Source organism: Leptidea sinapis, chromosome 14 (genome assembly GCF_905404315.1).
Source record: "Leptidea sinapis chromosome 14, ilLepSina1.1, whole genome shotgun sequence".
NCBI classification, from domain to species: domain Eukaryota; kingdom Metazoa; phylum Arthropoda; class Insecta; order Lepidoptera; family Pieridae; genus Leptidea; species Leptidea sinapis.
Genome location: NC_066278.1, coordinates 8,995,947 through 9,126,157, shown reverse-complemented (window position 1 = coordinate 9,126,157; position 130,211 = coordinate 8,995,947). Strand labels below are relative to the sequence as shown.

At 34.1% G+C, this 130,211-nt stretch overlaps 7 protein-coding genes, 2 long non-coding RNA genes and 1 pseudogene across 10 annotated transcripts; 5 read left to right on the top strand and 5 right to left on the bottom strand.

Annotated features, from left to right (window-relative positions):
- The first annotated feature begins 9,147 nt into the window (after positions 1 to 9,147).
- Positions 9,148 to 10,030, top strand: LOC126968116 (60S ribosomal protein L44). The gene is made up of 3 exons (XM_050812932.1): positions 9,148 to 9,298; positions 9,437 to 9,610; positions 9,868 to 10,030. Exons 1-3 carry the CDS (start codon positions 9,296 to 9,298, stop codon positions 10,003 to 10,005), a joined length of 315 nt encoding a protein of 104 aa, XP_050668889.1. The 5' UTR covers positions 9,148 to 9,295; the 3' UTR covers positions 10,006 to 10,030.
- LOC126968118 (uncharacterized) lies at positions 10,029 to 11,333 on the bottom strand. The gene is made up of 2 exons (XR_007730145.1): positions 11,209 to 11,333; positions 10,029 to 10,978 (listed from the first exon to the last, which is right to left on the bottom strand). It is a non-coding gene; the product is annotated as an uncharacterized LOC126968118 (long non-coding RNA).
- Positions 11,334 to 14,087: 2,754 nt separating this feature from the next.
- Positions 14,088 to 30,105, bottom strand: LOC126968115 (WASH complex subunit 3). 2 transcript variants are annotated; one of them, XM_050812930.1, is made up of 5 exons: positions 30,043 to 30,105; positions 24,258 to 24,402; positions 24,017 to 24,181; positions 22,525 to 22,848; positions 14,088 to 14,378 (listed from the first exon to the last, which is right to left on the bottom strand). In XM_050812930.1, exons 2-4 carry the CDS (start codon positions 24,309 to 24,311, stop codon positions 22,579 to 22,581), a joined length of 489 nt encoding a protein of 162 aa, XP_050668887.1. In that variant the 5' UTR covers positions 24,312 to 24,402; positions 30,043 to 30,105; the 3' UTR covers positions 14,088 to 14,378; positions 22,525 to 22,578. The 2 variants fall into 2 exon arrangements, with proteins under 2 accessions (XP_050668887.1, XP_050668886.1); XM_050812929.1 differs by lacking the exon at positions 14,088 to 14,378 and adding an exon at positions 20,376 to 20,572 and having other exon boundaries at positions 30,043 to 30,104.
- Positions 26,842 to 28,529, top strand: LOC126968117 (uncharacterized). Its single transcript, XR_007730144.1, has 2 exons — positions 26,842 to 27,991; positions 28,075 to 28,529. It is a non-coding gene; the product is annotated as an uncharacterized LOC126968117 (long non-coding RNA).
- A 1,290-nt stretch (positions 30,106 to 31,395) lies between the features above and the next one.
- LOC126967827 (pre-mRNA-splicing factor SPF27) lies at positions 31,396 to 39,183 on the top strand. Its single transcript, XM_050812513.1, has 5 exons — positions 31,396 to 31,616; positions 31,742 to 31,905; positions 34,251 to 34,463; positions 37,444 to 37,597; positions 39,003 to 39,183. The coding sequence occupies exons 1-5, from the start codon at positions 31,542 to 31,544 to the stop codon at positions 39,138 to 39,140; spliced, it is 744 nt and encodes a 247-aa protein (XP_050668470.1). The 5' UTR covers positions 31,396 to 31,541; the 3' UTR covers positions 39,141 to 39,183.
- Positions 39,184 to 41,237: 2,054 nt separating this feature from the next.
- On the bottom strand, positions 41,238 to 42,156 carry LOC126967849 (uncharacterized; annotated as a pseudogene).
- Positions 42,157 to 48,146: 5,990 nt separating this feature from the next.
- LOC126968121 (nuclease SbcCD subunit C) lies at positions 48,147 to 53,428 on the top strand. Its single transcript, XM_050812936.1, has 2 exons — positions 48,147 to 48,431; positions 50,959 to 53,428. Exons 1-2 carry the CDS (start codon positions 48,267 to 48,269, stop codon positions 53,320 to 53,322), a joined length of 2,529 nt encoding a protein of 842 aa, XP_050668893.1. The 5' UTR covers positions 48,147 to 48,266; the 3' UTR covers positions 53,323 to 53,428.
- Positions 53,429 to 53,507: 79 nt separating this feature from the next.
- On the bottom strand, positions 53,508 to 56,738 carry LOC126968122 (ubiquitin thioesterase otubain-like). The gene is made up of 5 exons (XM_050812937.1): positions 56,570 to 56,738; positions 56,182 to 56,481; positions 55,851 to 56,072; positions 55,243 to 55,353; positions 53,508 to 53,630 (listed from the first exon to the last, which is right to left on the bottom strand). Exons 1-5 carry the CDS (start codon positions 56,675 to 56,677, stop codon positions 53,544 to 53,546), a joined length of 828 nt encoding a protein of 275 aa, XP_050668894.1. The 5' UTR covers positions 56,678 to 56,738; the 3' UTR covers positions 53,508 to 53,543.
- Positions 56,739 to 60,867: 4,129 nt separating this feature from the next.
- LOC126968136 (radial spoke head protein 9 homolog) lies at positions 60,868 to 61,804 on the bottom strand. The gene has a single exon (XM_050813007.1). It carries the CDS (start codon positions 61,774 to 61,776, stop codon positions 60,961 to 60,963), a length of 816 nt encoding a protein of 271 aa, XP_050668964.1. The 5' UTR covers positions 61,777 to 61,804; the 3' UTR covers positions 60,868 to 60,960.
- Positions 61,805 to 102,129: 40,325 nt separating this feature from the next.
- Positions 102,130 to 103,733, top strand: LOC126967904 (uncharacterized). Its single transcript, XM_050812604.1, has 2 exons — positions 102,130 to 102,895; positions 102,992 to 103,733. Exons 1-2 carry the CDS (start codon positions 102,194 to 102,196, stop codon positions 103,304 to 103,306), a joined length of 1,017 nt encoding a protein of 338 aa, XP_050668561.1. The 5' UTR covers positions 102,130 to 102,193; the 3' UTR covers positions 103,307 to 103,733.
- The last annotated feature ends 26,478 nt before the right edge of the window (positions 103,734 to 130,211 follow it).

Sequence of the window (130,211 nt, the reverse complement as noted above, 5' to 3'; positions counted from 1 at the left end):
AGTGTACTGTCCAATATTATACTGAAAGGAGGATGCCTGAGTATGCATGCTTCCTTGATTTATCAAAAGCATTTGATCTTGTTATGTATGATATTTTATGGAAAATTCTCAAGAAGACTGGTGTGCATACAGTGGTTCAGCATCTCTTACAGTACTGGAATGCTTATCAGTCAAACAATGTAAGATGGATCGGCAGCCTTTCCGATGTGTACAGACTGGAGTGTGGGGTGAGACAGGGGGGGTTGAGCTTACCCATACTCTTCAATCTGTATGTGAACTAGCTCATAACTGAGCTCAGCGTCGAGCGTGTCGGGTGCTCGGTTGATGGTGTTTATATGAGCAACATCAGCAATGTGGATGACATGGTGCTGCTGGGTCCAAGTGTAGGGTATATATGAAGGCTCATAGCTATTTGTGAAAGGTATGTGATGTAAAATCGGCTCAAATATAGTTGCCAAAAAGCGAGTATTTGGTCTTCGGAGTCCCCGGTAAAAATCTAATATACGGTCAATAAAGCTGAATGGTGTTGAGCTTATGAAACTTCGCCATTTTAAGTATCTAGGACACAACGAGACCGAAGACCTCGAATAACAAATGGATATTGTGAGGCAACGCAGGGCACTGGGGGTGAGGAGTAATATGCTGGCTCGCAGGTTTGCTCGATGCACCAGTGAGATTAAGATAACGCTTTTCAAAGCATATTGTTAAACCTATACGAGCAGCCTGTGTGTAAGATATACTCAAAGAACGCTTAGTGCCTTGCGCGTTCAGTACAACAATGTTTTCAGGTTGATGTTGGGGCTGCCGCGGTTTTGCAGTGTTTCGGCAATGTTCGCGGTTGCGAGGGTGGATGGATTCCATACCATCCAACGCAAGAGAACCTCGTCATTGCTGAACTGGTTGAGGGGTAGCCCTAATATCTATTCTATTCTATTCTTTCTAGTGGCTTCTGTGGAAGGGGCACTACAACTCGCCAATGTCACGTTTCAGTAGACCAACAAGCTTAGAGTGTGTCATTTGATCGGTGTAAACGAATTTATAAGTGATTATAGTAATGACCGGTGCCCAGAATCAAAACAGATTTATTTTCTTATTATACCTGAAACAAATATACATGCTGTTAGATTATAATGGACAAACACTGATAATATTACTAATATAAAACATTTATTGTGTTAGTTATAACTTAATATTATTCTGTTTAATATATTTACATAAAGTATTTACAAAAGGAGTGAAAACAAAGGTGAGGAGGCATTTCATGGAGGTGGGGCGGGGGATTTCAGGAGGTATAAAGTTGTACAAGGAAGACTTCATTAAAGAATAAATGGTCTACATTACCCTCATCAAGTCCACAGTCACATAGAGAATGGTCTCTAATTCTTAATTTGGCTAGGAATACTGGAGTGCAAGAGTGGTTTAAGCGTAACCGGCAAACTGTTGATATTATTGATTTATTGGGGAATCTAAATTTCGAGAACCACGGTTTTAAAGGGATTACAGGTTGTATATCACCATAAAAGACGCCTTTAGCAGTTTTGGAAACCTGCCAAATGTTTGACCACCTCTCAAACATATTTATTTTCAAGGTGGAGCACAAGTCATGAGAGAACATTTGAGAATGTTGTTGGGAACCTGTATGAGCAGCTGACCTGGCACAAGCATCAGGATTTTCTGCATGGCCTGGTATCCATGCTAGAACTATGTTGATGTTGAGATCATAGCACTCTTTCAAGTTTTCTCTTATCTTAAGTATAATTGGAATCCTACTTTTTGAGCGAAATGGGTTTGAGAGGATGGATTGAGGGCAGCTTTTGGAGTCTGATAATATAATAGAATTGTTTAGGCCATGGGACTTAATAAATAAAATAGCTTCAAGTATAGCAATTGCTTCCCCTGTGAATACCGAAGTGACAGTTGAGCAGCTATAACTTAATACAATTCTTGTGGAGGGGATCCATACTGCAACACCAACTGGGCTCATGTGTGCTTCTAAAAAGCATCAGTGAAAATCTTATGCCAATTTTGGAAATCTGAATGCACAACATGAGAAAATGTTTTGTTAGCTTCTATGGTGAACTTATTAATGCCCAGATCTAAAATTATTAAGGGTTGGAAGGTGAGTGCATTGAAAGGCATTGAGAATAGGGGTAATTTCGAAAGTTGAAAAAAGGGGTTAGGGATTTGAGAGTACAATAGGTAACTATGGGCAAGACATGATCTCTTATCTTGAGAAATTTGGTTATTGTTGTCTATACATTAGATCAATTAGTTGGCCTATGCCAACTAATTGATCTAATTTATGCAGCAAAGGGTGATCCCGGAATTCCGCTAATTTAAAAAACAGTTTATTAGCGAGGAACTGTCGACGAAGCGAGAGGGGAGGTTCTACACACTCGACCTGCAAAGCATTAATCCTTCCATCCATTAAGCAATCCTCCTTATATAATGCGCAAACATTTTGCCTGTAATTTGTCTAACTTATCTAAACCTGCCTTATTGCCTGGAATCAAAAGTAACGTGCCATAATCCATGTGGCTACGAATTATGGCATTGTAAGGCAATCTTTGGGTGAAGGGGTGAGCCCCCCACCAAACGCCAGATAATGAGCGAAGGATATTAATATTTTTTTCACACTTTTGGGAGATGTAGTTAAAGTGCTTTACACCTGTCAATTTTTGATCCAACCATACACCCAAGAACTTAACATTATCGACAAAAGGAACTTCAATATTGTAAATTTTGACTTTGATTACAGGGAGACGGCTTTTGTTGGTGAATAAAACTACCCTACTTTTGGAAGGTGATAGTGGTAGCCCATGTTGCAAGAGGTATGATGAGAGATATTCTAGAGCATGACTCAAACGATTAGAAGAAGCCTGTATAGACTTATCAGAAGTATATAGAACAATATCATCTGCATATTGCAAGATTTGGCAAAAGGGGGTAACTGTGCTAGAAATATCAGAGGTATACAGGTTGTATAGTAAAGGACTGAGAACAGAACCTTGAGGTAAACCTTTCCAAACTGTTTTAGGAGGTAGGTATGAGGATGGGCCTTTAATGGTAATTGTTCGCTCCATTAGCATATTGCATATGAATCGAGTTAACTTCGCTGGAATACTCAGCTGAATGAGTTTGCTCCTGAGCAGAGGAGTTACACGTTATCATATGCGGATTCTATATCTAGAAAAACTGCCAAAAGAGGTTCTTTTTGGAAAAGGGCTAATCTTATATCAGTGGTAAGGATACCCAAGCTATCTAATGAGCTCTTCCCCTTTCTGAATCCATACTGGGAATCGGAAATGAGTTAATCGTATTCAACAAACCACTCAAGTCGATGTTTGACCATATGTTTACATATTTTTGCAAGAGCAGATGATAGGGCAATTAGTCTATAACTGGTGGCTTTAGATGGACTCTGACCTGGTTTGAGTATAGGAATGATCACTTGATTTTTCCAAGATAAAGGTATGGCGCCGACATCAAATAGGTTATTGATAATTTTGAGATAGTATTCTTGGGATCTGATTGAAAATTGTTTAAGGAAAGAATAGGGGATGCCATCGGCCACGGGAGAAGTGTCAACTAAGCCATCCAATGCCAGAAGAAGTTCTGAAAAAGAGAAAGGGGAGTCCAAACTATGAGTTGATGAGAGAGGGATTGGAGGTGAAGGGAGATAGTCTTCATTAGGAACTGAAGGGGGTGACAACCTATCTGCAAAGGATTCAAGCCATACAGATGGATCTACACTTGAGTCATGCTCCGAGGATTGTAAGAACCCCTAAATTTTTTAACTTGTTTCCATACAATTGTAGATGGAGCACAGGGAGATAAGCTCTGGCAAAAATTGATCCAACCTTGTTTTTTCTTTTTGGTAAATAAATTAGTGGCCTTGGCAGCAGCTTTTTTATAATTAATGAAGTTGGTCAAATCATGCTCCTATTATATGTTTTTTCTGCTAATTTTCTATCCTTAGCAGCCTTGGTGCAATCTGAATCCCACCAAGGAGTTGACATTTTACTATTGGATGGTTTTTTTATGGGAAAATTTTGATCAGCACTAAATATCATGGCCTCTGCTAATTTATTATAATTTTCAACAGCATTTGAATGGTTAGGATTGGGAAAGTTTAAAAATTTTTCATCAAGGCAAGTGGAAAATTGCTGCCAATTAGCATTTGTTAATCTGTATTTGAGAGAAGGGGAAAAATTTTGAGCAGGGATTACTTTATCAGGTAATGAAATGATAATAGGATAGTGATCACTGCCATTAGAATTTTGAAGGATGTTCCAAGAAATAAGAGAAGCAAGACAAGGAGAACATAGGGTCAGGTCAACTGCAATTTTTGGATTTTGAGAAGGAGCAACCCTGCGGGTTGGAGAGCCATCATTTATTATGCAGAGATTACATTCATCAAAAATATCAAGAAGGGAAAGAGAAAAATAATCAGTAGTGCTAGAGCCCCAAGACATGTGATGTGCATTAAAATCTCCCATTAGAATCATAGGAGAGGGAATAGACGAGATTAAATGGAGGATGTCTGCAATCATAGTTGAATGAGGTTGAGGGATGTATATATACCATGGAGATGTTCAAAACTTTTGCAGCAACAATATTTATACCAGGATGTTGGTTTGGAAGGATTATTGGGGAAAAGGGAAGGGTGCGTCTTATAAATAAGGCACAGCCTGCGCCAACACCATCTGCTCGATCATCCCTGAGGCATGCATAGCCCGGGACCCTGAAGTGTGATCCAGGGGCCAGCCATGTCTCAGATATGGCGATGGAAGAGGGAAGGTATTTATTTATAAGATGAATAAGGCTTGGTTTCCTAGGACGGAGGCTTCTGGTGTTCCATTGAAGGATGGTCACTGGGACCATGATTGTTACAAAGGGATAAGATGTGAGATAGTTTATGGGCAACGTTGGACGGTATGTTAAGAGTGTTACTTGATATGAGAGTTAGAATGAGTGAAAGGAGAACCTCCAGGAGGTTTTCATTCTGTACTGTAGAGGAGGGAATACAATTTGCATTAATGCTGAACCATTGGGGAACACTGAAGGTACCTCAGCAATAATGGCCTGATGAGCAGCTTTATCATAGGACTTGCTTAATGGGGCTCTAGAGTGTGGAAGAGAAGTAACAGTTTTCCTATATGAGGTAGTGGGAGCAGAAGGAATACTAGTCTGGCTCATGTGGGTTGTAATTATGGGATGAGGAAGGATTACTGAGAATTTATGTGAATGGCCTTGTAGATTTTGGGCAACGCTTTGCTGCCTCTACATAAGAGATGTTCTCTTGCGACATTATTATTTTAATTGTTCTTTGCCTACCATGTTCAGGACAACCTTTATTGGTGGAAAAATGTTGTCCAGAACAATTAATACAATTTGCATCTTTTTCTAGTATATTACATGAGTCACCAGAGTGGGATTGGGCACATTTATAACACCTTGAGTTGGATCTGCATGTAGTTTTAATGTGTCCAAATCTGCAGCAGTTCTGACATTGAATGGTGGGGAAAAGGTAAGTTTCTACTGGAAGGGAGTTATGAAATAGGAATATTCTGGTAGGGAGTGATTGTCCTTGGAAAGTAATAACTATAGTTTGGGTTGGGATCCAAGAAACTTTATTATCCTCAATAACTTTGCTATTGAGCCTGCGAGCTTATAAAATCTTTCCACAACCTGTGGGAAGATCAACTGACTCGACAAACTCATTCAGGGATAAGTCCACCGGAACCTGGCGGACAGTACCCATCTTTGTAATATTATAATTAGGTATATTTGCTTCATATTTGTTTGCAGTTAAAAGTGGGTTATCTAAAAATTTGTTGGCATCTGAAGCTGATTTGAAGATTACTGCTATTTTATTTCTACCAACTTTTTTAATACCATCCGGGCATATATTTACAACTTTATGTTTGTGTAAAAGTTGACCAAATTTTATAGGTCTTATTGTTAAACCTGAAGAGGGATCTTCTTCAGTGCGGGAAACATGAATAATAAATGGACTTTTATCTAATGAGGTGTATTCTTTAATCCCCACAACTAAAGTTGGGTGATTATATATATTCTGTATGGATGCAGAAGCCATATCAGTATCAATAATTGTCTTTTTAGAGACTGCATTTGCGTTATGTGTTGCGCTGTCCTGTAAGCGACGTTTCGATCCAGGTAATGGAATATCCGGAGGATCCGGAGGTTCTGGGGGGTTATATCCATAATGGATAAGTTGGTAGTAAGTCTAAGTTAGTAAGCACGCAATTAGATATCTATGTTAAATTGTTAATAAATACTTACTAGTAAAAAATACTCCACCACCAATAAGATAATAAAAACTGCTATACACAAGTTATTAATAGGCACTGTAAGAAAACGTAATTATAAACTGTAATAACACTCGACTCACGCGTGTTAGCTACCCCAAACCACTAGCCCTAACATCATTCTGCAAACCATTGTTAGTCATTACGAAGTGCCGATTATAACGGCACTTATGCGGCTTCATGTGCCTGTTTAGTTATAAGTAATTATATTTACATAATTTATTAAGGACATTTAATAACAATTATTATGGTTGTTTTTCTGAAATAAATTATTATTAAAACAGTACTTTATGTTGAGGCAAAACGCAAAAACTACTGAACAGATTTAATTCGAAATTGGCATCAAGAGGTCTGAACAACATATAGGTAGTGAATACTGAATAGTCCAATAGAGCCTTATTTCTGTTAACAAAAAAATCGTATATATTGCAGCAATCCACTGGTCGAGTATGGGTGACCAGCTCCCCAATCGCCCACTACCACTTAAAGTATGTGGAAATCAGTAGCACACCACCGAATCTAATCACAATCCGGACACAATGACCACCGCACCGTCATGATCAATAATAAGGGATAAGTGCTCAATTACATGCTTAACACAGTTCTACCTTCTAGTTTGCTGCCGACGTCGAGTGTCAATCTATCGCCTCAATCAATACTTATCATTAATTATAACTACCTGACCTGGCAAACGTTGTTTTGCCATATAAATTATATATGTAAACCTTCCTTGAGCTTCAACGAATCTATTACAAAAGATTTCCTTGAGATCTGTCGAATAGATTAGGAGTTATTAGGGAACATACAAACATACATTCTCTTTTATATATATAAATATAGATAGAAGATTTTAGAGACTGGTCATTTGCTGGTTAAATAAAACAACTGCTGAAGATTCTTGAGTAATTCAGGTACACTATATTTATTCAAAATCCTTAACACTAATTAAGTAGCCAATTACAATTCTTATTATAAAAATAATTTACAAATTAAGAAATTACACACCAATAACGGCAATATGTATATTTTATTATTTATTAGTTAGTGTAATTGTTAAGTACTACATTGATTTAAGAATGAAGTATGATGCTAAACAAAGCAACCTTTACGGCCGGAATTATTTGAAAAAATAAATATTTTGTTCAAAAATAAATGATTTTGAAACAGTTTGTATCTTTTATTTAACTTCATCCAAATTCAATTATTGCAGGTAACGCTTAATAATTCTGTGCAGTTTGATACCTAGTATTTACTATTAATACATTTTTCAAATCCGAAGCCCTGGGTGTCGTAAGGTGTGACTAAGTGCTTTTCTATGTGGGAGTGTCACGCTGCCGTTTAACTACGACATGAGAGCACGAACGGGCCAGACCCACCCGATTTAGTATCAAAATTACACATAAATACGGCATGAAGTTGCAGCGAAGGCTTACTCCACCACAATATACAGCGGCCCTAAAAAGAGTTTTTTAATGACAATAAGGGACGAGACGAGCAGGAAGTTCATCTGATGGTAATTGATACTCCCTGCCGATTGCAATGCATCACCGCTCAGGATTCTTGAAAAACCCAAAATATGAGTGGCATTACGATTGCGCTCGTTATCAGATGTTAAGTCTCATTTGCCCAGTAATTTCACTAGCTACGGCGCCCTTCTGACTGAAACACAGTAATTACTGCTTCGCGGCAGAACAAGGCGCCGGTGTGGTACCCATTATCTAGCCGGCATCCTGTGCATTCTGTCCACTCCCACTGGTAAATGCCCTAAGTCACCTCCGTCTTACGTCACCCTTGGGCCTGGGACTTCTCTATTCTTTACAGGCTCTGCAAGAGTCAGGGAAACCCCTCAAGCGTCGACCACAAAACATCGCCGACCATTCCACGGTGTCAAAGCTCTATTCCTGAAGTAAAGTTCGGAAAAAAAAATGTTCGGCGAGCTCTGTTTTCCTTGGACGTTAAACCAAATAGAATTTGAATAAACTGGGGGTTATTAACTGAGCGAGGCAATACTTCAAGCCGGCCTACATTCTAGCGCATTATAAAGCGCAGTTCCTACCACATAGGTCATATTAGTCTCAACTCCGGTCTGGAAACGGTCATGGTGAAATGGTTCGAGATGATACCCCAGTATCTATGCCAATGTGCAACTCAAGAGCTGCTCAAATTGTTGGTGATCCAGTACTGTGTGAACGGCTCGGTCACTTGACGTTTCGCAGAGACGTTGCTTCATTCTTCGTCCTATCGCATTTATCACGGGGAGTGTTTTGAAGAGGTGTTTGACCCTCTGATTTTCACCTTGGCACCATATTATATCATCCACATCAATTAGATGTGCGGCAACGCTCCTATGATTCCTCTAGTTTTGCAGGAGAGTGTGGGCAAAGGTGATCTCTTACCATCTAGGTGACCTTAGTGCTCGTTTGTTCTCCTTTTAGTATAAAAAAAAATTACAGGTAAGTATAGTAGATAGCGATTAGTATGAAGCGAGGTTCATCCGCTCATATATTCGGGGCAATTTAATGACGCCTTAAAAATAATATCACGATGGTAAGTCAACATAAATAAAAATATATAACAATAATCCGTTAAAAAAGTAACGTTCGAATTTACTCAATTTGTTATAACGTGCACGTGCAAACCTAACAACAAGTTTTATTATTTATAAAGTTCCTGAATCCGACCCATTAAATTGTATGAGTGTGCGTGAATTATACAAGTAGGAGTATTTAGCATGTCTTTGTATTGATATGTGTGTCTGCTACCCTTTTATATGTTTGTGTGTTCAGCGTATCTCGGTATAGTTTTGGTAGTGGGCAATCCTTTTCGGTTATCTGTGTTTTTGAGTGACAGTTGACACTTGACAACTTTAAAATATTTGTTCTCATAGGTACCCATCAAATATAAATAATCAATTTCACTCTTTTAGTTTGACGTTTAATTGGTCGCCATCAGATTTAGTTAAAATGGTGTGTTTCTATTTAAATTAATCGATTTAAATCCAAGTATACACAGATATAACATAAAAATACTTAACCTATAACGACCAGTTACATTGTTAATATCAATTTCGAAAATATATTTCATTCGGCATTTGTATATTACAGGTTAACGTACCAAAACAACGCAGGACTTACTGCAAAAAATGTAAGTGCCACAAAGTACACAAAGTGTCTCAATACAAGAAATCAAAAGAAAGGCACGCTGCGCAAGGTAGAAGACGTTACGACCGCAAACAGCAGGGTTACGGTGGTCAATCAAAGCCTATTTTCAAAAAGAAGGTAATGTACATAATAACCTTAAATTAATCAATGTATCAGTGTATTGGTATAGGTACTTAAGCATAAAAGTCAATTCACTTTCTCTTAATAATTAATTTCTATAGAAAATCCAAATGAACACCTAGCTATGTAATTCAAGTTTCTCCAATCGAATTGTTCAAATTATTCACTAACTTAAATTTACTGAGTTATATGAACCATAAAAGTTACCTTATTTCGTGATATAAATGTCTAATCTGTACTAATAATTTTTCCAGGCTAAAACAACCAAAAAAATTGTATTGCGTCTTGAATGTGCAGATTGCAAAGTGAGGTCTCAAGTGGCTCTCAAGAGATGTAAACACTTTGAGCTTGGTGGTGACAAGAAAAGGAAGGGACAGATGATTCAGTTCTAGGCTGGTTAATAAATAAGTTCTAATTCATACATATGTTTTATTTAGTTAAATGAGTGAACAAATGTAAAGAATAAACTTAAATGTTCTATCTATCTAAATCATCCAAAAAATTAAATTCTGACCCACTAGACTTGTCGCACCTTTAATCATAAACTGAAGTATGGGAAATCACAATTAAAGTTTGACATGTTTATATTGATGATTTCAAAAAATCATAATAAAATAAATAGAGTATTTCGGTCACATACAAAAATAGATGTGTGTAGCTTAATTATTTTTGTGTTAGAATAAGGTAGAAAATTACTACATTTTGAAGAAAAATACACCAAAAAAAAATATTTAAATAAAGTTCCAACTTATTTCACTTTATGGTAAAATATGTGATCAAGTAAGATTGATGGAAACGGAGTAATTATAAATATTGCAGTTATAAATTAAAATTATTATTTTAGCAAGTGAAATATTTAGTTTCATTGCGGTTTTCAGAAATATGCTTAAATTTAACAGGTATTATTTTTAATAAACTACAGAAATATTTGTCTGTTTCCTTATTGAAAATAGGTAACACTACTTTGATAACACTTATATCAGCTTCAACAACAATCAAAATTATTTCTTGTGGCTATATTTGAGGTACTTGAAATATAACTAAATACTTTTTTTTATGAAAATCCATCACTCGAGTCGAGCAGGACGATCAGCTGAAGGTAATTGATACACCCTTCCCATTACAATTCAGTGCCATTCAGGATTCTTAAATAACCCAAAAAGTGGCACTTCAATTGCGCTCGTCACCTTGAGACAAGATGTTAAGACTCATTTGCCCAATAATTTCACTAGGTTCCCTTTGGGCCAAAACACAGTAATGTTTGTTTAGACATTACTGCTTCACAGTGGAAATAGGCGCCGTTGTGGTACCCATAATCTAGCCGGCATCCTGTGCCAAGGAGGAGGTAAAGTACTTCTTAGTAGTCTGTAAATTATAATACAATAATTATTAATTTTAATTAGTTAAGTCATTAATTATTATAGTATATTATAAATAATAATCATTTATATAAGTGTCAACCAAAAGGAAAACTAAAATAGTCTAAGTGAAGTTAATTAACAAAAAGGTTTTTTTCTAAATCTCAGTCAAAGTCTACCATAGTAAAATATTTATTCGGTTTTATTATAACTCTAAAATTCTAATTTATTTCTCACCTAGTTTAAAGGATAACATTATAAAAATTATATTTATAATATTATTTTAAGACTCCCTCAAGTCTTTCTTATTGTTTTCACTTATTTCTTGTTTATTGAAATAGGCTTGACTTGAAGTGCCGTTCGCTACTTTTATTTTAGTTGACGTAAGCGTCAATCACCTTGAAGTCTTTATTCATGTATGTCTTGTAGAAACATAGGGTAGGAAAAAACATTTTCTTCAGTTACTTTTAAGACTTTCATTTCATCCCAATTTAATTCTTCAATTAATTTCTATTTTAACCCAAAAAAATTCTTATAATGTTTTCAAATCATAAAATTACTGATAATTCATCTCCTGCACCATTGAGGTGGAGACTTTTAGGCATTCCAAATTAACGCAAAAATACTAGTCAAGTGTGTACTTTTATGCCAGTTCTTCATTTCTTTCGCGATGAGGCTGTGACCGCTATCCGCCTCATTTTGCGTGTGGCCTTTTTTTTAATTTTTGCATAATGTTCCTAATATTTAATGTTTGCACAGCTTATATAGAAAAGTAATTGTCAGAATATAAAATCACCTTCTTTTCATCATCATCTTCGTCAGTTACAGCTTTCAGATATGACCATTAATAATAGAATAATAAAAATTAAAATAGATCGGTTTCAACCGGACCACGTTTTGCATCACCCTGAGTACAAAAATAGCAATTTTTGTAGGCTAGCTAAGATTCCTTCGGCGTTAATTCAGTTACGATTAAGTTATAGTAAAAGGAGTAACTTTTACATTTTGGGCATTGCAAACCTGTCTCTAAATCATACACAGCTACTCTCATATTATCTACCTTTTGCGATTATTCTCGACCCTACTGTTGTGTCTCATTTCTATATGTTATAAATATTTCTCTACCATAACTATTTTTTGATTATCATTACAATAAAAGGACATATTAAATTAATTTGTAAACATTTTATAGTAGTTACATTATGTACCTGCCGATTTATTCTCTTTATTTATCGGTCTATTTCAAAATCATTATCTATAAATCGTTAATAGTTTTGTTACCTTCTATAAATTCTTTCGTTGTAAGTAAAGGGATTACACCTTGGGAATAAAACTAAAATGCTCCATGATTTCATGATCCAAAGTTGCCTTATAAAAGTCTTACAAAATCAAAGCTTTGTTGGTGTATCTCTCAGGCTTTCAGCGTTCGTATATTTGCATCGAGCCTGTACATCAATAAAACCCGCATTTATTTTCGGTCTTTGTTTTACTTAATAGCCTAACGGCCGTTTTCAGACGAGGATAGAGCTAGATGATGTTGAGGATGATGAACGTGAAGATTGATGAGCATCTATAATGCTTCATGTTTATTTTCTGCCTCCAAAGTCATTCACTTATCTTCATTCTCAGGCACGAAAATGTCCCTTTCATAAAATGATACTCGACTTTTATTAGGCTGTATAGTGCAAAATTATAAATTCCGTAATATTCGCCTTCGTCATTTCTAAAGATATAGTGAAATAACTTTTAAAAAACGAGAAATGGGTCCAATTAATTTAAAAGTAAACAGTAATTAACATAAAAATAATTACTTTTTGACAATGTTTAGTACAAAACTGAAATAAAACGTAATTACTAATATTTTGTTTCATTAATCTAATATTAAACTGCATTAATTCCGAATGCTGTCGTATATCATATTCATACGACATAATTTAAACAAAACTAAATTAAGTCATAATGTTGCCGATAAAAATTACATTCCTTTTCCAATAAACTGAAATATGTCTGAATAGTAGGGGTTTTTGAATAAAATAAAGCATATTAATTAATAATCTGATAGGTACATAAAATAACGAATTATTGTGGTTTATTCCACTTTCTTATAGTTATTTTAACGTCGCAACTCCAACGACGCATTACTAATTCGCTCACTTTACCGGTATCGACTAATTCGCGTGCATTAACCAAAAAGCGATTTTCGTCGCTAAGAGTCGGCTGTTGGACTGTACTTATTCGCCTGACGAAGTTATTTCGGTTTATGTTGAAAACTCGAAAAACGTTAATTTTGAGTTAATTCAGTTTATGAATAAAGGTGCGTTCATGTACTAGTACTAGGTATTAACTCCCGACAATGTGAATGAACTATTCCTTCATGTAGTATTGTACTGATATCAGACTACGCTCCGAACGACCGACTAATGCGATGAATAAATCAGAGACCCAAAACTTAGCATGTAGGAGTGAGTATGACAACTATAATTTCCACTGTCATCTCGCATAGTTCTATCTATCAAGGATTTGAACTTTATTCTTACATAAATACTGGCTAATTTAGTTTATATATTGTGCAATCACCATTGTATTATATCTAGCAAATTTTGTTAATTTATTGTTAGAACTTAGTAGGTTCTTTCTTATTAATTAATAATATAATAACGTTCTATACTTATAGACAATCTCATACAAAAACAAAGCCGAAATATGGCACATGCCACAACTGACACCATAATAACCTTCGACTGCTATACATTTCAGCGTTTACTCCAGTTGTTTAAAATATTATTAGTCAATAGGCAGCAATGTAAATTTCAACTGCGTATTTTAAATTAAGAACCCGATTTGGACAGTGATATCAGTGGAGTAGCAGTTAGGTATATTTTTAAACCCAGACGAAAAAGAGGGTTGCTATAAGTTTTACGTTCGTCAGTCGGTCCCTATTTTCCGATCAAGATCTGATCATTCAGAGGTTTATGTTTTTAATAAAAAACCACGCTCATATTATAAACGTGACAGTTTGTATGTTTATTTATTGGCTTGTGTTTATATTGTTACTTCTATACATTAAAAAGAGATTTGAATTTAATAAGGTAACCTTTACTGAGAGAAACAAATACTCAAATATAATATTTTTATTTACATAAAATAATTAGTTATACTGGTTATTTAAATGTTATGTTCCTTGAATTAAATAAAATATTTTCTTTCAGACTTAGTTATCTTTTTGATATATGTGGGGACATTGCCATATATTTCTATGACAGATTTGGTCAAATTTTGAATGCGGTTCAATCCAAAAAACATAAATCATTTGATGGTGAAACATAAATATGCTTATTTGGTTTGTAAATTTCTTCACATCTCTCCCTTGCTACCAACTGGCGCCAATTATCTCGTGTACGGGAAAGCTGAAAAATATTAGCTTTTACATAAATAATGCATATAAGTATCAATTTTCACTAAGTTACGATACTTCCGTGATAACGTGTAAATAGCACTAGTATGTAAGTGTTCACGTTCTTGTAAACGCTACGCGTTACGTTACGTTACACGAAACTTGCCTTTAAAAAAATTTTAACAAAAATCAACCAATTTCAAAAACAATAGATATAATTATTGTGTATTTTTATACAATCTAATTCTAGTAACGATTATTGTTATTTTTGAATCGGTTTTCTCCTGCCGCGGCCCTGCTCTCACCTCTAGCCTACTCACGTGGCGACTCATCACTCAAGCACATCTCACCAATAACTGTATGTAGTAACAAACCTACCTTGGCTGATACCTACACCAAATATAACCGTTACTAGAATTAGATTGCGCAAAAATTTGCAATTATTTTTATACTTTTTAGTGCACATTATATCTATTGTTTTGGAATAGTGATTTTGAAGTCGGTTGTTTTTTTTTTAATTTATTTTATTTTATGATTTTTAGTGAATATTATGTACACTAACTAAACAATTTGTCTAAATATGTGTAGATGTACTAAATTTTTTAATACAGCAATGAACGTAAGCGCATTGCAATTTTACTACAGATAGTTCTGCGACAGATCGCAAATTGATAATTACTTGACCATAATGTCGTTACGGTAGGTGACTCAAATATCCGGATATCATAAAAAATATTCGGGCTAATATCGTTAATTTGCTCCTAACAATTGAAGAATTCCGTTACTTTGTCCTGGATCCCATAAGCAGAACCTAACCAAACTAATTTTGAAGGATATTTATCCTTTCCAATAAAAAAAGAATTATTGAAATCGGTTAGCGCAATATTGAGTTATTCGTTTATTTGTTGTGCACATACTTATAGCAAATTTAAGACTTTTATGGTTTTTTCATGGTTGCTATTGTCAGATCCAGACCAATGGGATTCCACACGGGAAGCACCAGCTTTTAAATAAAAAAGAATTATCAAGATCGGTTCTGGGTGAATATTCTGAGGTAACAAACATAAAAAAATACTAACTAATTGAGAACCTCCTCCTTTTTTGAAGTCGGTTAAAAAGAGCGGCTCTATTGCCTTCATTTCTGACTGTGTCCTTTCATCTGTCCCATTCTGACAAGCGGGTCTTGTCTGGGAACTTGTCAATAATATTGTACCATATTTAATGAAAAAATATTCGTTTTATTAAATTACTTACGCTTTTTGCATATCAATCATATATAAATAAATAACCTTACCGTTGATAAATCAGACCATCTTTTTTTTGAGTCCTTAATGCAATTATTTAAGCACTTTTAATAGCACACTTTGGCTTGTTGATTGACACACAACTAAGGAGAAAAGTGTGCTTACATTGTCTTTAAGCACACTTTTGCCGTTCCGTTATCAGACTGCGAATGATATGTCCATATGTATAGAACGTCATTGACCTACATTGATATATTCTGTGTATAATAATAATATAATGACAGTCCTAATGAGGGAAAATCAAATATAAACCGCAAAACTTTGTTGCATCAATCAATGTACTAGTGTAGTAATAGTACTATGTGATCAAACTAGTACATTACATTGAATGTACTAGATCGGAGAGCTCCTTTTGATATCTGAGCAAGAACAAGTATACCATTGTTGTCATTTCCTTAGTCATAATAAACAAATTGTATGAAATTTGCTTGAACATACATTTCTTAAGTACTTGTTATCATTTTTTAAGACACAGTCTATCAATCTTTTTTGGACAAATATAAACCTGTTTTTGATTTTAAAAGAATTATTAGCAAAGTGGTTCATGAATCAATTTTGTCAATAGTACATAGTCGATAAACAGAACTACATAATTACTAATAATATTATGATCAATTTGTAGGTAAATTATGATAATTTAAATTAACAATGTACATACTAAACATTATTATTGAATATTCATATTTTCTCTCAAGAAACCTCAGAAAAATAATTATTTTCCCAGTACTTTCTCTATTTCAACAGAATTTATTCCTTCAAGAGACATTTTCAATTTAACAGCATCAAGGGGCACACCAACTTGAAGCATCTTCATAAATCTCTCATATTCAGGTTTGATGGTGCTTTCTATTTCTTCATCTACCCTCTTATTAACATCCACTTGCACACTTTCTTCATTAGTTTTATTTTGAGAGATTTCTTGATCTATCACTGTTGCTTGTGTTTTTCCCAAATGTTGATTCACTTCTGGTATTGATGACAGCTAAAAGTAATTACATGACATCTATTATTAAGGGAACACTACTTTCCGTTCTCGAAATAAAAGGGGGGGAGGGATGGCTGATCCATGCTTCATTCTAATGAATGGGCACTTCTCTTGGTGGCTGGATGATCGAGCTACCAGAAACTTAATATTTTTTTTAGTAAATGTATTTAATATATAATTAATATTTCTAATAATCACTAGTAAGGGGGCGTCCATAAATTACGTGAAATGTTTAAGGGGGGGGGGGGGCTCGAGTCAAATCTTGATTTAAAAATAAATTATGCTATTTTGATCCATTTAATCATATGGACATGTTGGTTCCAATAGTCTCTCTTGAGACCGCACATGATTCTCTATGGAATCTGAATTAGAGTAGATATTCTTTGTTTAATCACAGTAGTTACGATTTAAGTATTCTATTGTTAAATTTTTATTACACTTATACTCTCAGCAATATTGATAACTAGTCTTAACTAGTCGTAAATAAACGCACCAAGCAATTCTTTTTACAACAACAATTCAACACGTTTACGTAAGAAACCCAAACCATTTTGAAAAATCTCAAGTGAGATTGGGTTTTGGGGAAGGTGGTTGAATGAAATCTCACAACATCTTACCAGTGGGGGAGGGAGTCACAGAAAATTCAAAAAAAACACCTCACGTAATTTATGGATGCCCCCTAATATGCTATGCTATTAATAATCATTTATATAAGTATCAACCAAAAGGAAAACTAAAATAGTCTAAGTGAAGTTAATTAACAAAAAGGTTTTTTTCTAAATCTCAGTCAAAGTCTACCATAGAAAATATTTTTTCGGTTTTATTACAACTCTAAAATTCTAATTTATTTCTCGCCTAGTTTAAAGGATAACATTATAAAAATTATATTTATAATATTATTTTAAGACTCCCTCAAGTCTTTCTTATTGTTTTCACTTATTTCTTGTTTATTGAAATAGGCTTGACTTGAAGTGCCGTTCGTTACTTTTATTTTAGTTGACGTAAGCGTCAACCACCTTGAAGTCTTTATTCGTGTATGTCTTGTAGAAACATAGGGTAGGAAAAAACATTTTCTTCAGTTACTTTTAAGACTTTCATTTCATCCCAATTTAATTCTTCAATTAATTTCTATTTTAACCCAAAAAAATTCTTATAATGTTTTCAAATCATAAAATTACTGATAATTCATCTCCTACACCATTGAGGTGGAGACTTTTAGGCATTCCAAATTAACGCAAAAATACTAGTCAGGTGTGTACTTTTATGCCAGTTCTTCATTTCTTTCGCGATGAGGCTGTGACCGCTATCCGCCTCATTTTGCGTGTGGCCTTTTTTTTTAATTTTTGCATAATGTTCCTAATATTTAATGTTTGTACAGCTTATATAGAAAAGTAATTGTCAGAATATAAAATCACCTTCTTTTCATCATCATCTTCGTCAGTTACAGCTTTCAGATATGACCATTAATAATAGAATAATAAAAATTAAAATAGATCGGTTTCAACCGGACCACGTTTTGCATCACCCTGAGTACAAAAATAGCAATTTTTGTAGGCTAGCTAAGATTCCTTCAGCGTTAATTCAGTTACGATTAAGTTATAGTAAAAGGAGTAACTTTTACATTTTGGGCATTGCAAACCTGTCTCTAAATCATACACAGCTACTCTCATATTATCTACCTTTTGCGATTATTCTCGACCCTACTGTTGTGTCTCATTTCTATATGTTATAAATATTTCTCTACCATAACTATTTTTTGATTATCGTTACAATAAAAGGACATATTAAATTAATTTGTAAACATTTTATAGTAGTTACATTATGTACCTGCCGATTTATTCTCTTTATTTATCGGTCTATTTCAAAATCATTATCTATAAATCGTTAATAGTTTTGTTACCTTCTATAAATTCTTTCGTTGTAAGTAAAGGGATTACACCTTGGGAATAAAACTAAAATGCTCCATGATTTCATGATCCAAAGTTGCCTTATAAAAGTCTTACAAAATCAAAGCTTTGTTGGTGTATCTCTCAGGCTTTCAGCGTTTGTATATTTGCATCGAGCCTGTACATCAATAAAACCCGCATTTATTTTCGGTCTTTGTTTTACTTAATAGCCTAACGGCCGTTTTCAGACGAGGATAGAGCTAGATGATGTTGAGGATGATGAACGTGAAGATTGATGAGCATCTATAATGCTTCATGTTTATTTTCTGCCTCCAAAGTTCCTTATCTTCATTCTCAGGCACGGAAATGTCCCTTTCATAAAATGATACTCGACTTTTATTAGGCTGTATAGTGCAAAATTATAAATTCCGTAATATTCGCCTTCGTCATTTCTAAAGATATAGTGAAATAACTTTTAAAAAACGAGAAATGGGTCCAATTAATTTAAAAGTAAACAGTAATTAACATAAAAATAATTACTTTTTGACAATGTTTAGTACAAAACTGAAATAAAACGTAATTACTAATATTTTGTTTCATTAATCTAATATTAAACTGCATTAATTCCGAATGCTGTCGTATATCATATTCATACGACATAATTTAAACAAAACTAAATTAAGTCATAATGTTGCCGATAAAAATTACATTCCTTTTCCAATAAACTGAAATATGTCTGAATAGTAGGGGTTTTTGAATAAAATAAAGCATATTAATTAATAATCTGATAGGTACATAATATAACGAATTATTGTGGTTTATTCCACTTTCTTATAGTTATTTTAACGTCGCAACTCCAACGACGCATTACTAATTCGCTCACTTTACCGGTATCGACTAATTCGCGTGCATTAACCAAAAAGCGATTTTCGTCGCTAAGAGTCGGCTGTTGGACTGTACTTATTCGCCTGACGAAGTTATTTCGGTTTATGTTGAAAACTCGAAAAACGTTAATTTTGAGTTAATTCAGTTTATGAATAAAGGTGCGTTCATGTACTAGTACTAGGTATTAACTCCCGACAATGTGAATGAACTATTCCTTCATGTAGTATTGTACTGATATCAGACTACGCTCCGAACGACCGACTAATGCGATGAATAAATCAGAGACCCAAAACTTAGCATGTAGGAGTGAGTATGACAACTATAATTTCCACTGTCATCTCGCATAGTTCTATCTATCAAGGATTTGAACTTTATTCTTACATAAATACTGGCTAATTTAGTTTATATATTGTGCAATCACCATTGTATTATATCTAGCAAATTTTGTTAATTTATTGTTAGAACTTAGTAGGTTCTTTCTTATTAATTAATAATATAATAACGTTCTATACTTATAGACAATCTCATACAAAAACAAAGCCGAAATATGGCACATGCCACAACTGACACCATAATAACCTTCGACTGCTATACATTTCAGCGTTTACTCCAGTTGTTTAAAATATTATTAGTCAATAGGCAGCAATGTAAATTTCAACTGCGTATTTTAAATTAAGAACCCGATTTGGACAGTGACATCAGTGGAGTAGCAGTTAGGTATATTATTAAACCCAGACGAAAAAGAGGGTTGCTATAAGTTTTACGTTCGTCAGTCGGTCCCTATTTTCCGATCAAGATCTGATCATTCAGAGGTTTATGTTTTTAATAAAAACCACGCTCATATTATAAAGGTGAGTTTGTATGTTTATTTATTGGCTTGTGTTTATATTGTTACTTCTATACATTAAAAAGAGATTTGAATTTAATAAGATAACCTTTACTGAGAGAAACAAATACTCAAATATAATATATGTGGGGACATTACCATATATTTCTATGACAGATTTGGTCAAATTTTGAATGCGGTTCAATCCAAAAAACATAAATCATTTGATGGTGAAACATAAATATGCTTATTTGGTTTGTAAATTTCTTCACATCTCTCTCTTGCTACCAACTGGCGCCAATTATCTCGTGTACGGGAAAGCTGAAAAATATTAGCTTTTACATAAATAATGCATATAAGTATCAATTTTCACTAAGTTACGATACTTCCGTGATAACGTGTAAATAGCACTAGTATGTAAGTGTTCACGTTCTTGTAAACGTTACGCGTTACGTTACGTCACGTTACACAAAACTTGCCTTTAAAAAAATTTTAACAAAAATCAACCAATTTCAAAAACAATAGATATAATTATTGTGTATTTTTATACAATCTAATTCTAGTAACGATTATTGTTATTTTTGAATCGGTTTTCTCCTGCCGCGGCCCTGCTCTCACCTCTAGCCTACTCACGTGGCGACTCATCACTCAAGCACATCTCACCAATAACTGTATGTAGTAACAAACCTACCTTGGCTGATACCGACACCAAATATAACCGTTACTAGAATTAGATTGCGCAAAAATTTGCAATTATTTTTATACTTTTTAGTGCACATTATATCTACTGTTTTGGAATAGTGATTTTGAAGTCGGTTGTTTTTTTTTTTAATTTATTTTATTTTATGATTTTTAGTGAATATTATGTACACTAACTAAACAATTTGTCTAAATATGTGTAGATGTACTAAATTTTTTAATACAGCAATGAACGTAAGCGCATTGCAATTTTACTACAGATAGTTCTGCGACAGATCGCAAATTGATAATTACTTGACCATAATGACGTTACGGTAGGTGACTCAAATATCCGGATATCATAAAAAATATTCGGGCTAATATCGTTAATTTGCTCCTAACAATTGAAGAATTCCGTTACTTTGTCCTGGATCCCATAAGCAGAACCTAACCAAACTAATTTTGAAGGATATTTATCCTTTCCAATAAAAAAAGAATTATTGAAATCGGTTAGCGCAATATTGAGTTATTCGTTTATTTGTTGTGCACATACTTATAGCAAATTTAAGACTTTTATGGTTTTTTCATGGTTGCTATTGTCAGATCCAGACCAATGGGATTCCACACGGGAAGCACCAGCTTTTAAATAAAAAAGAATTATCAAGATCGGTTCTGGGTGAATATTCTGAGGTAACAAACATAAAAAAAATACTAACTAATTGAGAACCTCCTCCTTTTTTGAAGTCGGTTAAAAAGAGCGGCTCTATTGCCTTCATTTCTGTGTCCTTTCATCTGTCCCATTCTGACAAGCGGGTCTTGTCTGGGAACTTGTCAATAATATTGTACCATATTTAATGAAAAAAATATTCGTTTTATTAAATTACTTACGCTTTTTGCATATCAATCTTATATAAATAAATAACCATACCGATGTTAAATCAGACCATCTTTTTTTTGAGTCCTTAATGTATTATTTAAGCACTTTTAATAGCACACTTTGGCTTGTTGATTGACACACAACTAAGGAGAAAAGTGTGCTTACATTCTCTTTAAGCACACTTTTGCCGTTCCGTTATCAGACTGCGAATGATATGTCCATATGTATAGAATGTCATTGACCTACATTGATATATTCTGTGTATAATAATAATATAATGACAGTCCTAATGAGGGAAAATCAAATATAAACCGCAAAACTTTGTTGCATCAATCAATGTACTAGTGTAGTAATAGTACTATGTGATCAAACTAGTACATTACATTGAATGTACTAGATCGGAGAGCTCCTTTTGATATCTGAGCAAGAACAAGTATACCATTGTTGTCATTTCCTTAGTCATAATAAACAAATTGTATGAAATTTGCTTGAACATACATTTCTTAAGTACTTGTTATCATTTTTTAAGACACAGTCTATCAATCTTTTTTGGACAAATATAAACCTGTTTTTGATTTTAAAAGAATTATTAGCAAAGTGGTTCATGAATCAATTTTGTCAATAGTACATAGTCGATAAACAGAACTACATAATTACTAATAATATTATGATCAATTTGTAGGTAAATTATGATAATTTAAATTAACAATGTACATACTAAACATTATTATTGAATATTCATATTTTCTCTCAAGAAACCTCAGAAAAATAATTATTTTCCCAGTACTTTCTCTATTTCAACAGAATTTATTCCTTCAAGAGACATTTTCAATTTAACAGCATCAAGGGGCACACCAACTTGAAGCATCTTCATAAATCTCTCATATTCAGGTTTGATGGTGCTTTCTATTTCTTCATCTACCCTCTTATTAACATCCACTTGCACACTTTCTTCATTAGTTTTATTTTGAGAGATTTCTTGATCTATCACTGTTGCTTGTGTTTTTCCCAAATGTTGATTCACTTCTGGTATTGATGACAGCTAAAAGTAATTACATGACATCTATTATTAAGGGAACACTACTTTCCGTTCTCGAAATAAAAGGGGGGGAGGGATGGCTGATCCATGCTTCATTCTAATGAATGGGCACTTCTCTTGGTGGCTGGATGATCGAGCTACCAGAAACTTAATATTTTTTTTAGTTAAATGTATTTAATATATAATTAATATTTCTAATAATCACTAGTAAGGGGGCGTCCATAAATTACGTGAAATGTTTAAGGGGGGGGAGGGGCTCGAGTCAAATCTTGATTTAAAAATAAATTATGCTATTTTGATCCATTTAATCATATGGACATTTTGGTTCCAATAGTCTCTCTTGAGACCGCACAAGATTCTCTATGGAATCTGAATTAGAGTAGATATTCTTTGTTTAATCACAGTAGTTACGATTTAAGTATTCTATTGTTAAATTTTTATTACACTTATACTCTCAGCAATATTGATAACTAGTCTTAACTAGTTGTAAATAAACGCACCAAGCAATTCTTTTTACAACAATTCAACACGTTTACGTAAGAAACCCAAACCATTTTGAAAAATCTCAAGTGAGATTGGGTTTTGGGGAAGGTGGTTGAATGAAATCTCATGACATCTTACCAGTGGGGGAGGGAGTCACAGAAAATTCAAAAAAACACCTCACGTAATTTATGGATGCCCCCTAATATGCTCTCATAATACTTTTATTGCCTTGCAGTGTGTGTGGATGATGCAACTAAACTGTACTCAATAAGTCTTGTGTTTCTAATATTTAAATTTACTTGTATACATTTTGAGTATTTTTGTTGCATCACTTTATATATTATTGTAATTGAAATGATTTGTAAAACAATTAAGTAATTAAGTGTTGATTTAAAAGAGTGGCAATGACTTAAAGACAGTCATTAAAGCTCAATCTTTTCCAAAGTGATGTTAATGAAAAATATTACTTCTAACATTCCTAAATTTCATTTCTAGGACCTACATGAATAAAGTGAATTTGAGTTGTTTTGCTTAGGTGCTTGTGCAATGACTAAAAATTAGAAGTATGAATGAATGTTGAATGCAGACTATGGAGATGAATGAATATGGAACGGTCATAATACTCAAATGGGAAATAATAAATATTATGAAGTTGAAATAGCAGGTCATATTAAAAAAATATATTTACACGAGTTTCTAAAAGCACCATAGTGGCATTAATTTTTTCTATCTTTCTCTCAAATTTCATTAACTTATTTTCACATTGTTTGGCGAAGTTGTTTAGAAATTGCGCTGTCGTTATTACAAAATGATTGATGAATGCAAGAGTTCTTTTCTGTTGCAAAGCAGCAATCTGAAAAACATATTTTTTTATAAACAATGTATGTGAACTTATTTACAGCACAACGTAATAGTATTGTATACTTTACTTTAGCATAATCTAAGTTTGTAATTTCCTTATTAATCGCTAAAGTATCTTGCATATTATTATAACTTGAATTTCTCCTATAAAACGATTTATAGTTTATATCGACTTTATAAAATATTACTCAGATCAAAACACTAAACCACAGATTTTTTTTTTTTTTTATATTAATTCGTTCTTTCGAACAGGCTATAGCCAGGGGCCTTACTGCCTTGTCGTTAGTATTTTCATTTCTTTGGTATTTATTATTTTCACTATTTTGTTTTACAAAAAGTCCAATCCAGTTTTCTCATTTCATCTTACATTATTTCCATTTTGCTTTTCCAATTATGTATATTCGATAGCGAATATTTATAGTAGTTTCTTTCATCAAATCCAATCCAGTCTTAAAGTCATCAGTTATTTTACCATTTCCGTTAATGTATAATTCTCTAAAGAATATTTTCCATATTTTCCTTTTAGTAAGTCCAAATCCAGTAATATAGTCTCTAATAATTTTCCCCTTTTCTTAAAGTCAAATCCAGTGTAATTTGCATAACTTTTTAGAATAATACCTACCTATTTACATTATCTGTTCAGTTCGCGAATTGCGCTATGCTATTACTAGTTGTATATGTACAAGTTATAACGTATTTACATAATTATAAACAAATTTACAACGTATGTATCTACAAATTACAATGTATTTACAGTACTACATACAAATTTATACAAGGACATATAAGTTGATGTGTCCTTTAATAGATCTATTACTGAGAGCGGGATTATATTGGGTGCACCATATATTTCCAGTAGCTCATCCATCAGCACAAGGCGCTGTATGCCAAAGGACGAACAATCAAAAAAGATGTGATCCAGAGACTGATCTTGTTGCTTATTACAATGGTCACAAAAAGGAGAGGAGACAATTTTTTTGCGATGAAGATGAAAATTCAATCGATAGTGACCAATACGCATTCGTGTTATTGTAGTATAGAACTTTCTGTGAGCGTTATTTTTAAACTTACAAAACCAGGGTGTGCTATTAACGGGATTATCTAACAAAGTATACGAATGAGCCTTATTTTTAACTTCTGTACAATTGTACCAATATCTTCCCCAAAGAAGAGTCATACGCTGTTTTAGATTACTTATTATATCTGTATATGGTATGTTAATGTCTAGATCTTTGCAATCAGGATATAGGGATAGATCGGATATATTAATGATAGTTCTAGCTAGAAAATCAGCGCTTTCGTTTCCTGCTACTCCTATATGGGACGGGACCCAAACGAAATCCACTTTAATATCGATTAAACATAGTTCGAACCACAATTCCTTTATAGCAAAAATGATGTAATTGATGTTAGCACTCATTTTGTTATTTGACAAACTTTTTAACACACTCATACTATCACTAACTATTACCCACTTCTTATTAAGTTGATTTTGTTTCTTAATATGCTTTAAAGCAAAAAGAATAGCGACGGCTTCAGCAGTAAAAATACTGGCATATCTATTAATCTTAAAGCCAATACCCTTCCTAATTTCAGGAAGGTAGATTGCAAAAGAAACATTATTATTGTTTTTTGCGCCATCCGTATAAACAAATTTACAATTAGACCATTCTGACAATAATACATGAACCTCCTCTTTTGAAGTTAAATTTGGATCTATTACAACATTAATTGCAGAATATTTACATCGAAAAGAACCTGCATGGCAGGGAAGTATATCATTATTCCGATGAATATTTAAATCTTGTAGAAATTTAAAAAATGAAGAAAAATCTTGCAAGATAAACAACTGTCTCGGAAATGAAGACGATTGATAAGCAATAAGATTCTTAAGAAGATTGTTCGTCGGCAAGCTATAGAGCTTTAAAATAAATCTTTCTTTAAGATAACTAAATCTAATACACAAAGGAGGAAGGTTGGCCTCGATTTGCATAGCAGCTATTGGGCTAGTTTTAAGTGCACCCAATATTGTACGCATACATTTATTTTGTATTTTATCCAGACTATTAACAATTTTGCTGTCTGCGGCGAAACAATGAAAGCCATATTCAAAATGACTACGAATAAGCGATTTATACAAAATTAACAATATTTTAGGGTCCGCTCCCCACGACGTTGCACACAAAGATTTTAATACATTATAAGCTTTATTCGCTTTAATTATAACACTATCTGTATATTTCTTCCAAGAAAGTTTTGGAGTAAATGTTACACCTAGAAATTTTATGTCACATGAAATAGGCAGTGGAATGCCATTGTATAAAATGGGAGGCAATATGATGCGTTTACGACCAATCACAAAGACTTTTGATTTGGTTGGATTTACATTTAAATTAAGATAAGAAAAGTATTGATATAAATTTACAAATGCTTTATTAATAGTAGCGGCTAAATTAATCAGATCAACTCCCGATACATAGACGACTAAGTCATCTGCATACTGTAGGTTTACTATATTTGGCCCCAAAATAAGGTTCAATCGTCTTATGTACATAATAAAAATTAAAGGAGACAATATTCCCCCCTGACAAACACCTAGAGAAGAAAGTCGTGGTCCATACAAATGTTTATTAAATTTTACATATACTTTTCTGTCAGTCAAAAAGGATTGCATCCAATTTATTATTTTACCTGGTATCCCTAACATTGATAACTCGTCACAAAGCACGGCAATATTTACACTATTGAAGGCACCTGAGATGTCAAAAAATACAGACAAAAGATATTGATTACTTGCTAAACATTGATGCGCATCAAGCTGTAACTGCGCTATACTCTCCCTAGAAGACCGACCTTTGCGAAAACCAAACTGATTATTAGGCAAAAGACAATTTTGTTCTATAAAGAACTCGAGACGTTGTTTTAGAAGCTGCTCAAATATCTTCCCAACACAAGACGTGAGAGCTATAGGTCTATAAGAGTCAGGTAACATTTTATTTTTGTCTGGCTTTAAAACTGGGATTAAACAGTCTGTTTTCCATTCTGCAGGAATAGTATTCTCCTTCCATAGGCGATTAAGATTATTTAAAAAGATGTTGAGACTGTGGCAATTAAGTTTTTTGAGTAAAATATATGGAATGGTATCAAGACCGAAAGATGTATCTCTTCTAGTAAATAAAGCGGATTTTAGTTCTTGTAAAGAAAAAGGCTCTATCAAATATTTATTACTATCATTAACAACATTTACATAGTTAGTTAACTCATTTGATACAAAGTCAGAAGTATACTTTTGTAGAAAATCTGGAATCCAACTATCATTCAACACACTGTCAGGAATGTAAGTTTTGTTAAATTTGCGCATGTATTTCCAAATTGAAGACAAAGGAGTACAACGATTAAATGAATTGCACAAGCCTATCCAGCTATTTCTTCTTTCACTTTTTAAGATAAGTTTTTTTAAAGCCCGCAATCTCTTAAACTCCACATAATTTTCATCAGTGGAGTTGTTTTTAAAATTAATGTAACCATTTTTAGCATTTAAAACTGCTTCTGTACACCTCTGATTCCACCAAGGCGACCAAGGATATTTAAAAGATTTTTGTGAACAAGAACTAGTAGCATTATTACTATTAGAACTTTTGGAAAACAGACAGCTAGGGATTGACTGCTTGGCAGCAGAAAGTAAAATATTACAAAAGGAATTAAAAGCATCTATTGAAGATAAAGTGTCAAATTTAACATCATCCAAATAAGAAACAACTAAGTTACTATACATATTCCAATTCACCTGCTTATAATTAGGGTGAGTGGGCAAATGTAGATTATTACATAATGTGTTTTGCAAACTAATACTATCACTACTTACTGCCATTTTTATTATTACAGGGAGATGATAACTACTGCCCAGAGGACTGTCAATAACTGACCAGTCACATAAAAGAGCCAAAGATGGAGTTACCAAAGTCAAGTCAAGAGCATTAGGACGCCAAGATGGAGATCCTATTGTGGTAGCTTGACCATTATTCAGAATAACAAGACCATTCTCATCTATAACCTCTAAAACATCTTTACCTCGAGGCAATGTATCAACACATCCCCACAACATGTGATGAGCATTGAAATCACCTGCAAATATCATTGGCTCTGGAATGGACTTAATTAAACTGTTTAAATTGTTTTTATTAAATGGAGGATTTGAATTGGAAGGACTGTAAAAACTCACAATACTCAGTTCTTTGTTATTAATTTTAATTTTAATGCAAACATTTTGTAGAGCACTATCATAATATGTATTTATGTTAGAAAATGTGATATTATTATGAATAAAAATTGCTACACCATTGTGTTTATTACCACAATCATTCCTTATTGTGTTATAGCCTTTTATTAAAAAATACTGATGTGGTTTTAACCAAGTTTCCGAAATTATAGCAATATGGATATGATTTTCATATAAAAACCTTGTAAAAATAAGCCTATTACTAATAATACTTTGAGCGTTCCACTGCACTATATTCAATGTATCCATAATAACAATTAACTAGGTGTCTTTTTTCTAAAAGTGTTATTCAGAATTTCCTTAATACTATTTGAATTTATAGTTAACTTATCTTTATTTGTACAAATTTGTAAAACTGCTTCAACCAAGAGGTTCATAAATTTGTCAGATTTTATAAGATTGCTCAGGTGTGTGTCAATATACTTTGAGTTTAATTGAGGGAAAGCAGATTCATTGAAGAGATCTGAGTATCTAACACTACGGGACTTCACTTTGTTTTCTTAAATTTTTTGTTTTTTCAGAGGACAGGTAGATGAGATAGCTATGTGATCTCCACCACAGTTGGCACATTTTGTTAAAGTTTTTGGACACATTTTAAAATTGTGATTGTCAGAACATATGGAACAAACTTCATTGTTTCTACAAAATTTAGCAATATGGCCAAATTTCATACAGCGTAGACACTGTTTAATAGGGGGTACATATACATTAACCTCATGCCTCCAGTGATCAAGTGTTACATACTCAGGTAACAACGTTGATGCAAATGTGACTGCAACAGTTTGCGTTGGAACAAAGGAGACAACACCCTGTGGGTCCTTTACTCGCCGCATGAACCTTCTCACAGCAATAACTTTTTTACTCGATGCAATTAATTGATGAATTTTTTTGTTGGAGTAATCAGTGGGAACAGAAGTAAGAACTCCAGTGACCTCCGTTTCAGAAGCCGGAATTGAGGCAACCATCTCCAACTCGCTAAGTAACTTTTCATTTTTTAAAAATACATTCGCATTGTTAGGCAGGTCAAAGGTAACACCAACTTTAAAAGCATTAACGGACCTCAGGTGCAACACACCCGATACGCAATGCCTCCTGATTCCATTTGACAGACCCAACCTGTCCTTGTCTGATATTTTGACTTCACCCTGCTTGCGATTGAGAAATACAATAAATTCCTTCTTATTTGAATTTTCGTCGTATAACCTATAATAATTTGTCGCTCTATAAGGGGTATACTTCTCTTTATCCTTTCTTCTTACAATGAGACGTTCAGTCACCTCCGCGTCAGATACCGAGGATTCGGATAGGGGAAGTTCGTCTGCTGGTTCTGCGTCGCTCTGGCCGTTCTTCGGCCTTTTACCTGTACGCTTCCCCATGGCGATGGGGAAGCGCACTTAACAATTTATATATACAAAAATCGAATATTTATAAACCAGGATAAACAATTTACAAGTATGAAAAATATATGCACTATGAACAATAATTTAAACAATTTTTTTTTGTATAAGCGCGCCTTCCTTCTTTCACTCGTTCCCGCCAAAACTTGACACTCCAAATTAATCCTAAACCACAGAACAGAACCCTTTTTCTCTAACAGGAACCGAAGAGAATTTAAACATTAACTTCGAACTGACGAGAACACTGAACAGTGAACACTTATCCGCAGAACAAACTACTTACATACAATTTTTATTTTTATTTTTATTTTATGACTTCGTTATCTAACTTATAATCTTAGTACAATATTTATTCAATCTGTAGGAAATCAAAAGATGTAATTGAAGTAAGAACAAATCGTATTAAATTTAGCGAGGGAAGTGCGATTTATCCTTCTTGGTATTGAATCTAGGCCGATATTAGGATGTATTTTGTCATGCGTAAATCATGATTTGTTCTGAGTTATTGTCTCAACGATATTGTTCATGCTGAGATGACATAATTATTAACGAATAATGAACTGATGTGGAAGTAAACACGAGTATAATATATTTATAATATAATTACAATATGAAACAAATACGGAATCAAAACATAATTATTTTAGACAGATGTCAACACATAAAACATTTGACAATTATATCGTTCGTTTACCAAGAAGGTGCCTAGGCTAAAGGCTTACTACCTTCTTAACATCCCATCTCGTTTTTGGCTAGGCTAAGCCTATTAGAGTGCTAAGCTGTTTTTTCCGGGGCTTGAATAGCGGTTTGGTTAGGAAGTCGGCGAGCTGTTTCACTGCATCTACTTTAAGGACCTTAAGACTTCCTGTAGTCACACACTCGCGTACGAAGAAATGTCGTATCTGAATGTGCTTCGTCCTCTGGTGCCTTTCATAAGGTGGGTCATGGGCTAAACATATCGCAAACTCACTGTCTAGATGAAGTTCTGCATAGGCATCCCCAATCACCATAAACTTCAGAATTCTTGAAAATCGCAAAAATTCTGATTGGCACTACAATTGCATTCGTCGCCTTGAATATGAAGACATAAGAAGTCTCATTTACCCAGTAATTTCACTAGCTACTGCGCCCTTCAGACCGAAACATATTACTGTTTTACGACAGAAATAAGACGCCGTTGCGGTACCTACTCATAATCTAGCTGGCTTCCTGTGCAAAGGAGTTTAGCGCTATTAACCTACTGTTAAATATCAAGAAAACCAAAAAGATATAAAAAACCGTACAAGATGTCAATAATCAAAAAATCATCTAATAAATCCAGGGACAACTATAAGTTACTGCTTTACACCAAGCCATCTATGTAATTTAATAATATGAGCGACGTTTAAAAAATTTAAAATATTTTACGTTTTCATACGATAAAGCGACTTGAACTTTTTTTCACAAAGTACATTTTATTTTTATGGGATTCGAGCCGGGTGTCAACTGTCATTTTGATTGATTCGCCCGAGATAATAAAAGTGTTCTGTGGACTGTGCAGAGAGAATTTAAACACTACGTTCAGTTCTGTGTTTGAACTACAATTTAATATTGACGGTGCATGCGGCATATTGTTTATTTTCAAATTGCAATACAAACAATAAGTAGTAGATATTTATTACTGTTTAAAATTTAAGATGGCAGGCGAAGTGGTTGTTGATGCTTTGCCATATATTGACCAAGGATATGATGATCCAGGCGTTAGAGAAGCGGTTAGTTTTATGGGTATATTTTCAGTATTTCTAAGAGCAATTTGTTTCTTATGATTATAGACCATAGGTCTATTATTTCCAAGATTTTTCATTATCTATTAGTATATTTTTAAACATTATTCTAGGCTCTAGCCATGATCGAAGAAGAATGTAGAAGATACAGGCCTACAAAAAATTATTTGGAAAATGCTGGTCCTGAGCCTAGTACTGCTTTTGAGACCCCCGCCTTACAAAGAGAAATGGAACGAGTACAACAACGATTGCCTATGGAACCATTACCCATGAAAAGGTAAATATATAGCTAAATATTTAGGCTCATCCATAATTTTCATTAAAACATTTTAAAATTTGTGGTACACACAGCGTAAATATAATATGTTGGGATTTTCATTATCATCCATTAATACGGACTCATATTAATATATGAGTTTAAGTTTTCTTTCTTTTCGTGACACATTTGTGTAATGTAATATATAAAGTAATTATTTTTAAAGGATTGCACAAAAACCTAATAATATTGCATCTACAATCTATACACATACTAATCTTTTAACGAGTATATTATTTAATAGAAGCTTGCTGTTTTAAGCTTTGATATGGTTGAAATTGTGATCAGCCTTCAAAATATTATACCTGCAATGAAACAAATCTTATATGACAGTCAAATGATTGATTTGTTGTATGGTGGTGAAGAAGTACTAGATACAACTGTAAATTGTTTTTGATTCAAAAGAATGATTACATTTAAATTCTATACTATAATTATGTTAATATTTCTCACTATCTTGGTGTTTGAGTGTAATTCCGTCAAGATGGACTGGTGGGCAATCCTCTTTTTTCAGGGAAAACATGAATTACTTATTGTGCTTGCTTTGATTCATCAGTTATGAAGCCATTTAGTTATTTGGTCAAGGCCTTTTTGTAGAGTGGAAGATGCTGTTTTGGGATCTATATCATTTGAGACAATTGCAGTGTCATCTGCAAAGGTGGCTGTGGTAACTCTAATGGTCTGAGATAGATCTGCTGTGAATATTAGATGGGTCCCAATACTGAACCCTGTGGAACACCAGCTGTTATTTGCTATATCCTGGATAAGATGATTGCATCCTTTATTTGGATAAGTCTGTCTTCCAGATAAGATCTAATAATAGAAAAGAAATTGTGAGTTTTTATCTCATAGAGCACAGTTTTTATCTTATAGAGCAGGCTTTTGTGCCAGACTTTGTCAAAGGCTTGTTGTAAATAAAGGAAAACAGGAGCAATATTTCTTTTCCTCAATTATTGTTTTCTTTATTTTATAATACACTATGTACTTGCTCTATGGTTAAATGATTTGGTCTGAAACCAAATTGGTGGCTGGGAATATCCCAATGCTCTCAAAGACTTTTGACATCACTGGCAGCAGGCTAATGGGTCTATATGATTTTGTTTGAGTATCATTATAATCTGTGACAATTTCCATGACTGAGGAAAGTATTGAACTCTTAATATCCCATTGACTGATTTTCCAGGTCCATTTCCATCTTATAGGCCATTGTAGAAGGAGATCAAATTTATTTGATTGTTTTACCAGCATATCCTCAAGCATGCTTGTTGTTGTGTGGTAAGTGGTCTGTGAAGTGCAATTTCTGTTTTCTTGTCTAGCTTTTACATATGTTTGTTGTCCGTTACTGGTGGTTCCATTATCATTGGTTTTCTCAGTAGAATTTTAAGGCCCTTTAGTTGATGTAGGTCCTTTTTTTTAGGTGTTTTTCTTTTAGTTTTTTGAACCACTTTTCCTAGCTTAGCTAAGATTTCCTTGTACACTAAACAGCCATTGAAATTGGTTGGATGGGGACCATTACAGAGTGCACAGGGTGCAGGGGTATTTTTTATCCTTCTTTCATTCAGATGTTTTTATTTAATGACCATATTGCTGGCATATTTGACATGGACAATTATTGCTTTCCTCTTTCTTGGTTCTTCTATAATTACAAACTGGTGATATATGTACTTTATATCCTTTACTAGTTTGTTCTGTGGTCCTGGAGTTGGATTTAGAAAAAAAAGTGGATGTTTATATTTTCGTCCTATTCTAAAGTTTTTTCAATCACCTCCTGTATTGCATCATGGGGTGTTGAATAATGAAGATGTTGTAACACAATCCTGTAGTATTTTAAGTCCAGTCTTAGAATCTAGTACAGATGAGATGTTGCCACCCACAGGTACTGTAATTAATTGAAGTAATTGAACTCTTTCTAACCAATAAGTTCATAAAGAATATGATGTTAACCATAGATAATTTATATGTCTAGATAGAGCCGAGCCTCTAGCTGTTAGGCAACATATTATGACAACAGTTAAGTTTTATAATTTAACTTTAGTGTGCATGATAGCTATGTCTTACACTTGCAATATGTTACTCACTTTGTTTATTTTGTTTTAGTGTGTGTGTTGCTGAAATAGTGGCTCTAACAGTTTTCCACTAATTTTTTCACATGTTCATAACTGTCACAGTCTATCTGGACATATAAATTATCTATGGTATAATAATAAAATATTCTATGGCTAGGTTAAATTAATGTCGAAGACAATCATATTTTATTGAATTCATTGAGGTGTGTGAAAGAAATTTAATTGGCTTTGTTATTCTAGATATGAACTTCCACAGCCTCCTGCTGGGCGAGCTGGTGAGCCAGCAGCATGGTCTGAAGCTGTGGACAATTCACATGCACAGCTCTCTCACCAAGCAATCCGAGTGCTAAACTTAGAGCTTCAGTTACAGTACAGCTCAGAAGCTTGGCGCTCATACCTTAATGTTCTACAAGCTTTGGTATCAAGATCTCAGAATGAACATGCACAGTTACGGTGAGTGGAAAAAAATAATGAATAGCGAACCATAAAATACTTCAGTTTAAGGCTTATTTTGTCTCAACAAATTACAGGTCAATTAATAAGCAATTTTGTCAATCAACTGCAAAATTACTTTTAATTGAAATTTGAACCACCTGAAAGTTTTTCACCTTTCATAGAGTATGTTATTCATTTAATTTCAATATATTTATTTTATTAAATTTAGGTTATGTGCTTAATGATAAAATAATCATTTATTTTGTATTTGCTATAAGTGTTGGTTATTTAGGAAAACAGTCACCAAATATAAACCAAATAGAATGTATTATTTTAATTTTATTATTTTTTTACGAGTGTATGGGTCACCTGGTGCTAAGTGATCACCTCCACCCACATTCCCTTGCAACACCAGAGTATTCACATGACTCATGTCGTACCGTCCCGGAAAAAGCGCACAAGAAAGCTCATTCCACAGCTTTGTGAAATTTTTAAGAATGTTCCTTTAAAACCGCACGGTGAAAGAACGCCACACATCCAGATGGTGAGGATGATATACTAATTTGTGGCGCGTCGTGCGAAGGTGGCAGGAATCAGGTCCAACAGCTCTTCGGAACACTCCCACAAAAGCGATGAAACGACGTCTATACGCAACGCCAGTTGATTGAGCCGTTCACAGAGCATCTCTGCTCAGCTCTGCGTTGCTCTCTTGATGGTAACCGCCCCTGGACATCCGCAACACTATGGATAAAGACATGCGTTGCCGGCCTTTAAGTTAGGAGTATGCTCTAAGCTTGAAGATCCCTAAGTTGTATCGGGAAAACTGCAGCCGGTAATTGATTCCACAATGTGGCTGTGCAAGCCAAAATGTCTCTCGAGTGGATTTCCGCATGTTAACGTGATGTCCGGTCATGGAATTAGGTTCCTGGTAACAACCCGAACAACTGTGAGCACTCCCCTTGATATATTCAGGCAAATATCATGCGGTATAAGATTCATAGACACATCTCTATGAGGCCGAATTTGTCTTCTCTTCCAAGTGACCACGGAACTGAACGGCACTAGATAATGCATCGACGCCGTTTATGCCGATACAAGCTGCGGCACTTAGATGAGTGAAGTTGAATCGAGGCGATATGACAAAGGGAGACTTAGCGTTAAACGCATAAACTTGTGTCTTCTGAGAAAGAAACTGGACTAAATTTTACCAGCCCCATTCCAAGACTGCATAGCATAGTCTCGATTTCTAAATCGAGTTCCGGAACTCGTCGACGCTATTGTCCCGAGAGATATTGTCACGGCCGGTGTAAGAAGCATACCCTGTTCTGTCGTCTCCATAGCCGCTGATTTGCAGCCTTCATAAAGAATCGGCTGCAAAATAACAGTCATTTTGTATTGTTACGTTTGGGATTGTGTAATTACTGGTACATGAGATATCTCATTTCTCAGGACGACAGGTGCAGAATGATTTGATCATTTTGATGGTTAATTGCTCAGTTTGTATTGTCACTATGTAGGTAACTTATAAAATCTCTAATTTGACAATTTGATATTGAAGTTTACCTAATTAGTTTAGACATCACTTAAGTACATATTCGCAGTAAAGTAACATAATATATGTGATAGTGATAACGGATTGAAAAATATACATTATTAGGGCGTAGAATCGTTCATATAAAATATTTTTTTTTTCAATTTGAAGTATCAAGCACAAGCATACTCGCACATTTGCCTATTTGAAGCAGAGCTACGATAGGGATTTTGTAAGCAAATATGTGTTTTAATGTAAAATGTGTAAAAAAATTATTAGGGTACAATGAAGACCCATATTTTAAACTAAGTATAAATAAAGCGAAGAGAGGAGAATCAGGAAATGGATATGCACAGTTAAATGAAATTTGTAGTAGGTACGATAAACATGTGTAATTACACAAAGATTGGACAACAACAGAACTGAGATGATCTTTGCATGTGTAAAGAATAAAAGCTTGCCATTTTTAACGGAGAAGTGAATAAAGATGGCTATCTTATGAAAACAGTAGTTGCAAATGGTTCTTGGTCAAAACGTTCATACAAAAGTCAATTTATTATTTTTATTATTCGAAATTCATACTGCTGTATATGTGCAAGTAGTCAAAAGTTAGTAAATGTTCCATAACAAAGGTTTTTCAACGGTTGTTGTACGTGCCATATAACAAATGAGCCCACGAGAATCTTTAAGGGAAAAATTCAAAGATATTCATATTATGACCATGTACGGCCAATATATTTATAGCAATCTCCTGCACGTACATAAACATTATAATTTATACAGTAAAATAAGCGACAAACATAATTTAAACACTAGAAATAACTACAAGCTTATAGTGCCCCCTCTAGGCTCTGTAAAATAAACAATTCTTTTGCATGCAATGGTATTAAATTTTACAATAAATTACCAAAAAGTGTATCTGAATTATCAATAAATAAATTTAAATCTTTTATTAAACGCAGACTTATGTCGAAGGCTTATTACAGTATCGAAGATTACGTAAACGATATTACAATGTGAAATTGAATATATTATAGTTGTTGTTTTTTTTATGGATTTTATAGTTCAGCCTTGAATTGTTTTACTGGATTGCATTATTGTATAAATATGTATATGTTTAAACTTTTATGTAATTAATATGTATCTGAATTGTTTATTTGGTGATTGACGTTGACGAGCAATCTTTTTATTTTTTTGTCAATATAATTTATTTATTTATATATTTGGGCAACGAACAAATTACACTGTTTACACGCTTAAACTTAAAATATAATAATAATATGGATAAGAGTTAATTCACTTATATTTTAAGTAATATCTTTGAGTTTGGCATACCTAGATTTTGTGACAACAAAATCATTGCTATTTCAGCATTATCGCTGATAGCGCCCCCGCTTAATTATGCAATTATATGTTCAGATGCAAATTTAAAAGTTATGTATAGCATTCAAATTTTTATGACTACAGAAAACAAATAGTATCTGTTAACTGGGAGCGGAAAAGGTCACAAACTGCAAGTGGTGCACGGTTGAGAGCTTTGAGAAGACGGTGGGCCCAACTTGTGTCTGACAACTATAGGTTGGAGCGTGCCATTATGCAACTTGAAATACAACTTGAAAAGGTAAAGTTTGTTGTTTTATATTAAGTACTTATGCTTCCTGCTTTTAATTACTTACTTACTCCTGCGGCGCAGCGACCCAAAGTGGGAATTCGCCAAGGAGAGTCCTCCACTTATTTCGGTCCTATGCGATTGCACGCTAATTTATGACTTTCATCTCGGATAGGTCAGCGTTCTCCCGGTCTTTCCACCTGTACTTAGGGCGACTATACCTGTTCTTAGTCCTGAGGACGCTTTTCTCACTCCACGATCCTCCCCCATGCGATCTACGTAGCCGAGAGAGCGGAGGCGATGGGCCTTAACTTCTTCGATTATGTAGCGCTCTGCCAGGAGGTCTTCTTCTATCTCGGCAATCTTGCGGACTCTCCATTCCCCATTTCCAGACAGGGTGGGGCCCAGGATTTTACATAGGATCTTTTGCTCTGCTACAAGTAGTTTGGTCTCCTACTTTTGCGTAAGAGTCCATGCTTCACAACCATACCTACATAATTGTTGGTCTTATGATGGTTTGTATATATTCGGATTTTTGTCCTTATACTGAGGAGCTTTTAAATTAATGTGGCTTTTTTTATAAGAAGAGGCAAACGGGCAAGAGACTCCTTTAAGTGACGGTCTTTAAGGTAAGAGTATGCTCTTTGCTTGAAGGTCCTTGTGCTATGCGATGCAAAAAGTTCTTCGAAAAACGCGTGGTTGTAGAATGCCAGAGGTCAACATGATGCGGGTGGAATATCGCATTTTAACGTAATGTCCGGTCCTGGTATCAACCTGAACAACACCTCGGAGCACTCCCGTGCATAAGTAATTTGAAGTTTATGTAACTCTATGGATTTAGAGCAGTTACATGAATAGTTGTAGAATCTTATTACGAGTACATAATATTATACATAGTATGTAAATAACAATGCAGAGGCATTATTAAGTCTTTATAAATGTTAATTAATATGATAATATTTACGACCTTCAAACCTGTAATATGTATATATAGGTTTATGAAATGGTAATAACAAGTGGTTTAATTTAAACTTGTAACCAAAATTTATGAACGATGCGGGACTCGAACCCGCGACCTCTCGGGTACCGACAGAGCGATCTGCCAACTGAGCCTACCGTTCGAGTGACGTATGGTTCGTAAATCTTAGTATGTCTTGTTCAACTCTCAGGTTGTGGCACCATCTACAGGATCTACTTTACAATTGAGCATATGCAATATGCAATTATTTGGGTTAAGCAGGCAACCCCAATAATTGAGTTGTGAGATGTCGCTCTTTGAAATCTAAAGAATTAGTTATTTTTAACGTGATATCCCTCACTTCTAGGATTAATTAAATTAATTTTGTAACCATTTTTTTCTAAACTTCATAAACTTTGTAGAAAATGAAGATGTCTCTCTATATTTTTTTTATAATAGGCAAAGGGACAACCCGATACAGAGGATGGTGAAACCCCAGATGTGGACATAGAAGCTGTAAAGAATTTACCAGATAAACTTAATTCAGAAACAGAAAAGGAAGTACAAAAGAAAATTGAAGATATGTTTGCAGACTAAGTTAATTTTAAGTTAAAAATAAAATAAAGATTTTATATATAGATGCTGGTGTTTTAATGAATGTCATGTAATTACTTATTTCGTGCTAATGTGATACTCCTATATTTATAATACAATTATTATAATAACTCTCTGTTGCTGTAGTAATATGCAACCATTATTGTGCTTTTGTATTTTGTGTTAAGGCGCTATAGCTAGTGTAGCTAACAGTGCAGCCAGGTCTAATCAAAAGCTACCCAAAAGAAATAAAAAAGTAACCTTTTAGTGTAAAAAATAACCTTTTTTTTTCTAGCGTAAAAACGTTGTTTAAAAATTGATATAATTGATATTGGTTGTAATAACTTAGACAAATATGGATAATGTAAGTAGATGAATTTTATATTTTAAGTCGTTTTAGCCACATTTTCGAAATACCTCATATTAATGACATGATAATAAGAGAATGTAAATTTTTACATGCAATTGAAGAAAAGCAGGGACGGGATGTGGACAGATCGCTACCAGGTGATTTATTTTTATTCATATTTAATAATAATTTTTTTAACATCACTACTAGTGACTGGTTGCCATCTCATGCCCACATCACACTTTACCACATAGCTCTCCCTTTGTAAAAATTTATCACTACATTAATGTTTAATTAGATTTATTTCATTTAAAAAATTTGAAGCAAACTTGTCACAAATCTCTTTTTGACTGCCTTGTTTTACCATATTTCTTAGTATCAGATCATCTAAAGATTGTCTAAAGTCTAAAGGTTTACCCAATAAACTATTTATCTTATCCTATATTTTTTTAATATTTTTATTACAGTTTAATATAGTTTGTTTATCATACTCTGATTTACACTTAATAATAGCTTTATTACACTTATTTCTAAATTTAATATAGTATAATCTTTTTATCATATTTTTTGGCTCATCACACCATATTGTAAATAACTCTTTCTTTAATCTCTTTCTTGTATCATTTTTTTTAAAGTATCAGTTATCCAACTCTTATTATTCCTATTGTTTTTACTAACTTTACATGTGTGCGTTTTGTAACATTCATTGTATATATTATTAAAAAGACAAGTAAAAGCTTTATATAATTCTACTGGACACTTAATATTCAACAACTCATCAAAATTGGTTAATAATAGTTTTTCTCTCACTAAACGATTGTTAAGAACACGGCGGGTGATGGGCTGAGCTGAGGCTGGTTGGTCTGGTGCGTGAGGAGTACATTTCCATTTTATAGATGCTGCAATATAATAGTGATCGGATATCTTATGTTTTATTACTGCTGAGTCAATTAATACTAATGGTGCTCTAATGTAAATATGATCAAGACACGATTCTACCAATTTGCCCATAACTACTTCCCTCCTAGTTACATCACATATGCATCTGGTGAAGCCATACTCCGCTAATACATTTTCATATAATATAACATGGTTATCTCGGCTATTTAAAAGGTTTATAATGAAATCCTCACAAAATATGACTTTTGAGCGTGCTGGTAGATTATTTAATAAATTTCTAAATTCAACAATAAAATCTTGTATTTTATCCTGTTTATAAAATCTGGGTGGTCTATACATAGCTATTAAATAGAATTGTTCTCCATTAGCATCAAGTGTAATAGAAACGCACTCTGCAGATCGCATTATGGTTGTACTCACGAACGCAGCAGTCTCGTTCGCACACACGTTGAGCTCCAGTCGCGAGTAGACCAGTACCCCTCCCCCACTGCGCCCCGTACGGGTACAAACATTGACACGAAACCCAGGAATGTTATAGAAAGTCATTAAGGAATAATTTATGTTTGGTTCTGTTAATACTATAATGTCTATTTTACTTAAATCATTGCCGATAGTAACTAAGAATTCACTAAAGTGTTTTTTCAATGATCGAATATTAACATGTAATATGCTTAAGTCACTGTTATTGTGTATTTGTTGTAACCAAGTATTTAAGTTATTAACACACTTATAGTTTATAGATCCGTCGGTTATGTAGTCCATGTTTAATAAGTCTGTGAATTTTTCAGTAAGTAATAAACATATTATTACATTTTGGCAAGTTACCTATTAAATAAAATAAAAATAAATGCTCACTTTCTAATAATTAGATTACATATATCACTTTCGGTCCTTACACATATCACTTTTTCACCTTCAGATTTCTTGACCAGGATTTTTCCATTTGTTACCCAAATATACTTATAAATTCCTTGTAATTGTTCTTGACACTCCATAGCAGCGTCCGAGTTGATTTAGTTAGATCTTCGTTTATATAAATTTTACTTGTATCCGATCCACCTGTAACCATATTACTTGTGATATCCGATACTTTGCGGCGCTGGGTAAGACAGTTGTCCCGTGATGTAGATCCAGTGGTCTTGAAGCCACAATTATAGGTGGTGGTTTAGTGCCTACTTTGTATGGTCTTGAGCGTCTAGCCCATTCTATGTCCGAGCTACTCGCATTTATTTTTTCACCGATTTTAGACACTATTTGTATCACACTCTCTCCGGAAAGCTGTTCAATACCCACAATTTCAATATTTTGTTTACGTGATGCCTGCTCAAATTCTTGAATTTTTTGTTCGAAGGAAATGTTTTGCTTTTCTAAATATACACAATTGTTGCTTACATTTGTGATTGCTTTTTCCAGCTTATGAATCTTTTCTTTTGATTGTTCGTGTTCAACAATCAATGAGTCATATTTATCAGATAGCATAATTAGACTTTGTGTAATGGAATCCAGTTGTGTTTTGAATCCCGGGATAGCCCCAACCTTTTTTTGTATATCCTTGAGAATTTTTGAGTAATCTTGTAACTCTTCATCCTGATCTTCATCTTCTGATCCTTCATCTTCACAATTATTGCAGTTAATGCGGTTTTTACCATTTTTAATGTCTGCAGCTAAACCCTTTACACATCCCCTATGAAAAGTCCCTTGGCAAGGCCCTTGACACATGAAATGCGATCCTTTTTTCGCTAGCACTTTTTTACATTTTTGGCATTCCATTATTAAAAAACACACGCGCGGTCAACAATGTCGGAAGGTAGTTTAATATATTATTACCACGGTATGATGGGAACCCAAAGTTACTAAACTTTTATATTAGAGAAGTAGAGAATATTATACAACTTTTAAGTGAACCCTCCCGGGTTCACCCGGCATTTATATGTTTATTAAAAAGTAAGTTAGGAGGTGTCGCTATTAATGCGATAGCCTACGAAGTGTCGTTAATAACGTGGGACTCCATTAAAAACGCTCTTATTAGACGTTTTGGGAGAACCGCGCAACGAAATCCAGGTGCTGCAGGAGCTCACGCGGACCCTTAGGAATAAATACGAAGATGCGGAGACATTTGGCAAACGACTCCGTGAGTTGTTTGATACTCTGTACTCGGTCGGTAAACACGGTGACCGTTCATACTATGAGGAAATGGTTATAGATCAATATACCAATCAATTAAACTTCAATGTTTCGTTAGGAGTTAGAATAAGTAAACCGTTAACATTAGAGTCAGCAATTATGGCAGGAAGAGGCTAGGCTCGCTCACAGTAAACCTTTTTATAACGGGTAACCTACTTCCCATTTTAAGCAAAAGGATGCCCCTAGAGTTTCGCAACAGCGGAATATTCCATCAAGGAATTTTATAGGGACGCAACCTCAGCACCACCAGCCTTCAAATTTCGTAAATAGTCAAAATATTTCTATACCCCCTACACCTAATTTTAAGAGAAATTCAGGTAATTTTAGGAAGAGTAACAGCGCGAACTTTAGGCAATTTAATGTACCTCAAAGACAGGTAACGCCTAAAATAAGTTCCGATATTACTATGCGGTCCGTGAGTAAACTGGATACGCCCCAGTATGCTGCTAAGAACGTTTTCTATACTCAAGATCAACCAGTATTATATGGCAATGAATGCCATAGCAACTACAACGAAGGTGAGTACCCATATCATGTAGTACAGGAACCTGAAGAGGAGTACCAGCATTTTCCTCAAACCCAGAAGATGCCAGACCAGACCTAATGAAAATAAACTTGTTGGTCAGGGATGACCTCTCTTACGTAGAAATAGATTTTAGCTTACATATTATTTTAGATAGATTAGAAATTTTAGAAGACGCAATGACGTTTGCGCAATTAGGAGTAATGCACCCTTTTATTATAGCACCCTTATAATAGTATTATAAGTCCATACAACCTTTTAAATGAAATTTCAATAATTCATAAAAAACATGAGTTTTGCCAGTAGCACATATAAGTTTAAATAAGATTCATGAGTTGGAAAAATCTATAAAAGTAAAATCATATAGTACGGAACATTCTTTGACTTTTATCTTAGAAATCCCCTCCATTGATTCTAATATATATGACCTCATCCACATGTACTTCATCCGTAACTCGTCAAACCTAACTATCATTCCAAAATCCAAATACCTAGCACTTGGTAGCGATGAGTACCAATACGAATATATATATACGATATATGAATACCTGGAAGGCAAATGCAGAACAATCAACGGAAACAGCATCCACGAGGGTATCGGAAGATTGTATTATATCGCGAATTCAACACCGCACGTCAAACTGTACATACGCGAAAATGGAAATTAATAAAAGTATAGTGCAGAGGATCAAGGACAGGACAAAGGACAAAGCTTGTAAATTTGAAAATTTCAAACAAAATAATCATTTATTTAAAAGGGAATTCTCGTTCCACTAGATTACCGGATAGACTGGAATATGGCCACTGTCCCAGAACAAATTTATACCTAAATATGTGTATAAAATACGCAATGTGTATAAAATTATTCAATCATCTACCTCAAGAAATAAAAAAATTACCACAGAAACTATTTATTGGACTCCTGTGTAAATGGTTTAAATGGACAAAAATTTTTAGTGTTAACGATTTTTTTAGATTTTAAGTAAACTTTTTTCATACTTATTTAAATTAGCCGAATAGAAGACACTACAATAAATTTAAGATATATAATGTATACTGTATTCGACGCAAAAATACAAAAATAATATTTCATTTCATTGCCATTTTGGAAAACGACAAAATTTCTAGATATTTTGTCTACGGTCGCTTTTGTTTTTTTGATTAGATCGTGCAGTAAAAATAACAAAACAACTGGCCCATGGATGAGCTTATGCGAATGCTTGTTTCCAAGCACTTTAAAAGCTCGGCACTAATAAGCACCTCGGAAGAGAGTATAGTAAACACTTAATATGAGACGTTCCCTAGTTGTCCACCATTTCCATTTAAAAAAAAAAACTAAACGGGTTTCACTTTGGGAGTGCCGGTAGAAGTGAAAACTTAAACATTAACGTTGTGTATTTTTGAATATTTGGGAATCGTTATGGAAAATTTTGCTCGGGTTGCTTTATTTATCAGCATAAAGTACTAGCATTGATGTGGTTAAATACAATATACATTTATTGCGCTATCTTATACTTACAAAAATTACAATTTATATCACGGAAAAAATTCGATGCTTCAGAACTATTACAATTAGTTTGCATTAAAAAGTTTATTTCTCAGAAAAATCAAATCAAATCCATAATTTCAACGACTTTCTTGCGAATTTTCTATCAGGTCACGTGTCCTTGCCCGACTTTAACACTTTATACCCATCTCCTTAGAAATTCCCATCGCAATATTTGTGCTCAACGCCGGAGAAGTTTTCACTTCAAATACATCAACTAAAATCACTTATTTAAAAAAGGTCATCAATACATAGTTCTTATTTCTTGCTTTCTATTCGGATAACTAAATCGCATTTATTGCATTGCTCGTGCAAAAGTTTCGTGAATATTTAGATTTTGAAATAAATATTCTCAATGAAATACTTACTTGAAAGTATTAAAGAATGTGTGTTTATTATTCCATGCATCCTGTACGATTTCTTTAAAAAATCAGATTCACAAGATGTTTCTTGTATAATAAATTATAATAAAAATTATTAAAAATAAAAAATTATAAAATAAAAATTATTAGAGTAGGTAATTTGTAAATTTATATGAATAGATACAACAATCATAGAATAATAACGCTCAGAACGATAGTTTCATTCATAGTTCCTGTCAATATAGAAGTAACATTATAATGAATGTGTATGTGAGCGTCACGTACTTACATTCACCAACACGCACACAGACAGCCAAATAATGTTGAAAGTGAATAGACATTTCCCTAAATCAGTAAATCGTTAGAAATACTAGATTATATGTAATGAGAAAGAAGAAATAAAATATACAATGAAGAATTTAATAAAAACATTGCGTAGGTATTTAATTATTGTTGCAACAATTTTAAAAGTTAAAGTAAAGAAGTTCTTTAGAATCATTGTTTTTTGAAACTCGATGAAACGAAAAAGCGAGACGATAGAGGCGCCGTTCCCAGCTATATCAGAGGTTTTCTAGGGTGCAGAGAACGAATTTGGGATAATTTTTGAAATCCAAGATGGCCGCCGTGCAAAATTATGAGTTCAACAATATAGATATCGTACCCGAGGTTCTCGAGGATGCAGAGAACGAATATGGAATCATTTTTAAATCCAAGATGGCTGCGAAAATTTATTTTGGGGTTATACGTATGCGTGGTAGTTATAATCATACAGAAACAAAATTGGAAAAACAATATTTACAGGCTGTGGCTTCATCATGAGAGTTGAACAAAGCAAACAAGATTTTATGACGATACGTCACTCAAACGGTTGGCTCAGTTGGATAGAGCACCGGCACGGAACGCCGGAGGTCGTGGGTTCGGGTCCCGAATCGTTCATAAAATTTTGTTTTACGAATTTTATTTGTGTATTAATCCTAGAAGTGAGGGTTATCAATTTAAAAATATAATAAATTGCTTAGATTTACAAGGGCGACATCTCAAGTCAATTCATAATATGCAAATATTGGGGTTGAGCAGGTTATCAACTGTAAAGTAGATCCTGTAGATGAAGCCACAACCTGAGAGTTAAACAAAGCATACAAGATTTTATGACGATACGTCACTCAAACGGTTGGCTTGGTTAGAGCACCGGCATGGAACGCCGGAGGTCGTTGGTTTGGGTTCAGCATCGTTCATAAAATTTTGTTTTTAGAATTTATTTGATTATTAATCCTAGAAATGAGGGTATAACTTTAAAAAAATAACAAATTGGTTCTAATCATAACCCTAATGCTAAACAACTTATCAACAACTTAAGCATCTTTCGAAAATTGTTAAGCCAAATAGAACCAAAATCGTTGAAATCATAAATTTGCGCGGCGGCCACCTTGGATTTCAAAAATGATGCCAAATTAGTTCTCTGCACCCTGGAGAACCTCGGATTCTATATCCATAATGTTGAAATAATAACTTTGCGTGGATTTTTACCTTGGATTAAAAAACACAATGGCACGTAACTGAAATCGTGACGATTTGCTATAAAATTTCTCTCATACGTCGATACAGAAGTTTCACTTCAAAAACATACCGACGTATTGAAAACCTCCTCCTTTTTTGAAGTCGGTTAAAAAGAGTGGCCGTTAATGTTCTCACAAGCTCATTTTTTCCGAACATATGGTAAATTCAGTAATTTAAAAGATATATTCATAGTAACTATTCAAAGCTCTTAGTTTAAGCCTAATTGAATTAAGATAATTTGACTTTGACTTTGAATACTTATAACATCATGTGGCGTCGTACATGATAGCCTCCTATCAATATCTACCAATAAACACAAAAAACTATCCCAGTTGAGGTACTCGGGGTATATAGTATACTTTCATAGCTGGCATCATATTTTTTTAATGGCGTCTGTTTTGTTTACAAAATATTTTTCTGTTTTGACGAATGTATTAGCTTAAATTAAAAGTTGTGAAATAGTATTTAGCTGTGAAATGTGATTTTCTTATAATAATTTTTATTATAAGACGCTTTGTGACACCCTTTCACTGCTCAGTAAGTCTTTCTTTCTAGTGGCTTCTGTGGAAGGGGCACCAGAACTCGCCAACACAGTTAGTCATTTTTCAATTAAATTTCGCGTACTGATTGTCCTGGAAGTTGACAGAATGACACTGACGCGGCGGGAAACGTATGTGGTCCTAGAATACCACATTGAAACTGCTTCATTTCGCTTGGGCCTACTCGCGTTGTAAGCGTTATTATTCTAAGTTGATAATATTTAAAATATTGCATCTGGGTTTATCGATGATCAAAGCCAATAAAAAAATGTTTTGTTTATTTATATTTATGTTAGAATCCTACCAAAATATGTATAAGTATAGTATAGTAATACCAACTTAACTGTGAAGTGGCAAAAATAGGAACTACGGTCGCCATTTTGAAATTAGAACGACTGTCAGTGTCTACTACTTTCGAGTGCTCCGTGTGTTATATTGCGATACTTCTGAATTTTAAGCGTTAAATATGCCCCGACTTTTGTGCAATTTGGAATTAATTAGCAACACTGAAACGACGATGGCGACACAGATCAGTTCACAGTTAAGTTGGTAACACTGTAACAATTTTGGTCGCTCAAGAAGTTTATCCTCCAACAGCGAATCTAGTGTTCATCTTCTTTCTACGATATAGATTGTACACTTGACAATAAGTTGGAAGTTCCTATTAGGCCACATATTTTAGTGATCTGTGAATCCTATTCTATTTTCTATAGTAAACGATACTCAGGTATCGTAGACTAAGTAAACAATATCAACCTCAATCAAACCTCGCTAGTTAATTACAGATTACTGGACTTCCAGCCCTGAATACGGAATTCATAAAAATCAGGGTGAAGCTTTGATATGGCAATATCACCGACCTATCATTCTATCTTGGTCTTGCATCCCGTGCCAGTAAATAAATTAAGTTAATCGTTGTATCCCACATGAGGCACGGCAGCCAGTTATCTATTGTTCTCTCAGTCTACGTCAGCTATGGATCGTCTCCAACTCTCCAGTAAAAGTGTTCTGTGTCTGTGATCGTTTCTCTTTAGTCTATCCCATATAATATTATTATAGGTACTCTTTGGTCTATCCATCGCAATTCGCAATTTAATTTTTAACCGGCATTTTACTTTCCACTGCATCTTGCGCCAATTCTGCAATAAAATCGTGAAGAATTCACTGAAATGGAATCGAACGGCGACATAAGTCTTGAAGATGCCGAAATGAACGAACATGAGGGTGAAAAAGTTGTTACTATGATCGATGTTTTGCAAGAACAAGCGGAATTCGAAGAAGATGCCAATGCCGTTCTCGGAGCATCGGATGACAAAGAATGTACTTATAATAAGGTTAGGACCTAATTTAAAAGCAAGATTATTTTATACATTTTTACAGTTATTTATTGACACTGGATAGTTTATGATGTAATTATTGTTTTGGTTTAATTTATTAAGTTATGGTTTCATTAAGCATCGGGAGAAAGGTCCATAGTGTAATATGTATAAGTTATAAGTATTTTAAAACCAATTGACTTGTTGTCGTCTTGTCAATTGTTCTCCAAATAAAATAGATTGGAAAAAAACATTAATATTATATGATATTTTAATGAACTTCCAAAGGAATCAACATGGATACCTAAAGTATTACTGCAGTGATTCTTATGGTGTTGCCGAAGCAAAATGAGTGGTGATATCACATTATATTTGCAGCTAAAAAAAGTGGAGGATTAGCAAAATGTGACCTGCATTTTGTTTTTTTTTGACAGAAGTTATATTTTATTTTGTGTTTCATTTCCCATCCTTGGAATAGGCCTGTTTCTGATTAAGTTACAATTTTTGTCAGTTGCCTTATGATGTTATTATCATTATTAAACAGGTTCCGGCCACATAAGATAACTTGTATATTTTTGGAGCCTTTCATTGTATTTTATGGCATATTATTTATGACCTTGTTAGTTGGCATGTTCCTGTAAACCATGCTACAATTGATATATGGGGTGGTGCAGAATGAGCTATATTGTTTAAATGGTTTATAACTTTTTTATGTATGCCATTATTATAGTATTTTTTTAAATACAGTATATTATTAGAGAATTTTTTGCAATTAGCTTTGAAAAATTATATCCTGTAAGTGATGTCCATTTTCTACTTCACACATACATGCTCTTTTTAGCATATTTTTTTATAACTTTTTGCAAAATTTCAGGTGTAATGGCCATGATTTCATTTCAAATGTTGGTTTTTAGTTGGAGTATGGTTCTTGGTGTGTTAATGTACACTCTTTCTTTTAAATATCCCCAAAGAAAACTGTCAGGAGCTGTTATATGAATGAATGTGGAGGCCAGTTAAAATTGCTTGTGTGTAAAATATTGTGTTCGCTGAATATATCCCTTAACAAAGCCATTGAGGCACCTGCAGAATGTGTGGTTTCTCCATTTTGTTTAAACCACAAGTTTGGATGGTTTTCTACAGCTGGCCAAATTTTCCAACGTTGTATGATATGCACCATTGCTGACAGAGACAGAGACACCACATTTCATTTTCAAAAAAATATGGGCCAATTATCCTTTCGGATGATACACTGCACCAAACAGTACACTGAAGTGGGTATGATTGTCGCTGATGCTCTGCTCTTGGATTTTCCATAGCGCAAATCCTGCAGATTTCCTTTAGTTTAGTTTAGCTAGGCTGTTTACATACTTAGCCTCTTGATTGGGCCATTGTGCATTTCTATGTGTATGTCTCCTTACTCCAACCAGCCCATCTGGGCATGATCTCATTCCAGAAGTCTAGCAGTCTTTTTAAGTTTCTGCAGGCATGCAGAAGCAATGATGGTGATTGGAGTATTTGTGCCCGTTGTTCAGCCACACTGCTGCACTTCATAAGCATGTGTTCTGGCATTTCCTCTGCCTCCATGCATTCTCTGCACAAAGGGCTGTCTGTTACACCTATGATAGACAGATGCTTCTTCAAGGGACAGTGACCACACATACAACTGTACATATTTTGTCCCTGTGTAGTCTCATCAGATTGCGGTTTAGTTTTGCATGATGACATACCTATTTGATACGAAATGGGCTTCATCACTCATTATCAAATTGTGAATAAAGTCTGGATTTTCCTCTGCTTTTTAATGGAAATGGATGGCATATTCAAGCCATTTCTGGTAATCTGTCATCTTCAATTCTTGCAATAGTTGAACTTTATATGGGAACAAGTCTAATGTACTCATAATTTCCCAGTCTTCTTCACAAAATGCTGAAAAAAAAACCAACGAAAGAATAATAATTAAAAAAGTTATAAAGCATTGAAACCATATAGCTCACTCTGCACCACCGGATAGGATATAAAGATTTACCCCAAACATTAATGATATTATTTAGTAGTTTCTTGGTCGGAGTTAGTAGTGTTATAATTTACAATTGTTTCATTCCTTTTAGCGTGTACATGATTAGCACATGTAACACAGTTTTACAAAAATAATAAACAGTACATCAAGTTGAGTTATATCATGTTGTTTTGAAAGTTATTTAATACAAGTTTACATGGGTACCTTCAAAAAAAGTGTGCACACTTTTCTAAAAGGCCACAGATACTTATATGTTTCCACTGGTGTTGCAAGGGAATGTGGCAGTGATCACTTTAAATTTTTTCACAAATCTGGTGTCCAATTTGTCCTGTTTCATTTAAAAAGTGACACATCTGCTGGTACGTGATCAGTGCTAATCCACAATCATTGATGAATATGGAATCATTGCTATGGTTTTTTAGATTTAATTTTGTATAAAATTTGAATAAAATTATTGACATAGTATATGTGGATATTTTTTATGTTAAATAATGGTGAATTTGTTTTATTATTGGCTTCATTTTTCAGGGATACATCAAACGACAAGCTGTATATGCATGTATGACATGTTGCGCAGAAGCTAAAAATGATCCTTCAAAAAGAGCTGGTGTATGTCTAGCTTGCTGTTTGACTTGCCATGAAAATCATGAACTTGTTGAGCTCTATACTAAACGCAACTTCCGTTGTGATTGTGGAAATCAAAAATTTTACTCTTATCCATGTCAGCTTACACCAAACAAAAAAGATCTTAATGAAGAGAATAATTATAATCAAAACTTTTCGGGAGTTTATTGTGTCTGTCACAGGCCATACCCAGATCCTGAATCTTCTATTGATGATGAGATGATTCAATGTATTGTGTGTGAGGATTGGTTGCATGTCTCCCATCTTGAAGCGACAGTTCCGGGTAATGATATTTATTCTGAAATGATCTGTAAAAGATGCATGGAGAAAAATAGCTTTTTACATGATTATTCTGATTTAGCTGTTAATAATGAGACAGATTTTGTAGATGTTGTAAATAAAAGTGATTTGATATCTAGTGTATGTAATGAAGAAAGTAATAATATTCCTAAAGAAAATTCAACAATGATTGGTGAAGATATTGCTCTAAACAATAGCAAACTTAACACGGATAGTGAAGCTGAAACTGAAGAACATAAGAATGATACAACTGATTTACAAAATATTTACCATGAATGTGAAGAGTTACCCCATCAAACAAACAATATTATATGTGAATCACAGAAAGCAGATCAAATGGAAGATGAACCTGATAAAGATTTGAATAATGATAACATGAGTAAGGTAACAGATAAAACTTTGCTTGAAACACATAATACAGATAAAATTGAAAAAGAATCAGATAAAGATTTGCCTGGCATACAGAAAACATGTAGAGTAGATGGAATAGACCAAATAATGGAAACAGATAAAGTTTTGCCCAAAAATCAAAATACAGATAAAATTGAAGAAGTAACACATAAAGTTGTGCCCGAAAATCAAAATACAGATAAAATAGATCTGAATAAAGATGGAATTGACCAAATTACACGTGAAACACAGAATACAGATAAAATACAGGAAGAAAATGATAAAGTTTTGCTTCAAACACATTGTGCAGATAAAATTGATGAAGAAAAAAGTAAGGAACCTGTTGGAGAAGACAAAATTCATAATGAACTTAATAAAACTATTCCTGAAATAAAAGGTGAAGATAAATTACAAGATGATAATAAAATGTCACTAGAATTACAAGTTGATGTTAATATAAACAAAGATGTCAATAATGCTATCAATGATACTAATTCCATTAATGAATCAATGAATAATACAAAGGATGAGAATATTAGCACACTTACTACCAATAATATTAGTTCTGAATTAGAAGATCCCTCTTTAAAGATAATTGATGATAAAGATGTGAATGATCCTCATCCACTAGATATTCAGAAAGAATTATTAACAGAAGAAACCCCAAATAAAGAAGAAGTTCAATGTAGTAAACTTGAAAACAATACCATTGTAATGGATTCAAAAAGTGAACAGTGTGAAAAACAACCTATGAGTATTGAAGAAATAGAAAAAATGGAAGAAGATAATCTTTTAAAAGACCCAGAAGACCATGATATGACCATGGATATAGGGAGTAAAAAAAATGAAAATAGTGGAGAAATTCAAGCCAATAATATACCCAATATGTTAAGCACAAAGTCTAGTGATGAAGCACCTGAAAAAAGTGAAGGTACTCCTAATAATATTGAAGTGAATGAGAAAGAATTAGAAGAGACACCTCAAAATATAGACAATAAGACTGTTATAGAAGATAAAAGTGGTATTATGGATGGATGTAGTCTAGTAAATCCTACAGATAGCTCTAAAATAGATGATGTAAGTGAAACAAACCAAAAGAATGATTCCAAACGTAAGATTGAGGACTCTGAAGACGGTCTCACAATTAAGAAGTCAAAGCTAAACTGTGTTAGACCAAATGGTGTTAAAATGAAGTACAAAGGTGCCACATTTTGGCCCTCAAATTTTAGACAAAAACTTTGTACTTGTAGTGAATGCATTTCAATGTACAAAGATCTATCAGTATTATTTTTAATAGACCTTGAAGATACAGTTACAGCTTATGAGAATCTTGGTAAAGAAAAATCTAATGGAAGACCATCAACTCAGTATGAGAAAGGATTAGAAGCTTTGTCTTCATTAGATAGAGTGCAACAAATAAATGCATTGACAGAATATAATAAAATGAGGGATAAATTACTAAACTTCTTAAAAAGTTTCAAAGAAAGAAAAGAAGTTGTTAAAGAAGAGGATATCAAAGCATTTTTTGCTGGAATGAAACCAAAACGTGAACCTGATGGTGTCTATTTCTGCAGATAATTTTTTAGTGGTTTTAAACTCAATGGAATTCTAATTTAATTGTAATTTTTAATACTTATTTTATTTGTAACACATACTCAATTTTTAATACATAATCTTAATTTAACACATGTCTTATTATTTGTTTACAAACTTAATTACTGTCACATTTTTATTTAATACTTCAAAACAAATAAAACACTAGAAAAGTTGCATAGTTTATTGAAAATGAAAATTTTTAATCAGGCATACAGAATATCATAATGACCAGGTCTATACAACAGATGAACAAGGGGCTTTGAACCTTCAGGGAAGTCATGAGCTATCACCTGAAACAATAAAATTTATTAAATATTAATTCAAGTCTCAAAATGCAGATTTGAGAAAAAAATGATTAATTGAAAAACAACTGAATAAGTTTTCAAGTTTCAAATGAAAGGCAAATTTTGAATTTGAAATATAACCAAAATACGAAAAATCTCTCTTCTGTAGTATTCCTATCAAATTAAAATAATTTAGGCAAGATATTAAGTAATATCACTGCACTCTTGCTTAGTGCAACTTCACACTTTAATTAAAAATTAATTTTATATCCAGTAATGAAGTACTACTGCCCTTTTCCTAAGTCTGCAAAACATGTTACCAACTTGATAATAATTAAAAAAAACTAGACCTAAATGGCATTTAAGTGAATAAGAAATAAAATTAAGAGTCACTGATTATTTCTTCTAAAATACCATATTTAGGAGACATAAATTTAGACAGTCACATCTTAATTTTGATTTTTGAAACTGATTGATGCACCCTTGCTATCCATATATATAAGTGTTCTGAATATGTTTTTTTGCATCTTTCTTTTTTCATCATAACTAAAAAAGCAGACTTATGAATTGTATGCACTGGTGTGACCGTCCAGGACGAAATAGCACCCAGTGCAACCATAGAGAGTATTTTTGTTTCAACAGGATGATTTTTATCTGATATCATTGTCACCTTTTTATTAGGTCAATCAGACTGGATGTTCTACCTTTCCACACTTATGGAAGTAAGTGCTTTGTTGCAGGCCTTGCTATTTGCAAAGAAAATTTATTTAAATAGCCACTGAACTGCTCTTGATATATCATATTACCACATAAGAAAAGTTAATTAGTGAAATCATATAACATGGACCATTGGTATTGCCAGTGCAAGTGAGGAGAACAAGTTTTTTCACTACCCAGTTTAATGATGACCAGTGTCAGCAAGAAGTGCTAAGAGCGAATGACATACACAGACAATGGTGTCACCTCACAAAAATAATGCAAAATCAAAGTTATAATGTGATGTTACACAAGTTTCTCCTTTTTTTAGGAACAGGTTTTACTGCTTTTGGAGCTGGTTCTGTAGTAATCTTGAAAGAACAGAGTTTACCCGGCTATTTCAGCACCGGATGTATGGACTACAGGGAATGGCTAGACACCAGCATCACTTGTGGACATGTAAAGTGAATACACTGATTTCAGATGCCGCATTGACATAAAGGATTATAATAATTTTTAGCATTATTATAAGTATATTAATTAAGTTATTATAAGAAACAATTATTAAATAATCAATAGTGCACACTACACATCCTCATAGTGACACTTTTAAATTCATGTAATTATATTAAGTAGTGCACATAACAAAGTTATAAGTATTGTTTTATTTTAATAAAATAAAACTTTACTGTAATAATTATTGCTGGCAAATACTCTTTAAGGATTAAGTAATAAGTAGGTATTACACATGACAATCACACATCAAACTTCCAAAGTAATTTTATATTGCCCCTATTGCTGTACTTTAATTTTTCAAACATCTACAAGGAATATTTTAAATTATATGACTAAAAACCTGTACAGCATCTAAAATAAAATATTGTACATCTAACTTATCCAAAACTTTAGTGTTATTACTCACCTGACTTCCTTCCCCTCGGTCCATATATTTAACTCTCACACAAACATTCAAAGCATTACTAAGTGCTATGATATGAATATGGTCAGACTCTTTGTACATTGGTTCTACCTCCTGAAATATCAATATAATATAAGGTATCTAAACAAATATGTCATAAGATTATAATATTATGTAAGTGAAAACAAAACAAATTACTGATGAATAATGCTACTGTAAATGTGTTATGATTTGGACATTTGAATTTTAATGAAGGAAAGAAAGCAAAGAAGGATATATAAGGATATAGATAGTCTTAACTAAGGCTACAGTTAAGTGAATAATTATATACAATCCCTGAATCACTACGAGTTCATTTCACGTTCATTACAATGTTGAAGCCCCAGCTCCTAATTGACTGGAAATTCTGTTAAGAATGTGAATACACATTCTTAGTCTAGTGTTCCACACCATATATTACTTATAACTTTAAAGGTACAGCAATGAATGTGTTACATAATAATTGCAAGATACATTTATTACTTTACTAGACTTATATTTAATTAATACATAGACACAGAAAAGCCACTATTAAATTTATGTCAGATATTTTTTTAACTGTTTCTCTTTACCTGTCTACAGAAGTCAGTAACTGTTCTCATGCCTTCAATAAAATTCTGATAAAAGTCATGCTGAGTTTGAAGCTGACCAGAAGTTATTAGCCTCAAATACACTACTATATAATCTGAATACCCTTGTTTATTAAATTTGTCATGAAGCTCATTACGAATTCCATCTAATGAAACAGAACTATCACCAGCCTTATCACCAACTCTTAAGACAACTTCCATAAACTGTAAAAATAAAATGTTAAGATTAAATAATAGACAGTAAGGAAAATTAATTTAAATAGATAATGACAGGAAAAAAATTTTCAATATCCTTAACCTAATGTCAACTCACAGTCTCATAGAAGTCTTCCACAGTAAATTGTGGAAATCCTAAAGCAACAAGTATATCTTTTGAATTTTTGGCAATTTCATAGAATTTTTCATACTCTTGTCTATCTGTAAGAAGATGTTCTAGATATGCGTAAGAGAATGCCCGGAAAAAACAGTTACCGTCGGGTCGAGTTCTTCGAATATGTTTATATTTGGCGGACAAATCTTTGACTTTCAATAAATAAATGGGATCTTCATTATATTCCTTCTCTAAAGACGACAGGGGTTCAATCTCACCTACGAGAGGAATCGATTCTGAAATCTGCAAAATAAACGAAATGTATAAAATGCTGATTTAAATAAATATACGTTTTTATCTATATAAATGAATAAAGAAACCTTTAGTTTACCTCTTTTTCAATTTCGCGCTGTTGTTTCATAATCAATTCATCTTGATTTATTGAATTATCAACCAAATTACCGGTACAGGTGCTGCTACTCGCTGCATCATCCGCCATTTTCACAAATATTTTGAAAACAATGTTGACATGACTGATGACATTTCATCTTTGACGTTTATACAAATAAAGAGTCACAATCATGTTCAAAAATAAAGGGTACCCAATAAAAACTGTAACTTTTTTTTTAAATCTATTTAGTGGCACGGGATGCAAGTCCATAGGCCAATAAAAACTGTCTTTGGACATTATTGCCAGTTTCCACCGGTCGCGGTGCCACGAAACAAGCAGCGCTATTCCACAAAAAAAAAACTGCAACGCGACGCCTATCAAAAAGATCAAATTTTCAAATTCGACCCAGGCTCTGCAGTTATTTTGCAGTAAGGAATAGCTATTCAACTAAACTACACAACAACTGCAAGTCGCTGTCACTTGTTAATAAATTATAGAGCAAATAGATGGCGTTTGATAACTAAAACAACACTTTTAGGGGCTGTTTCACAATGTCTAAGTAAAGTTACGAATACGCTATTTGCTACTTTTCTATCGAGTAAAGACATCATTAGCGTTTCACAATGTAAAAATAGGCCAGGTAAGCGCCAGTTAAATTAAAGGATGGATATAGTAGCAATAAAGAGGTCCTGAGAATTTACTTTGTCAATGTGCAATTTTCAGTTTTTTTTATGAAAGTGGAGGAAAAACGAGCGTAGGGGTAATCTAAATTAAAGTAATGTTAAATTATCTCCGTCACACATATACTCTTGCAACACCAGAGAAATCACAGGAGCGTTCCCTAAGAACTGTGTTATATATATATCCCGTCAATGCTCTCCAAGTGGAGTGTGTATACCCACCTCTTCACCTTCGCCGTCAGTACCTAGCCGATAGATTCCTAACTAACGTAATCCAATTTAGCACACACCCCCTTTTTGATATTCTGCACTATTTGTCTCTAACTATTCAAACTTCTTTATATTGGTCTCATAAAGATCCGCCTCCGTTAATTAATTCTTATACTAAATTTAAAGCCTTTCCAGTTCCCATTTACCAATCAGCCTTATGCCCAGTCTTTGAAGTAGAATATCAGTCTCTCATTTTCCAACCAAAAATTTTCTTTGACTTTGGAATTACTAAACACTGCCCTGAAGCCAATAGAAAATTTAATTCTATTCTATCTTCTGATTGGGTGACGTTGTACACGGACGCATCCAAATTATCCAACAATAGCTGGGTCGGGTCTGCAGTTTGGACACCTAAGTTCCGTATAATTTTAAATTACAAAAGTCCCCCGCAGAATTCCATCTTTACTGGCGAATCAATTGCCCTGTCAGAGGCGGTGTCATATGTTGTCTGACTCATTAAGCTGCTTGTTGGACCTAACAAAAAAATCCTTTCAAATCTTTAAACAACTTCACAATTAATTTAAGAACAAAGGCATCCCTGTACAGATGTCACATAATGGGAATAGAAGTTGCATTAGCTTGGATACCTAGTCATCTAGGGATAACTGGCAATGAAATTGCAGACTCGTGCGCTAAATACGCGATTCAGTCTGGAACATTAAAATTTAATTACTGTTTTCCTCGAGATCTACGCGCTATGTCTAAACACTTTCTGGTTGATTCATGGAATGCTTTATGGCAAATCACAAAACAAACTAAAGGTAAATTCTATGGTTCTATCCAACCCTTTATCCCCTCTAAGCCCTGGTTCTTTCCTCAAAAAAAAACAAAATAAACTTTTCACTTCTGTCATCATACGACTTCGCTTGGGATTTGTCTGTTCCCCAGTATTTTTGGCCAAGATCCGGGTAAGGGACCATTCTATATGTGAATGTGGCCTTGAGGAAGGTACTCTTGAACATATTTTTTTCTATTGCCCTAAATTGTCAATTCCTTTATATGACCTTCTACCGAAGGATATCCCTTGCCCCATCAACATCCCTTTTCTTCTTACTTTATGCCATTCCCCTTTCATAAGGATTCTTTACAAATTTATTATTTTAATTTATTTATTTTTTATTATAGTCATCCTTTTCTCTCTTGCTGTAACTGCGTAAGAGATGTTCTTATCTCTCGCACGCTTTGTGTGACTCTCTCGCACCTTTATTGTTTTGGACGTTTTGCAACACTGGTTGTGTTGCAAAACGTCATGAATCTAAGGCTTACTATAAAATCTCGACACTAATTTCTGCCTGCATGTATCTACTACCTGTGTATGTATGTGTGTCATTTACCTATCATACTCATATTTTACGTACCTAGTTTAAATTTAAATGTGATAAATCTATGTATATATATAAAAATGAATTGCTGTTCGTTAGTCTCGCTAAAACTCGAGAACGGCTGGACCGATTTGGCTAATTTTGATCTTAAATTATTTGTGGAAGTCCAGAGAAGGTTTAAAAGGTGAATAAATAGGAAAATGCTGTTAAATCAAATAAAAACAACAAATTTGTTTTTCCTTTGATGTGTCCATACATAATTTCTATGGGAGAATTTATTGACGCAAGGTTTGACAGTTCTGCTGTGAAACAATTTCATTACGACAATAGTGTGCATATTTTACGAAGTAATTTTTGATGTTATGATATATTATTGACAAATTCATATAAAAACATTATTTTATTTATTATATACAGAACAACGTCTGTCGGGTCAGCTAGTCTCGTATAAAAGTCAATGGAGCTCTAAAACTAGAAAAACATCCCCACAAAACTTTATTGTACTGCAGGTACGTAACTTATGCAACAAAAACGGTTATTAAGGTGCATTGTTTACATTTGGTGAGATGAGGAGTGTTTATGAACGATGAGGCATTCATGACATTAAAGCACCAGAATTAGCAATAATATTTAACTTGTGCATAGATGAGGGTGTGTTCCCTGACCTCATGTAATATAGCAAAATTATACCATTGCTTAAATCGGGAAGTTCTTTTGACCCTGCTAATCTTAGGTCATTTCTTTTTAGGTGCTGCCTGTTTTTAGTAAAATTTTTGAAAATGTTTTGCTTCAGCAGCTACAATAAATAAAAAAAATATCTATTGAATAATTATCGAGCAATAATCAATTTGGTTTCACTAGGAGCTTATCAGCAATTAATGCAGTTATTAGAACTAATCTTTAAGTGAAAGAGTTACGATAGTCGTCGTAAACGGTAAACTGTCGTCGGGTAAACCTGTAGGAATTGGAGTTCCGCAGGGTTCTATTCTCGGTCCTTTCTTGTTTCTTATACATATTAACGATTTACCTTTTGTGGTAGATGATAGCCATGATATTTTATTGTTTGATACTTCACTTAAACTCCGTAAAGCAGCAGCAGTGAAATAACTGGGCAAATGAGACTTAACATCTTATGTCTTAAAGTGACGAGCGCAATTGTAGTGCCGCTCACAATTTTTGGGTTTTTCAAGAATCCTGAGCGTATCAATTACCATTAGCTGAACGTCCTGCTCGTCTCGTCCTTTATTTTCATAAAAAAAATACCACTAGATTACTACTTCATTCATTAAAATTATTTCAGTTATTTTCACAGCATCATAGTACGGTACATACTTACGGTATTTTGCTGTGGGGTCATGTTGCGGACATTGATATAGTGTTTGCTCTGCAATAGAGAGCTGTTCGTGCTTTACATCTGCATGGTTATAGACAGTCACTCAAAAAAAAAATTTAAAGAAATAAATATTATGACTGATCTTTGTCTGTACATTTATGAAAATTTAATATACGTTCACAAAAGTAGTCACCTTTTTGCACTTTATAGTGATTTTCATTATTATAACAATAGAAATAAGCGATTGCTAGTAACTAATTCTAGTAGGCTTCATAAGATACATAATAGCTTTAAGTGTAAATGCATACAATTTTATAATAAAATCCAAGCTACTGTTCAGCCATTATCTACACTCTAGACACTCTACGTATGACACCTTGGATTAAGTTTTGAGAGATTGTTAGCCATTTGCTAGCAAGAGTCCATATTTCTACGTAAAGCTATGTACATTTTATGAAAGTCGAGCGTTAAAATCCTAAGAAGTGATGAAACGTAGGTATCTCAATAACCTAGTAGGTATAACCCTGGCTTAACGCCGACATATACAAAGGCAACAAACCTGGGTTGGACTAATTCCGACCCGATAGGTAATGCTTATGTAAGTATGATTACATCAAAAATATTTAAAGTGTATAAAGGTATAAACACGATTATTGTTATATTTTATTGAAATATTTAATTTCTGTAAGTCCATTGTATGTCTTCATTTTAAAAATTATATAAAGATCTTATGTTGATGTATGCCATTGAAAAGATAGGTACAATAATCAAATTATAAGAAAAGTACTAAATCAGAAATGGTACGTCCAAAATTTTCCTACCGTTTCCAACGTAAAGAAAACCCGCGTCCGAACTGCGTATTTTGTGAAAATATGACATTCCAGGCCAATAGAGACTCTTCAGGTAGGCAACGTTACCTGATTGTTCCACAGACAAATTCCAACAACCACTTGGAATATCTTGATCAATAGAATCTAGGAAATCCATGCTGTAGTTATAGTCCGGTCTTGTCAGGAGATTCGTATTCCAGCGCTGCTGAGCTGGACGAATGTGTAAATAGGACTTAATCAGCTTAGCTTCCGGACCCGTCAATCCATAGAAGTTAGGATTGATAACCACAGTTCCATCTGGCTGTTTGATTAACTGGCCACGGGCGCATACCTCTGCTTCATCACAAATATTACTAATGGTAGCTGCTAACCGCTTTTCCTCTTGCATTGTTTGGCATCTATCCGGATTATGTTCGTCAAAAGATTCGTCGATAACTTTGATCTTCAGAGATGGATCGCCGCGAAAGGGGAAGGTAGTTAGCAAAGAGAGGTGTTTATATTTTTTCTTCGGTTTAGGCAAGAGACCCCAGAACTTAAAGTCGGTCGAGTAATAGTATTTTCTGTCATGTATCGCGTCTTTATTGATACCGACAGCGATATGATAATCGGCGTCCACGGCGTAGATTTGGCCCCAGTACTGCATATGTGTGAAATGGTTCTCAACTTGCAGCACGGTGAGGTGATTTTGCAAAAACGAGATTAGTTCATTGCTGAGCATCATGCCGTTCACATTAACATATTCTCTGTACTCCCACAACTTGTGAATATTCATCTTTATCTTGGTTCTCACAAAAACAGTTTCAATGACAAAAATTGGGATGACAAATGACATGACACTACAAAACACAAAAGCTGTCAACGAACAGCCGAACAGCATTATGGATTATAAACATTAAAAAGTATATACTTACAAAACATAATCTGTGTTACTTATAAACGCACTGTATAAATGCGAAGTAAAGTTATTCCAAGTTTAATCTTCTATTATCTTAGCTTTGTCACTACTCAATTAGATGATAGGGAAAAGTAATTTTAAACTTGGAGTAACTTTACACTGCGTTTATAAGTACGACAGAATATGTATCACCTCACTTACGTAGGTTTCATATATCTTGGCTGAAATATCAACTATGTTCGTATTCGTGTACCTACCCGAAAGAGACAAACAATTCTATAACCCGGAGAAATAATATTTAAAAAGAGTAGAATAAGGAATAAATCAAGTTTTTATTACATACGAACTAAAAGTTAAAATAATGTTCAACTCATTTGTTGGTAACTTTGGTTTAATATAAAATGTTAAAATTTATTAAGAATATTTTGTCTGACTGTTACCTTTGTGCTACCAAAGAGGAAACTAATAAAAGTTAAGAATACAATTTAGACACGTACTCTGAAACTATCTTTACCAAAGCATACTCTTAATCTTCGGACCGTAACATTTACGTGGCATTTTGTACGTTGCATGTCCCTGAAAGATAAAAAGTACAAATCATCAGGTAAATTCTTAACAAGCTAAGACACCTACATATTAAATGATCACAGAGATATACATGTATCGATTTCATCTGTATTTTGTAAGTGATCTGTGTCTTACCTACCATTGTAGGTACATATTCTGTTCCAAACGTTGTTGTTTCGGGTTATTGATTTTTGGATATTGAAGTGCACTAGTATGTAGGCTATTTTAAATTTATGTAAATTAACCATTAATTAAGAACCAGGACCTTCACCTTACCTTATTTACCATAAGGGCCGGAAACCCGTAAAACTCTTGTTATAATGTTAAAAGCCCAAAGGGTTGGTCATCTGTCGCAACTGCAACTATGTTAGTTTATATGCCCAGGTTATTCGGGAAACGTAGAAAACTAATTGCATTAGTGTTACAAATATACATACCTACATAATATCTTAGTAAACTTAACACTTACCTACAAATAATCTCCATGTTATGACTATTCATAATTTAACGTAAATGCAGGTATGTAGTACAGTTCTGTCTATTCCTCTGCACACCGCGTTCCAGCCATCTCCACACTGTAAGTGGAGATATCTTCTCGTATGACAATTACTGGACGTCAAATATTTGCAAGCCCTCGCGTCGATCGTAACTTGTAACACGAGACAGGACATGGCCGGTTTAATGTGGCCTCTACCACCGCTGCACTGGTTCCGTATCCGAGGTCTCCTCACAGTGGCTTCAGCTCGGATAACCAAAGCCGCAATTTTCTCAGTTTCGCAAGATTCGTGTCGTGTAACTTATTTGTAGACCCATGGGTAAAATGAAAACAAAAAATGTTTGTTTACGTTTCAATGTTTATTTTATTACCTACTTACGTTGTTTATTTTCGAAAATTTTCAATAGATTATTGGATGTGGTTAATCTATTGATCGAGTAAATTATAAAGTTACCTGCCTAATGATAATACAGAATAAGTAACTGTATGTATTAAAATATTAGAGTAAATTAAAATAGTGTAGTATTTAGTGATAATTGCAGTTTATTCCTATTTTTTTTCATTATTGCACTAGGTGGCGTTGGATGATCTCATCTAAAGCAAAAGGTAATTTGTAATTAGAAGATGGAACATTTTGAAAGTTTAGATTTAACTCACGTTTTATCATTGCAATTAAATATGGATCATATATAATCATCATAATCTAGTAAATCAGATGACAAATACATATTTTGGTTTGCTATAACAGTTACTTCTTCTGCTACTCAATACTAGATGGCGCTAGTAGAGTCGCTTGATTCTAAAGGTTTAGGTACTTGTTTCTGTACTAGCCCTCAAACTATCCGGAAAAGTATGTAAAACATATATCTATAAATAAAAATCAATTTGAATTATTGTCTGTTTGAATGACCAAAATAACATTTTTATAATCCATAGCATATAGTACGTAGAATTTTGTTTAACTGATAACTGTCTGTTCTGGTATATAAGACGAAGACGATAAATAAGTAAGATAAAAATAATATATATATATATATATATCTACATGTATATGTACCTACCGCTTATACCCGTTAGTGTGTTAAAGTGATTTTTAGGTTAACTAGGTTGGTATATACTACCACAGAGTAGATAGGGATGGATACTTACGTATTAACTAATAGTAACGTGCTAAAAGAATCCCTGTTGAGTTTGGTTTCAAACACACATTTATTTTGCAATGAATTACTATTATTACTATAACTATATTCTATTTGTACGAAGAAAGCGTATCTCACCATCTAACTGTGGCATATCGCATAGTGAACAATCTAAGTACCTACTCAAATTAAAATATTTTTAATCCAAATAAGCTTATCACCTTAAAATCCTACCTACGTACCTATTAGGTCTTGTAAAAAAGATAATATTTGGTGTTATTAGGAAACGAAAAGTGAGCTGCATACATTGTTTATAAAGAAATTCTATAATCAAAGTAAATCACTTCATATTTTTCACCTTTTTTTATTCACGCTAGTGTTATAAATATATAAATAAACTAGTAGACCCGACAGACGTTGTCCTGTATACACGTCTTAGTTTTGAAAAATCGGTACAGCCGTTTCGAGGAGTTCACTAACATACATATGTGCATGAGAATTATATTATATGGACGGAATTGAGAATCTAAACCAATCTCAAATTCACTGTAACATACAAAAAAATCATCAAAATCAAGTAGTTCAATTGTGAATCTAAACCATTCTCGAATCCACCTGAAGGCACACAGAAAGTTTCATTAAAATCGGTCCAGCCGTTTAGGAGGAGTTCAGTTACAACAGACGCACAAAAGAAATATATATATACTATATTAAGATGAGTGCACCTCGCCAACAAATCGCCGTTCACAAACGTAAATTTGTGATGCCGAAATTGAAATACGATGTTTTCAGAAGTTCATCGCCCACCGGAATTTATTTGTACAGTATCGTATATCGTGTCTTTATTTTTATTATTGTAACAAACTAGTAAAACAGTGTAAGTGATACACGATACGCCACCAGATACTCTGTCTGTGTGTTTGTCCACCTGCCGCCTGTACAAAACACACCAAACTGTATGTTTTAACGCCATGTGACTGTTTATTCAGTAGGTAGCTATTTTGTTAATATGGTGGCTGGTATCAATAGCAGACGACGTCAAAAATTAAATTTAAACAAATTCAGCTACTGTAAACTCGATTTTTGGTCATATTATAGTAGTCTTACAAAAAAAAAGTTTTTACTGAAAAACAATTGGCGGAATTTATTCCATTTACATATATACATACGTTATTGAATATACAGGATGGTTTTTTGAGAAGATACGACATGCTTACCTTCAAAAAAAGCGCATACTCCTTCCTTAAAGGCCGGCAACGCTCCTGTGATTCTTCTGGTGTTGCAATAGAGTGTGGGCGGCGGTGATCACTTAACACCAAGTGACCCGTACGCTCGTTTGTCCTCCTATTCCATAAAAAAAAAGAAACTCCGAGACTTAGAGGAAAGTCATGAAAGGTGTCAGGCCCTCGATTTATCCGAAACCAATAAATTGCATATTTAGTTTTTTTTAAATTTCTTGAACTTTTGACGGAAATCCATTCAAATGATTTTTCAAAAAAATTACACCTGTATTATTGAACCAATGGACTCTGTTGCTAATAAGGATCAAACTTTACAAAGATATTTATCTGTATACAAGCATATGATATTAAATAACTTATCGGCACGGCAAACAATGTCTTTATGTTGTACTGAATATGACTAATGCGTCATGCTCTCTCATGTAACTATCTCCGAGTGCTCAGCGTGTCTAAAGAAGTTTTAATTTCAACATAACAGAACATTTATCAAAAGAAATAGACCTCTTGATAGAGCTCTTACTGCTAGGCAACCGATGAAAACTGGCTAAGTTTACTAGTTTAGTGTGCATTGCTTAAAGCGTTTTCACAGCTGTCACACTCTATTTAGGTTCTAGACCTACATGATTTTATCAAATATATCATGACACCCAATGCACATCTCAGTATATTATTTGTAACTGAAATTATAATCAAATCAAATCAAAATCACTTTATTCATGTAGGTCACGGAAATGACACTTATGAATGTCAAAAAAAAAGAAATCTTATTGATTCTACCCCTACTTAGTAAAGGGTTGAGCTAATGAGAAGAAGTAGCAGGAAACTCATTGCCACTCTTTTATATCAAGATTTACATTTTCATCGTTATACAAATCATTTCAATTACATAATAATACAATATAATATATATGCATTGTTGCATCACTTTACATTATGTATATAATATATAATGTAAAGTGATGCAACAAACATACTCAAACGTCAAATAGTCAATGCCTTACACACGTAAGTCAAAAAAGTAAATGTAAATTAATACAAAAGTTATTGAGTACAGTAGCTGCATCATCCACACACACTGTAAATGAATAAAGGTATTCTGTGAGCATTTTATAAGGGATTATATGTATACATATATATAATAACTTTTAAGAATCTGAAACCGAGTCTTCGGCAACAGGATCATCCTGCCACCACAAGCAGCGCCCGTTCACGAGCATGACGCATAAGCCAGCCATCGCCTCTCTCAACCATATTTAAGGGAAGGGAACGACCCTTCCCACGTCGCCGCCACAAGCAGTGACTATTAAGCGAGCAAGATGAAAACTGTCACAAGAACTCAACCAAATAACTTCATATATTCAATATAACAAGCATATTGTCCAAAACAGATCTTCACTAGCCGGTGGGTACTGTCGTTGTATTTTGAACACAAAGTTACTTTATAAATTTACTATATTTATTGCTTATATATTTTTTGAAGTGAAACTTCTTTCGACGTCCTACATCTTTACTTTGTGTATGTTGAATGACACTGAGCCGACACGATCCGCTGGCGCTAAGTTACGCTCGTTCGGGTATAGTCGGCTCGAGCATATTAAGTGAGACTCTTTGCTGAGCATTATAGTTGTATTTCGTTTTATTAACCTCGTGTTAATGAAGTTCACACTTCGTTATCTAGCGTTTGGTGTAAATTAAACATAGTTTTAGTTAAAAAGTGTAAAAGGTATAAAAGGCATTTATTTTAGAATTCCTTTTGATGTCATTTCGAACACTACCACCGCGTGAAACAAATCACGCTCTGAGAGAGAAGAAGCGACGCAACATACTCTCCCAGCATTCTTTTGTATTATGAAATAAGTACTTAAATGAACTAGATAATAAATAGATAGAGACCGCATTAAATAGTCTTCGTACTTTATGGTTAAGTTTTTTTTAATTAATAAAAATGAAAAATGTTTTAATTTCTAATATTATTATTTAAATTTGATGGAAAATCATTCATCAGTGAGCATAATATAAAGTAGTAGACCATTTATACGTCTAGATAGACTAACAGCTGTGAAAATGCCAAAAAAATTGAGTTTAAAGTTACACACTAACACAATGTGTCATACAAATCGCGAGTGTAAGACGTAGCTTGTCACGCACACTAAAGTATTAAATCTCGCCTGTTTTTATTGGTTGTCAAACAGCAAGAGACTCTATCTAGACGTATAAATTATCTAAATATAAAGTATACATACAAACAAATAAAAATATTTTTATTTCGTAGGTAAATTATTACTTGAAATATGTTTTTTTTTTTCTTACACCTCGTTCGGAAGGCAGATTTCCTTAGAGAAGAACTAGCAAGAAACTCTAAGGTTGCTCTTTTCAAAACTGAATGATATTACAGATTCTTATTTTCAAATTAATTTTATAGATCATTTCAATTACAATATATGCAAAGTGATGCAACAAAATACACAAACGTCTATTACTAAACGCCTTAGACGAGTACGTAAAAAAAATATAAATTAATAAGTAAAAACATAGTTAAAGTTATTGAGTACATACTTAATTATTATTATTTGTTATTTATTACTTACTAGCTGACCCGACGTAGACTTTGTTCTGTCAATAAACGGTACGAGAGATATGGTAAATGGGTGGGTGAGTGCGTGGCTGGGATCGTGACACGACAACCTATATACGCAAACCTTCCTTGAGCTTCAACGAATCTATTACAAAAGATTTCATTGAGATCGGTCGAATAGTTTAGGAGTTATTAGGGAACATACAAACATACATTCTCTTTCTAATATATAAAATTCTCGTGTCATGGTGTTAAACATTGAACTCCTCCGAAACGGCTTGACCGATTCTCATGAACTTTTGAGTGCATATTGGGTAGGTCTGAGAATTTTACAACATCTATTTTTCATCCCCCTAAATGTTAAGGGTGGTCCAAACATTTTTTTTTTTATTTTTTTTTGTTATTTTTTAAAAATACATACAACTTCAAATTTTCACCCATCTACGATCGACAGTTACTTTTGTATCGCGATTTTAATATCGGCAATACAACGTTTGCTGGGTCAGCTAATTTATATATATAGATTTGTTGATCGGCACGTACAAACAGATGTAAACTGCGGGAATCAATGAAGGGATGTGTTATGCTGAGGTATTCAATAGCTCCATATAAAAGATCATACAATTGATCAATACACTACGTATGTACTCTACGATTACATTCGATAGCGATTACTGACTAATTTCAACACGTATTATCTTACGTCGCAAACAAGACCGACGGACAAAAAGTTCCGAAAGGAGTACAATTAGTGTTGCCCCAATAATGGGCATAATAGTGTACGGATCGGGTAACACTGCGGAACGCGGCGGAGTTGAGGTGAGAACTGGAGTTGCCAGATACTCAATACTCCTCCGATGTGAGTTTGAAGTAATGAAAGGTTATCGCTTAGGTAATAATATTCGGGAGAGTCGGTAAATATGTATATTGTCTTCATGGCATTTCAATGAAATAATTGGACGTAATTCCATAAAAACCTTCCAAACCACAATCATGTCGAAATTGAGTTAAGAACACAAAACTGGTCGCGTAATTCATATTAACCCTACCCACGTGTATGGAAGACACTAATATTTATTAAACTTTAAACACGAATTCCTTGCTTGGAACGTTTTTCAGGAATTACCTCCAATTATATTCCAACAAAAGTTAACGTCGCAAGAACCTACTAGTTTGTATCGTTTGCATTCGCATAATTTCTGTTGGCAACACCGGACTATGCTGTAGTATTATATATTCTGTCGACCTGCATAGCCGAGTGGTTAGCGATCCTACCTACTAAGCTAGAGGTCCCGGGTTTGAATCTCAGTAGGTGCAAACATTTATATGATGAATATGGATGTTTGTTTCCGAGTCATGGATGTTTAAATGTATTTATGTATGTTTAAGTAAGTATATTGCATTAAATATATCGTTGTCTTGTAACCCATAACTCAGGCTATATATGCTTAATTTGGGGCAAGATAATTTGTGTAAAAAAAAAGTGTGTCAATGTTATTCTTTGACTATGATTTGATTGCCAACCTGTAGCACTTATATGCGAGACAGGGAGATGGAGATACAGGCCTGACGCGCAAATGGAAGCGATGATAGCTTTCAACAGAGATACTCCATGGTTTTACTTAATGTGTTAATATAAGTCTTGTCATTACTAATTCTGTGTACATCTAAAAATAGTAATTTCCATATGCAGTGCCACAAACAACCGAAAAAAACTCGTCAATTCTAAATATTTTCAACTACTGCCTTCCATAAAAGAGAAAAATCGTATTTGATCATGGAATACGTATTATGGCGTCATGTCGGTTACGGACCTCGGGTGTCATTCCTGTTTTCATCAAATATACCAATGAGATTCCCAGCGGATAGTTAAATTAATATTTTTTTATTCATGGAGACTTAAGGAACCCCTTGAAGCTAGACATACCAGCCGACATTTGCAATGCAATCAAATGATTATGAATCGGAATTAGAGCAGAGTTGAACATTTATTTTCATATTCTATTGCACATTTCAATACACGGTGCGCTTTTGAAGTCCACAAAAAGGCTTAATCATGCAATAAAGAGGCATAAAAAGGAAGTAGGAAACTGGAGCCGTGATTTCCTGCGGGGTTGGAGGCTTACGTGGCCCCGCCTCCTGCCTCGGCCCTCCATTGAACGGGGTTCAACTTATGAGAACTCTTTGGGTTACATAATTGAGACCGATGCTATACGCTCAATTTGATTGTTAATTAGCAAAATACAAATATTATTAATACATTACGCGATAACTTTACAAGGTAAAAATGCATATATTTCTTCAAAATTGATTACTTTAGAATTATTTTTGATGTCATTTCTAATATACTAGATACTACTAACGCTTCGGAAACAAATGGCGTTCTGAGAGGAAGAAGCGGCGCAAGAAACTCTCCTAGCATTCTTTTTTTGCGTTCTTTTTAATGAATTGTACAGTATTGTACCTACTGTTATTGCTATTGCTATAAATTAAGAGCAAAAAGGTGACGATTTTTGTGTACGTATATTAAATTATCATAAATGTACTGACAATGAACAGTCATAATATTTATTTATTTAAAAATTTTCTTTGAGAGTTTGTTTGTATTTAAGTATGTAATCGGACACGTGTTAGTTTAGTAATTTTTAATATAAACAATCATATTTAAATACTTATTTGTAATAAATAAACTAAAATAATTCATCCACTGATGACTTTCTCTTTGACAATGTTGAACAAGAGTTAGAATGGAATAAATCTGCCAGATAAAGTAGTTTATAAATTACTATTAAATTTTAAAATTAAAAAATAACTAAAAAACTAAAAATACACGCTTTTTATAGAATACCAAAGTAAAAATTTAAATTTATTTCGAAATTTAAAATTAACATCTTGTCATGGCTTATAGATTGATGAAAATTATATGAATAATGGTATAATTTTATCAAATTCATCTATTGTCATCGGTCCTCGACAAATCTACGAAGCTTGAACAAAATATGGCCGTTTAAAGTGGGTCAAAATAGCGCCCAAATGAGACGGTATTAAACAAATATACATACAGGTGAAGCTAATGAACAGCATGTAAAAAAAGTCAAACAAAGACAATGTCTTTTACATTTCTCAACGTTGGTCGGAAAATCTTCGATGGAAACATGAGACTGAAATGGGCAGATCATCTCTAGGTTTTAGGCTCTAAATAATACCTATAATTAAGTTCATCCTGTGGCACAGTACTTAAGTCATCCTCATTATAATTTACAAGACCTTCGCAACTTTAACTCAAAAGACTGTATAGCCGAGTGGTTAGCGATCCTACTACTAAGCTAGAGGTCTCGGGTTCGAATCCCGGTGGGTGCTAGCATTTATATGATGAAAATAGATGTTTGTTTCCGAGTCATGGATGTTTAAATGTATTTATGTATGTTTATATGACTTTATGTATGTTTAAGTAAGTATATTGTATTAAATATATCATTGTCTTGTAACCCATAACACAGGCTATATATGCTTAACTTGGGGCAAGATAATTTGTGTAAAAAGTGTGTCAATATTATTATTATTATAAAAGATTTCGATATTTTGACGTATTCTGATACATACGTCAAAATATCGATCCTCTACAGAAAAGCGGCCGTTTCTAGGTCGGTCTCCGTGTAGCAGGCGTAAGAATTTAATTACTTACACGTAAATATAATGTATGTAAAATATATACATGTATGTATGAAAAAGGAGGCTTTTATGATTGATTTGATTTTGTTATAATTGCCATGTATGAATGATCATTGTGATAATTTTACAATACCTATAATATATCTTGGGTTGTAAATCACCAGTTCTACATGTTCTAACGATGGATCTCCGTCGTGAAATATAATTTGGGTGATTTTACACTATTGATTAGATTTTTACCTAAATTTTTAGAAATGTCATTATTATAATTACCTACTTTTAAGACTTAGGTACCTATTATTGACTTCTTTATTAATTTCAATCGTAAATCTATTATTACCCAATTTGATTCAAATTCAAATTCAAATTCAAATATTTTTATTCAAAATAGGATTTAAAATCACTTATTGAACGTCAAAATCTACCACCCATTCAAAAGAGACTGCCTCAGACCTGAGAAGAATGGGCGCAAGAAATTCAGCGGGCTTTTTTTTTATGTAAAATATGGATTACAATGTAATATCGTACAATAAACATTTATAATTAAAGAGCCTGAGGGTGTTCGCTTTATTCCCAGTGTCATTAAGAAAATCGTTTATGCTATAATAACCTTTCCCACACAAACGTTTTTTAACAATTCTTTTAAATTTCGTAACACATTTGTTTTGTACATTTTCTGGAATCATATTGTAGAAGCATATACATTGCCCAACAAAAGACTTACTAACTCGACCCAACCGAGTAGTAGGCACAACAAGTTTATGTTTGTTCCTCGTGTTAACATTATGTCACAGTTTCTAGAAAATTCCTCAATTTGCTTATGAACATAAAAAACATTATCAAAAATGTATTGAGAAGCAACAGTCAAAATGTTTATTTCTTTAAATATTTCTCTTAATGATTCTTTAGGACCTAGGTTATAAATCGCGCGAATAGCCCTCTTCTGCAGCACAAATATATTATTAATATCAGCCGCACTGCCCCATAACAATATACCATAGGACATAATACTATGAAAATAACATAATACTATGAAAATAGAAAAATAGATTGAATATATAAACAAATAATAATATAACTCTTAGATGATTGGACACTTCTTAAAAATCCTCGCTACCTCTTTACAACCAAAACAAGGTTTAGTTGAAAAAACAGACAAAAAAAGTTTTTATAATTATGAACAATTATATGAAGTGATGTGCCAAAACACTTATCCCCTTATTCATAATGGTCCGCTAACTTTAAACAGCCACTAAGGAGTGTTATTTCTCATTCTGACTTAGGTCAATAGAAGAAGACAGAGTGAGAATTAGCAATGCTTTATGACTATTATGAATAAGGGGGTTATACATTACATAGTCCTTGAGACTAGAAGAATTCGTTTTGTAAATGTCGAATATTATACAACGAAGAGCAACTGTGTCAAATCTATGTATTCTTGTACTATTATATACTAGTAGTTGTCCGTTGCATTCGCAACTACAGGTTTTATCTCAATAAAATTTTAAATATGAGAATAGCAACTAATAGAGAGAGTTGTCATACTGAAACAAGCAAGGCAAGCCTGTCAGCCATTAAGGCGACACTAAATGCCAGCGACCTTGAGCGATATGAGTTCACGGCTGCCGGCCCACCATCTATGTAACAAAGCCAATATTTTCAAAATTTTTGCGTGGAATACAGTTTATATGCTTATAATCCTCGTTGTTCACTACAAATCTGAATGATATACCTACACAAAAAAGTACAAGCTATAAGAATAACTTTTCTGAGAGAAGTACCAAAAAATTCGTCACGCCATGCCAAAAAACTTGTTTGACTTCAAAGAAAAGTGGTAGTTAAAATATGTTCGGCAGTGTTAACTATAACCAACAGCAAGCATTAGCAACCTACAAATAAGACTTAAGGATATGTGTAACAGGATTAAGTAGTGTTCATAGCTCCAAATGCTATACTTTCACCACGAAACTTGTCTAAAATCACCATGTTTGCGTGTTTTCTGCTTACTCTTCGCCTTAAGTTGCCATAGAGACATCCCATTCTGCACGGACGCACGCCAATAAAGGGAAGATATTAGAAGGATTCCTTGGTAATAGATATTCGAGTAAAACGTAATTGACCAACTAAAATAACATGAAATTAAAGAAACTTTAGACAAACATTTTCAAAATCATATTATTAAACAAACACATTATTTATAGCGTTTTTTTCTCATATCCCAATAATAATTGCCAGTTATAAAATTGCCATGTTTAAAAATAAACAACACATCGACCGTGACATCTAAATTAGTTGGACGTATTTATTTGTTTTTTACGTAGAATCGCAATCAGGGTCTTCACGCATGTTAAAAAAAGCTTCACACGAAATCCAACTTTAATCATAAGGTTTAAGGTGCTTGATCGAATGATAAAAACGTGAGAATGGTAGATTGTTACTGTGAAATGAACTTTATTGAAAAGTTATAGGTTTTAATTCTTGCTGAGGGGACAGGGGCGGGGTAACCCTTTGAATAAATTGTCCCCTATATATCCCGCAACGTATTTTACAAGACATTTACACTTCTTAAAGGTCAACGCACACTAAAGCATAGATATCATTTGAACCTCATTTTATCTTATATTAAATTCAGGTTTAACTAACCTGAATTGAACATTACATCTTGCTGTAAACTCTCATAGAGAGTGCGGGGTATTGATAAAGTAGGTACTTTTTCAAAAAATATTTCATACCTTACCTAGATATTGCATTAAATGCCGGATTACACATTTCCGGTATGTTACATAGAAGCAAGATGTCCCAAAAATCAACGATAAGTTGGAAATAGGGTAGGAAATATAATATAAAAATCTTATCTTTTTTTTTTCAAAAATGTTATAACTTTTTCAAAAATACTTGTAAGTAAACTGCATATACCTTAGTTTAAGACACTGGGACTAAATTTAAAAATATTTGTGATACTTTTTTGCATGAGCAAGTAAATATATCTGTTCATTAAAGTTCCAAATAAAATAAAAATATAAAAATAGTTTTAACTGTTTCTCAAATTTGATACGCCACTCTAGAATAAAAAAATTAAAAGCAAATCAGCAATTCAAAATCAATCAATCACCTCGTCAAAATCGGTGAGCAGCCGTCCAGAATACGAGACCTTGCGGAAAGCTAGTGTATCCTAAGTACTTCAGCTAGACATCCCGTCTTTGCACGTGGGAAATACGGCAATATTGGCCCATACGGAAAAAGTAGAAAGCCGGTACCTTCTAAATACTCTTCTTACTATTTAATTAATCAATTTTATTGTAATGAATGATTTTTAGAAAATGAAGCCAGCTGAGTTTTATGCGCACATTCTTCTCAGGTCTGAGGCAAACATTTGCAAGTGAGTGGTAGTTTTTGAAGTCCAATAAATAATTTCAAATCCTATTTTTACAAAAATATATGAATTTGAATTTGCCTCTAACTCAATTAATAATCACGGTGCCAGAGCTTACCAAGACCAATACATTAAGTACAGTCCAGTCACTTCGTCAGTCAGTTTGCTGTTAGCTTGGATGTTAATAAATCGAGCGGGCCGAATGGTATATCTCCCATCGTCCTCAGAACGTGTGTCCCTGAGTAAGCCCTGGTGCTACCGTGTGTTCTGGTCTTCGACAGGTGATGTATTGGTATATGTATCGATAGTGCGATAAACAAATGCGATTGTAACCTAGCTTTTGAAGTGTTTTGAAAATGACCGACGGCTTCATACCCACTTTCTGCAAGACAATCACTGAAAGTCTGTTTTATTTTACACCCCATTATATTATTGTCAATTAATATCGAAATCGAAAAAAAAAAAATTGGTATAGCGGGAAACGATCAAAGTGTCTAAAAAAAGGCGTTTCAAATAATAATAAAAAATTATAGTAGTTAAATAATTTTGCTAGGTGTTCGATTACCCTTACAACTCTTTAAGCGGCGTATCAAAAAGGCTTAAACGAAGTGTAATATGGCCGCCGAGATTATAATAATTTGAATAATAACATTAAAATAATAATAATGGGGCCTATGTGGTTCGGCCGCGCCGCTTCGATAGAGATGTCATATGGTAATAGATTTATGTGAGATCGTTCATCAACAGCATCGTGTTGGTGTTGTTTAAGTGTTTAGCGGGGTCGGTGGTCATTATCACGTCATTAGTCACTCGCTATGGGTTATTGGATCGGTGAACAATATAGCAACTTATACGTTGAGTTTTATAACGTTGCGGACCATGATTTGTAAAGTAACCCCTTTAGGAAGAATAGAACTTCCACCCTTTACTTCTAAATTATCTTCTTCTTCCTTTAGGTCGATACTTTTGATAGTAGGGTCGTGGCTGTCAACAAGTTTCGTCAAGAGTCATCTATCTCTGCCAGAGGTCATCACTTAACATGGACCACAAGATGTTCTATGGACTCGCTTCCGCACCTGGACATGGGTCCAAATAAGGTAAAAGATATAGTGTAATAACGAAATAACCAAACACCTGATCAGGCGACTGTTCAGCAGACTTTCACGGAAAGGAATCACGACTAAGTACTATTTCCACTCAAACCTTGAGTTTCTGGCAGAGGCAACACAGTCAGTAGATATGAAACAATCAAATCTAATCAGAAATCATTCAATTACTAAAAGTCAAGAAATGATGCTTATGAATGTCAAATGTTATATTATCATTTTATCCACCACAACTTCGGAAAAGGTTGAGCCGTAATAAGAAGAAGAAGCAAGAGACTTTATTATTAACTTATTGCCAACATTTTAAATCTATATTTAGGTACAGCTTCAACTTTATATCACGGCTATACGGCTTTCGAAAATCGAACAAATGTTTATAAATTACTTCTTATCAATTAAGTTGCATGCAGATTTTCAGCCCTTATTTCAACCCGATCATACCCTTTTTTAAGAAAAAATGGTAGCTTTTTTTTGTTCCAAATATGAATAATCAAAATTGACTTTGTAGTTAGGTGTGAAATCGTGACGTAGACTTCCATACGAATTTTCATCCCCTATTTCATCCCTACACAGATCGAAATTTTTAAAAACGTTACAATAAATATTTATTTATTTCTTATCAAGTGCCTAAATACATCATTTTATGGTGTCATCTTCCATAATGACGAACTTTCATACAAAACATTATATGGAACACCATACCCTATTTCAACCCTTCCATTATTTTTTTCACAATTAAAGGTAGCCTATAGGACATATTCCAAGATCTAGTCTGTTTCTGTATATATGATTTCGACAAAGTTGTTTAATTTGAAAAACGTAGTAAATAAATCATAAAAAATATACCTCAAAAGAATAACAAGTGCAGTAGATCAATCCGTGTTTGCGAACATTTCATTAACATAACCTGACTGAAGTATAAGTTATACTATAATATTACATAATTATCATACAGGCTAGTTCATGTCCGAGTATAGGAAGTAAAAATAATTATTAAGAACGTATAGAGCATAAGATACATAATAGCTTTAAGGGTAAATGTATACACTTCTACAATAAAGTCCCAGCCACTGTTCAGGCATTATCTATAAATAAATTAAAAAGGTTTTATAAAGAAATGGCTCTGTCGTAAATCCTATTACTCCACTGCTGAATATCTAAATGATCGGACAGCCTGGGACTAGATTGTGATTATTTTATAGCGACTATACAATATTGTATATTTTTATTGAAAAGAGCGCAAAAAAAAGAATGCTGGGAGAGTTTCTTGTGCCGCTTCTTCTCTCTCAGAGCGGCATTTGTTTCCGAAGCGGTAGTAGTGTCTAGTAGTATAAGAAATGACATCAAAAAGAATTCTAAAGGAATCGATTTTGAGAAAATAAATGCCTTTTATGCCTTTTTATGCCTTTTATGGAAATCTAATTCTATTCATTCTTCTTGGCAATATTTTCTTCAGATGTAAAGCAAAATATAAAAAAATATATTTACATTGAATAAAACGAATGAATTTACGCTTTATTATTGCTTTCATCCGAACTTAATTGAGACTTTAATATATAAATGTATCCACTTATTTATTTGATCGAACGTCAAACGTCAGAATAAATGTTTGCAAAACAATAAACTTGATTAGTATTTATTTGGATGATAGATTTATTACGGATCGGGCAATAAATATGTCGCTTTGTCGGATCAATTAGTAGCAAACAGTCAGCAGAAGATGAAATTCTGCTGCATCATAATGTCTTATGTCTTTTACCGTATTTATCAGAAGTTAAAAATCAAATTCTAAACCCCTTATTCATAATGGTCCGCTAATTTTAAACAGCCGCTAAGGAGTGTTTTTCTCATTCTGACTTAGCTCAATACATCAATACAACAGAGTGCGAATTAGCAATTCTTTAAGTTAGCAGACTATTATGAATAAGGGGGTAAAAGTATTCAAGTATTTTACTGTGGGGTCATGCTGCTTACATTGATAGAGTGTTTGCTCTGCAAAAGAGAACTCTTCGTGCTATCTCCATGGTTATAGATAGTCACTCAAAGAAAAATTTAAAGAAATAAATATTATGACTGTTCATTGTCAGTACATTCGTGATAATTTAATATAAGTTCACATTTGAATTTGAATTTGAAAAGTTGGCAAGCGATGGTACGTGAGCAGATAAAGGTATCCAGGAGACAAGCATTTCGAGGTCGAAAATGAGTTCTGAATAAATCAGATTTTTCCGTTACTTATCTAGAAAATAATATAAAAAAGTGTGTTTGTACTTATGTATGCACGCAAGAAGTTATACTTCTTTGGCCTAACAAAACAAAAATCCTTAAAATTATTTATTCTACGTTTGTAGAAAGAACAGTATTGTAAAAAATCTTGTATATTGTAAAAATTTTGGATGGCTTTGACAGTTAATTATAAAAAAACGAATACGGCTGTACGGGCTTGAACCCTTGCGTATCCTAATAATGGACGAAGAAACCAAAAAAAAAATAACGAATGTCGCAAACGTCAGAAAATTTAAGGAACCAACTTTACCCTGTTACTTTTGCGTTACAGTGATGCGCGCACATCTTAAAATTTCACTCTCATAATTTTTTCATAAAGCGCCTAAAGAAGTATAACTTCAATAACGACAAAAACTTGTCTCTGTGTCATACTTTTTCTTTTTTATAGAATATTTTATTGATAGTAACTTGATAAACACGATAGCACGGGTGGTTTATTGTTTTACGAGAGACATACAACTGAGCTCGGCTCCAACTCTCGCGGGCCGTTGGACAATGACGCGACAAATCGCTGGAATTCGATGCTGTTGTTAGAATCTTTGACAGACTGATGTAATCTTTCTTCCTGTCACTTATGAACAAGACCTTTTGGTTGTGGGCTAATATTGTTGTTATTAACATCCATACTGACTGGCTCATTTCAATTTCCTCAACGGGAATATGGTAACGTATTATCCTGCTGGGAAACTTTTTTTTTATGATTATATATGACGAGTTGAGTAGGACGCTCAGCTGATGGTAACTTATACGGCCTGCCAATTACAATGGAGTGCCGCTCAGGATTCTTGAAAAGCCCAAAAATTCTGAGCGGCATTACAATTGCGGTCGTCACCTTGAGACATAAGATGTTAAGTCTCACTTTCCCAGTAATTTCCCTAGCTACACACAAGAAACACAGTAATGTTTACACATTACTGCTTCACGGCAGAAATAGGCGCCGTTGTGGTACCCATAATCTAGCCGGCATCCTGTGCAAAGTAGCCTCCCACTTTCCATAAAAAAGATCATATAGGTTCTGTTTTCTATGGTATAGTGTTCTAAATTAGTTTGTACAGTTATGAACCAAGCAAATAGTATATTTACAAACCATGCTCCCCCAATAAACCTTAGATCCAATGCTTAGATCATTTGGCGTAGTTCCTGAAAAACGTTTCAAGCCACAAACATCACATTTTAAGGAATTCGTGTTTAAACTTTAATAAATATTAGTGTATTCCATACATGTGGTTTGGGCTACTAAGTCATGATGTCATTTAAAGAGTGACAGTAGGGTTGCCATTTTTTGTCAGTCCTTTAATATGAATCACGTGACCAGTTTTACGGTCTTAACTCAAGTTCGACATGATTGTGGATTGGACTGTTTTTCTGGAATTACGTCCGTAAATACGTCTTACGTCTAATTAGACTGACTTAGCTATGAAAACGTCAAAAAAAATGGCGTTGACGTTTAACTTATATTTTGAGCAATGAACGCACACTGTAAGACTTAGCTTGTCACGCACACTAAAGTAATAAACCTGGCCTGTTTTCATCGGTTGTCTATCAGAGGTTCTATCTAGACGTATAAAGTATTTTAGCGATAAACAAATTTAATTAATTAGCGAATACGGCTAATTAAAATAATGATGATTTACTTGACAAGTAAGGCGCGAGAGTCGTTATATAATCCAAGAATATTTTTTTTCATTTATGTTATTTTTATTCAGACAAAACAAACCTTATAATTTTATTTACAATACTTTGAATACATAAAATTAAAACCATCATTATATGAAAGCGTACCAAGAATACTGGCAGCATTTCCGCGTTGGATAGCTAGGCTGATCCGTTGACCGAAATAGCTGCCAGTGCTTGAGTTTCCAGTAGTCTTATTGATGCACGACGATATTACTTTGGGCCCAGAGGTGCGGAGTGTCTCGACACCAAACGGCACAAAGATGTATGACTCACTGAGACCGACATATTTGCGACACTTGCTGCAATTCTTCGGCAGTTGAAGAATTTGTCAGAATAAATTTTACATTCCGAAGATCTAAGTTTTCCGGGTGAGTATCGATCCATCTCGTAAGGCCGGACTGTGATGCTGGCCAATTTATTTCCCCTTACTCGTAAAAACATAATTAAGTGACAGGCAAACAATGTATGCGCCGCGGCTATTGCGTAGGAGTTGTGAGTGCGACATAAATAACTGCGAGCATTATGACAATTGTAACAACATGCCAGTGTGAGCTCACTTCCTTGAATCTATTGAAATGTTGATGCTTTATGTAGCCGTAGGCGAGCGGCGCGCCGCTGTGTGCGTTTTGTCCTGTCTCTATTGTCTTTGGCGAAGCTGTGCTAAGGTCCGTGTTTAAGTAGTTGTCGCAAAGCGGGAGTGGGCACTGGGCTCTGGGCATCAGGCAACGTGATCCATCAATCACGGTGGGAGCTACTGCGCGGTTACAGAAATGGCGACCTTGGAATGCGTTCCGTTACACGCTATACGTATTTAAATTATTCTATAGAGTGTTCCTTTTTTGCAATGAAAATAACAAATAACAATTGATATGTATAGCCTTGACGACCTGTATAGCCGAGTGGTTAGCGATCCTACCTACCAAGCTAGAGGTCCCGGGTTCGAATCCCGGTAGGTGCAAGCATTTATATGATGAATATGGATGTTTGTTTCTGAGTCATGGATGTTTAAATGTATTTATGTATGTTTATATGAATTTATGTATGTTTAAGTAAGTATATTGTATTAAATATATCGTTGTCTTGTAACCCATAACACATGCTATATATGCTTAACTTGGGGCAAGATAATTTGTGTAAAAAGTGTGTCCATATTATTATTATATTATATTATTATTATATATAGCAAATCATAGTACTATTTTTATTCGATCGATAAAATATTGAAACTATAAATATTTATATGGAAGAGGAGGACAAACAAGCGTACAGGTCATCTTATGTTTAGTCATAATCACGGCCGCAAACATTAGAGGAATTACAGGAGCGTTGCCAGAGTTTTAGAAAGTTGTACGTGTTTTTTTTTAAGGAACTTACACATGTTGTTTCGTTCTGGAAACACTGCACAAGGCAACTCATTCTACAGTTTGGTCAAACATGGAAGTTCCTTGAAAACCATCCTATAGAGGAAAATATAGTTTATAAAAACTACACGTTTCATCTCCAAACACCGTTTCGAATCAGTATCTAAGTTGAACAGAATCTCGTATTTTAAGCCCCAATCATCGTCTCCGTACATGATTTCCCAATTGTCAATTGCAAATTGCTAGAAACCTTGTTTACATTATTGTAAATAAATAAATGTCTGTAGGTTTCCTCACAATAATTCACTTTATGTATATTGGTTCTGTTTTATAATATGTATAAAATAATAATATCGAGCATCCTGTAGAGTGCGACAGATTTACAATACGTCATTATGGTACAGAGACATTGCTGTGTGACCACATTGTCCTCACAGTGGCATTCAATGGCCAGTCTAATGGTTGTTTATAATTGTTTAAGTTTAGAACAAAATGCGAACAGAGGGATATGATGTTGCTGAATGAAAAAGATCTTCGCCTCGTTCCCGGAATGAGAAAGTCGACGTTGACGCTTGGAATGACACGAATTGATTGATTGTTCGTTGTTGTCACTACAGGCACGATTCGAGACACCAATATATCAACTAATATTAAAAATAAAATGCGCGTTATTTCACACAGCAATAAGTGTATGTTCTACATATTGGAAAAAAGAATCCCCGAGTATCATACACAATAAGCAACTTAAAGCGGTAGATAATGTCCCGAATTTTGAGAGCATGTTTCCAAGAAGGAGCAATCCTAGACTAACGGCCGACCCCAATATACTATCTACAGGTAGAGATATATTACTAACTTCTACTGCCAGTAATTAGCTGTCAATAATCTGAAGCTGTCCCAATATACCCGATAAGTCATTCTTATCGCCTTATATTGGGACGCAAGAATTGCAATTTCCATACAAACTTTATATCGCTGGTAAGCTATACGTCGTCCCATTAACAGACAGCGTACACAGATAACGTGAGTTACCGTCGATAAGTTTATTGGAACAGAAAAGTCAACAATAGTTAGGATTTTTATCTCAAGTAAGAGATAGACTGAATATTGGGAACGGCCGTAAGGGGACATGATATGAAGCTACAATGTCAATTGGCATCATCAAATCCATTGAAACACTTTCTGACCAACAGACCTACTCCTATATGGAATAAACTGCCGAAGGATGTGGTTATGTCAAGATCTGTTAACCAGTTCAAGTATAGACTGGACAAACATTTGGAAAAATCAAAGAACTTCCGCAAATGATAAAAACGCATCAGCGAACGCTGCTTAGTCTAATATAAATAATAATAATAATAAAGTTGTTCACGTAGAAGTGTAGGTATCGTATTTTTGTGGAGTTATCCATTAACTTCAGAACTTTGCTAACGCAATAGAAAGACTAAACGGGAAATTCATAAGTGTGTTAGATAGAGTTTTTCTGAGACATAATTTTATGTAAATTCATTAACAACAGACATTAGGTAGGTACTTTTATGACATAAATACATTTCCAGTATGTATTAGAAACGAATGTGATAAAAGTGATGAACGTCTATATACACAATAAAATTGTAACAGAGGGAATAGCGTAAATTTAATTATTTTTAAAGTATTCCTGCCCCACAGGGTAGAACACATTTATACAAACAATACTGTAGCTAAAAGAGTCGTAAAAGGATTTTTGTCTGTTTTTCTGTTTCTATTTATGTACGTCCGGAAAAACGCAAAAACTACTAAATAGATTTTCAAATTTTCTTTGAATTTTAACAACAGGTTGAGACCACATATATGCTACGTATTTTCAGGCTACATGCTGCTGTAGCGTCCACGTGGATGACGTCGAGGGCAATAACTGGTGCTAAATAGTAATCCTAGTTGACAAATAGACTAAGTTATTAATAGCTTCACTTACAATAAAACATACTCTTAGCAACAATTAAGCAATACAATATAAATTAGCAGTTGAAAAATGCAACTAAAAATTTTGTTATGGTCGTAGGTAGGTCCCAATTGCTTAAACGTTGCATGAGAATTGTTTTATGAACGTTCGTGTTTTATAAAACTACAAAACAGTTTATTTTTATCAAATATATAAAACAAAATTTACGTCCCTGTGGCAGTTTTAAGCCATTAAAAGTTTAATGGCTTTTAAGGCTGAGATCATAAAGTGAATTGATTTCGACAATCAAATATAAAAATATTTATCTTTGTCGCAGCTCTGTTGTCTATCTTCATAATAAAACTAGCGTTGAGTAGAATTTAGAACTTATTAATTGTCAGAAGGAAATGAATAACTTCAACAATATTACGATCGATCGATTAAGGATCTATTTCAGTTTCAGATTTGATATGACCTTAATTTAATAAACAGTTAATAAATGGTTATTAGTGCTAAGTACTTACGGGGCGCCTGTCACCAATATATACTCGTACATACATTATATTGTTGAGTACACTTGCAAACCTCCCTTTATTGAAGGCCTTGTGCAGGTTTGGTGTGCTAAATTACGGCAATACACAAAAAATCTGGTTTTGAAAAATGATCGCTATATATTTTATTAAAAAAAAAAAACGGCAATACAAAAAATTGCATAGGTATATATTTTAGTGGTTGGTACTTCCAAGTAAGTTGTCTTGGGACACATGCATTGGGATATCTCGCAACTTCCTTAGCGGATACTTAATACTTGACAAACAATATGGAAATAAACAAAAATGATTAAAAACCAAAATTTACAATAATCGCACAATTTAAAAAAAATATGTGTGTATATGTGGTCGAGTGTATGTGTCCATGTGGGTTTGAGTTTGGACCTTTAATTGGGTTCCATCTTTAGACTGCGTGTGGTTGTCAAGTTAGTCTGATCAGAAGACTTTCCACTTTATCATAAGTAAGTTGAATCATTTAAAGCTTTTTTGCAATGAATCTTTTGATTGTTATAGTAGAGTGTGGTGAATGTTTTCGTAGTTAGATAAATACTGAAATATACCATATCTATGTGTTGTTTCGTGTTCACCCTTCCCATTAATACCTTATCAATTATTTCCCTTGGTCATATATAATTAACCTGTGCAGGCCATTTAAATTGTATGCTATCATATTACATAGGCTAAGTTGTTATATGATTTAAAAGATGGGCTGGGAGTTTCTTATCAGTTCTTCTCCCCATGTCAAAACTCCTTTACGAACTGATGTAGCTTCATGAGGTTTACCAAGTGTTGTTGCAATAAGTTATATGTTATTGTCACTCCCTATGATATAAAATAAATTTATATTTGTATTACCTTCTTATATGATTTCTATGGTTAAAACATAAGTGAAAATATAAATTGGAAATTTCTCTATTCTTAATTCACAACACTGAGTCATAAATCTACGAAAAAACTATCAAAATACAGAGACCTTTAAAAGAAATATTTAAACAGTGTCCACGAATGTCTCGAGCCAACCCCCGTTGATTCTGACAACATTCAATTGGTGCCAATAAATTAAACACAAAGCAACAATTTGGTACAACCAAAACAAATTAAGGATTCCTTTTGTGGACAGTTTGTTTCAAATCTAACCATTCAGGGGCACCATAAAACTAGAGAAATGCCAATATATGGGGGCTGTAAAGTTTGGGCGGTTTACAATGTCCTCGCGTTTTTGTTTCTACTTGTACGTGAGTCGAGCTCATGGTTTTTGTTTTCATTTTTAAATGTTATTGGACTGTTGACATGTGACTGACAAGTCTATATATATATATATGTATATGTACACTGGCTGACCCTACAGACGTTGTTCTGTACATAATAATAAACAAAATATTGTTTCTTATGAATTTGTCAATAATTTTTCATAACATATAGAATTTTTTCTTAACGTATGCTCGCTGTTGGTAAAATGAAATTGTTTCACAGCAGAACTGTCAAACCGTGCGTCAATAAAATATCTCGTAGAAAATATGTCCATACAAAACAAATATTGGAAATTAAAATAAATATGGATCCCAAATCGAAATAAAAACTATCCTATCTCTCAAGTTGGACGAAACTGCACTCCATCCCCATTAAAATCCGTTCATTAGTTTATGAGTCCATTGCGGACAAACAACGTGTCACGTAATTTATATACAACGTGAACCAGAAAGGGTATAACATCCCTTCAATAGTACGTTATTTGGGTTATATGCAATAGTATGGAGATGTTTAAGTTTTAATAAATAAATAAAAAATAATAAAAAAACTTCCCTACGAAATAAAAATATTATTTTTCAATTTCTTTTCTTAGACAACCCTAACTTTTAAAGAGACTGCCAGTTTTAGGCGGGTCCTTTGTTTATAAACAGAATGAGGTCACCTACCTATGGACTTAAACATAAACAATAATCTATGATTAAGGAGTATGCACACTACATGAAATGTGGCTTGTGTCTATGTATTTATTCATTTATTTTTTACTTCCTGTTATTGCGAAACAAATAAACAAAATAAGAAATTACATAACATTACACCGTTTCACATCTGTATTCCTGAAGGGTTAAAGGTGTATTTTTTCCACCCACGTTTCACTATGTTTAATTCCCACGTAATAGGGCGCGAGCATCAAAATTTCTGAAATATGGACTGCTAGTGAGAAATTTCCTACGAAAAACTCAATAACTGCCCCATTCCATACCCAGGCCGGGTAGAAAACCCGGTCCGGGAATGGAGTACCTATTATTAATACGAGGATGGTCAAACATATCCATATTTGACAAAAAAATCCGTGAAATGCAATTTATTAATAGTATCTATTAGTTAGTTAGTCTATTAGAGTAATCTTTATTGGATAAAACATTTTTGAATTAAAATGTCAAGTCTTATTTGCCCAGTAATAACAACAGCTACAGTGCCACTCAGACCAAACCATAATAATGCTTACACATTTTTGCTTCACGGCAGAAAAAGGTGCTGTTGTGGTACCCATAATCTACAATTACAAATTTGGAATTATTTTCAATGTAACTTGAAGAAAACTTCAAATAATTCTACATTGAAGTGCTTACGTAATAACTTATCAAAAACGTGAACTCATTTAATTTCGAACATAATAAACAAATCTTGAATTAAAAATGGTGCAGTGTGTAGGGCGCCTTTAGAATAGACATTTACACACACACAGAGCAGTAAATATCGTGTTTCAAAGCACAATTCAAAGAGTATTAACGCAGACAGGCCAATCTTTTCAACCTAATATATTTAAATAAACACAAAATGTAAAAAAAAAAACAGTTACAATTACAATAGTTTTTATCTTTTAAACGTGTTTTATTTAAATGTGTAACACTCGCGGAAATCAGAGTAAATACTAACATAACATAGTTTCATAATTAGATTAGAATTAACTATCTTTATTGGGAAATACATAACTACAGTAAATACAAATTTAGAAGTATTTTCAATGTCAGCTAAAGCAAATGCACATACAAAATAACTTTGTCTTCATGGCAAAATAAGAACACAAATTGCTTCACAGCTGCAATGAATAGTAGGCATTTAACTATTATCTGATATTATGTCACATCTACATTTTTCATCTGTTTTAGGTCAAAGAGAGTTCAAAAAACAGCTGATTAGGGCTGAGGCAATCATAATTTTTGCGAAAACTTAGCACTTTAAATATTGTATTAAAATATAATGCTAATTCATTTCTGACTTCACATAGTCATTAGAGATGACCTAAGGAATGTCTGGTTCAAAGCATAGTATACCCATTTAGTTTCACCTTGTATATTATAAGATAAGATATAATGAAAGTGGTCTTTGTTTGAGGATCTTTCAAGACTAAACCACTGATCGTATCGACATGAACCTGCCACCATTCGATGCGAAATTTATCCTAGATGGTTTATGACTACTTATTTTTCGAATTCCAATGTTGCTTCATTACTTTATTTCCTTTTAAAATTAGCCCAGCAAAGCGGACGGAAACGGCAAGAATTAAATATATATCTATCAATATCGTCAAACCGAGGCGTAGTATGTATGTACAGAAACAACGAGCTAGACACATACTGAATTCAATTTTATCTTGCGATACAAATAAATATGAAACGGAATGTTAAATTAGTTTGACAAAAAATGTTATTCTGGTATATGAACAAACCCTGGAGTTCTATCCACTCCGTTTTACGTATAATAATAATAATCATAATAATAATGGTAAATCAAATCAAATCGAAATCACTTTATTCATTTAGATCAAAAAAGTAACACTTATGAACGTCAAAAGTTTATGCATTATACCATATACCACCACTTCAAAAGGTCCTGTTTCAATAAGAAGAAGTGGCTGTAAAGTCATTGCCACTGTTTAAATCAACATTTACAATTTAAAGCTTCATCTTTTAACAAATTATTTTAATTAAAATAAATTAAAGTGATGCATTAATAATACTCAAATGTTAAATAAAGTATATGAATTTATTTAAAAAATAAACATAGGAGTTATTGAATACAGTAGGTAGGTAACCCTACCTAACCCACCCGGGTAGTATCAATTGACTGTCAGACTATTACTATTTATTTGACGTATTTTTTTAAGCTAAGTTTGCCTCTGTTACCCGGCGAAGACAGATCAGACAATTGTTTATTCAAATCATAAACTATACATAAATTTCCTGCAAGGTTACTCGAGCTTTTATGGTAAATCGGATTTAGCCTGGTGAAATTTAATTGATACGTGTATGTATATATAATTTCAGTCTGTTATTCTGTTCAATACATTAAAATGCATATTATTATGAATAGACCTCAATGCAAAATGTAAATTAGTTGATATCAATAATACTGGAAACAGAAAATACTGTGACAGCGCACAATGCCAGCATTGTCTCAAAAATGCGGGTTTGTTAGAGTCTGTTCTTTGTTTACAGTAAAACTCAGTATAAACAATTGTAAAATATAATTTATGACACATTTGAGCCGGTCGTTTACGAGCACAAACACTCAAAGAGTTGAGAGTCAAGATCAAGCCATATTTGGGTCACCTTTATAAGTTATGCTTATATTTTGAAGTAGTCCTTAGACATGTTATGTAACATGGATATTGTTACCAATGACGTCATCATTTCATATATTATATTCCCAAGTTACGTTTATTCATACTATTATTGTCACGGGACATTTTGCCGGAATTATTTACTGTTTCAGTCCTATGAAACTGCAACTGTTTCATACATTATGGTCTAGACTTAGATTAAGGATTGGTCTCCGCTGCGCTTCAATTAGATACCGCAGGCGTAGTCGCAATGTGCGGAAACTAATACTACGCCCATGTGGGCGTATTCGAACCAGTCTTGAACACTGTTTGGCTTTGACGTGCCACATGTTCTGTAACACTGAAATACTAGTAATTGAAACTAAAATGCCGGGTTTACGTAGTAAAACTTTGTAAAAATACTACTACAAGAAATAAGAAAGACACTGGGATCACATATCATCAGTAAGTATTTTGTATTTTATTAATTTCAATGTAAAATAACACCAAGCGTATGTTACAAAATTTGAAAGATGTCATTGAGTGTCAAGATGCCACGCACGCAAGCATCTAACAGTTGCCGTAATAAAAAAGCTATTGTTCTTAGGTAGTTCGGTATCTAGATGGAGCGCAGCTGAGACCAATCCTAAATTTAAGGGTCTAGCATAAAATTGACAACAGCGTTAGAGGTTCGTATAAAGTTTAACGAAAAAATGAATAGATTGTATGTATATAAATATTAGACATATTTATATACCTACAAATATCTATTTACAATAAAATATTGTAAATGACAGATATTTTATTCAAACAAAACAAATCTCATAACTATATTTACAATACTATGACTACATAAAATTAAAAATATCATTATGTGGAAGCGTACCTAAAATACTGGCAGCATTTCCGCGTTGGATAGCTGATATTGTAAATTACATAAAATATTTGTTGGATGCAATTACTAATTATGACAGTAATATCGACCGTCATGTTCACGAAGCATCCTTACACAAGCAATGAATTCAAGCTCTAAAGGTTGATGCATCCAATATACGATAATTTATATTTATACAGTTTATTCTTTATAACTTTTAATTAAATAATTTATACCACTTAAACACGATTCATATATTGGATGCAGCACCTTAAAAACTAATTTGGGTATATTACAGCCGTTGTAAAATAATCTATTTGATTGAAAAGAGAGGCTGTTGAGTTTCTTGTATGTTCTTCTAACGAGCTCAACTTTTTCCGCACATATCGTTAGTAGAATCAGTAATTTAAAATAATTATTTATATTGACGTAAAGCGCTTAATCAAAGCCTAATTGAATAAAGTTTGTTTGACTTTGACTTTTGATTAGAAAGAATGAAACATTTATATTGGTTTATTTTATGGTGAAAAATAACTAATCATTGGAGGAGTAGAGTAGCTACAAAACCAGAGAAAACATGAGGACATTTGAGCTTTTTTGGTATCGAGCAAATACTGCGGTTGTCTTTCTAATCCAGTGTCTTCATATTTGTTTCCTCGTAAATTAATGGACGCATTTTAATGGGGATTACTTCATGGAGTGTAGTTTAGTCCAACATGGATGGAAGGAGTGATAGGATGGTTTTATTTTGATTTGGGACCCATATTTATTTTTATTTCAATATTTGACGAACGGTTTGACAGAGGAGTAGAGTAGCTACAAAACCAGAGAAAACATGAGAACATTTGAGCTTTTTTGATATCGAGCAAATACTGCGGTTGTCTTTCTGATCCAGTGTCTTCATATTTGTATCCTCGTAAATTAATGAACGCATTTTAATGGGGATTACTTCATGGAGTGTAGTTTAGTCCAACATGGATGGAAGGAGTGATAGGATGGTTTTATTTTGATTTGGGACCCATATTTATTTTTATTTCCAATATTTGACAAACGGTTTGACAGTTCTGCTTTGAAACAATTTCATTATAACAACAGGGAGGAATTCTGGATGTAATGAAATATTATTGACAAATTCATAAAAAATTGTATTTTATTTGTACTGAACAACGTCTGTCGGGTCAGCTAGTATGTGTATAAAGTTTTACTATGATCTTATATGTATAAATGTTCATCGTACATACAAACGCCACTAATCCAGATGGTGAGAATGGCATTGCAGTTTGTGGCGTACGAGTAGGTACCGTAGGATGGTTATTGAATTCTGTTTTTCGAGACTCTGATAAACGTTTGTTTATTTATATTCGTTTACTAGCTGACCCAGCAAACATTGTATTATAAATTATATAAAAGAAAATTCGGGTATATAAATAGATGCAACTGATTCTCAGACCTACCAAATATATTGTACTACAATAATTATTGTATTCGACTGCCATCTTGCAACCCATAACGGTTTTATGGATGGAACAGAATAATATAAAACCGCGATACAAAAATAGTTGTGGATCGTAGAAGGGCGAAAATTTTAATATATTTAGGAGTGGGTCACCCTTATAATTTAGAGGAATGAAAAATAGATGTTGGCCAATTCTAAGACCTACCCAATATGCACACAAAATATCATAAAAATCGGTTCAGCCTTTTCCGAAAGAAGAGTTTGGTAACAAACACCGGGACACGTGAATTTCATGTATTAGATATAAACTTTGATGTCTTACTGCTTTCAATGATTGTATAAATAAAGGTATAGATTGATAGGTACTGTTTGTACCGGAACGATTGGATTTGTTCGTCAGGCTGATGGCACCTGTTGCAGCCACGGGTGGAGCGACTATAGGACTCCAATAATTGATGAGCGGCGTACGGGACCCCTGCTGGCTGGCCGGGGTCACGCCTAGCTAGAGGTCCAAGTCATAACATTATCGAGGTATTACTTTTATACTCATGTTACTATTTAACGAAACTAAAATTAGCGAATATTAAATAAATCGCAATAGATTTTTATATGGAATGGATTATACAAATGAGCGTACAGTTCACCAGATGTTAAGTGATCACCGCCTCCCTCATTCTCTTGCAACACTCCGGTGTCACAGGATCATTGCCAGCTTTTAGAGAAGTGTACACGCTGTGTGTGTCGAGTCGTATCGTCCTGGAAACACTGATAAATGTAAAATAAATAAATACATATCAAACATAGATAACCGGTTAACTATTTTTAATATGTTACTAACATAATCTTTTCTACATTATGTGCTAGATTTGGACTCACCTGTCATGTATATATAAGGCACCGGGACAATCTTGGTGAGTTTCCGTAGAGGACCTTCAAATCCCATCATGTCGACCCTAATAGCAAAGAAATCAGTAGAGAAGAGAGAGTGATAAGATAACACATGTCTCGTCCTACACCAGCAGAGTCCCATAGCTCCAGGAAACCTAATAAGTAATCTGTTATAAACTATCATATACCGAGTAGCATAAATATTTTCACTATCATGCTATCACTATTCCACTACTATCAAGTGATCCCTATGCACGTCAGTTGAGGAAACAGATGGAGCACCACCATATCATAAAATATATGATCGTCACCTCATAAGTTTTCAAATTAAATAAATATTTTAATATCTTTATTTTGCAGCGCAATGTAGAAATGTTTATAAAAAGTTATGTCAAAGAAGACACTAGCAATCCATTTTCTAAAATAATACAATAATATTATATTTAGTAAAGTTCGACTGCGCTTGAATTGGACCACACAACCCCACACCAGGTACCGTATCAAGAACACGCTTGCCAAAATAAAACATTAATATTATAATATTTTAATACGCTGTGTTCACTCCACCTGCCCTAATGAAAGAAAACCTTCAAATCCATTATACCTGTCTTAAATCAAGATATCCGAGTGAATTTCTTAATTACTTTATCTTATTTCGTGTTGCGTTTTAAAAAGGTGATAAGTTTTGATGCGAGGGTATTTATAAATAAATATTCATAATTCGCGCTGATAATAAGTGATAACCTCAGAACAAATTATTCGCGGAGTCAAAGCGCTTTTAACGCTTAACCGAACTACATTCCGTTTTTGATTCACAAGATAAATGTGAGAGGTTTTATACTTTATAATTCGACACCAATGGCTTTGAAATGAACTGCTGTCGTGAGACTAAGGATATAATTTTAAGTCCAGTTTAATTACGATTAATTAACTAATCAACCAATGGACCGCTCATAATTATTTTGGCTATTCAAGAATCCTAAGCGGAATCCTGGGAGGCTCCTTTGCACGGCTACGGTAATGCCAGCTAGATTATGGGTACCACAACAGCACCAATTTTTGCCGTAAACTAGTATTGTGTAAGTATTATTGTGTTTCGGTCTGAAAGGCGCCGTAGCTAGTGAAATTACTGGGCAAATGAGACTTAACATCTTATGTCTCAAGGTGACGAGTGCAACTGTATTCCCGCTCAGGATTTTTGTGTTATTCAAGAATCCTGAGCGGCACTGCCCGGCAGGTCGTACAAGAACTATCAAATGAACGTCCTGCTTATCTTCTCCATTATTTTCATAAAATAAAAAAATAAATACAGCGTTTTTATGTTTTGTTCAAGTTTTTCAGCTGGATTTTGAATCGATTGATCTGAAATTATATATATCTGCTCAGTATATATTCAGTCTTGATGAACATATATACTGACACCCAAAATTAACTCTCGATATAAAGGCAGCTAGTTCCTTTAACATCTCCGAGAGAGTTGGCAGGCCGATGTTATTATATATTACTGCGCTAAACGTTGGCTCCTAATGAAGTCCTGAATAGTTAACATACTTAGATAATTTTTACAACAGAATATAACTATGAAAAAAACAAAATAAAACAAGCTTCCTTTCAAATATTGAAAATTAACAAAAGATTGTAGCGCTAATAAAGAATGGAGAAGAGAAATATATAAGTTAAATAAAATTTTGCCCCATTACTAGGATTGAGAAACTCTCAAAAAATTAACGAAAGCTATTTTTTGTTTTAACGATATAGAAAATTAGATTAATTATTTAAACTAATTTTCTATATACAACATATTATTATAATAGAACTCAAAATTTATATTTTTATAATAAGGAACTTCGTTCCTATTCGGTGTCCCACGACACCATACGGTTTTTTAATTTGATTTGGTGAAACTATAAGTATACCATATTATATTCGGTAAAGCTAAGCCGTCAGAAGAACACACAAAATATTAATCGGCCAATCTTATAGTTAAGTTTTTTTATTTATTAAGTTATATATGTAAATAACAAATTAGAGTTGTATGGTGCTCTATCTAATACATGAATTGTATTGAACTTGCAAAATGCTTTGAATATCAGATACTTAGATAATTTATACGTCTAGATAGAGCCTCGTGCTGAGCCACATAATGAGAACAGGCCAGGTTTTCTTTCGTGTGCATGACAAGCTACGTCTTACTCTCGCAATCTGTTAGTCATTTCGTCTTATTGTGGTCGCGTTGCTGAAAATAAAGGCTAACTGTTTACCGTTATTTTTTCGACATGTTCACATCTGTCACACTCTATCTAAACGTATACATTATCTACGATTATAAATACAAATAAAAATAAATTATATCATCGTGACAGAACCAATTTTTAGCTGCCGATTCTCCAAAAACATGATTGTCGCCATTTCTGTCAAAATAAACATAAAATAAATACGTTTTTGTTCATATAACAAGTCGTCCAAACACCACAAGCGGGTTCAAAAGCTAAAGAATGGACTAGTCATCGTGCCTATCCCACATATTTGGGTTGAATGGACGGGTAATACTAGGTAAACGTCATGGTTTCATCATTTCTTATCATCAGAGCTTAAAAATGATATGTATACTTATGCATATTAGAACTGACTGCTGTCAGTTTGTTCACTTATAACCAATATTGAAGCTTTTTAGCTTAGATCATATATACGTCTAGATAGACTATGACAGCTGTGAAAACGTCTGGAAAAATTGAATTCAGAACTAACCTCGTATTTTGAGCAATTCACACAAACACAACGGGTCATACAAATCGCGAGTGGAAGACGTAGCTTGTAACGCACACTAAGCCAATATTCCTGGCCTGTTTTTATCGTTTGTCTAAAACAACTATTATAAGTTATTAGTTAGTTATTAGATATTTGTTTTAATGATATTAGGTGTGTTATTATATTCATATTTAGATAAGTTTTTTAAAAATCTATTCACATTTTATTTTGTAAATGTTTCCCTGTATTCGTTGTGTTTGTTCCAAATTAACATTCTTAATTTCTTAAAACAGTCTCACGTGTTATGGTAGCTAACGCGGATGACAGTATCTTTATATTTTTAATTGCATGATAGTTAAATGTGTTTTAGGTCACCATTGCTGTCGAGCTTTATGAGTTTGTTATCGGGATGGTGGCGGCGGGCGAGGACCCTGGCGTAATGTGGTAGTGTGGTGGCGATGTGCATCGTGGGGATAGGAGTTAATGGTTCGCTTCTACTGCATCTTACGTTCAATAAAAACGCTTAACGAGTTATTAAGGAAACAATAATCTAGTCATAAAATGGTATGGGAATTATGGAAAAGGAGGACAAACGAGCGTACGAGTCACCCGGTGTTAAGTGATCACAGCCGCCCACATTCTCTTGCAACACCAGAGGAATCACAGGAGCGTTGCCGGTATTTAAGGAGGTGCTTTTTTGGAGGTATCCATGTCGTATCGTCCCGGAAACACTGCACAAGGAAGTTCATTCCACAGTTCTGTAGTACGTGGAAGAAAGCTTCTTGAAAACCGCACTGTGTAGGACCGCCACACATCCAGATGTTGGGGATGATATCCTAACTTGAAGGCGTGTCGTGCGAATTCAAACTTTGGACGCATGAGTATGTAGCATATCTGGTCGTAGTTCTAACCAAATGCACCAATTCTTTTCCTCTTATTTAGGAGTAAATCCACTTCATCGTACTGTACCGTGACTGTGTTGTCAAAGTAAACTTTATTCAATTAGGCTTAAACTAAGCGCTTTTGAACCGTCACTACAAATATTTCTTTCATACGTTCTAATAAAGTTAGCTCACTCATTTCAATTAAATTGATTATTTTACAATGGCTATAATATACATAACAAATTAGTTTATAGCTGTGTTTAAATAATATAAATTATTTCATAAAAAGTAATAAAGAAGAAACTGTATAAATATAAATTATCGTATATTGGATGCATCAACCTTTAGAGCTTGAATTCATTGTTTGTGTAAGGATGCTTCGTGAACATGATGGTCGTGATTACTGTAAAGTATTTGGCAAATACTTAAATATGATGCTGACTGACGATGATTTGTGCTTATGGCACACGATATCCCTTGTTGACGAAAGTGTCAAGGGCCAGTCTCAAACTTTATAGGAATACTAGCTGACCCAGCAAACGTTGTATTGCCGATATTAAAATCGCGATACAAAAGTAACTGTTGATCGTAGATGGTAGAAAATTTGAAGTTTTTTAATGTTGACTCATAATCAAACAAATTAAAAAAAAAATGTCAAAAAAATAAAATTTCGTGTGGACCACCCCTAACATTTAGGGGGATGAAAAATAGATGTTGTCCGATTCTCAGACCTACCCAATATGCACTCAAACTTTCATGAGAATCGGTCAAGCCGTTTCGGAAGAGTTCAAAGTTTAACACCATGACACGAGAATTTTATATATTAGATTATTTTTTTTGCATGACATGTTCATAGCATCGTCATTGAATATGATACCTTGAACAGTGGGAAGATTTCTCAAGGCGTCAACAGGCAACCATTGATTAATATATTATTAGAGGTTCTCGCGTCATGTGTTATAATACAATTCCCATTCAATGTATCAGGTGTTATTCTAGAAAAAACAACAGAAAAGAATTGCAAAAATGTCTTTTTTATTGAAGAGGACGAGCGAGCGAACGGTGACCCGTTCGTGATGCTAACAGATTGTAACCCACATTTTCCTGCAAGACCAGCCGAATCACTAGAGCACCGTCGGTTTCTTATAAAAGTGTACGCATTTTTGTTTTCTGTGTCGAAAACCTAATCAAATATCATTTATACAAAGACAACTAACAAGTTACGACAATAAAGAAACTATTTAATCTCCTACTGACAAAATCGTACCATTCTATAAAAGACTTCCTTTCAGATGCTTCACACAATTGATATTTTAACCAATTTCAATTATTTAGATATCAATTTATATTGTGTATATATATTTTTTTATTGTGATTTGTAACATCTTATGTATGGGTATACAATGGGACTACAAATAATTGATGAAATGAAATGAAATGAAAATTAACTTAAATATTAGCTAAAAAGCTTCGAATCGAATTGGCTCCAAATAAAACAGCTTTAGAAGAACAAATTAAAAAGACAAATGAAAATAAACTTTTTTGAAGAGAAAAAAGAGGAGATTGGTCTTTACGATTGACTTTGTAACACTCTTTTTATTAGTAGTTGGTACCAGGCGAACATAAATGAAGAAGAAATAGAAACTAAGATGACGTTTGTCTTACCTTATATATCCTAGGACCTGGACCGACGTCATGCTCATTGGTACCAAGTAAACATAAATATATATATATATATATATATATATATATATGTAGTGGTGATAACGCAAGTGTGTATGGTAATAGCGATGGAAATCACTTGTCATCCTGACTTAAGACTAGCAGTAATGAAAATAGTTTAAACTTTTTATTTTTGTGAATTTAATTGTCTGCTCCAAATGTCACGAGGGGCTGCTGAAAACTAGTGTTGTGTTGGTGGCTAAAGCTCTAATACATTTAAAAACCCTACTGAGAGAGCTCCTTGTAGCAATAAATCACAGTGTTTTTACTTATTTTCTATAATAAAGTGCTATTTTTTAAATTGTTTCTTTTTCTGTTTTAATTTATTGTTTTAAGATGTTTTGTTTGTTAATAAAATTGTGTGTCGCGTTATATTACATAGCTAATAAAGTTATTTCTTCTTATATATTCTATTCTAAATAAAATAAAATTTCTTGTAAATTTGTTGTACCTAACTAGTCATTATATATATTATAAATATTATAATATCGAATATGCTCTTCAAAATATTAAAGAAACCCAACTATTTTGATCAAAATTTATAAATGAAGAATATTGTAAATGTCCGTTGTAATATTGTTCATAAACACGCCTTAATGAAGTTATCACGCCTGGTGTGGTCACACATCTTTTTTTATGTTAAAATGATATCGCATATATTATAATAATTAAAATTATTGCAAGCACAACCCAATGATTATTGATACAAAATTACCTACTGTCAACAAGCAATAAAGTTCAATTGTACTTCACTTTTAAGATACGTAACAACGGCCGCGGCACAGCCACGATGGCTCACAATAATTGTTTCGTCTACAATAAACATAAAAGTTAAGTAGTATTTGACATCGCCAGCAATAAATGTCACAAAACAAACTCTATAACAGAGAATTTGGGAACGTTTATAAATTGATCACGGCCATAATATTTTTAATGGCGGACCGCGGATGCAGTTCCCACTGTTTCATAATATTTTATTTACACATCGCTTTGTTACCGCTTTTATTAGTTTTTAAAGTTGTTTTAAAATGTCCTGGTAAGTGGCAACACAACGTAAAGTTAAATAGAATGCATAAAGAATGGGATAAACAGACGAAATACTCTTTACTCTTGACTCATGGACTAAATATCGTGTTTCATACTTATAATTTGAGGGAATGTGTGGGGATAAGTCTTCTATATCATCAACCTTCAAAAAAGCGCGGACATTTTTTTAAAGGGCCGGCAACGCTCTTGTGATTGCTCTGGTATTGCAGGAGAATATGGGCGGCGGTGATCACTTCACACCAGGTGACTCGTCGGTTGTCCTCTCTTCCATAAAAAAAAATCGATCTAGATGAACAGATAACTATAGTTATTAAGGTATCTCTTACCTTTTTGGCTTTTGTTCCATATATTTGTTCCGGTTACCTCTATGTATTGACCGACCGTATCGTGTAGCAGTTCCGTCAATTATCATCAATAAATGGTTCTTAATCTTCCAAAGTGACATAGAAGTGAGAGAAGAACCACCACACGAATCTCTTTTAAAACAATACTTTATTACTGGGCGCGTAACGCGTAACTTTACCGGTAATTGATACGGACCCACTATGCTATCTGAAATAGACACATTCTCCCATTTTTATGGGTGATAAATATTTTATAACCGAGATATAATCGTTGCTGTAATTTTAATTGCGACCTACCACGGGTTAATTTGTGTTTTACGAGCCCTTACTTATTTAGTTGAACACACTAAGTAGATTAAGTTATGTATTGTCTATAAAATATGTTGACAGCGACTCTTAAAGTATGTTTAAATTGATGTTTCGTTCGGATACATTGAGTTGTATTTGACAATGATAATATTTCCTATACATGCACGTCTCATTGGATGTTTGTGAATTGGAGGACATAAAATCACAAAAATATAAAATACAGGTGTAGGGGCAAAAAGAAGACTATACATTACAGCTGAAACTATTCTTGGATTGAGAATATATTAAGGGTACTTGATGGGTCTTACAAAATCATCAACAAAAACTTATCTTACCTAAATTGTGCTGAACACTATACTCTTCGCGACTAGTGTTGAGAAATGGAGCAAGCTATTTTACCCTTCTGTGACTGTGAGCATACATTGAACTTCGTAAAAGGTCTGCCTAGGCTAAGAGTGGAGTGCAAAGATTTTCAAATTCAAATATTTTATTCAATGATTTTCACTTTTTGCGTCACACATCACGACAGTAACATTAACCACCCAATTCAAAAGGAAATCACAGAATGCACCTGGAGTCTACTGTGATTTATCTAAGGCTTTCGAAATGCAACCCTGGTCAGGAAGCTATGCCACTTTGGTTTAAAAGGATCATCGCTGGATCTTCTAATATCATATATAAATAATAGAATTCAGAAGGTCGATGTGAATGACAAGGGATATCCTGTAACTCCTCTAAGTATGAGGGCACCACAAGGGTCTATTCTAAGACTGTTCCTCTTCCTAATTTACATAAGTGATCTAACTAACCTTGTAGAAAAGAAACACAAGGTATTGTTTGCAGATGACACTTCAATCATATTCAAAGTGAAAAAAAGCCAAATGCTCTATCTGATATCGTGTTCTGGTTTAGCGCCAATAACCTATCGTTAATTAGTCATTAAACTAAATATATTCAATTTACCGCGCCGAATGTCAAAAATGTAGATGCGAATGTTTTGTTGAATGGAGAGGTGGTAAAACCGGTGGAATCTGCTATATTTCATGGCATTACTCTTGATTCCAATGGGGCACCTATGTTGAATGATTGGCATACTCGGATAAAAAAATTAGTCAATTAACTGACAAACAACAATTTGACTGTTGGATCTCAAGATATTCTTGATAATGCTCTTTATGTTCATAGACTGCTTGCGCTATTTATAAACTAGGCCCTAGAGAATCGTTAAGAGAAAAATTTAAAGACAAACAACAATTTGACTGTTGGATCTCAAGATATTCTTGATAATGCTCTTTATGTTCATAAGAATATTAAAAAATTTGCTAGAAACTGCGACAATGATAACGTTAACACGAAGAACAAATATTATCTTCTTATGCCTTCTACTCGCTTAAGTTGAGTTAGTAAGTCTTTTATTGGGCTATATATGTATATACTTTTACATAATGATCCCAGAAAATGTACAAAACAGAATTTTGTTACCAAATTGAAAAAAAATTGTTACAAAAGTTAAGATTTGCAATGGTACAAGTGCTCATACTGTGAATTCGTGAAAAATCAGAAAAACAAAGACGTGTAAGCAATGGTAATAGGTATAAATAATAAAAATAAACTTCAATTACAAGACAGATGTGCTGACGCTGACTCCGAAGACATTTCTAATTATAATTAATCATAAGATGACAAACGCTCAATTAGTCTACGGCCAGTGCGGCCAGCGCAATGAGTAAACACTGAGGACAGAGGAACGGGCGGCAGTGGCGGGCACGCGCCCCGCAGCTGCCCGCAGGAACTTCCTCTGATCTTTGACTTACACAATTACACGCATCTGCCATCTTGGCATACACTCGCTACACCTTACCGTTCTACACTGAGCTCTCATCAACCCATTTACCGTTCACGACTGGACATCACGATGGCCCAACTTGATTTGGTCAATATTAGCCATGACAAACGTTTGTATGCAGTCATATGACTCGAATGTCGCTGCTAGTTAAGGTGGAGTATGTCTGAATGAATTGTTTAATATCTTGTAAGTGTGTTACTCAATCCCCTGTCGCGAGTCGCGAGATTATAAATTGAAGTGGTTGGTCATCAACGAGGTGCTTCCGTCGCATCAGCTGTTTGTGGACCGACCAATGTATTTGTTATTGTAAGCAAGTGTTTGATTCAATACTATTTACGACAAGATATTCTGTTCATATCATTTATATTATTTACAAATAAAGTTTAAAATATTTGAGAATCCATTACCATGCATGCAACTGTTGAGAAGTTTTAACTCCCATATCGAATTCAAATAATTTAAGTTAATTATAAGAATACTGAAGAGACCAGATCCATTGATCGAAAGTAATCTTCGGATTGCTAGGGTCAACATATGATCCACTCTAGTGCCCAGAAATAAAAGAAGCTCTATCGGTGGTGTATGTTTAGCGGAGCGTCATTATATCCACGTACAACTGGAGCATCTACTTTCCTCGTCATTATTACTGGGTCTATGATCTGGGTATACAACAGCTCCTCAACAGTGTAAGCTATACTAATAGTATCAGAATTCTTTCGTTTTATTCTGAGTCTAGGTAAGAATTCTGATTAAGGAGTTGCAGAAGTTTTTATAAAAAACTCGCAAAATTTACATTACATTTTTTTATTTGAAGGAAAAAAGCACAGACTATCGCTACCCGTCAACCGATTTCGTTCCATAATCGCAAATTTTGTGTTGTTATGACATGTACTGAAATGTGTATCTATATGTACTCTGTGCTGTTAACCTACGTTGTGCGCTCACCGTGGCCATTCAATTAAGCGAACAAGAATTTGACATTCTGTACGTAGTAGCATGTAAGGGTGGAATCAAATATAATATTGCTAAATGGAATGAATGCTTTGTTTTTCTTTCATTCAATGTTCACAAGTCTTAGTTGTAATGACATATATAGAAAGAACTTTCACCTCGTCTTTTATTTCATTGTGCCGTAAAATTTTACCGTGCAAGTTTAACTTCCACTTGATAGAATAAATTTTAAGAAAATGTCGAATATATAAGTGCGGCTATAGATAGCAAGAAGAAATTTATTGGGATCGTCAGATACATTGCTGAGAGAGTTGGCATGAGCTGAAGAATGTACAACATAAAGAAGGATGAAATGGGCTATAAAGTTTTTCCAATGAAGATCCTATTCAACTAATCTTACTAATCCTTTAAAATATCCTTCGTAAAATTAAAAAAATTGCATTTCGACTGAAGGACTAGCTAGCATCCAAGGCCATGAAATAAGAAAAAAAAATTGGCAGAATTTTGTCGTTGAAAGAATTTTAGTAGACGATTAATTTAATGTTATTCATCCGATCATCAGACGACTAATTAATTTTATTCGGCCACTTCTTTGAATTATAGGTAATGTAATGGCGTGACATTGATAGAAAAGCTTGAATTTGTCAAAATGTGAATGTAAACAAACTAATTTCTAACAATTTTATGCACCCTAAAATGCATCAAAAAATCAACGGCTTAAAATATGAAAATTACAAGAGAAAGGAGTCACAAAAACCGCTTTTATTCAGTTCTAATGATGTAGATATTTTAGCCGCTGAAAGTTCCAGGGCACGACGTATAATACAAAATAAGGAACTGAATACCTTCCATGGCTGCAGGAATAAAAATGATTCAAATTTTGATATGACTATGCGAAATAATATGCTGCACACCTATCCCGCATTTGTACGAAGTTTACGATGGAGTCCTTCAGTTAATTCATTGTCCGAAGCATCCCGGTCCGAATCTTTTACATGTAATTGTAAACAGTGTACCAAAGTAAAATGTCCAAAACATAAGTATCACCTAACAAACTTTAAGGAGAACATAATGAGATTTTGTGACACTGGGACGATGACTCCACGTGTGACTGATGTATGTTGCGGAGTGTCTTCTTCTATCAACCCAGCTTATACATCCAGCATTTCATTATCTACTGATGATATTGCCGTAAAAGATGATTATAGTTATGCTCACCCCATTTCGGGCTCAATATTCAAAAATGACAGTACTGGCTTTTTACATAATGATAAAAAATGCCAAATGTTAGTTCATCAAGCTGTCCGTAGTGTGCAAGACCATGATTCTAGCTCTTGTGCTAAGGTGCCAAGAGGGAAGGCAAGAATCTGTCCTAGTAACATTGAGGTTAGTAGCGATTATGAGCCTTCTAGAAAGATTTTATACAATGAAGGAATAAGTGATGACATTGCAATAAATATTCAGTTATTACCAATTCCGCAGCTAGGACGAATATACACAAGAAGAAATTATAGCAGATCAGATTTTTTCAACACTCGTCTTAATGATAAAGAAGCACTGTCCGTGCCAATATGCAAACAACAAAACGCCTACAGGGGATATCACGATAACTGTAGAAAATCTCAAAATTATTTGAATATCAACGATAATACACGACAGCTCGAAGCTGATGCAATGAAACGTTTCCAGTGTCCAAAGAAGCAAGTGCGGCGTGATCCATGTATAAAATTACCAAAGAAAGTGCTTAGTTCTGTAAAAGATATTGAAAGTTATAGAGGCAAGGGACATAAAAAGTGAGAGGCAAGCTTAAGATATATTTATCAAGGAATTTTAAAAGTCGGAACTACAAATACAACATTTGTATGTTTGTTTACCAGACTTTTCTCCTCAAGCAAACTGATGCTGTAAAAAACTGTATCTTAATGAAGTTGAAATAAAACCCTTAAAAATATAATACATTCATTGGACAACTCACATAGAGAGAGAAAAAATTGATTTTTTTTTACCTTCAAAAGTAATAAGTAAGATTGTGAGTGAATATACATAAAACATATACCTATTATGGTAAATAATATGGAAGCAGATAAGGCACGAGTCGTGTCAAGCTGAATGGTAGTCGTTTGACCCGGCGTCGCTCGCCCGGCCGGGGTCAACAGCTGCGGAGAAAGCATCCGTGATTGGATAATCTTACTTCAATTGGCGCACGGCAGCTCAGATACCAACAACATGCTTAATATAATAAATATTTATTTATGCTAAAGTGTTCTGTTATCTACATAACCCTGCATTATATGTGGTAAATTAATTTGCTTTAAATAGATTTCTTACTATTAATACACCTTAAAACAAATCTAACTGTTTTTATCAACGGTAGAAGTATCACAACTTTGATCAGTGGCAGATTAAATTAGAGATTACTTCTACGAGCAGTTCTATGGTGCACGCGGTCATATAGTTCAAGGTTCTAAAGTATTAGGTGAGGTATTATGGGGGTGTTGTGGAATAAAAGTTTTTTTTTTTATATAATAAAGTTAGCAAGGTTAATTTTAAGGCATTCTGCAAATGCGAACTAAACTAGATTGGTCACGACAGAAGGTAAAATGTTTGCTACGGCACTAGTCGACAATTGCCTGTCTTTTTACGCCCATGACCGGTGAAACGGCATCCCAAGTCCTATCGTCACCGTCAAAATTCAATCTTTCGTCTTAATAATACCTTCAAACTGGTACATATTATTAGTATAAGATCACTTAGTTTTATTGTCAGATACAACCAGAAGTCATATTAGTGTCATAAACATGTCATATACCTAATATCAACTAAAAGAAGATTCTGCAGAGATTGTAAGTGATCACTATGAGATAAAAGTTGAAAGCAATAATTGTTTAAAGAAGAATAACAATCTAAAGGAAGGTATAAATTTAATAATGTTATATAATTTTTAATTCACAAACACACATACTCACACACACAAACAATACACACACACGCACTCACACCAAACCACACACGCACAAAAATCCACGCCTTATTATAAATCAATTATTAGAAGTAAGTTCTACAATAGTATTATTATAACTTAAGTTTTGTGGATTTTGCGATGTATTAAATAAATAAATAAAAGAATGATAAAATTGCAGTGGGGCCCCATATTGAAGGATTGGAGAATAGGCTTAGTTCTGCAGCATATGCGGTTAAGAAAATTAGACGGTTAACTGACATAGATACGGCGAGATTAGTATACTTTAGTTATTTTCATAGTATTATGTCCTATGGTATATTGTTATGGGGCAGAGCGGCCGATATTAATACCATCTTTGTGCTGCAGAAGAGGGGTATTCGCGCGATTTATAACCTTGGTCCTAAAGAATCATTAAGAGAAAAATTTAAAGAAATAAACATTTTGACTGTTTCTTCTCAATACTTTTTTGATAATGTTATGTATGTTCATAAGCACATTGAGGAATTATCTAGAAACTGTGACATTCATAATATTAACACGAGGAACAAACATAAACTTGTTATGCCTACTACTCGGTTAGGTCGAGTTAGTAAGTCTTTTGTTGGGCGATGTATATGCTTCTACAATATGATCCCAGAAAATGTACAAAACAAATTTGTTACGAAATTTAAAAGAATTGTTAAAAAATGTTTGTGTGGGAAAGGTTATTATAGCATAAACGATTTTCTTAATGACACCACGGACTGGGAATAAAGCGAACACCCTCAGGCTCTTTAATTATAAATGTTTATTGTACGATATCACAATGTAATCCATATTTTATATTAAAAAAAAAAGCCCGCTTTGTTTCTTGCGCCCATTCTTCTCAGGTCTGAGGCAGTCTCTTTTGAATGGGTGGTAGTTTTTGACGTTCAATAAGTGATTTTAAATCCTATTTTGAATAAAAATATTTGAATTTGAATTTGAATGAGACATGTTGCCGACACCTGACTGCGAGGGTCGGCACGCGTCGCCTGCGCATCGCAATCTGCGAGCTTGATACAATTGTTATTCATCTGTGAGCTATGCCTGTTTTGTTTCTGCTGATCCACCTCCCTCATGTTGTGCTGACTACCCATATCTAATGCCCATGTTTATATTACAACACTTATCCTGTCTGCTATACGATGTACTTACGTTAGTTTACATTTACCAGTCGGAGGCTCCTTTGCACAGATGCCGGCTAGAATATGTGTACCACAACGGCGTCTATTTCTGCCGTGAGACAGTAATGTGTAAGCACTACTGTGTTTCGGTCTGAAGGGCGACATAGCTAGTTAAGTTACTGGGCAAATGAGACTTAACATCTTATGTCTCAAGGATACAAGCGCAATTATAGTGCCGGCGGGGCGTATCAATTACCATCAGCTGAACGTCCTGTCCGTCTCGTCCCTTATTGTTGTAAAAAAAGTGATTTACTTTTTAGTTTAAATAAAAAGCGCGTGTTATTATTCATTGTACACATTCCTTTAAAACCTGCAACGCTCCTGTGATTCCGCAGGGATTACAAGAGAATGTGGGCGGCGGTGATCACTTAACACTAGGTGAAGTTGTAATATTATTTACTTATTAGCAGAGGTTATTCATAGGTCAATCCGACAGTAATTTATAAAAAAATAAGATATAACGTTAATGAGGTTTTTTATTCATCATTAGGAAAAAATTGCTTTAACTTTTTAATACAACTGGAATTTGTTTATATTAAGGAATTAATTTAAGTTTATTTTTTAAGGAATCCAAAGGCATGTGAATGTCTGTTCTTACATTATAATTTTCCATAAAAGTTACTTTTTTAAGATTATATACATGGCCCGAAGTTTCGTGAGCTTTGCAGGATCACGTTTCGGGGGGAGTTGAGGTCAGTTGTCAGGAGTGGAGAAAGTTGAAATTGTGAAGTTCAGCGCCACTTTTTGCCTCGGAGGTGGTATTTGCCTTGCTTTTGTAATCCTTTGAAAAAGTATTTTATTATAATAAATGTGTAACACTCCCAAGAAAATACTAATTATTATTGAATTTTTGATAGATATTGTTAAAATGTTGCCGCGTTTCTTCTCCAAATAAACTCTTACCAGGTACAAAAATTAATCTGAAAACAAAATTTGCGAACGATCGAACCCGCGACCTCTCGCGTTCTGTGCGAGCGCTCTTCCACTGAGCCAATCGTTCGAGTGATGTAAAGTTCATGTATCTTGATATGTCTATATGTCCTCTCAGGTTACTAGGTATACTACATCTTTAGATGAGATATTGATTTATGCCCACGTTCATCGTGCTTTGCAACCTGCACGATAGAGTTGCGCTATTAATTAGATCCGGAGGATGCGAAAATCGAAAGCCGAAATTTCGTCCGAAAAGTAAGAACGGCGAACTTGCGGACGTTTCGGAACCATAAGAAAAAGTAAATGTCAAGTGAATTTGGGAATAAAGCAAACGAAAGACAAAATGTCTAATCGCGAACTTCGTATCGATCTTCTGATCCGAAACACTTTCGTAATAGGAAAATGTAGGATCTGCCAACCGAAACTTCGTATCTCGATTTTGGTAATAGGGCTCCTCAGGTGGTATTTGCCGGAAATGGATGGACTTTGCTAATTTGAAACACCGTTAAAACAACAAACAAAAAACATGTTCTTTCCAGCAATAATTAATTACTCATAGATAGACATTAGTTATTACACAATCGACAAAAGATAATACATGTTTAATGAAGCTACCTAATGATAAATTGCGTGATATAGTCTGTTTTCCCCTTATACGAATTAAACATTATAATTTACCTAATTATTTAAATGCAAATGAAGTTATGCTAATTTCAATAATAACTCGACTCTCCGCTGAAACATTCGTATATGATAACATATTTAAACAAGCAATAAAGGCTATCAAAGCAAATTAACATTTAGGTGTAAATGTAATAAAATAATACCGATGTTAATAAAGATAGACTTAGATTAGTCATTTTTATCTGGGCTTCCATCGCGACTGCAACCGTCCGACTGTCGACTGTCGAGCGTGCAGTGTGGACTGTAAAGCCGTTTGAGAGACGAACACTTTTACGACATGTGCATTTACGACATCAAGATAGTCTTAAACTTAATTTTATTATTTTCGCCGGAATGTTGTTGATGGATGTTATAATTCTTTGAATTGGAATAAATTATAACGGATGAATGCATGCGGATTAAATGCTAAAGAAAACGTTAATAATAATAATAATATTGACACACTTTTTACACAAATTATCTTGCCCCAAGTTAAGCATATATAGCCTGTGTTATGGGTTACAAGACATTTATATATTTAATACAATATACTTACTTAAACATACATAAATACATTTTTACATCCATGACTCGGAACCAAACATCCATATTCATCATATAAATGCTTGCACCCACCGGGATTCGAACCCGGGACCTCTAGCTTTGTAGGTAGGATCGCTAACCACTCGGCTATACAGGTCGACAATAATACAACATTGACAGTTATTATTTATGCACTCACAGGACGTAAAATCCATAATTTTATTTATAATTTTTATCTCACCTACCAGGTTCGAATCCCGGTAGGTGCAAGCATTCATATGATGAATATGGATGTTTGTTTCCGAGTCATGGAGGTTTATATGTATTTATGTATGTTTAAGTAAGTATATTATATTAAATATATCGTTGTCTTGCAACCCATAGTACAGGCTATGCCTTATTTGGGGCAAGATAATTAGTGTAAAAGTGTGTCAATATTATTATTATTATTTTACCAGTAGGAGACATAGTATATGTACCAGCCTTTTTCTGTTGTCAAGTAGTAAGGTGCAAGTATTATTGAGTTTCCATTTCAAGGGTACTACAGCTAGTGAAAGTACTGGATTAATAATGTTATGTCTTAAAATAACAAGCATGATATCAATGCCGTTCCTGAAATAAATACCTGCCCCTACTTTATAAGTACTTCTTTTTAAGGTGGTTTTTAAGGAAATAATCAAATTTTATTTGGTGTCACGAGGGGCTGCTGAAAACCAGTGTTGTGTTGGTGTCTTCTGCACTGACCAACAATATACTGAGTCAGGGTCCTTTTAGCAGGGACTCACGCGCCGCACAGTTATTTAATATTTTGTTTTTGTTTATATTTTAATAATTTTTGTTACATTTAATTTAATTTAATTTTTTATTACTTTAAGATTTATACTGTAAATTGAAGGTGTGTGTTTTACAGTTAATAAAGTGTTTCTATTCTGTTATTATTATAGTAGTGGTAAGGGTGTACGCGTATGTGGACACCCGAGTCAGGCATATTATGGGTTATGCCTATTAAGCAATCTCTCTCGATTAAACGAGCTAAAGTTTAGGCCTTTAATTATAGCGTCCGGAAGTGTCACCGGAGGTCACCGAGCTCTAGTCGTGAGCCCTAATGGTCGACGCTACCCGCAGCGGACAAACCGACAGGCCGTCGTCACGCAAACATAATTAACTGTTTACATCGCTTCTACAATTATAACTAATGTCCGAGACAACAATTGCCTTAATTTATAATTTGAATTAACACCCAGTTAGTGATGGAACTAATGAGATAATATTTGAGACAAACTCGACAGATCTTGCAGTAGACGATGCCTTTTTGGACTGTTTCCAGAAATGGTTTTTTTTTTTATGAAAATAAGGGACGAGACGAGCCGGACGTTCAGCTGATGGTAACTGATACGCATTATAATGCAGTGCCACTCAGGATTCTTAAGAGACCCAAAAATTCTGAGCAGCACTACAACTGCGCTTGTCACTTTGAGACATAAGATGTTAAGTCTCATTTGCCCAGTAACTTCAATCGATACGGCGCCATTCAGACTGAAACACAGTAATGCTTACACATTACTGCTTTACGGCAGAAATAGGCGCCGTTGTGATACTAATAATCTAGCCGGCATCCTGTGCAACGGAGCCTCCCACTGATAGGTTTAGGTTTGATTTCAATTTTCCGGCATAACAAACAACTTTCGAATATTAAGTTCTCCAGAAATGGGAACCACCCATCAAATTAAACCATGAATTTCGCCAATGCAAATTTAACCATTGGGTAGGCTATGGTGCGCGGCTAAAGCCATTCGGCGTTATGACAGTTAAAGTTATCGAAGATTATGATTTCAGTGGAAGGGATCTGTTTAAGCACGTCGTTGATTGTTGGCGACACTAAATGCCAGCGACCTTGAGCGATATGAGTTCATAGCTGCCGGCCCACCATCTATGTAACTAAGCCAATATTTTCAAAATTCTTGGGTGGAAAACAGTTTATATGCTTACAATCCTCGTTATTCACTACTAATCTGAATAAATGAACCTACACAAAAAAGTACAAGCTGTAAGAATAACTTTCTGAGAGAAGTACCAAAAAAAATGCATCACGCCATGCCAAAAAACTTGTTTAACTTCAAAGAAAAGTGGTAGTTCAAAAAGGCTCGCCAGTGTTAACTATAACCAACAGCAAGCATTAGCAACCTACAAATAAGACTTAAGGATATGTGTAACAGGATTAAGTAGTGTTCAAAGCTCCAAATGCTATACTTTCACCACAAATCTTGTCTAAAAACACCATATTTGCGTATTTTCTGCTTACTCTTCGCCTTAAAAGCAGCTGTCTCAAAACCGTGCCCACAATACCATTATGAGACCTGCAGACACACGTTCAGATGTACACGCGATCTTCAATTATCTACGCTCAGCCATAGAGTAAACAAGTCCCTGCCCTGAAAATAGTTGAAATCCTAATTTGGAGCAAAAATAATACTTACCCGGGGTATGATAGGCTGTGTCGCGAGATATTTTCGTCTCCGTGAGGAATGACAAGGTCGACTACACAATCTCAAGGAGGTGCTTAAGGTGTTTAAGTTGGAATGGATTCCTCTAATTTTGCAAAAGTAGGATTTCATTTAGCGTGGAGAGGGGTGCAAAGAAACGTACAAATTCTCATACAAAACAGGGTAAAATTGTGGCGGAGTCATTGAGGGGGGAGGCTATTATTAGTATTAGTGATTTTAACACTAACCAATGCTAGTGCCGCTAAGTGGCCTTCTAGCTTCTAGGTTTCTTAGGAAGTTCTAGTTCTACGTTTTCTGTCCGAGTGTTATATTATGTAGATAACATATAGAATAATACAATTAAAATGTTGTTGATAATAATCCATCGAACTAAATCTAAATATTACTTCATTTGTGTAGTATTGCGAGATTAAATATTAGTCTGATAAAACATCGTGTGACCACCAAACGAAGTCCATATAAAAATAAAAAGATACTAATAAAAATGTCACAAAAAAATTGTTGCCAACAATGAATTTAAACATATTGTGGGTTAGTGTGTGTGCGAATTGGCAGCCTTCAATACACAAAAGTGTGGCTTACAATGTGAACGTAACACTAGTAATAATGTTATGATTGTTAAATCAATATGTACTCAATATATAAATACAAAAATAAAATTAATTAGAATTATTTCATTTTATTTTGGCACTTATACATTTAATTCGGAATTTATTTCCCTGTATGGCTATATACACGAACACGCACGTTGCGACAAATTACTTCTACTATATTTTATTTTTCAGAACTGTTTTTATATTTAGTACTTATCTAGCAGAAATGTGACTACTATGAAATATAAATGGGGTCTTAAATATAATCAAATAGTAATAAGACTTTATTTTTTCAACACAATTACAGAATATTACACTGTAAGTATTACTTTTAATGAAGTACTCAGATGATTGCGAGAGACTGGAGTCTAAACTTTTTTTTTATGAAAATAAGGGACGAGACGAGCAGGACGTTCAGCTGATGGTAATTGATACACACTGCCCATTACAATGCAGTGCCGCTCAGTATTATTGAGAAAAACCAAAAATTCAGAGCGGCACTACAACTGCGCCCGGCACCTTGAGACTTAAGATGTTAAGTCTCATTTGCCCAGTAATTTCACCAGCTACGGCGCCCTTCAGACTGAGTCAGAGCCTGTATCATAGGGCTCCAAAAGAAATTAAAATATATAAATTATATTATTCTACAATGTTGAATTCTTATTTCGACTGAATATCACAACCTGATAGCAATAATTAATAACATATATAACTAGAGTAAGCATAATTATTATGATTTTGTTGTCAAAAGTTGTCGCCTGGCCAAAATAATATTCGATGGCAGTCAATGCTTGTGTTATCTGTAGATTGTGATTATGATTGGATTTAATAATGACAGATGTTTGTTGAGATGAAGCGTCTTTGCGTCGTCTCAGGCATCGCCTATTACTGTGAGGAGGATGTGTTCACTTGACTAACAATTGTTGGCGGGCAATCCGCTACCGTATCCTTCGGTCTAGTTGAGCGTCGCTTCTCAAACTTACTTTTAATATCACGGGAGAGTTGTTAAAAATGAGATACAAAATTTGATAAAAATAATGTAGAAAAAAGCTTTGAGTAGTATTATGGAACCACGATGCAGGTGAAATTTGTTTCACAAACTAACATATTATTTCATTTTATCAGCACAATGAAAGAAAACTAAACAAATTTATATTATTTAATACTATGCTTGACTTTTTCAGGAAATATAATAAAAATAAAATTTTAATATTTGCATAGTAACCGAAACAATAAAAAACGAAAACGAAACTTATTTATAAAAAATATAACGTGATAAAAACCTTCGTCAATCGGCCGATTTAATAGATGGGCGAATAAAAAATGAGGCGATGTAATAAAAATATATTTTATTAAAAAGTAACATAATTATATGCATATCTGTCCATAATGTCAATGATTAACCATTTACAAACCTATCGGAAACCCAAGGATGTTACGTATTTTATCCAACTTCCAAAATATTCACTTTCTCTAGGTTTTGAGTAATACTCGCAGTCGACTTACCCGGAAGTACCAAGGTAATAATGTAATATCATAGTATTTTAGTAGATTTCATCATGTATTCTATCAAGTATTTTTTTTCGACTGTCATAATGAAGTCTTGAACTAAAACACCTGAAAATATTAAAGAGTACGTTTATGTTTTTTGATAGGACATAACAACATACTTGCAAAAGTTAAAGCATTTAATGCCGTAAAGTTTGAGATGCGGTGTCGTAGATTAAGGAATGTGTCAACAATCGGTTGTGTTGTTGTGGCGTGGTCGGAGCTCCACGATCTGTGCCAGCATCTTCCTCGATCATCTGATGTCTCTTTTCAGGTGGTTATATAAATGTTTCCACCGTCCTTATTGGGTTAAGTTTATACCTATAATAAGAGAAAATCCATCACAAAGATATGGTTCATTACATAGTTACGTATAACACACTCCAAAAACTTAAAGTTGAATTGCTAGAAATATGTGAGCTTTTTTTATTTTTACATATGGTTCAGGTTATGAAGTAAGACTGGCTGTTCAATAAAGTAATTTTGCTAGATTTATGGCCCTTAATTACCTTGCCTGTGGACTGTTTACTTAATGACGACTGTTAAATATTGATTATTTAGTTAATAGCTTATAATAATAGATTCGTTTTATTTCAAGTTTAACTGTCATCATACAATCTTTTTTATAGCTATTATTTTCTTTGTTACAACATGGATTGTAAACACGTTATGAAAATTTTTAAAGTTTGATAAAATGTTGAGTGTTTTGCAGATTCGTGAGCAGCGCTTGTATTTCTAAGTGGGCTACTAAGTTTGTTTCATAAATATATTAACAGAATATATATTATTTTAAACATATATATATATATATATAAAACTGACAGAGCACCCTGTAGACTTGGTCCATACAGAGAATAGACGGAAAGAATGAAGCTAGAAAGAATCAAAAATGGCAAAAATTAAAACAACAGCTATTTCAAATAATATAACGATGGATTCTGCAAAGTGTCTGTAACATAATATATCAGTAAAATAAAATATCAGTAAACTGTCTTTCAACAAGGTTTATTTCGATGACGAATTCTTGAAGAATCCAGGATGCGAGCTATCGCGTGAGTGCGGTGAGTCCTCCAGGACTCGGGAGGTCTGACGACACGTTCTCGGAGCTATTGCCGCAACAATCACTTGTTATATCAATATTATTGTTGGGAGTCCGGCGCGGGCGCTGGCCTGCTAATCAGGAAGTCATAAAATAAGAGGTTAGCTTCTTCTTGTGTGAGCCATCTTATCATTCTTTGTATGATCTTAATAGAAACTTTACCTATTACGAAATTTGATTTCATATTTAATAATAATAGATTCTTAATTCATAGTTCGTACATAGTTGACGACACAATATTTAAACTTTGAATTTAATTTTTAGATTAAAAAAAAGTAGAACCGAACTGAAATGTTTTTAGTTACTTACTAATCGATCTTATTGTAAGTATTAATTAAACATCATCGGGGCAAGGCGGCCTCAGTCATAAACTCAGTTTAGGCATTAGCTAAATAATCAACGTAATATATGGCTACTTAATCTTTAACAATAGTTTATCAAAGATTACACTTTATCAATCTTGTTGCAAATTTACCAATGCATAATACAACGGTAGTGGTTGTAAATAAAACTGATTTACAAAAGAATTAGCTTTAATTGTGTGTAAGCAAAACTTTGACCCAACTTGTAATCAGTCACCATTCACAAATCATGGAAGGTTACCATTCACCGGTCATATCGATTAATGATTCTTCGATTTAAAAAAAAATGCGTGCAAACTACACAATATGTCAGTAGTGAAACCTGCATTGTGCAGCCCTGGTACATATTGCTAGGATGACACACGATTTCAACCGCTATGAAAGACATTACTATCACCGCTACCATATTTATGTTCTCGTAGTATCTATGTACGTCGTGCGCATGACATCAGAATATATTAAGGTATACTCGCGTCACACATAAGTCAATCTCTTCTTCAAATATGGTCGCCTGGTAACAAAACATCTCATTTTCTCCCACTATAAATTCTTATGAATTTATGTCCATCTCTATTTACCGTCGCGTTTTCGTTACATAGACTTTCAAACCACAACGATGCTAAAGAAGTTTTCAATTCAATAATCTATTACAAAAAAAGTGATGAATTTCGTGCGTGAAGTTATATACCATCTAGTGATACTTGAAAAAGAAATGGTTTTGTCAGGTAGATTGAAGATAAAATGAATCTTATTTATTGCCATCTCATTTGGTCATCTAGTTGATACGGGCTCCATTCCACGACCAGATGTACTGAAAGACCAGAAGGGGATGTACTGAAAGGCAGTGAGTAGCAAGAATATATGAAGGGGAAGGCCCCAGGGATTTAATAAAGAATGCAGTTAATGCGATGCGGAATAATCACATCAAGCAAGTACTTCAATCAAGGCTTAATTTCAAAATGTCTTAATTGTTACTCGTTATTAATTGTTATTACTACTGAACTGTTTTTGGTTTAACGGGAATACGTGGAATTACCAATAACCGTATATGAATAATATAGGAATATTTTTAAAACTGATAAATTACAACATGTTAATAAATTTTTCTTATTTATATGAAACTATAGTGGACGTCAAAAAGTATTAGATTGATCCTTTTCGAGAGTTGGACAATGTCGCGGTACAGCCACGTAGTCTGTGTCGACAAAACCAATGAAAACAAAGATGTACAGACTAGTGCTTATATGAATTAAACAGAACATTAACTAAATACACGATATTTTTAAATTATTAAGAATGTTATCTAGAATATTCTGTAATAATGATGAGAGATGGGAGCGATATTGGTTAATATTTTAAGCAATTCTTTTGAATTTCGCAATGCGTGTGTTTTGTATTTTTTCCTAGAATCTTGCTGTAAAAGTATCTTCTATATAAATCGCTCTACAAAGGAGTTATTAAGTCGCATTTGCACTCTGTGATTGATATGTTTTAACCTGTGGGTTTAACATTTACGATAATAACGTCCGTACCCTATTGTATCGACTACCACGCTCTGAATAACACATCTCATATATTTCTATGTAAGTAACATCAAAACAACGTAACACTTCGACGAATGACTTCGATTGTCACTTTGCTGATGAATCATCTCACTCTGTCTATTATAAGTAAGCTCTAAGCTCTGAACACATACAATATATCAGCGACTCAAAGCAAATGGATCGGATGTCAACAACGCCTAATGCACCAACATTTAAAATGAAAAAAGATAGAGCCTTTACAAGTCGCATCTGACAAATTTTTCGGCCAACAATACCGCACAGAATGATATAAGGGGTTAAGGATAGATATTCAACAAACACTTCAATGCATCTAAATCAGTGACGAGTTTGGAAAGTCACTCTTATGTAGTTTGATTTAAGGTTTAGCTGAGCTGTTGTGGGTGAATGTAGGTTGGTGGATAGTGTAGGAGTATAGTTTGTCGGTTCGTTTGATGTAGTGTCGGATGTCTCAATCGGAAAGGCTTTGCCGAGCCGCCCGGCCGATACCTTCGTGTGCTGTGTATGTGCGGGATCTGCGGACGCTTTTTGTGTTGTTTATTAAGAGTTCGACAGATCTGAGGCTTATTGAAATGTGGATAATAGAGATATTATTTGATGAGACTTTTATGATCATCGAAGATTGAGACACTCTTGTTGTAATTAGGTCTTCGAGAGACTGAAATGTAATGCAAGCACTTAGATTTCTTAAAATTATATAAATAACGTAATAAATAATAAAATAACTATCCGTAGGAGAACCAAAGTCACCGACATAGCCCAAATGATTGCGAAACTGAAGTGGCAGTGGGCAGGGCACATAGCTCGACGGACAGATAGCCGTTGGAGCAGTAAGGTCCTCGAATGGCGACCACGTACCGGAAGGCGTAGTGTTGGTAGCCCCCCCCCCAAGATGGACTGTCGATCTGGTCAAGATCGCCGGAGTAGGTTGGATGAGGGCAGCGCAGGACCGATCGTCATGGCGATCTTTGGGGGAGGCCTTTGTCCAGCAGTGGACGTCTTCCGGCTGAATTGATGATGATGATGATATAAACTAGTCAGTTTAGTTTTTAGAATTTAAATGATTGTAGCCTTGCTTTTATATTTTTTTATGAGAATAAGTCATGAGATGTGAATGACATTCACTTGATTCTCAGTGATATGCGAGCTGCCCAATACAATGCAGTGCCGCTTAGGATCTTGATTGAACCCAATATTCTGAGCGGAATCGCAATTTCACTTGTCACTTGGAGACATAAGATGTTAACTCTCATCTCATCTCGTCATCTCTCACAGGCGCGCTTAAAACAAAAACATAATAATGCTCGCTAGGACTTAGGACTCACTAAACACAAATTCAAGAAATATATTAAAGCTTCTTTCAGAGACAAACATGGTTCTTGTCAGGTTCTGTACAGGCCAACTAAAATTGTAGAATATTATATTAAGAAGGCTAACTTGATATAGCGCTTAAAAAGACGGGCTGGGAGTTCTTTATGTATATTATTTGTATCAGTTCTTCTACCTATGTCAAAGCCCTTTTACGAACTGATGTAGTTTCATGACGTTCACCAAATTTTCTTGCAATATGTTATTGTCACTATTTCTATCTATTTCTTGCATATCACTGTATGACGGCGGAAGGAGTCACCAGCTGGTGACTGTTATACTATTGAGTATTAAGTAATTAACAATGCGAGACACATCAACAGGTGTGAACAAAGTGAAATCCTCCTCCCGCCCTTCATCTTTGAGAACATTAAATAAATATGTACACCCAAAAGAAACAGTATTCAGTATTCTGGCCAGTAACCAACGATTCCAATAATCGTTAAGCTTTCCATTTTAGATTAAGGATTGGTTTCCGCTGCGCTCCACCTAGATCTATTGCTTACAAGTCGTAAAATTTAACCTACTAGCTCGTCAAATAAGTGTTGCAAGTTTATTGATTGTAAAATATTTATTAAGATTTAATAAATAAATGTACTAATATCAAATGTACCTAATACATTAAAATGAAAGACTTTCTGTCGGGCTATCCTGAATTTTACCGATCCGATCTTTTAGTAGGGTTTTCAGGTCAAGATGAAGAAGATCAGATGAAGCTGTGGCAGTCTTACAAAAAATCATGTCGTCCCTGCTTTAAGGGAGCACGTTGGAAGTTGGCATGACTTTTCTTGGCAGTCACATTAAAATTTCCCAAGTTTTGTGTTAATGAGTTTCACAATATTTTGAATTATCGCACACGCCCCATGGTCACGGAAAAACTGACGTCATCCGCGGCTTACATTGAAATCTATATATATAAAAATCAATTGCTGTTCGTTAGTCTCGCTAAAATTGTGGAAGTCCAGAGAAGGTTAAAAAGGTGAATAAATAGGAAAATGCTGCTATATAAAATAAAAACAACAAATTTGATGTGTCCATACATAATTTCTATGAGAGAATTTATTGACCCACGGTTTGACAGTTCTGCTGTGAAACAATTTCATTACGACAGCGGGGTGCATATTTTACGAAGTAATTTTTGATGTTATGATATATTATTGACAAATTCATCTAAAAACATTATTTTATTTATTATATACAGAACAACGTCTGTCGGGTCAGCTAGTATATCAATAAAAAATACCGGCGTATGGTAAATAATTCTTTATCAGTAAGTACGTTATAATAATACGAACGACTATGTTATTACAAGACTATAAATTAAGTTTCGGGTGTCATGTTTTTTTTTATGGAAGAGAGGACAAACGAGCGTAACGGTCACCTATTCTTAAGTGATCACCGCCGCCAACATGCTCTTGCAACACCAGAGGAATAGCAAGAGCGTTGCCGGCCCCTTTAAAAAAGTTTACGCGGGTTTTTGAAGGTAGCCATGTAGTATCGTCCTGGAAACACCGCACAAGGAAGCTCATTCCACAGCTTGGTGGTGGGTCGAACGTGGAAGAAAGCTCCTTGAAAACCGCACTGTGGAGGAACGCTACATATTCAGATGGTGGGAATAATATCCTAATTTGTGGCGTGTCGTGCGATTTTGGGATTCAGCGGCAGGAATCATGTAAGACGTCTCTTCGGAACACTTGGCGAGTGTGTTCTTCTCATCTTTTCATCTTTCATCTTCATTTCATCTTCATTTTCATTCTCTCTCCTTCCCACAAGCACACAGCCGGTCTGAGGTTCGAGTCTCCTTAGGAGACGCCCCGCGACCGTTGTTGCGTCCTATGTCGCTGTAACTGTATTTCCTCCTCTCAAAAAAAAAAAAAAAACAGAACACGGAACACTTACATAAATACGGTAGAAGACAGACACTTAAGCAACTGAATTCGAGCAGCTATGTGTTGCACGCGTTCAAATAGTTTCAGCTGAGACTAGTATTACAAGTCATCATCATAATACAAGTTTGTGTGAATGAATATAGTATACTATTTCAATTTCAAGTGAGATTTACAACAAATTAAATTGAAACATCGATAGTCAACACAGTTCTAAATATTATAAATAGCGGTCACAGAGTCGTTTTATCTGTACGTCAATAAAGATACCAGTGGGAGGCTCTTTTGCAGAGGATGCCGGCTAGATTATGGGTACCACAACGGCGCCTATTTCTGCCGTGAAGAATTACTGTGTTTCGGTCTGAAGGGCTCCGCAGCTAGTGAAATTACTGGGCAAATGAGACTTAACATCTTATGTCTCAAGGTGACGAGCGTAGTTGTAGTGCCGCCTAGAATTTTTAGGGTTTTTCAACAATCCTGAGCGGCACTGCATTGTAATGGGCAGGGCGTATCAATTACCATCAGCTGAACGTTCTGCTCGTTTTGTCACTTATTTTCATTAAAAAAGATCCTTTTAAAATCCTTTCCGATGTAAGTTTCGCAGAAATTGGCAAATCTATCAAGATGTCTTAAGTAATACTTCAGAGGCACCGAAGCGACAAAGTAGCGCGCGATCCCGCACTCGAACTTAATCGTAATCTAATAATCAAACCCGCGTACTCCCGCGTCCCGGCCGCGCCGTGCAACACTAATCTCTCTCGACAAAACCATTAAACCGGAAAACGCAAATTGTACAACAAAGATGTAACACATCTGCAGAATCTTTCATAATTTGAGCGCAACTTTGAGCCGTACTGCGCCGGCAATATGGCGACGTTGCTTCATTATTGATATCAGATAATATGTTTAATAAATGCGAAATCAACAGGGCGGATGGACTCCACTCAAGTGGGTAGGGTAACCATATCCTCAACGGATTATTTGTTGTTTAAAAAGTGAGAAATATTTTGCGTTATTTAACATGGTACGATTTTTGCGTTCCCTATAACGCATTTTTACGACCTCGTAATTCGTAATAATATTAATTAATCACAATTCGTAACAAGTATTTCCAATTGTATGCCTAGTTTTAAATACACAAATTTTATAAAATAACTTAATTTTGTTATAGATAACACAATTGACACACGTGCAACGGTACGTGAAGCAAATTATGAACTGTACAAATAAATAAAAATTTCACAGTACACAAATATGTTTGTTGTAAATCACCGCGTTATATGGAAAAATGGCCGTGTTATATATCATATGAACGTGTCATTTGAAAACGCGTTTTAAGGGTACCGCGTTATAGGCTAGATTACTGTATTATGTTAGATTTTATTTAGCCCGTATGTTTTCGTAAAAATAATAAATTAAAAAATTCTCCTAATTCTTTTTTTGGTAGCGTAAGCATATTATCAGTAACACATTAACTTGGGACTTGCCCAGTATTTGTTGCATCCAATAAATGCTTAACAACTTCGTCAGACGAAATAGCAGACACTTGTTCACTAACTGATAAAACAAGAAGTTCATATCAAGTTAATATGCCTATGGAAGACTAACATAATATTTCTGTCATATTCCAGTTTTATTGGTTGTTGCTGCAAGCTTGCTACATGCTTTCCCAGTTCAAGGTTCAGCAGGACTGGTGTTGGCTGTAGTCGGGAAAGTAATAATCATTGTGTTAAATAAAGTTGAAGTGGAAGTGATATTTACTGTAGAACAATGGATTTTCGATATATTGACAGATAGTGTGCTCTTCTTTTTACTAGAATCAAGTGGTAGACAATTATTTTCAAAGCAGAGCGCGCAAAGTCATAGTCATAACACAACCACAGTGGTCCTTCATTCCGATAGTTCCTAATCATCTCCCTTCATTTCGTTTCAGGTCAAATCAAATCAATAATTCATTTAGGTCTATAATATATATGAAATGATAGTTATAATTTTTACCGTTTACCACTACTTCGGAAAACGGTAAAAATTGTTATAAATAAAAATTGATTTTTAATAAGAAGTTGCAGATAACTCATTGCCACTCACTTAAATCAACATTTCCTCCTACATTGTTTTACAAATATGTAATTTCAATTACAACTTATGTAAAGATGATGCAACAAAAAAAACAAATAAAGATATAATGCGAATATTACATATGATTATAAAGATAAGTATTAATATAATATAAGATAATATTAATTTTAACAACATGAAATAAAGTTCTCGATGATAGGATCATCCAGCCACCACAAGTAGCGCCCGTTCACGAGTATAAGAGCAGGTCTTTCTGATAGCTTCCATTTCATCAATGACAGTCTGTCGGTTGTATACAGTTCTAAGTGGTGAACCTTGAAACTCTACAACGCCTGATATATATATTTTCCAAAAAAAAAAACTTTCTTTTATTGAAGAATACTTTATTAATAGCCTAGCTAGTTACGAAACACCTTCACCAAATAAAAAAAAAAAACTTTTTAAGAGATTGAAAACGCGTGTATTTGTAATTGTGTTTTACATTAGATTTTGCATAAAAGTTATATCTTCATTATTATTTTAGTTAACACGACATTTCGTAACCTTTTCAGATCTCGTTTGCCGGGTGACTGATTTAAAAACTGTTTTATTTTAATGTGTAACATTCGTGTTAATCAAAGAAAATACTATACACGGAAATACTTAATCAACAAAATATAAAGAATATAATAGTTACCGCCGTCGAGCCTATATTATTGTCACCATAGTGTTGTCAGACTCCAAGATCGCTCCAAGCTTGAAGCAAGCCCAAAGAAAACCATACGCCACTACAATTTTCACGAGCTATTTAACACAACCCTTTTGCCAATACCTATCCAAAAAAATACATGTAAGTTTTAATATTTAATCTGTGGTAAGAAAGAACGACAATAGGGGCACTTACCAAACTTAAAACGTGTATTTTATGACTCATTGTTACCAATAATGTTATACAAAATATGAAAGGATTATGAAAAAGGTGTTTTTGCTCAGACGATCCGATTATGATCGAGTTTAATATTTTTAATCGGATTCCGAAATCGAGGAAGTTGTACTTAGTATTAGGTTTCGGCTGACGGTTTATGAAGGAGTACCTTCATGGGTATTTATAAATGTTAAAGAATCAATAAAGTTAATAATAACAATAATGAAAATAATCTTCTCACATTGTTAAGGATCTAAGTGGATGCGACGCAATTTTTATTATTATTGTTATTTGGTTGTGGCAAATTAATTCCGCCAACGATTCCTGTAGACAAAGAAATACCATAGATAACAGACGCATTGTCTTTTGTAAGGTTAACATAATGACAGTTGTCTCTTTCGCCTCTTAATAATTAACCAAATGATCACCGAGCAATATAGTAGGTGAATTGTCACGTCATACGCATAAATTCCGCCTAATATATTTACGCAAGTTCTTCAGAAGACTTCATCAGTGATCAAAGAAGAAGTTCTCGGTGTAACGCATCGCAAAACCTTTTTCTACTCAGTAGTAGCACGCACCTTAGCACCAGGAGTTTTTAGAGGACTAGTGGGTATGAACATTCTTGTAAGTTATTTGGTTGAGTTCTCGTGACAGGCTTAAATGCCACTCCTTGTGTCGGCGACTTTGGGTGGGTCTTTCCCTTCTCTAGCATATAGTTGAGGGAGATGATGGCTGGTTCCTGCGTCATGCTCGTGAACAGGCTCTACTTGTGATGTGTGAATGATTGTTACTATAGAAACTCTAGGTACTTCATGTTTTTAAAATTAAAGTTATAATATTTTTTTAATTATAATCCTTTTTCAGTAATAAAATCTTTATTTATTTATAGTGTGTATGGATTGATGCTTCTACTGTACTCAATAATTTTTGTGTTTTTATTTAATAATTTACGCTTATTTTTTTTGACTTACCCGTGTAAGGTTACCCGTTAAGTATCGACGTTGTATTTTTGTTACATCACTTTACAATAAATTGTAATTGAAATGATTCGTAAAACGATGGAAGCTGTAAATGTTGATTTAAAAGAGTAGCAATGAGTTCATTGCCACTTCTTCTCATTAAGACTCAACCTTTTCGAAATAAAAAAAAATTGTCATTCATATAAATTTTCCCTGACGTCAATGAATAAAGTGATTTGATTTCATTTGGTGTAATTCAAGGCGTAGCGTTATGCGATACGGCCCAATCACACAGTACAACATCAATGCTTTTTTATTTGGAATGATTTAAAAAAAAATAGTTTTTGATTTTCTCGTTGGATTGTGTATTGGTTTGACCTGATGGCCTTATTACTGTTCAAGGTAAACAACCATGTCGTGCAGTAGAAATATTAAAATAAGAATCTTCATGAAAAATTAATATTTTTTTTCTGACTGTCAAGTAGACTGTGAGGTCATTCCTGCTAAGAAAATAATATAAAACAAGCTATTATTATTAAGAAAATGGACTATTATTATATTTGTCTATTTTTATGTTTTATTATGTTTATATGTTTCTTGTTATTTATTAATAACACAAAAAGGGTATGAAAGTTTTCATAACTGAAAATTATAACGGTATAATATTCTTATTTTCATTACCTAATATAGCTTCAAGAATAAAATGTTGAGTAAAATTAAAACGAGACGAAAGTTACGATAACATCAATAATAATATAATCTCTTTTCTCTAAAGCATTTTAATTTTGTGAATCAGAGCTAAGAAAGATAGATCTATCAACATTATCGGCACGATGACGGCCGATGTTTGTACATCGATTAATTAATAAATCGAACCCGAATCGAGACATCGAGATGTTGCATCGGTGATCCGAACACGCCGCCTCTCTAATTGAGCCATGCCGCCATTAAACCTATCGAATACACTTATCGATTTTACCAACTTTACATTGACAATATTGAAATCAATCTTAATTTATTGAATATAAGGTCTTCATTCATTAAATCAAGAGTTTATTTAGAAAAACAACATAGAACACTAAATGCTGAGCGTTTTACCTGTCATATTATTAAAAAATAGTTCAGCCCCGTCGTATGGGAATCGATATGTTTTTGATTAATGGAGGCTAAACTCGATTATCTTGTTGGCGATACAGAATCGAGATTGATTGATGGGTCTCGCGAATCGAGAGATAAAACACCCGCATAGCTAATAGATGTATTGTTGATGTAACTTTTGTGTTTCTGTCGGTTTTTTTTTCGATCGTGTTCACCTGTTGCTGTTCTCACAGGGTTGCGAATCAGTGAGGCGGTGTTTGGCGGCCCCGTTTGACATCGTAAACCCGCGTAATGCAATACGAGGACGCTTCTAAGGTAAGGAGCCTCACTTGAAGATAAAGTGTTAGACAACCCATGCCCTTTCATTGCTCTCAACTGATTCCCACATGTTTTTTGTCAAATTTTAATAAATAAGCCTTTTAACATCATATTTCGTATCAGATCGTATTCATCGTAAGACTGAAAGAAGCTTATTGTTACAAGAATTTGCAGATATTATTTTACGACAATCTCAATACAATAGAGTATATTTTATGGATGTTCTATTGTTCTTTTTTAGGAAGGAGAAGGAGGACAAACGAACTTACTGATGTTGATTGATCACCGCCGCCCACGTTCTCCTGAAACGCCAGAGGAATCACAGAGTATGTGGCTATAAAAGAAGTGCGTGGTTTTCTTTCAGATACGTATGTCGTATTATTGTATTGAGATAAGAAGTTTCAATAAGTATTAATACTTTTATTTGTATGAAAATTAATGGACGATGTTATATTCCAACCCGAGTCCCGCGGTTGCTGCACTTTTTATTTCACGTCTGAGCTAACTATAGGCAGAACTTATATCTAAGTCGAATGAGTAATGCTTTCAATAAAATAGCGAATGATAGATGATAATGTAAGATGAGCAATTGAAATGAAGTTCTTCGAAAAATAATATTAATTAATCTTTACTCTCTACTCTGTACTTGTATCATCATCATCAGCCGGAAGACGTCCACTGTTGGACAAAGGCCTCCCCTAATGATTTCCACGACGATCGGTCCTGTGCTGCCCTCATCCAACGTATCCCGGCGATCTTGACCAGATCGTCGGTCCACCTTGTGGGGGACAATCATACAATCTACTTGTATATCTTAATCTTAACTCTTACGCTCTTAGTTTATCTTAAAAATAAAAAAAAATATTCTTTGTTTGTTTAGCTCTAATTGATTTCTACTAGAGATGATCTTTAATTGTGAAAATAAAATGCGATTTTTTCATTACACATGGCTTACAAGTTCATATAAATATTTGAAATAAAACTAAAGTACCAAATATTTATAAAGGAACATCAATTGTTTGAAGTTGAATTTGCATCTTAAATTACCAAAATGAGAGCAATCCATAGTTGGTTAATAAATCAGACTAACTAAATCTCGTAGATGGCGCCAGTCAAAATAATTCATAGTCAAAGAAGAAGCTACCTGTTCTTCCTATCTATTCTAATCTAGTAAAAAATATGTACCAACCAAAGGAAATCAGACTTTTTTTTATAATTTGCCAATAAAGAAATGCTTAGGACATCATAAATGAAGCAGCTGTATCGAATGTTTTTCAAGTGCACATTTTTGGCCTACCAATGTATGATCTGTGCAATGAGACACGTTATTGAAAAGTTAATTCAATTATTCAATTGAGAAATTGTTGAGTTTCACGACAATTCTTCTTCAATTATGCAGATTAAAAATTTTGATAAAAAACCTACAAGTTCAGTAGATTACAAAGCTTTATTAGGTTTTTTTTTTTTATTTTAATTCAAATAATTTCGATTGTAACTGTATCTTTAAGTTAGGTTTTAACTTAAAAGTTAAATTTTTATTATTATTTAACTTAACCCGACGTTTCTTGAGAGAGCTTTGCAGAGCGTATTTTCACGGGGACTGCGGTCGACAGGAGTCGAGAATAGTATTTGTCATAGTTGTCAAGTGAAGTTAGGCGCCATTTATTCCCTCGAAGGTGGTTTTTGCTGTAGACAGATGGTTTTCGGCAAAATTTACTGACAGTGTCCTCTTCTTTTTTGGTATGTATAGTTTTGGATTTCAATTTAAAGATTATTGATTCCCTGGTGTTAGATACGTTTAGCACGTCTTCTCTATTTAAATTTGGATGTTTCTCGGAAGATTTATTCTTGATTCGGTAGAACTGTAATTGCCAAACAATTTACCTATATTCTTCATATATGAACGCAAGAACGCAAAATGGATGCAAGGACATGCATCTAGATGGATTGGACTTTCTTACACTTCTAACTAAAAAGTGCATTGAGCTTCTTTGCGCAATGTGAGTTTAGTAAACGTTAGTATCGCTCCCGTGACTCTTATCGTGTTGCAAGATTACATACCAAAAGGTGATTTGTTTGTCTGTTTTTTCTGTAAATAAGGGACTGACTTATATGTGATCTCGTTCCCACAGCTCCGAGTTAATCATCATTTTCAATGAATATATTAAAGGTGCTCTGTTCCGTCTAATGAAATACCTAAGTCTGAGGTGGTAGGTAAGCTAATACACAGCTTTTGTCTCACAGTGGGCTCTTTGTGCGGAGGTGTCAGGTTACGCGCCACTTTCGCGAGCCTGCGCGCCCAGGGACGAGGTGTCGACGGCGGCCCAGCAACCGACAACCACCAGCCAGTCAACTAGCAACCAGAAACCACCGCTGCATTCCACTTGTTTTACAATTCAAAGGCTAATTGTACGCGTTTTATTTAATTAATCCCGGGGTTGAGTTTCATTCGAACAAGTGTTATACGGTTTTGCGCTAATCGTGACCGTATGCTCTGCGCCATTTTAACGATCAACACTCAAACATGGGGTTTATGTACTTATGATTCGAATACATATAATGTTGCGAATATGAAATATAGCATTCTGCTTAAAAATATCTCTACCGCGGGCTAAATTTAAACTTTACACAGATTAGTATGAATTGTAGAGTGTACGATTTTTTTGCCATCTACAACTGAAATAAGTAAATGTATCCCAAAAATAAATAATAATAATAGTAATATTGACACAAAGTATCTTGCCTCAATCTAGGCGTAGCCTGTACTATGGGTTGCAAGACATCGATATATTTCTTACGATATACTTACTTTATGTTAAAGTACATACATACAAATATAATTCTAAGACTCCAAGAAAGAAAGAAGAGAAACAAACATCCATCCTCATCATATAAATGATTAACTTATACACAAATACCTTATGTAAAAAATACAATTTCAATTACACTCGTATTAAGCCTTTATCAAGTATTTCAATTTAAATGTGTAACACTTATCTATTTAGTTATATAGGGCCTATTGATTATCTATAGGGACCCTAGGTTTATATTTGTTTTTCTAGTGAGCCCTGCGAGATACGAGGCCTGCTAGATTCGTGCTAAGTATATAATTTTGTTGTTTGTGTAAATGTCACTTAATATTTCCTAAGCCAATATTGATGAATGTTTTTTGTGAGTTTGAAGGAAACCATAATTACTTACTATTAAACTAATTTTTTTATTGTAAACAATTAATTGGCTACGGCGGTAGCGGGTTTTACGAATTACTTTTTACTTGTTGACAATTATTCTTAATTTGTTGCATGTCGGAAAATATTGTCATATAATATTATCAGATTTTTGAAGTAAAACTTCTTTAGGTGCGACTTGGGGGTAACTCAGAATATTTTACTGACGGAAGTAACGTTCAGTACTTCCGGCAGACAATAAGTCAATTGAAACAATTTTTTACCGTCATAATTTACCGTTTAATTTAAGAATAGTTTATCAAAAATATATTTATAAACTTTTTCAAAATATACCTCACGACGGAGGTTTTATTTATTTCTTTTGGAATAATTGTGATGACAAGTTTGGATCTTTAACACAAGCCGATACAAAGAAGATAAATATTGTTTCAATGGATGAAAATTATGGAATGAACTTCGTTTGTTGATGTTTCACGACACGTATTGGGACCATATGACAGGGGTACCAAGTTGCACGTCGGTAATGAAATCGCAGCAACGATCCTGCGATTTTTCTGGTTTTGTTTTTATGGGTGAGGTGTACAAATGGGCAAACATTCGTATCATGATATTGTATGTAAACTTCAAACTATCTTGTGTTACAAGGAATCATAATAATGTATTATATATCTTTATAATCCTTATTATAATGTTAGCATAATACTTTGATGCATCTGCTATACCCAATAACTCTTGTGGATTTTTTATTATTATTAACATTTCCTTTTGGTTTTACTTAATTGTGCAAGTCATTGGGTGCTTGACGTTTGAGTATGTTAATAATTTGTAAAACGAACTATGAAGATGTTATAAATGTTGATTTAGAAGAGTGACAATGAGTTTCTCGCTTCTTTTTCTCAGTAAACCTCAATCTATATATCAGTATCTCAACCACCAATTCGAGGCTCCTTTGCACAGGATGCCTTTGCATTTCTGTCGTAAAGCAGTAATATGTAACCATTATTGTGTTTCGGTCGCAATGGAGCCGTAGCTAGTGAAATTACTGGGCAAACGAGACTTAAAATCTTGTCTCAAGGTGACGAGCGCAATTGTAGTGCCGCTCAGAATTTTTGAGTTTTTCAAGAATCCTGAGTGGCACTGCATTGTAAATGGGCAGGGCGAATTAATTACCATCAGCCGAACGTCCTGCTCGTCTCGTCCCTTATTTTCATAAATATATCTCCTAAAATCAAACATCAAGTGTGTTTAATATATTGTTCTCGACACTGGTAGGTACCAGCCCTGTAAGTCAGTAAGATCATCATTATAATTCATTAGTAAATATAAGTTGTGCAGTAGAGTAGCGTGTGATTATTTCGTTCCATTGATCTGAGCGGGACATGGAAACTGTTTTATGTCTGTCGGTGATCCCCTTGAGGCGTGCCGCCATCGCCTCGAACCCACTGTCACCGGCATCAACACGCTTCGCCGAACTCATGTCACCTTACTACTAGTTACAATTATAACTGTCTGTCTCTAACTTAACTAGCCGACTCTAACTATGTTTTGTAATATAAGGAGCTGATTGGCTCACTATTATCTAGGTATCACCCGATATTTATAGATACTTGTGTAATCGACAATTTACTGATAGGGGTGTTAATACAACGATACTACAATTTCAGACATATTTTCTGTTATGAAATTAAGGGACGAGACGAGCAGGACGTTCAGTTGATGGACGCTCTGCCTATTACAATGCAGTGCCGCTCAGGATTCTTGGAGAACACAAAAATTCTGAGCGGCAATACAATAGCGCACGACACCTCGAGACATAAGATGTTAAGTATCATTTGCCCAGGAATTTCATCAGCTACGGCGCCCTTCAGACCGAAACACGATAATGCTTACACATTACAGCTTCACGGCAGAAATAGGCGCCGTTGTGGTACTCATAATCTAACCGGTATCCTGTGCAAAAGAGCCTCCCTAAGGAGAATATATATAATATTTAATTATATGTAATATTTTTTTAGCTTTTCATAATTGTCAGGAATGATGAATTTTTATGGAAAGTGACGAAATGACTGAGAAGTTTACCTGATGTAAGTAATACGCTCTGCCTATTACATCGGAATGCCGCTCAGGGTTCTAAAAATCCAATACATACTCTGAGCGGTTCGACACTTCGACACATAACATATTAATACTTAAATAATAAGAACTTTAAACTTGAAGTTGATTAAATGTGTCTCAATCAAGGGCCCAAATCAAGATTTTTTTAAAATTAAGATTAAGAAGGTAAGGTAAATTTAACCTCAACCAAGGTAAGGTAAGTGATCTAGGTTTCTTCTGCCGTCTGTCCCTGTCGACAACTCCAGAACAGAAGCAACGAATACCAATAAGAATATATTGATTCTGAATTTTTACATTCTTAAATCTACTATTCCTTGAACTGTTCTTAATTCGATATTACGATAAATGGAGACTTATTTTATTATATATTAAGTTTGATAAAATTAAATACTTCTGTTCGTCCTTCGCGTTTAAATCTCCTTCTACATACATCACTAGTCAAAACAAAATACTGGCGAAATTCCTTCTTGTAGCGAGTGAGCTGTGAGTGATGAAGAAGCAAGGAATATATTAAAGAAATAAGAGTGGCTTGGCCTATTCTGTACAAGCGTAGCATCGACTAGGCAGTTGATGAGTGCCGAATCTTCAAATAGATTGTTTGAGCATACTTTTATACTACTGGTGGCAGTAATAACTTTGTATTGATTTGTGTAAAAAAATAATTGAAATATATTGGCGTTACTTTGCGGAAATCCAGGCAGTCTCGTGCCAGAGTTTGGCGTGTCAACATGTCCTGAGGATGCCTTGTGTAGAGACGAAACACGTGTCGAATTGTTTAAGGACAAAAATTTGGCGGAATCAACAATAAAG

Bases quoted from the DNA above. Each gene is read 5' to 3' on its own strand.
- LOC126968116 (XM_050812932.1), top strand. The intron at 9,611-9,867 runs GTAATGTACATA...TAATTTTTCCAG, and splicing joins AGCCTATTTTCAAAAAGAAG to GCTAAAACAACCAAAAAAAT.
- LOC126968115 (XM_050812930.1), bottom strand. From the start codon at position 24,311: ATGCAAGATACTTTAGCGATTAATAAGGAAATTACAAACTTAGATTAT. The intron at 24,182-24,257 runs GTAAAGTATACA...TATGTTTTTCAG, and splicing joins CAAACTTAGATTATGCTAAA to ATTGCTGCTTTGCAACAGAA. The intron at 22,849-24,016 runs GTAAATATATTT...AATTACTTTTAG, and splicing joins TGGTGCTTTTAGAAACTCGT to CTGTCATCAATACCAGAAGT.
- LOC126967827 (XM_050812513.1), top strand. From the start codon at position 31,542: ATGGCAGGCGAAGTGGTTGTTGATGCTTTGCCATATATTGACCAAGGA. The intron at 31,617-31,741 runs GTTAGTTTTATG...ACATTATTCTAG, and splicing joins ATCCAGGCGTTAGAGAAGCG to GCTCTAGCCATGATCGAAGA. The intron at 37,598-39,002 runs GTAAAGTTTGTT...TTTTTATAATAG, and splicing joins TTGAAATACAACTTGAAAAG to GCAAAGGGACAACCCGATAC.
- LOC126968121 (XM_050812936.1), top strand. From the start codon at position 48,267: ATGGAATCGAACGGCGACATAAGTCTTGAAGATGCCGAAATGAACGAA. The intron at 48,432-50,958 runs GTTAGGACCTAA...TTCATTTTTCAG, and splicing joins AAGAATGTACTTATAATAAG to GGATACATCAAACGACAAGC.
- LOC126968122 (XM_050812937.1), bottom strand. From the start codon at position 56,677: ATGGCGGATGATGCAGCGAGTAGCAGCACCTGTACCGGTAATTTGGTT. The intron at 56,073-56,181 runs GTGAGTTGACAT...TTATTTTTACAG, and splicing joins TGGAAGACTTCTATGAGACT to TTTATGGAAGTTGTCTTAAG. The intron at 55,354-55,850 runs GTAAAGAGAAAC...TTGATATTTCAG, and splicing joins TTACTGACTTCTGTAGACAG to GAGGTAGAACCAATGTACAA.
- LOC126968136 (XM_050813007.1), bottom strand. From the start codon at position 61,776: ATGAATATTCACAAGTTGTGGGAGTACAGAGAATATGTTAATGTGAAC.
- LOC126967904 (XM_050812604.1), top strand. From the start codon at position 102,194: ATGCACCCTAAAATGCATCAAAAAATCAACGGCTTAAAATATGAAAAT. The intron at 102,896-102,991 runs GTTAGTAGCGAT...CCAATTCCGCAG, and splicing joins TCTGTCCTAGTAACATTGAG to CTAGGACGAATATACACAAG.